This window comes from Arachis hypogaea, chromosome 7 (assembly GCF_003086295.3).
Source record: "Arachis hypogaea cultivar Tifrunner chromosome 7, arahy.Tifrunner.gnm2.J5K5, whole genome shotgun sequence".
In the NCBI taxonomy this organism is placed as follows: Eukaryota; Viridiplantae; Streptophyta; class Magnoliopsida; order Fabales; family Fabaceae; genus Arachis; species Arachis hypogaea.
Window position 1 is genome coordinate 6,590,465 of NC_092042.1, and position 109,407 is coordinate 6,699,871.

General features: G+C 32.3%; 12 protein-coding genes across 15 annotated transcripts; 2 read left to right on the forward strand and 10 right to left on the reverse strand.

Annotated features, from left to right (window-relative positions):
- Positions 1-302: 302 nt before the first annotated feature.
- On the reverse strand, positions 303-1,394 carry LOC140174267 (uncharacterized). Its single transcript, XM_072198659.1, has one exon. The coding sequence runs from the start codon at positions 1,392-1,394 to the stop codon at positions 303-305; it is 1,092 nt and encodes a 363-aa protein (XP_072054760.1).
- A 2,526-nt stretch (positions 1,395-3,920) lies between these two features.
- Positions 3,921-6,085, reverse strand: LOC112702246 (protein LYK5-like). Its single transcript, XM_025753209.3, has one exon. The coding sequence runs from the start codon at positions 6,083-6,085 to the stop codon at positions 4,067-4,069; it is 2,019 nt and encodes a 672-aa protein (XP_025608994.1). The 3' UTR covers positions 3,921-4,066.
- Positions 3,921-11,951, reverse strand: LOC112702248 (uncharacterized). Its single transcript, XM_025753211.3, has 9 exons — positions 10,532-11,951; positions 9,527-9,754; positions 9,249-9,370; positions 9,029-9,089; positions 8,638-8,778; positions 8,314-8,421; positions 7,946-8,174; positions 7,470-7,715; positions 3,921-7,309 (listed from the first exon to the last, which is right to left on the reverse strand). The coding sequence occupies exons 1-9, from the start codon at positions 10,673-10,675 to the stop codon at positions 7,224-7,226; spliced, it is 1,365 nt and encodes a 454-aa protein (XP_025608996.1). The 5' UTR covers positions 10,676-11,951; the 3' UTR covers positions 3,921-7,223.
- LOC112702245 (TMV resistance protein N) lies at positions 11,853-16,557 on the reverse strand. 2 transcript variants are annotated; one of them, XM_025753208.3, is made up of 6 exons: positions 15,922-16,557; positions 14,284-15,376; positions 13,918-14,199; positions 13,083-13,803; positions 12,706-12,857; positions 11,853-12,625 (listed from the first exon to the last, which is right to left on the reverse strand). In XM_025753208.3, the coding sequence occupies exons 1-6, from the start codon at positions 16,413-16,415 to the stop codon at positions 11,945-11,947; spliced, it is 3,423 nt and encodes a 1,140-aa protein (XP_025608993.1). In that variant the 5' UTR covers positions 16,416-16,557; the 3' UTR covers positions 11,853-11,944. The 2 variants fall into 2 exon arrangements, with proteins under 2 accessions (XP_025608993.1, XP_025608992.1); XM_025753207.3 differs by having other exon boundaries at positions 12,706-13,803.
- Positions 16,558-16,947: 390 nt separating this feature from the next.
- Positions 16,948-21,289, reverse strand: LOC112702247 (endoglucanase 11). Its single transcript, XM_025753210.3, has 5 exons — positions 20,576-21,289; positions 20,263-20,475; positions 19,851-20,051; positions 19,358-19,612; positions 16,948-17,871 (listed from the first exon to the last, which is right to left on the reverse strand). Exons 1-5 carry the CDS (start codon positions 20,882-20,884, stop codon positions 17,206-17,208), a joined length of 1,644 nt encoding a protein of 547 aa, XP_025608995.1. The 5' UTR covers positions 20,885-21,289; the 3' UTR covers positions 16,948-17,205.
- A 13,573-nt stretch (positions 21,290-34,862) lies between these two features.
- On the forward strand, positions 34,863-47,121 carry LOC112702249 (nucleobase-ascorbate transporter 1). 3 transcript variants are annotated; one of them, XM_029287866.2, is made up of 15 exons: positions 34,863-35,001; positions 41,608-41,706; positions 43,303-43,400; positions 43,514-43,690; positions 44,112-44,212; positions 44,305-44,380; positions 44,704-44,763; positions 44,858-45,045; positions 45,140-45,236; positions 45,485-45,571; positions 45,730-45,788; positions 45,883-45,974; positions 46,063-46,140; positions 46,244-46,398; positions 46,524-47,121. In XM_029287866.2, exons 2-15 carry the CDS (start codon positions 41,631-41,633, stop codon positions 46,734-46,736), a joined length of 1,557 nt encoding a protein of 518 aa, XP_029143699.1. In that variant the 5' UTR covers positions 34,863-35,001; positions 41,608-41,630; the 3' UTR covers positions 46,737-47,121. The 3 variants fall into 3 exon arrangements, with proteins under 3 accessions (XP_029143699.1, XP_072055128.1, XP_025608997.1); XM_072199027.1 differs by lacking the exon at positions 41,608-41,706 and having other exon boundaries at positions 34,901-35,001; XM_025753212.3 differs by lacking the exon at positions 34,863-35,001 and having other exon boundaries at positions 41,488-41,706.
- A 446-nt stretch (positions 47,122-47,567) lies between these two features.
- Positions 47,568-49,258, reverse strand: LOC112702250 (small ubiquitin-related modifier 2). The gene is made up of 3 exons (XM_025753213.2): positions 48,869-49,258; positions 48,005-48,154; positions 47,568-47,897 (listed from the first exon to the last, which is right to left on the reverse strand). The coding sequence occupies exons 1-3, from the start codon at positions 48,932-48,934 to the stop codon at positions 47,829-47,831; spliced, it is 285 nt and encodes a 94-aa protein (XP_025608998.1). The 5' UTR covers positions 48,935-49,258; the 3' UTR covers positions 47,568-47,828.
- A 623-nt stretch (positions 49,259-49,881) lies between these two features.
- Positions 49,882-51,921, reverse strand: LOC112702251 (small ubiquitin-related modifier 2). Its single transcript, XM_025753214.2, has 3 exons — positions 51,718-51,921; positions 50,393-50,542; positions 49,882-50,295 (listed from the first exon to the last, which is right to left on the reverse strand). The coding sequence occupies exons 1-3, from the start codon at positions 51,781-51,783 to the stop codon at positions 50,233-50,235; spliced, it is 279 nt and encodes a 92-aa protein (XP_025608999.1). The 5' UTR covers positions 51,784-51,921; the 3' UTR covers positions 49,882-50,232.
- A 2,068-nt stretch (positions 51,922-53,989) lies between these two features.
- Positions 53,990-56,748, forward strand: LOC112702252 (glucan endo-1,3-beta-glucosidase). The gene is made up of 3 exons (XM_025753215.3): positions 53,990-54,378; positions 54,505-55,854; positions 56,351-56,748. The coding sequence occupies exons 1-3, from the start codon at positions 54,321-54,323 to the stop codon at positions 56,383-56,385; spliced, it is 1,443 nt and encodes a 480-aa protein (XP_025609000.1). The 5' UTR covers positions 53,990-54,320; the 3' UTR covers positions 56,386-56,748.
- Positions 56,749-66,507: 9,759 nt separating this feature from the next.
- LOC140174268 (uncharacterized) lies at positions 66,508-67,389 on the reverse strand. The gene has a single exon (XM_072198660.1). The coding sequence runs from the start codon at positions 67,387-67,389 to the stop codon at positions 66,508-66,510; it is 882 nt and encodes a 293-aa protein (XP_072054761.1).
- A 171-nt stretch (positions 67,390-67,560) lies between these two features.
- LOC112701045 (uncharacterized) lies at positions 67,561-72,969 on the reverse strand. The gene is made up of 11 exons (XM_025751846.1): positions 72,852-72,969; positions 72,648-72,785; positions 72,389-72,487; positions 72,134-72,296; positions 71,835-72,010; positions 71,351-71,422; positions 71,189-71,239; positions 70,641-71,079; positions 69,592-70,520; positions 68,275-69,492; positions 67,561-68,168 (listed from the first exon to the last, which is right to left on the reverse strand). Exons 1-11 carry the CDS (start codon positions 72,967-72,969, stop codon positions 67,561-67,563), a joined length of 4,011 nt encoding a protein of 1,336 aa, XP_025607631.1.
- An 8,916-nt stretch (positions 72,970-81,885) lies between these two features.
- LOC112701046 (uncharacterized) lies at positions 81,886-83,749 on the reverse strand. Its single transcript, XM_025751847.1, has 9 exons — positions 83,724-83,749; positions 83,481-83,608; positions 83,276-83,360; positions 83,047-83,179; positions 82,799-82,956; positions 82,582-82,705; positions 82,319-82,501; positions 82,169-82,231; positions 81,886-82,086 (listed from the first exon to the last, which is right to left on the reverse strand). Exons 1-9 carry the CDS (start codon positions 83,747-83,749, stop codon positions 81,886-81,888), a joined length of 1,101 nt encoding a protein of 366 aa, XP_025607632.1.
- Positions 83,750-109,407: the final 25,658 nt, after the last annotated feature.

Below are 109,407 nucleotides of genomic sequence, written 5' to 3' on the forward strand. Positions count from 1 at the left end.
ATCACAGACTTCTTTACCAATAATTGTCCAATACTTCTGATAAAAGAGACCATTGAGACCGTCCGGACCTGGCGCCTTAAGACTTCCCAGGCTGAAAGTAGCCTCTTTGATTTCCTGATCAATAACCTCCTTCATGAGCTCCACATTCATATCATCGGTCACTCTAACAGGAATATGACGAATGCAAGCAGACATATCTAAGTTCTCCGAGGCCTTAAACAGATTCTGAAAGTGCCCTACTGCTAGCTTGAAAATATCCCTTTCTCCAGACACCCAATTTCCTGTAGAATCCTTTAAACTCTCTATCTGATTTCTGTCTTTCTTTGAATGGTAGAGGCGTGAAAGAAAGATGTATTCTTGTCCCCAAATTTCAACCATTTTATCCTCGATCTCTGACCCCAATATTTCTCCTCTTGCCTCCATAATTTGGTAATCTCCAATTTCAGATTGTTAGTTTCCTCTTGCCGAGCCTCAGAATAATCGGCTTCCTGCATATGTTTGAGGCGACACTTTAAATTTCCTATTTCAACATCAGCCCTCTTAAAACTGTCTCTACTCCATTTGACCAATTCTTCCTTAAAATTTTGTGTCCTTCGAGTCAGATTTGTCCAAATGTCATCCCCAGTATTTGCAGCACTGCTCCATCCTCTCCTTATAACAGAGTCGCAATCAGCATGGTCCACCCAAAAAGCCTCGAACTTAAAATTTTTCCTCCTTCGTCTTCTAGGATTAACATTGAGAATTAAAGGAGTATGATCCGAACTAATAGGGGGTAAGGCTGAGAGCGTAGCATTTTGGAACATTTTTCTCCATTCCCAAATGGCAAGAACCCTATCTAGCCTTTCCTTTGTGACACAACCATTCCTTGGATTACTAAACCATGTGTATTTCATCCCTTGTAGCTCCAAATCCAAGACAGCATTCTCATGAACAAAATTCCTGAAAGATTCGATCTGACTACTCGGTTTAGGGTGCAGACCTACTTTCTCATCTTGTGAAATAACATCATTGAAATCCCCAATCAAAATTCTTGGCAGTGTCAAGTTATTATCTACGAAGGATAATTCCTTCCATAACTCCTTCCTTTTCTTATAATCTGGATGCCCATAAACAAAAGTAGACTCCCAATCCTCATTATTACCACTACTAACTCTAGTTTTAATAAAATTATCACACCAGGCATAAACATGAATATTTACATTACTTTTCCAGAAAATACAAAGACCTCCGGATAACCCCCGGGACTCTACACAAAACAAGTTATCAAAACATAACTTTCTCCTAACCCTATCACAACTTGCTTTACTAGCTTTAGTCTCCATAAGAAATAAAATAGACGGCCTGTGGTATTTACAAATACTTTTTAGCTCATGCACTGTCGAAGGGGCCGCCATTCCTTGACAGTTCTAGCTGACAACAATCATGGCTGATGGTGGGGCATTTCAAGGCCCGCCTCCTCAGCCATGTCTGTTCCAGCCTCAGATTTGTACTTCTTAACTAGTTGTTGCACACAAATTTTCTTGGAATTTTTTATCTCCTCCTCATAATCTGCATTGATGCATAATCCTCTTTTCCTTTTGAGATTCAGATGCATTCCCAAGTTGTAAGCCAGCTCCAAAGCCCATTTGACATCATTCCTCTTCTGAGCCTTTGCAACGCAATCCTCTTCCATTTCTTGCTGATCCTCTAGTAGCTCAACAAAATACTTCTCCCTAGTTCCCACCCTCTGAAACACAGTTCTGGCACTTGCATTGATAACTCTTTTCATTTTTGGTTTTTTCCTGTAGCTCCACAACTGATCAGCAACTTGACTCAAACAATCTGTCCCCCTCCCTGTTAATTGCAGCTTTCCATCATTGAGTTGATGATTCTGCTTGAACTCCTTCTTGCCAAAGAGCTCATTCAACTCTTGTCTAATTGATAAGCACCTAATATTATCTTTGCTGCCTTCCTCTACCTGCTTGCTTGTTGTCTCTTCCTGAGTTATCGTTAGGCCAGCTAATCCAACCTCATTCTTTGTTGTTTTCATAATAAAAGGTAGGGCCTCATTATTTTCATACACTTGTGCACAGATCTGATTGCCCTCATCCCTTTGTCCACCATCCCAATTATCCCCTCCTGACGCTTGAAGCTTATCCTTCCCTTTCCTAGTTCTGTTTAAAAGGTCTGCTAGCCTCCCACCCAATCCTGACTGTTTGTCTTCAAACAAATCACGCCTGGGTGATATACTTACTGAATCATCATCGATCTGCACCCTTGATCCCTGGCTCTCTCTATGACTGAAATTTTGTTGCTCCATAACACATTCAAAAGTTCTCTAAAACGCTCCCCCTACGTTGTCACCCGAACACCTTGCATCTGCCCCTCTCCCCTTGGGAACCTCCCATTCTCTACACTCTCCACCACCCGCTTGTTTATTCTCCGACACCACCATGTTCTCCTCATCTTCTCTTAGCTCTAAACCCCTGGATGGAATAGGCTTAGCTCTGTTAACCCCCAACCCCGGAGCATACATTGGTTTCAAAGGGTCCCAACATGCTGTTGCCATTGGGTTCCTACAGTCCTTCTTATTATGACCAAGAATTCCACAGTTTAGACAATAGCTATCCTGAATCCTTTCATACTTCAAATCAATCCACAGGTCAGGAGCATTTTCTCTAGCTAGCCAATAACCAGTAGGTAAAGGTTTAGTGATATTCAAAGTTACCTTAACTCTCAAAAAGGTTCTTTGAAGGATGTTATTCCATCTAGGGTTTTCCGTTTCCATCACAACTCCTAGTCTTTTACCAATGATTTCTGCTGATTTGGTCATTATGTACTGAAGTGGAAGCCCATGAATTTGTACCCATAACTCCATGGTTTTGTGGTCAACATCATATACTGACTGTCTGCCATTCCACATCTGCAGGTTCACAAGATTTCCTCTGATGCTCCAAGGTCCACCTTTCCGTATCTGAACACCCTTGCTGGCGTCTATGAAGCTGATGAGAACCTTATTTCTGCCCACCTCTGTAATGGCCACTCCCTCCGGATTTTCCCAAATTCCCAGCAGTGCTGCTTTGCACGTGTTGAAGCTGACTTCCTTGTCAGAGATAATCTTGCCTACCATGTTCAGATTTTCTTCAATAAAGCTCTCATCATATGCTGGGTTGAGACGGACCACATCTCCCTCGATAGACAGCTCCTCTGCTTGTGCCATGACAAGAAATACAAGAGTAAAGAAAGCAGAAATGTCATATAAAAGAGAGATGACAAAGACACTCCTAAAAGGAAGATTCTCCTGAGAGAGAACAAAGGCGGTCTACACCGCTAGATAGTTGTTAAAACACTAGTTGAATCCTTGGAGGATTGAGGTAAGGTGAATAATAATAATGTCTATGAACCCAAGCTGAATAATTGTGATACTGATATGTTATGTTGAGTTTTCTTTTTGTGAAAATCCAATGTCCATTTAGATCTTGTCCAATTTAGGCCATGACTTTTTGGAGTTTAGAACCCATTCATCATGTGTCGATAAGTTATTAAAATAAGGCTTAGGCCCAAGGAAATTTTTTGGTGTACTAGGCCCAAGGAAATTTTATATTATTTAGTAATCATTCTCAGCTTCAAGCAAGGGTTTTTCTTCATCAATGAGAACCAAAAGACTGAATTTAATAAGTTAATAATCAAAGTCAGAAGACAAATTCCACTCTAATACTAATATAATGTGAAAGGGAAGCATTCAAATCCATAATACACAATACCAGCAATCATTTAATTCTTTTTATATTCTACTTTTTTATATATAATAATATTTGCCTAAGATTATATTCCCTAGTTTCATCAAATGCCAAATGTGATCTTGACACAAAACTTAGATCAGACTTGGAGAGAACAATCATCAAAGTCAAAATAATTCTTACTTCAAAAGACTTACTGAATTATTAACACACATGAACAATACCATTTATTTATTAAATTAAATCACTAATTTGTGTGGAAAAAAAATAGCATACATGCTCCATTCTCAGGATCAGTGCCAGTAGATTACAATTTTTAGGTTCTAAGAAGTTTTAAGAAAAAACTATCAGCTATCAGTATCAGACATTTGGCTAACTGATTTAAACCGTTCAAGCTCATCAGAGGGATCCCAATTCAATGTAGATGATTGAATCTTAGACAAAGTCATGAAAACCTCAGAGATGTTTGGTCTTGAATTGATGTCACGGGCAACACACTTTTTGGCCAATTCAGCCATAGAATATGCCAAATCCAAAGGATAAACACCCTCCAAAGAAGGATCCATGAATTCTCTAAGATTCTCCCTAACATTATCTCCTTCAAGAACTTGCCCTATAGTTGATGACAACACCACTTGGCGATCCTCACCATATCCAACAGCTTCTCTTCCTGAAAGAAGCTCCAAAATCACAACACCAAATGCAAAAACATCCATCTTTGGTGTGATCACACCATTCTCAATGTACTCAGCTGGCATATAACCTTGTGTCCCAACAACATGCCTTGTCAATTGGAACCCTCCATTCCCATCATCACCTTGATCTTCAACGGCTCTTGCAAGCCCAAAGTTTGAAACTTTAGCCCTAAAATTACCATCCAATAGAATATTACCACTCTTCAAATCCTTATGAACATGAGAAGGGTTTGTATAGTTGTGAAGATAGTTAAGTGCATCAGCAACATCATGAGCAACCTGAACCCTTTGCTTCCAACTCAAGCCCAAATCTTTGTTCTTGTTACCATGATTATGAAGCCAATCATCAAGATCACCATTCTCAGCAAACTCATAAACAAGATAAGTGTTACCTTTGTGGACACAAAAACCAGACAATCTTGTAACATTGGTGTGATTGATCATCTTGAGAATGTTGATCTCAGCAGAAACATCACCTTTGAGAACCTTAACAGCAGCATCATCACCTTTAAAAGAAGCTCTATAAACAGAAGATCCCTTGATTCTATTATCCTCACCGAAGAATCCGGTAGCTTTCTGCAACTCCTCAAATCTGTAAACCGTTAAAGACTCAATAGCATAGCGTACACCTTCAGAAGAAATAGACCATGATTGAGTAGTAGAGGTGCTAGTTGTAGTAGTAACAACATCCAAAGAACCCTGTTTGACTTCTTCAGTGCTGGTAGAGTCATAGAAAGGCTTCGCCTTTGCCGCCTCCTCCGCCGTTTCCGGCTGCCGTGTACGGCGGCGGAAGCATATGAAAAACAGAACAAAACCCAGAACAAGCAGCAGAACGACAACCCCAATTACAACACCAACAACCACCCATTTCTTTGAATTCCCGGAGCCACCGCTTGGGGGAGTAGTCTCCACCGGTGGCGGCGGAGACTCCGGCGGCTGAGCCACCCTCTGCAACTTCTTTGGCGGCTCTGTTTTGAGAGGAACAGAGATCGGAGTAAAGTAGTAGATAACCGAACTTTCAGAAAGCTCATTAGCATCCAAAACGCTCTGTACATCAACCCCGAAGATCTCAGCAATGGAAGAAATCGATTCACCCATGGAAACCAAGTAAGTGAGCAAGTACTTGAAGCCAGCATCACGCTGTTTCTTGGTGGGACACGCGCACCTGAGAGGCACGTGGACACGCTCACCGGCTTGAAGGTTTCGTTCGGGGAAAGAAGGATTCTGAGCAATGAGAGCTTGACACGTGGTGAGTGCCTCGAAGGTGTTGTTGGCGAGGCTGAAGTAGGTGTCGTCGGCGGAGATAGTGTAGGTGGTGTTGTGCTGGTAATAGGTGTTGTTGAAGCACGAGCACGTGACGGGGATGGTGATGAGGGTGTCGGTTGGGATGACTTCAGAGACGGTTGAGAGGTTGTTGGAGGTGGTTATGTTGGTGGGTGTGGAGTTGAGGAGGGTGGAGATTGTGGCGGCTGTGTTGTGTTTTGTGGCGGATTTGAAAGTGAGGTAGGATTGGCAGGTTGCGATGGAGTTGCAGGTGTTGCCTAAGGTTGAGTTGGTTATGGTGTCGCAATCTAGTTGGTCGTTGTTCAGGTATATCTGTTGCCCTTCTGTTAAGGTACTACTGATAAGGAACAAGAACAAGAAGGAGAAGAGTATGGAGGTTGTGGCCATGGTTGTGATGGTGTTTTTTGTTGAACTGGTTTTTTATTTTATGTTTATGTATTTGTGGTGGCTGGGTGTGTAAAAATAATAATCAAAGAACGCGTCTTTGTTTGCAAGTTTCTGACTTTGGCTCTCTATATTCATATCTGCTCTCAAACTTGGAAGGTTTGGAAGCAAGTCAAACACGTCTGGCATAGAGTTTATGGATAATTTACTTAAATATACTAACTCTGCTTTTTCAGTTTCTGTTGTATTTTTGGGTAACTACCTAAGTTTCAAATGAGAAAAATGTTACCCTTTTGATTCAGAATTGACAGAGGTTTAGACTTTAGAGCACTTGTATTAAGTAAGTCAACCTCACTATTTGTTATTATATTTATTATTCCAAAGTGTATCAACTTGACAACTTGCTTTTGTTTCCACCTCTGTGTGTGTGTGTCTGCTGCTATAAAGAATTGTTCAAGGTGGAAATGGAAGACTTTAATGGAAGACTCACCACCGCATTTGAAGGGACAAACAAAGCATAGCGTCTACATCACTCAACTTAATTTTCACTATGTTTTGTTGGAAAATGAGAGTAGAAACATATGAAAACTACATATACGCAATGTAACCTATCTTTATTTTTTGTCTTGTCTGCATAGACTTCAAATAACAAGACACAAGCTAAACGTTAAGAAATATTAATATAAAACATAGTTTACTTGTATTCTATATGAACTGAGTCAAAAAGCAATCAATGAATCAATGGATTTAATGTTTATTATTACTTTCATTTTTTGTACCATGTAATTGCTTTATACTGAAAATAATAATAATAATAATGTATGAATTATGTGTTAACCACATGAATCTCCAAAAGTGAAAAAATACCATTAGAATAATGCTAATCGTAATATAAAATTCAGTGAAAGTAGCAGATAAAGAAGTCAAATAAACAAGAAGGAAAATAACTAAAATTTCACTAATAACTTAAACTATAAGCTGTTTTCATTTAGGATTAATTCATTAATGGAAACAGCATAAGAATACTACCCTATACATCTTATTGATCTATAATGACTGATGTTAATTAATTATGCAGAGGTTAAGAAGTGTTACACATTCTCCCTTTTGTGGGCTGTGTATGCAACACTATGCGTGTCGATCAATCGGGCTTCCTTTTGCTGCAGATTCCTTGTCGGGCGATTTTGATAACAGCATAAAGAAGCAGTACCAATACAAGAAGCAATACTGCAACGAAAGAAAAAAAAAAAGACAGAAAAAGGAAAAACATCATGAACTCAAAACCCCCATGTTTGTAAAACCAGAAATGCATTATACAATGAATAAATGCAGATAATCCAAGTTGGATTTGCAGATAGTTAAAGCAAATAGAAGTTAAGCAACTCACAAGCTAAGGAGACAAAAACTAGAATAGCGAGGCGATATCTGACAATCCATGGAAGACTAGATTCAGGAGTGCAGTTACATCCAGCAGCTTTCTCTGTGGAACAAGTCTGTGAATTTGATGCCTGTAGTTCTCTTAATGAGGTGTTGACGCCTGAAACAGGACGGCCATTCTTGTCCCTGATTTCCAACTTCAGAGTTACTGGTTGAGATTCCCAGTTTATTTCAATAGCTCCAAAGTTCGGCTGGCCTAACAGAAATCCACATTCTAAACTTTAAAACATAAAAATCTAGGCGAACAAGGTTATCGAACTCTCCAGCTACCTTATACAAGTTTTACTAGTTTAGGTCTTGAAATCAAGTTTCTGAGTTGATCTTTGTGGTTTAAGTTTACCAAATATCCACTAGTTTAGGATAACTCTGGAGTTTTGTTTCCTTGCAAGTGAAAAATAAAAAAAAAAATTAGGAGGAGAAGTTTACCATATATACAAGATTTGTATCTGCAGTTTTTGTTCTTCACCCTCATTGTGGATGGGACCAACCATGACACAAGTCTCACAACAAAATGGAAGAAATCCGGCAGAGTCCCTTCAACTGATTGAGTAATCCCACTTGAGGTTACTTCATATAGCGGATAATCCCCGGCGCAGTCATATCTTGAGATTTCCCCAAAGTGAACATCTCCACTTATGAAGAATACTCCACTCCTCTGCACACGAAGGACAACTAAGATTTTCGAGTAAATACCTTTTTCACAGCATGTGTAAATAATACCAATGTAAATCCCCCTAACAATAAATGTTAGATGTCAAATGTACACGACAAAATGAATGCATTGAAGTTGTTACCTTACTGTCTGCAATTAATTTGAAAAGGTGATCTCTTTCCTTCGGGTAACGAGTCCATGATTCCATATCAAAGAATGGCAGAGTGATTGCTGTATGATTTGGTATAACCTGGATATATAGAAAGTATATAATGAAATCAATACAACCAAGCAAGAGAAGGTCATTATGAGAGAATTTCTCCTCATAAGCTTTCAAAGAATAAATCATGTAGATTGGTTTATTATAACAAAATGTCCCCATAGTTTAAGAATTTAAGCATCACAAACTAAATTCACATAATGATGAATGTCAGAGATCACAAAGACTTATATCAAAATATTGTACCTGAACAGAAGATGCAATGATGGTAATGGCTGTTGGAGGACCCCTTAGTTCTTTCTCAAACCATGACCATTGTGAATCACCCAACATGGTTCCATAACTTCCTACAGGGTCCCTATGGTATCTGGCATCCAAGAGGACAATCTGAAGCGTTTTGCAAGGTAAACAACAATAGCATGTCTTAGCACAAGATGCATGCTTAAAACAACATCTAACATGTCTATTGGCAATAACATGTTAACATATTGAGTGCTTTATTTAAGTTGCAAGACATTTAAGGAGACCTTGTCGTGGCTACTGACACAGTGACCACGAGAAGATTTTATCATTGCAAGAAAAAGTTAAATTAGAAATTCTAAATAAATAAATAAAACAGCAATGTTTCAGTTAATACCTTGACATCTCTACCTGCAGAACCATATGTATATGAGGTGTATACACCAGCCTGTTTCCGCCTGAAATACAAAAACTGCAGTAAGTATCGAATTCTCTGATGCCTTTCAAATATTCAATTTCAATATGTATCAATAGTTCTCTTGGACATAACGTATATCAAATTCTAGCATGTAAATAGGTAGAACATGATAATTCAATGAAGGAGATTGTTGACCCACCTCGGGCTATCTTGAGGTTCATCTAAGAAATCAAGAAGTAACTTTTGGTTGGTTACTTTCCGATCAAACTCTTTTCCTGCATTATTTAATCCATAATCATGATCGTCCCATGTTCCAATAACCTATTACATTCCAAATATAAAAAAGTTAGGCTAAAGAAGTTGAGTAAACACATTCACCATTTCAGTAAATGCACCCACATAAACATACTTTTTGACAAATATCTTTCCATGAGAATCTCAACCAGCAAAGAGGCATAGAAGCTTAGATTGAAGCACCTTAGCATTCTGACGAAGTTGAGTGTAGCCAGGGTGAGACTTAGCCTTCTTGTATTTAGCCTCCATCTCCTGCTCGGAGGAAGGAACAAATCGCGGAACATTCTTCCACGGTCCAATAGTCCTTTCCCGTCCAAATAGTTTAAAAGGGTGTTTGATGTCTCCATAAATATTATCACCAAGCCATATAAAAACCTGGGGATGGAAGTCCACCACAGCATCCCAAATGGGCTGGCAGAACAACCAAAAAAATGGGATACACATATATTAACATCCGAAATACAATTTGAAAGTTAAATCTAATTTTCAGCTTGAGCCACATAGAAGACTGTTAAGTGTAAAGCATTGTTGACAACTAAATTATCACTGAATCTGTAGCTCTAGCTCTGTGATTTCCAAAAATTTATATGTAGATGTAACATAATATAGATAGCTTGAATATGAAAAACTATAGAAGAGCATAAAAATAGTCATCAGGGTCCTACATATATATCATGTAGTAATATGCCACTACTACCTATACCTTCTAACCTAAAGGTGTGACTTCACTTTAGCCTGAACAATTTTTAAATGGTAAAAGTGCAAAAACACACCTCCATAATAGAGTTATATCATGTCATGGATCATTATTCCAACCTATTCTTCACAGTTCACAGAACAGGGAACAGATTCTAGATATTAAGCTATAGCCAAATAGTATGTGTACTTAATCACTAATTGAATTGTTGAATAAAAATAGCAATATATACATATGGATACTTTTTGGAAAAGAAATTCAAAGTCAAGCACAGAACCAAAGTTTGCTTAAGTTGACGTGACATGGAGATTGGAAATAGCATGTTGGTACGAGAATTGGGACATCATGAGTGAATCATTGAAATAACATACGACACTGCATCACATGGGTGAAACAGAAGAAAAAAAGAGAAGACAAAGAAGAAAGTACAAAAACAGAAAAAAGAAAACACTTCCAAAAGGAAAATAAATAAAAGACAGAAAATTTGGAACCTGAGGTGCACTTTGGTTGGAACATGATCCGAAGGCAATTCGAGACACCGTTTGTTGTTGTTGTTCGGAAGAAGTTAAGGTCACGGCCAACATTCCGACGAAGACGGCGCACCACCACCGCCACCGGCGAAGCTCGGAACCCATTTTGGCCAAAGTTCGAAACTTTGAAACAAATTTTTTGTGGGGTGATCAGAGAAAAGAGGACTTTCAGAAAAACAGAAGAACCTTTTTCTTCCTGTGTTTACGACATAAAACTTTTTTCTCTCCGTTTTTCTCTCTTCTTTTTGTTTTTGTTTTGCAATTGAAAAATTGAGAGAATTAAATAGCCTTTGCACCCTGTCACATTGAATGTTATTCTTTTGATGGAAAACAGTAATGTATAAGAAATAAAATAGAATGATTTTATGAGTATATTGTAACATTTATTTTCCTGTTTTAATGAACTCACATGCTCGGTTCTGTTATTGCATGATTCTTAAGATATGTCCAATAACATAAAATAAAAATCTTAAGAAAAAGGAAAGTCTGCAATTTAAGATTTTTAATATTTTTAAAAGATTCATTTTTTTTATATATTATATTACTTAAAAAATTTTAACAAATGTCCAAATTTTTAACTATTCCTAAAATCAAATGTATAATTGTATAAAGCGCTTGACTGAGTCATTGTGTCGGAAATAATTGTAAGAAAAGGCAAAGTCTGTACAGGGAAAAAAAATGCAAAGTCTGAATATATTTTAAGGGAAAAAAAAGAGAGTGAACAACTGAACTTAAATCCATGATATGAAGAAAGGTCTTGGACTCTTGTGGCAATTCATTGAATCAAGTTATGAGCTGTGAACTGTTTGATGATCAAGGAATTTATGTTGACTGTAGTTGACCAGTGACCAAACATGGAATCGATTTCTTCAAGAATAACATGACTGTAGTGTTTGTAAGTGTATCATTCTCATGCTTTCTTTTTTATCTTTTTAATTAGAAAAAAATTAGAAATAAAAGCATGCCCTGAAAGCCAAAAATTCTGGACATTATTGCAACAAATCTACAATAATACCACCACCTTCAAAGCTTCAGCTTTCTAGACAGAATTACACTTTAACAGAAACAGCAACAGTTTCAACATTGTGATTTGTTAGTGGAGTTTTGGCTACATAAAGGTTTAATATGAATACATGATATATGCTTTAACTTGGCTACTCCTCCTAATTTTGATGCAGACATAAATGTTTTAAAACTACTGTTTTTATTGACAAACTAACAAGCAAACATTAACCTTTCCAACAGTGTTTTGGTGGAGATAAGTATGTATAATCGTGCTATGTGTACACCAAAAATCAACTACCAAATCAATTATCTGTAATTCTGTATAGGATACATATTGGAATATAAAATACACATTGAAAGAAGCATTAGTTATCTTATGCGAGTCGTTGCATAAGCAGTGGCTACATACATTCCTTCAGGTGTAACTTTGGGAATTTTGGTAGGTGGGAATCCTTCCTTCCTGTATGGATTTGGTGTCTTCTGCACACAACCAGCACCCATCTTAGATACCAAACGTGCACCACACTTCTTTATTTTGGAACATTTTTTACTACTACCCCCCTCAATCATCATCTTATTCCCTGTGCCATTGTTGTTTATAGCATAAAACATTAGTTTAACTTTGTTTTCATCATGTTGCCAAAAGTTAACAGGATAATAATACATCAAAATGTGAGGGCATTTATAGTTTGGTATCCACTTAATCCATTCAGCATCTTCAATGTTTATTTCCTGTTTTTCCTCAGAATTAGCACTATGAACTTGACTAAAGCAATATAGGCCATCATAGTACTGCAATGGTGCAGATTCTGGATTGCCTTCTATCACAAGGCATACAGCAATTCCCCAAAATTCACTCTGACTACAAGATTCTGGTATTTCCAGGATTATTGATACGGCCGACTCGAATTGAATTCCAAAATGTTCTAGAAATTGTTTGTCTGGCACAAAATAATCATTCTCAAAGCATGCAGGAAGTTCTGTTCCAGGAATCTCCAGTATAGGCCGAAACCGAGAGAATTTCATTGAAGAATCAGGATCCTCCACCTCCTGTTATAAAGAAACTCACATGTTAAACACTAATTACTTAACAAGATAACTATCAGAAAGAAAAGCATGTATAATTAGACCTCAAAGTCAATTGCTTCCAATAGACTCCATATTTGTTCTGGATCTGATAAAGGTTTCAGTGAAACACTCTGGCATGCATCTACTCGCTGCACCGTTGGTGGAAGCTTAGGCAATGACTCGAGGCGAGGACAATTGTACAAGTAAACATGTGCTGCATTTGGTGGAAGATCAGGCAATGACACAAGGCTTTGGCAATCATAAATGTAAAGTTCTGCTAGTTTGAAGAGTTTAGAGAAGCATCCATCAGGCAGGTTTACAAAATTGTTTTTGCTTAGATCTAAAAGCTCGAGCGAAGACAAGCAGCCGAGATCATAAGGAATTGATCCATCATGGAGGTTGCAATTTCTCAAACTCAATTCCTTCAACATTCTCATACCTGATATAGAAGGAGGCAACACCAAGCTCATTGAAATCGGTGGATGATAACTCTTGAAGCCGAATATCTGTGCTATTGGTTGAATGATGTTCCATGAGTTGGAAGTTTCCTGAACTTTACATCCAGCTATAATGAGCCACATAAGATTCTTCAAATGAACAATAGAAGAAGGTATTTCTCTTAATGCAGTTAAACTTGCATTTAGATATTCTAATGCTTCATTTTCATTTAAATTCTCCGGCAGCTTAGAAAAGTTTGAGCAACAGCAGATATTGAGCTTTGTGAGAGATTTCAAATTGCCAAAAGTTTTTGGCAAGCAAATGAGATTTTGACAACTCTCTAAATTCAAAGTGCGAAGAGCAGTTACATGACCAAGGGAAGGAGGCAATTCTGCTATGGCGATGTTGCGCAAATCGAGCTCCTCTAGATGTATCATATTTTCCCCAAACTCAGGAAGCTTTCTGACATTTGTGCAGCCATGGAGGTCTAAGCACTTCAGAGATTCCATTTCCAATTTTCTTGGAAGTTTCTTGAGATTTCTGCAGTCAGCTAATGACACTTTGACAAGCTTTCTGTGCTTTCCAAGAGATGGATGAACCTCAAACAGGTTTATGCATTCATCAAGATACAGTATTTCCAGATTGGGGATTCCGGTAAAATCCGGAGTACTAGTCAGGCTTAGAGAATGACTTAAATAGATGGATTTCATCTTAGCAAAGTACTGATCATCAAAACATAGAAAGTTGTTAAAAAAAGAAGAAGAAAAGGATAGCAAAACAAGAAGACTAGCTTCTTGAAGCTTCATTAAGCATTATGCTAGCACATCTTAAGTTACCTGCATTCCGTTCCAAAGTTGTTTTAGATTGCTGTGAGGCATTTCGAGGCGAACGAGTTCATCCAGAGGGACTCCAAGTGGTAAAGCGTTTAAGGGACATTCCCTCCATACAAGGACTTTTAATCCACTAGATAGACATTTTAGGCCAAGTGGAAGGTGCAAGTTACTTGACAAGATAAGTAGTCTAAGGATCTCCATATTTGAGAACCCTTCAGGGTGCCAGCGAGCTTCATGATGCAAATGCCATAATTCAAGTACTATGCCTTGTGTTGATTCATTTACCTGGTAAAGATACTGATGAAAATTAGCAGTGACTTGGAGAACTTATAAACAAAGTTCATATTTGCATTAAAGAGTTTTTATCACCTTATTTTTTCTTAGCACATGATCAATGTCATCCAAAGACCACAATCTGCTACGTTTACCAGCAATTTCAGGAGATTCTTCAAAGACAATACTCCTTCCCATGTCTTGAAGTGAATCATGCATCCCCAGAACCCCTGAATCATAAGTTACCAGTGATTTTTCAATAAGAATTTCGATTCCAATTGGAGGATAACGGCCGCAATCATTCAGTATTTGTTTCACTTGATCTTTAGTCCACCCTTTGAAGAAACAAGCAATGTCTAGAAATAGTCCTTTATATCGCCTCGGTAGTCCATCATAGCTTATTCCAAGTGTCCTATGAAGACTATCACTCTCAGGAACTTCTTTTATCTGTTCTAAAACCTCCTTCCATTGTGACACACTTCGTTCGCAAAGAAGTGAGCCAAGAAGCTTGAGTGTCAAAGGAAGGCCTCCAGCATATTTGATCACGGCTTTTGACAGCTTCAGAAAATGCTCTGGAGGTTCATCTCTCTTAAAGGCTTTCCTTGAAAAGAGTTGAAGGGATTCTTCAGGGTTTAAGAAATCAATCTCATACTTTTCTGATATTCCATGAGATGTCAAAAGTTGCATGTCTCTTGTAGTCACTATTACTCTACTCCCTGGACCAAACCATTCCTTTTCTGCTAAATTCTCTAATTGGCTCATATCACTTACATCATCAAGAATAAGTAGAACCTTTTTATTGAAGAGAAAGTTTCTAATAGTGTCTATTCCTTGATACTCATCTTCTATCTTTGTGTCCATAATTTTCAGCTTACTAAGAAGTTCTCTTTGCAAGTTTAGCAGGCCATGTCTTTGACCGGAAGCTTCTCTAACATTGTCAAGGGTGCAACTAATTTCGAATTTTCTTCGAATTTTCATATACAAGACTTTAGCAAGAGTTGTCTTTCCTATGCCTCCCATGCCCCATATGCCTATAAAGCGAACATCCTTTACATCTGGTCTTAAAAGTGAGTTCATGTCTTCTATCTTCTTATCAATTCCAACCAATCCATCCCTAAATGTTGGCAATTTAGGTTGCAGCCTTGTCCAAACAGTTGTGACAATTTCTTCAATTAGTTCTGCTTCCAACCTGCATAAGAGAAAAATAATCTAACATGGACCAAGCATGAATGGTAATAAATAATGGAACAAAAAGAATATGTATGTTCCAAGAATGAATTGATTATATCTTAATTTCCAACAATAATGCAGCATTCACATGATGAGTTGAGATCTTAAAAGCACATATTGCTGATTTTCTTCTAGCAGGTTTTCATTGCATTGCATACAACTTTGACAAAACAATACAAGATTTTCTGCATTAGGATAAATTCTTGAGGTTCAATACCATATTCAAAAGGTTCCAACTTAACATGAAATTTTCTATTAGGCTACCTAAAGTGAGATTCAATCAAAAATTAACAACTAAGCATGCAGCAACATGATTATGCAGAGCCACTCAGAATTCTAAGACCTAATTTTTAAAATGCCATCAAAACTTCTCCTATTCTAATAACAAATAAATTGATAAATCTTTTTTGTCGAAACTATAGGTTATATCCTCCTGTTAGAGAGCCAAAATTGTTGAGAACAGCAACAAAATTCTGAATATGTGTGTATGTATGTGATGCTCACCTTTTTTTGGAGCCCCAACCACTTAAACCAGCTACTTGTGTTAAGGCATCTCTCCATTTTTGAACCTTATCTCCATCATACCTCTTCTCATGTTTCTCAAAGGCCTCAGCAAAACTTCCCTTTTGGTATCTAACATCAGATGCTTCCACATCATAGAAGATATGGAAAACTTCAAGTTTGGACTCAAGAATGCAGTGAAGCTCCTCCAAGCACCAAGTGGAAGTAGCATATTTTGGTGAGAGTATAACAATGGCAGAGAGTGAGTCCTTGATTGCTCTTGGAAGTTCATCTGATATGACATCTCCAACTTCAAGAATCTTGTCATCTCTGAAAACTATGATCCCAGCATCCTTTAAAGCAGAATACAAGTGGTTTGTGAAGCCTTTTCTTGTGTCTGCTCCCCTAAAACTCAAGAAAACATGGTAACTCCATCTTCTGTTGTTGTTAGAGGTTGATGATGGTGCTGGTGATGAAACTCCTTCCTCAGTTACCATGTTGTATCATTGGACTGTTGCAGAACTCAACTGATTAAAGTTAGTGTTGCAATTTACAAATTGCAACTTCATTCTATATTAGACTATGGTCAATGTAGAAATAGTATTATATAGAAAATGTAATGTAATAAGTGCATAACATGTTAGAGATTTGTGCTTGGGTTTTTTATATTAATGTTAAGATATTATATTGTCACGTGTCAGGGCCTATTATTGGTCATGGTTAGTTCCTAGAAATTACTGATATACTGCAGTCGCTGTCACTTTTTCAATATCTTATAGCCTGAATTTCAATGTTGGGTAGATAACACATGGCAATAAACTACAGTGAGTGCTCAGAATTGTATATACTAGCAAAACATGTTTTGTCAATGCCACAAGTAGAGGAATAAAAAGAAATTAGTATCTTAATTCTTAAATGAACCATTCACAGACCAATTCATTTAATCAATTAATTTTTGCTTTGTTGACCTTCTCTTATGTTTCAACTAATTCAGCAATATGCTAATGATGATTCCTTGAAGGATGCAACTTTTGACCAAAGAAAAAATCAGAGTAGAATTATGTATTAATGGCATGGACAGAGTGTTAATCTGTTGACTGTAGTACCAACAAATTTAAAAATTTGTTTACAATGAAATTACATTTGCAGCCACAAAAACTTAGCTAAAACATAAAAAATCACTCATCTATATGAAAAATTTGAAGACAAAAGAAAAGAAAAGAAAAAAATTTTAATTGGCTTATGAGTAACATATGCTGTATTAATGTACTCTATATATTTCTTTATTTAAAAGGATGCAACCAAGAGTGAGTTACAATCCTGAACCAGTTTCTGGTTCTCTATATGCAATAACTTTGCAAAAACACCAACTAAGGGGGCAGTGTTATATGTGCAAGCCTCAGTTTGCATGAAATTGTTCCTCTGATCTTCAAAATTGTCTTGCCAATCAGGCCCTCCAACCAATGCACCAACAAGAACATTAGGGTTAGGTTCTTGGCTACTGTACCAATTATCATAACCTTGTGTACACCCTATGAACCCTTTATTCTCCTTGTATGACACAATGGAAGCACCTCTATGGTGCACCCTTTTAGGGTACCTTGGCCCATAGCCCACCAAATAGCTCATGTTCATTGGGTTTGAGCCCAAAATGTAATCAATTTGTGACTTAGCAAAGCTTAGAATCTCTTCATGATCCACTGTGCCACCATGACAATTTAGATTTTGGTTTGTGCTTTTGAGGAAATCAGAATACACTGAGAGCAAGAATGAAGCTGTTGAAACATATTGCATGTTGTTCCATTGTCTTACATAGAGCAATCCACCTGGAGTTCTTTGCACATTGCTATCATTGTTGTTCTTGTTTAGACATGAACATATATAGTACTCAGCTTTTGATCTATATTGCTCAAGTATATCACTATGCTTCTTGTGTTTTTCTTGGTTTAGGAACTGCAGCAAATACAATGAACCTATTGTAAGATTAAAAATAATTGTAACTCTTATGATCCATATGTAGTACTGAATTAAAATTTGGTGTTTCATGCACCAAGATAATTCAATAGTATAAATTTAATAGAAGTTATCCGTGCAAAGATATATTAAAATTTATATTATTGGATTGTCTTAGTGTATGATGCACAAACTTTATCTGGGTACTTAATAATATTCTCTATCATTGGACTAATAAGCCTAAACTCTTGAAATTAACCACTAATTTTTTATTTTTTTTCAAATTAGAAATTTGAAATATCTAACTTCATTTTTCTCATTGAATGTGTTCAAAGGTAGGTCAACAAGACCCAAGAAACAGGGTGGGTAAAGAGCAGCACATGTGAAGTTCTGAGCCATGTGTATGTAGCATGGTTCAATCAATAGTTTGATAGTTAACATTTTTTTTTCTTTCTTTTTGTTTCTTGTGCTGTGAATTATCTAGAAATATTGTTCAATATTAGCAAATCTTATGTATGAAAGCTATTCTCCAACAATTTAGGAGTGATGAAACTCATTCCATCTGATTATAAAAATCAAAACAAAACAAAAATGTGATGTGTGAATCTTAAGTTAGCATTGAAGGTGGGCCACACAACTGCAGTTTCTGACCTCACAGTTTGATGGTATTAGCATATCAGTTAGATATGCCATTATTAATTCATAAGGTACATACACATAAAATGAAATTTATAAAAGAAAAATAGTCTTTTTTATAATGCAGTAATGTGGTAAATACTAAATTACTCAGGTGAAAGCTTTCTCTTGTTATGTGTATGAAATTTTCTGTTTATTTTTTAAACTAAGTTATATTATTATTATTGTTGTTGAGGCTATAGAAAAATTTTTATGTTGAAGGGTAAAGTGAGTCATTGAGCTACAAATCTAGGCTCAACCACAAGCCAGATCACTTTGATTGTAGTGTGATTCAAAGCAAAAGCTTTCAAACTCTGCACATGACATTGTTCATGTGTACACACTTTTTAGGTATTAGCAACCATATATAGATAATGTACCTTAACTAGTGTATACTCCACAGGTGACTTTTTTAAAATAAAGTGCTAACAAGATTTAACCCCTATATTTTTAGATTAGAAAAGTAAAAATGTTAGACTAAGCTAGAGAGAAATAGGTCACTATTAACAGAAACACAAATACAAATAAAAGGTTTAAAATTTGAAGAAAAGTAGGATTGAAAAACAAGTAAAATACAAACACAGTTACACAACATTTGACTTAATTTCAATGCCTTGAAGGAAGAGACATCAGGCATTATCATAGAGTGATTGAAGGGAAAAGTAAAACACTTTTTTCTTTTGTTAGCAATACTATTTAAGCATTATCGTATTCTAAGTCGACAGATCAGATCATCGATCCACCCTTGTTTTACTGTGGACGAGTGATATGTCGGCTCAGAATACAATAATAAGTACCCGAAAGAATTTACCTTTGAGGCAAGGAGTTGAAGACCAGCATACTTAACATCCCAGCTGAACTCAGAAATGGACCAACCAGTGCCACCAAAAGAGTGAGCCTTTGAAATAAAGTACTGAAAATACATTTCACTGTCGGTGGCCTTGTACAGCCACATGGCTGCCCACAATAACTCATCCTTGTAACCACTCACCGACGCATAGTAGCTCTTCACCACTCCAACACTCTCATCATACTTCCCTCTATGCTTGTCCCCAAATTCAAACAACTGCACCACAACACATTCAATTCAATAGTCCCTTCAATTATTACCCTACTGTGTATGTATCCAGATACATAACATTGATTTTAATTTAATTACGTACTAAAAGTGATAATGACATATTATGGTACCTAATTAATGCAGAAAACTAAAGCACACATATATATAGCTGATTAATTAATCACTAGAGATTAGTTAACTAAATTAATTCTAGAGAAGCAGGATCAGAACCAAAAGTAGCTACCTGCTGAGCATGGTGTAGGAGTAGGTGAGAATAATGTGGGTTTGTGTTCTTGAACACAATTGAGGCTGCAGCCATGGCAGCTGCTGTTTCTGCAGCCAGATCTGAACCAGGTTTTTCCTCATCTATCTTGAATGCTTGCCTTGAGGTAGTCATGTCCTCTGGCCTTTGCCAACAATAATGGTCTGTGTCACCATCACCAACCTTCAACACCCAACAACAACAATCTTGAATCTCTTGAACCAAACTAGTCCCAAACTGTCTCAAGACAGAAATACAAAGACACGGATAGATTTTCTGTATCTACATTATTTATACTGCCTCAACGTCTCTGTATTTTCTGTCCTGAAACAGTTATCAAACCAGAGGAATTTGAAGAGTATATATATGTGTATGTATATATGTATTAAGATACCTCTGCCCAAAGGACATTGGGGCTGGTGTGAGCTTTGATGAAGTAATCAGTGCCCCATTTTATAGCCTCCAAAGTGTGTTGAAGCTCACCAGCATCTGAAATGTGTTGCAAATATTCAATGGCACCCCATGAAAGCATTGTCACTGTGAAAGCCATTGGCAATCCAAACTTCACATGATCACCTGCATCATAGTACCCTCCAACCAAGTCCACCTTCAAAAGCAAGAACATATATACTTCAATTTTCAACTTGGGAATTATCACAAACACCTAGCAATCTAGAACTAGAAATTGGTGTAACTAACTAACTAACCCCTTGTTCTAGACCATCAGTGAGGCCGGAATGGTGACGCCAAGAGACGCGCTGGTTGTAAGGAATTCTTCCTGAACGCTGTGCCTCAAAGTAAAGGAGGCTCTTTGAGAGTGCATCACCATAATCAAAGGCTTGTTGAGCATTGGTAGTAGTGATGAAAAAGGTTGTTATGGTGACGAAGAAGAACAAGAACCAAAGAGAAGAAGAACAACAATGCTGTACAAGTACCAAGGGGGGAACAATCTTGGAATCTCCAAAACTACTAGTTTGTTTCCTATGATATTGATGATGATGTGTTTGTTCCTCCATTGTTGTTCCCCCTCTCCCTTCTTTCCCTCCTAAACAAGTTTAATTCTTTTTAGGAGTGAAGAAGGAAGGAATGGGAAACAAAAATGAGAAAATAAAAAAAAAAATAGTGTGACTTAGGATTATTCAATAACATACACTATACACCATACTCCTATGGTGTGAGATTTGAAGTGTGTTTGGAAGATTGTGATATATGTAACATGTGTATGTGTGCCTATAATGTAGGAGGGGTCTCTCTTCTTTAGCCCCACATCGATCTGAATGTGAAACTTTGGTATTTGTTTGTACAAATAAATTTGAAATTTCTAAGGCTTTGATACTTGGATGTCTTTGTTAATGCCTAAAACAGAAAATAAACCCCCTTCTCTTTTTGAAAAATATTATTTTCCCAAACTGATTTATTTTCATTGCTTACTAGTAAATGTTACATCCATTATCTACTAAAAAAAAATAAGACTTTTGTTTGTTTGTTTTTTTTTAACTAAAGATAGGGCGAATCGAACTGCAACATCTAGATGAGATCAGTATAAACCTCTACATGAATATGAAGAGATTATATCTTTTAAAAATTTATGTTTATTTTTTTATTATTGTTTGATATTTTGTTATTATAAATTTATTAATGTTATTTTTTATGAAAATATTATACATAATTTATGTTTTTTATGTTTCGTTTGAGTTTTACAGAATAACGTCAAATGTTTGTTTTTTAATATAAATCATGTTAGGTTAGTGAGTTTTGTGTATAATTCTAAAAATTCATTAGCCTAATATGATTTATGTCTATTTATGTTCGTTAGTAAATTATCACTTATAAATTAAGAAAGACGTCAAAAATATAACCATTTTCAGTTTAGGGTAAATATCGATTTTTATTTATTTAGATAAAATGGCTGAAATTTTAATATTATTATGGAATACATAGTATTGATAATATAGATGTTAAAAATTATATTTAACGACCAATAAATTATAATTCAAATAGCATAATTTTATCATATTCATTTAGAATTTTTTTTTTTTTACTTATTCATTTAGAAGTTGCAGATTAAATTTGGTTTCTAATTTTGAAAAAAAAAATAAAAGTATATTTAATGTATAGTATGGAGCATCCTTTGCACGTGTAGTTTTTTTTTCTTTAATGATTTGCTTGTGCATCACACTATCACTGTAGCTTCGAGTTCGACCTGAGGACCTTTGTTTTTTGGAAAAGTTCTCGACCATCAATTTTATTGTATTTTGATCAGTATGTAACTAGCAGAAAAAAATGAGCTATTAGATAAAATTTCATATTAATCTCACGCCATCAAATTATTATTAATGGTTAGTTGATAGCTGCCAATCACAAATATTACTGGTCCTAATATTGCTCTTGTTTTTTAATGACCAAGTCAAACAAAGTATTACTACATTTATAATCGGAAAGATTTATTCATTAATAATACTGTTACTTAAAAAAAATATTAAAAACTGACAGATTGATATCATGCAAAATAATTGGCAAAATCTCTAGTAATAATGTAGCTAGCTTCTCAGAAATTTTTGATAATCAAAATGAGTTAGTCAAAAATAGTTAGAATTTATTTATTTAATTTTTATTAATTATTATAATAATTAATAAATATTAAATAAAATAAATTTTTTTTTGTTTATTTAGCATTATTACTTGTTTGTCCATTCATGTGTTTTCATAAAAAAACACCAAATTAAGTTAAACAAACAACATAAAAATTTATGCATTCTAAAATCAAACCATTTTAAATATATAAGATTTTTTATGTGTTATCAATCACACCTTTATAATAGTATTGTCTAAATTTTATATCAACAAAATCAATAATAATTAAAATTTGGTAAATTCTAACCAACTTTTTTTAAATAAAAAATTTGTTATCTTCTACAACATATATTTTATTGTTATTAAAGGAATTTGATTGAGTCATCATAGCTAGTTATTATTCGCTATCTCTCTAACTTAAATGTGGATACCAAATTATGTAATTAGAATAAAATAATTTTTACAACTTACAAGAATTTTTAACAAAATTCCATTGTATAATTTCATCATTTTTTCCAAACTACCCAATCCCTTAATCTTTTCCAGCAAAAAAAAAAATGAAACGAGAGAATTAAATAATCAAATATTCTTTGGTCACACTTGTGTATGATTAATAATCCCTTTAATTATTTACTAATATCTGCAAGATATCATTGAAGCCATAAGTTTTACCGTGAATGAAGGAACTTGACCAAAAAAAAAAACTTCCACTATCCAGAATTTATTTGTCAATGATATTTATCCAACTATTTGCGGTTAAAATTTTGTGATTCTCTCGCGTGGCTAATCTAATTCAAACTCACATTGATCTGTTAGAATTAAAATTTTGTGTATATGTAATCACACACAAGTTTTATGTCTAGTAGATTATTAGCATTGTTTAAGTTGTTAAATGGTTAATCCAGAGCAAGAAATGAAGTCAACAATTTTATTATAAATAGCTATATATAGTAGTTATCTAAATTCTAGTTAAAAAGATGGTTAATATTAAGTATGATAATAATTAAATTTCTCTAATAATCATAAAATATATCATAGAGGATAACATACTCCTTGTTCATACCTTGATCTAACATTAGGTTTCAGGTCCAAATAAAACAAAAAAAGTCCAATCTAAATATTGGTCTTTGCTATCAACCGATCTTCTTAGAAGAGGTCAGATTCAACACAGACTCTATTTCTAAAAAGTCGGGCTCGGAAGATAACTGGCAGATAACACTTATTCAAATAAGTAACTACCTTTAAAATTTCTCAATCCACTTCCAGGAGCCATATCTCAACTTTCCTAAGATAACGAAACAGTTACCCACCTTAAAAGGTGGAACTACTCTAACAGTAATTATTGGTTCACTAGTCACCACTATAAATACGCAGACACCCCTCAGGTATCTCTAAATTTCAATATTCTCTAAACCTGCTAAACTCTTTGCTGACTTAGGCGAAATATCTTTTCAGATACTATTCCCATTCTTTCATATATACAAGTCCACTTAACGTTTGGGCCTATCTTCCAAACCCAATTCACCAATTTCAGCTTATCCACCTAACACCCCTTATTTGAGAGAGAGTTAACTAGAATTTACTTTAAAATTTTAATTTTAAATTTATATAAATAAAATTAAAAGTTATAGTACAATTTTTACATGTTATAGGAATTGATAGATGGGAACTCCATTTTCTCATTGCTAATTATCATCGTGCGAATCGCGGAATATAATAAATCACATGCAAAAAAGGGTTGTTAAAAATTTCTAGAAGATCTCTAAAGAGATCTCAACACAGTTTATATTTTCACACCTTTAACTTTATGGTATACGAAATTCGATATTTACAACCAATATATTCGTCCGCACGATATGTATTATAATGTAAACTTTTATACGCACTTTATTTTTCTTTGTAATATATAGTTTTTATTTCATTATTATTATTATTATTATATGTGTATCTAATATGCACCAATTTTAATCTGAGCAAAATATGGCACTTTTATGGCCAAAAGTTGGTCAATTTCTTGCATCAAAAGCGATGTGCGTGCTGCTTTCAAAGACTAGCTTGATCCAAGAAAATAATTAATTAAATAAAATTGATAAATATCACTTATCTAGTGATAAAACGATCTTAACTAGCTCATCAATGTAAGAAACAAAAATAACAATAGCTCCCAGCAAACAGTGGGGAGTTTGAAGAAAATTTTTTAACATAAAAATTATATAATGGCATTTATATTAAAATAAAATATATAAATATAATTATTTTTTAAATTTATTACTAATATGATAATAAAGAAATGACTATACGGATAAAGATTGTAAAAAAAATTAGAATGATACTTTTTGAATTGTAAATAATTTAAAATATTCCACTTTAAAATACTATCTGGTATCAATAGATCGATATTGACATTGTATAAGTTATATTCTCTTAAATATTAGTATTTTTCTTAAACAATACATCATTTTTTTATTTTTCATAGTTATAATTGTAAAAAAATTACAATATATTAAGATGTAAAGTATATAAAAAGAAATAGTGAAAAAGATAAATATTAAAAATGTATAATGTAACATTCTAATTTTTAATACCTCATAATTGTACTAAAAATTTAAGCGTCATTTACTTCTACTCCTTTTAATTTCATATTATATTTATTTAATATTGAATTTTCACGAATGTAAACCGAATTTTTAACTATGAAAATAAAAAGTCTTTTTTATTTAAATAAACCACGTAAACACATAAGCATAATCACATAATATATATAATACATACATACTATTATTCATTCCATCCTCAAAATACAAGTTGTACCTCTCTAAAAATTCAAAATAATAAACGACGACAGATAAAATCTCAACTAAACCAACAAATAGGAAATACAACACACACGCACATATATATAAAGTTTTGTACATTGATCGCGTTTCGCGTCAAAACTTTCTGAACTCGCACTGAAAAAAAAATCTGTAGAGGGTGAGAACATCGTCCTCACAGATTCTCAACAGGAAAAAAAATACCATCAAAGCAAAGAAATACTTGCAAATAGAATTAATTTCATTATAAAACAATTTATCCTTGAAATAACTTTTTGAAAAAGTTTTATGAAAAAACTTACTTTAAAAAGTCATAAAGAAACTCATTTAGTTTACAAGTCAATAAGGTGAATAGTTTAAAGAAATTAAAAGGACCGAGGACATGCCTAAAGGCTTTCTACCCAACTCACATTACTCACTCCCATCCAACTAATACATAAATTAGAGTAATAAAGCAACACCTAGTCCACCCTCCCTTAACCTCCATCGCCACATATGAAAAACAACCATCAGTGTTACCACCGCCAACATGAGGGATCTCTCAGTTGTCAAGCACAAATAAAACAATGCAAAGCATACACAAATAGAGAGTACAGATAGAGCAATTAAATCAAATAGCAGATAGAGATAATTACTCAACTAGGCAAACCAAAAACAAGATCAACACCTAAACAATACACACAAATGCAAATAATGCATGCCTGTCTTATGGCTAATGAGCTCATCTGTCGGTTATACAGCCAAACCCAATATATCTGGTAGTGAACCATGGCCAGTCTCTGCATGTGCGCATCCCCGAGCACAAAATTCATATTCCTATATCAAATGCATTGGGAGACATCCTGAAAGGTATAAGTGTTCGGCTACATCTTGCGACGGAGGATCAACAGAATCTCAAATTTCAACCTGGAGCAAGTGGAGCCAACCCACTGTATCTACCCAAGAAAAATGTGAAACTCAGATAATTTCTCAAATCTCATATCATTCTCAACCGGGAGCAAGTGGGGGCTAACCAAATACATTTACCCTAGGAGACTCGAACCAAATCCGGAGCAAGTAAATCAGTGCCACTATATCTACCCAGACAGGTATATCATAATCAGAATCATATTCAACATGAATATCATTATCATTTCATTATCAATCTCATTAACCATCTCTTCTTCAATCTCTTCTCAATTCATATTCAATCTTAATTAATCTCATTCATCACCATCATTCATCATCATAATCAATTTTCACATTCATCCTCTTCATACACCACTTCACACTTTATTCCTCTCTTTCCAATTCATCAACTCATCCCTTAAATTCTCGTTTCTAACTTCTATATCCTTAATTACGCAGGTTCTAGACTCTTTTCGAGGTTTATAAAGGTTTAGAAGGCTCAATAAATGGTTAAAAACTTAAAATTCACTTTTCAAAAAACAGGATGGTCACATACACATGCACATGCTCGCATACGTAGGAGTGTAAATTTTCAAAACTCGCGTACGCAGACCACCTTCGCGTATGCGGAAGGTTTGGACAGTGGAGCTCGCTCGTGTACGCATGAGCGTAAACGTGACAAAGTCGCGTACGCTGTCTATGTTTATGTACGCATGGCATATCAGAATGTGAAAATAGAGTTACACATGGATCGGATAATATCTACATATCCGCAGTAATTATCCGCATTTGATCTGAATTTTATGGATATTATTCGATCCGCAGAGCTATCGGATTGGATCGGATCTGATCCGCACTATGGTAGGATCGGATTGCGGATTTGGCAATGATATCTGCGGATCCGTTCCGCATATCCGCACGTCTCATATATATTGCATAGTTTAAGAAAGTAAACCCTAATGTGATATGAATTTTAGTGTACTGTTTTATGAATTTTATAATATCTTATTTTTAATTTTTTATGTTGTACTTTAACTTAGAATAATTAAACTTAGATCTTGTGTTATTATTTTTCTTTTGTTATTCAAGAGAATTTTTATTGATAATATTTTAGGAGTAAATATGTTTAAACAGGTGACAAAAATAGATTTTCTAGAACCAAAAAGGACTTTAAAACAATTCTTTTGAATTATGTGGATATACCCGATATCCGATTCGATCCGTGTGCAACTCTATGTGAAAAGGTTGATATATTGTAAAAATCCAATTTTTTAATGATCCATATTTCAAATCATCATAACTTTTTTTACAAAATTTATTTTTTAACCATTTTTGAATCGTTAGAAATATTAGTAAATAAATTTTCATAAAAATTTAATTTTGTAAAATTTTTCAATTTTAATGACTGAATTATGACTCGCTAAAATTAGCCAAAAATCGTTATTAACCAAAAATAGAATTTCCAAAAATTTATAAGCCAAAATAATTTTTTTGGTATGATTAGGGGTGGAAAAAGGCCAGGCGGCCTGCCAGGGGCCTGCAGCCTGGCCTGTGTTTGGCCTGGCCTGGCCTGGCCTGTTATAAAATAGGTACAGGCCTAAGCTCTTTTAAAAGCCTTAATACATTAATAGGCCAGGCCCAGGCTTACTAATTAGCCTTATAGGCCTGACAGGCCTGCCTGGGCCTGTTAAAATATAATTAAATATATAAATAATTTTTTATTATTAATAAAATTATGAGATATTTTAAATTAATTATATTTTATTATAAATATTTTTGTATATTTTAAATACGTTAAAAGTTTAAAATTTTTTATAGATATTAAATATATGACATATTACATATAACTATTTTTATTAAAAAATAATTTTTTTAAATAATATTTTTATTTTTGTAAAAAAAAATTATCAGGCCTTTTAACAGGCTTCAGGCCAGGTCAGGCTGAATAATAGGTCAGGCCTAGTAATTTATAAAGAGCCTATAACAGGCTGCAGGCCAGGCTCAGGCCAATCAACTGTATGACAGGCCAGACCTATTAAGAGCAAAGCCTGGCCTGGCCTGGCCTGTTTCCACCCCTAGGTATGATATATTACTATAAGAGTAGGGATTAAAAAAAAAAGCAAATTAGTGTGCCAATCCTTTTCCAACTTTTATGACCTCATTTCTCATACCAAAAGTTTGATTCATATTATTAGAACAGAAAAAAATTTATCTTCTCATATTTTTCGTAAGGATCGGATGAGGAGAAAGAAATACAAAGACAAACCCCTGGAAAATTTTCCCAAAAAAAGACGAAACTCATGATGATTCTTAGTTACACCAATCAACAAAAGATTAGGGGTAACATTCAATTATGGGAACATAATAATTAGTCTCGGATCAATAAAAAGGAAAACATAATAATGATGGCACTTCATTATCAAATCTTCAATAAGTCAATATATAGCTTAATTGCCCCATTTGCCCAAAAGTGAACAGCATTATTTGCTCCTGCCCTTCCTAATTACCAAACAAATTTCTGATTCAACAAATAAAAATATCAAAATTAGATATTATGTCCACACTAAAAATTAAATCAAATATTAAATGAATCATTATATATTCATATATAAATATAAATATTATTTAATTTATTTTTAATATATATTATATTTATTTTAATATATATTTTTATAAATAATTAATTTAATAATTAATTTTTAATATACACATAAAATATTATTGTAATAAACATATATATCATTAAACTAGTCCACCAAAATAAACTCACTCTTGTCATTTTATGAGTAAACTTGTCACATCATTGCATCTGTTGACTTAGTAATTAAAGCCATAAAAAGTGATAATTAATTAAGATTAAAGGTTAATTAATTAGATCTAAAAATTAAAAAGTGGACGGATCATATATTATTTCTTATTAAAAGTAGCGGTCCCCCATGAAACATCCTTGTAAATAATATTGCATTTTCTGTTTTATATGTAATAGTGATGGTTGTTTTGATTATTTCTTTTGTGTTCATAAATTAATATATATATATATATATATATATATATATATATATATATATATATAATAGATAAATTTTGATAAACTACTTTAATTTTTATCTCTATAATATATATTCACCTATAATTCGCTCCAATTCCTCTATAAAAACTGTAATTTAGTTTCATCTTAACTAATTATTAAGACAACGTTGAATCTATAGATAGAGGAAATTACATAGATATATAAAAATTATTATTATTATTATTTACACAATATATATAGTACTTAATTATTTTTAATTTTTAATTTTTCACACCGACATGTATAGTACCTATAGCTATATATGCAATACACGTGTTCCAAATTTGAAGCTCACGTTGTTTTCTTTGTTCTTCTTAATGCCTGGTTTACATCAATCCATTTAAACATCGCTCTCATATATATCAGATACAAAAATATTATTTATATCTATGTGGAGCTAATAACTCTTTAAATACAAAATTTGATATTGAGCAAAGTTAGGAACCAAAAGTATATCAGCTAAAATTTAACTAAATACTTTTGGATGAATTTAAAATTTTTATAAGTTAATATATATGGATGTTTTTTCTACTAAGTATTAGAATGTTTTTTTTTTCATATTAAATGGATGTTCTTTTATATATTTTTTGAATTTGTGATTATTAGAAGTGGATAGATTAATGTGAGAAAAAAGAGAAAGATTTTTATAGGTTTTAATTAGATTTACTTAATCAATTTAAAATTTTTTAAATTTTGAATTTAAAAAATTTAAAATTAATTAATTATTGATATAAATTAATATAATTTTATTTAATTTTTGACTGATAAACTTTTGGTTCCTTTGATATTTCTTCTCTCTAGCTACTTAATTAGTTCTTATTATTTTTCTTTCTCCTTTCCCTTAGTCTCTTCTTTTAAAGCTAGTGATGTTACAGCTTACATTTAACATTATTGTATCAAATTTACTTATTAAATTATTAATTCATTGCCTGTAAATTTTATTACTCTTATTTTATACGATGAATTTTATTAGAACAAAAGTTGGCTAAATCCAAATACGAATTATGCTAGAGTTAATTATATATAGATAGATTAATTACAATCCTAATTGAAAGTGATTATAATAGTAATTGATTGAATAATAAAATGATAAAACTTAAATATAATTTTAGCTAAACAAAATAACTTAAAATTTAAGATAAAACTTTAATTATTATGTATCTCTAAGAGCTTAAAATTTAAGATAAAAGTTTATTAGTTTATGAATTGTTTAATAATAGATAATCAATTTTAAATTTTATCATTTAAAAATTATTTAAATGCATGAATCTACACGGATCATTAGACTCTTACAAATGACAAAGATTCAATGTATTCATGGCACAAATTAAAGAAAAATTAAACAAGAAGTTTAATAGAAAAGGTCTTGTACACAAAAGAAAAAAGGACTTAAAGAGAGGTTTTGGTTAGAAGTCAGTGCTTAATATCATTTCCAAAAAATGTTAATATAATTATTACTTCTACATATATATATCGAAGTATTTAATTATGCATGCTAATTAAGTACTAATCACCATATCACATACATAAAACGTATGGTAATAATTATATTATTGTTAGTATCTAGCTTTCACACCGTGACAACAGAGTTTATCTAAATATCTATATTAAAACTCTGATGTTAATTAAACTATGCTTTGCACTTAGGTATCTTAATCGAGAGACTTGCTTTCACTGACCTAATAATTGGCTTATCTGTTAATCTGTTACGTTCAACACTAATCATCATCACAGAATAGAACAAATTAAAATCCGATCCTAACATTAAAATCACGTTCCTACTAACCTTTTCAATTCTGGGGAACTTTTAGCATCATTACGTACATTAGAGTAAGATTAAATGTAGTCCTTTCTAACAATTAACTTCTTTAACACTGATTATTTTTCTTAAAAGTATAATTCCCTTGTTATACCGCAATAAACCTTTATTAGTGATTGATAAGCAATTATTATATATTTAATTATTTACATATATACACAAATAGACAAATATTGTTTTTCTTTTAAAAGTTTTTGTTTTTCATATTTACTTTATTCATAAATATAGAGAATTAATTTTTAATTAGTCAGTATTAATTAATTTTTTAAAATAATTATTTAATCTGCACATTTTGGAGGAATTAGGATTTACGATCAAAATTTAAAATTTAAAATTTATAGTTTAAGATTTACGATTTAAAATTTAGAATAAAAAAATTTGTAAAAAGATTAGCTGTAAAATAGTTAGTTCCCTAATTTAACTCGTGGTTAATATTTTTTTATCCTTAACTAGTTAACTTTAAATTCAAATCAAATTAAGGGTCCATTATTTGGATAGGTTTCATAAGTTTTTTTTTAAATTTATAAAAAGGTATAGTATTAATGTCTAGTATAATTTTTAAAATTGAATTGCAACTTTCTAAAAAGCTATTCTAGTATTTATACAGAAATTTGAAAAATGACTTTTTTCATAATAATTTTTTTTATCACTCTTCTCTTAAAATAAATACTTTTAAAATTAAAAAACTAAATACAAAATAATTTATTTATAATTTAATTTTAATATAAATATTTATTATTTAAATTATTTAAAAAAAATTAATTAAACTATTTATTCAAACAAGCCTTAAATTCGTGTAAAACATGAATATGAATTTCAAACGTTAGGTTTTCTAACTTTTATTCTCTTAGCAAAATTTCTACTACTTATGAAAATGCTTATTATTATTCGCAATTTATTTTAACAATCCTTTCCTTATTACTGCTTTATAATAAAAAACAAAAAACATAGTTGACACAATTTTTTTAACCGATTAATTATTTGAAGAACTCGAGATATATTTAGAGTATATAAAGTTGAGTGGTATATATATAGCCAAAGGTGCACCCAATTCATGAAGCACCGACGAATAATGCTAAATATTTCATGAAATTGTGTCCATATCTCAATTACTTTTATTAAGACATTATATATATACACCAACCCATTTAGAATTAATTAAATAGTGTCTTACGTGTGGACCAATCCGGAATAAAGTTCCACTTCCACAATCACAAAGTCACATTATGCATAATACTAATAATAATGAACAAAAAGTCTCGAATAATCCTAGTACTAATCAAAATCAATTGATGTTTATTAGCTACGAATAATCCAAAAATATAATATACTTAGCTATCAATATGATTTAGTTAATTTATCAAATTAATTAGGGTTCATTTTGTTCTCTGTGTTTATATAAGGTGATGACGAGGAACATTCGAAATTGGTCCACCACGTATATTAAGGTACGGATTTTAAATGTTAGCTGCATTATTATTGTTATTTCTCAAAAATAATTATGCGGGACACGAAACTTTATGAATAATTTTGGGAGAAAATATATATAGTAGTCGGTGATATAGTTTAATTTCTTGCTCAAAATATATATGTAGGGCAATGCAAATCTGATCAGTATTATCACGTCTAACTTGTGGCCCAACTTTATGAATTCACGTTTGACTGATTAATATGAACAACGATCTTTAAGTAAAAAATTTAATTATTTTAAAATTAAGATAATGAAGCATATATTTTATAAAAATTATAAATTTAATGATAATTAATTATTTATTTTATTATTTTATGAATTTTTTTAATTTAGAGGATCTAAAGTCAATTAATATATAGATGATATTTAATATAAGGTTTAATTATTCTATTAGTTTTTATAATTTTATTAAATTTTTAATTAAATTTTTATATTTTTTTATTAGATTTATATATTATTTTTAATTTTATAATTAGATTTTTATAGTTAACTGAATATTTTTTTATAAATTAAAAGTGTTCATAATTAAAAATCTAATTAAATCTTTAACCGTATATATTTTAAAAAAATACTCTGTTAATTTTAATATTTTTATCTAAAAAAAACTGAATTATAAAATTAAAAATAGTATAAAAATTTAATTAAAAAATATAAAAACTTAATTAAAAATTTAATAAAATTATAAAAACTAATAAAATAATAATTTAACCTTAATATAATTATTGTATGTATATGATGCAAATGCAATGGCACATGCCAAATTGAAGTGATTTTATTTTATATATATAACTTTTAGAAAATGATAATGGGTGCATGATGAGGGCATAATGCAGCACTTGTGACAAAAAGGTGTCATTATATGGATGAGGACACTCTGAGAAATCATAACATGAAATCAAAAACATATCCTCTCAAGGAAACAAGAAAATAGATTTGTTCCTAGCTACAATCCTATCCTCTTTGCTCCACAACAACTCAAAATATTTCTTTTATGATATTTTTTAGTTTAATAGAACAAATATTAATTTATTATAGACCTAAATTTTATTTATAAATTTGTTGTTAATCAATAAATTATTACTATTATAAAAATCAATCTAAATTGATTAACTCAAACTCTGATTTTGATTAATGTTTTTATGACCAGTGGTCACTTTAATGTGTTTTTTTACTGGGCTATGTGTTACAACAGCTATTGGGCCAGCCCAAAAAGCAATACACCCCCTCCAAAAATATTCACTCCAGCGCGTTTTTTTTAATTGATTATGAATATATATGAATTCAACAAAACAAATGCATAATCAAATATCATGTGTTCTTAATTACCAAAAAAAAAAAATCATGTGTTCTTTTAATAGAAAGACCCCCCAAAAAATTTATAGAAATGATAGTGTATGTGATATATAAATGGAATAAATATATAATAGTAAGATCATACTTATATATATACTTCTTGAGAAAATGATCTTCAAATAATGTTGCTATATATGGATTCATAACTGTCTCTTTTTGTAGCACTTAAATTAGGAAGGGATCCTGATGAGTGTTTTTTTTTTTTATATATATATGGGAAATAAAAATGTGAGTGGAGGCGTCATCAGTATGATAAAGTGTGCTAATTGGAATATATTCCTATAAAAAGGGCAGAATATAGTGCCAAATAAAGCAATCTTACCCCCAAAATAGTTGTATTCAAAGTTGAAAACATTAAAAGAGATCTTACATGAATACACTAGATAATTCTACTCAAAACTTAATATTTTTTTTATAGAATAATATTAGAGAATTTTTTTTTTCAGTCAACATCAATATTTTTTCTAAAATTAATTTATTTATCTTAAATTCTATACCAAAATCATAAATCTTTAATAATAAACCTTGCATTATAAATTTAAACCCTAAAATTAATTAATGTTAGCTAACTAAAAATTAGTTTTTTATATGTTTTTAATATGGTTTTAATGACATCAATTAATAATGTATTTAGTACCTCTTTAGTTAGAGCTATTAGCAAGGTAGTAACAAATAACAAATAATCACTTTTGGATGATACACATTCAACCACATGCTATTCTCAATTCATAGAAAATGTTAAGATTTGAATTTATCTGATAAAAAATAAATTATAAAAAAATCAATTTATCTAAATATGAAGGCGATACATTTTTTTATTATATATATTTAGATCAACAATAATATATTTTTATTATTTTTAGTATAAAAAGAGATTTAAGTTTACTCACAAACATACATATTTGGCTAAGTACTACTTGTCTCTTCAATTATATATATATAGGTGGATGCCTTATTCTATTTGTACTCTTCCCTTTCTTGAGTGGCTTTATTTTCTTTTATGGCCCTAAAAGATAGATAGGTACAACAAAATGCTCTTTACTCTTTAGTACTATATCTCTTTTTTCTGGCCTTGCATGCATTGGATTGGTGTCATCATGAAGTAGTGCATAACTTTGAAAGTCTCTAACATCATCTTCTTGGAGGTATCCTTCTCAATATGCTTGTTTTCTTTTCTTTTTCAGGGCAAAATATTAAAATTTTAATTTTCTTTTCAGTTTCTAAATAAGGTTTCATATTATTGAGAAACACCAAAGTTAGTTTAATTTGCAACTTAGTCATATAGATACCTTATATATATAGTTAGTTGTTGTCTTTGTTTGTTTGGTTTGGATCAAGAATCTTGACTGTTAGCGATACTGTTAGAGATTACTATATTTTTCAGAAATATACATTTAATTTCTCCTATTTAGTTATCTTACAACATATATTCTTATAGCATACTCTTTTTATTATGTGTGTTTTTTTTTTGTCTTTATCATGAGATTATCTCATTCTTATAGTAACTAGCATGCATCCATGGGGCATGGATACATGTTTAACTTTAATATTTTGTTGAACTATATATCATCTTATTTCTATTTTCGGTAATGTTAGAGAAACACAAATAATGGGTAAATTTAAACTGTTTGAGCTTATTTAATTTTTTAGAGTAAAATTTCTTTTTCGGCTCTTATTTTTTTCAGTTTAGACAATTCGCACTTTAATAATTAGAAAATAACAATCTATTCCTTATCATTTCCTTTTAATTTCATTAGACGCATGAACTCTTATCCTTTAATTTTATTAGACGTATGAGCTCTTCTATAAGAATTTTCAGTAAAAGATAACGAAAAATACTTATGTGTAACGTAATTTGTATGACCTAATCTTTATCGGTCCTATGTAAATGATAATCATTCGATTGAGATTGTTTAGTTTCTATATAATCATCAAAACGATATCTTAATCAAATGGTTATCATCCCTCTGCAGCATTATTTTAATGACTGTATAGACAATAAATAATCCTAATCAAATGGTTATCATCCATGTAGAGTAGGTAAAAGTCAGTTCATATAAGTTAATTTCATATGTAAACATTTTTTTGTCAATTTTTATTGAAGATTCTCATAGAAAAAATCATGTCTAACAAAAAAAAAAAGAATAAAGGGTAGATTATCATTTTTTAATTGTTAAGATGTGAATTGTCTAAATTAAAAAAAAAATAGACACAAAAAAAATTTACTCAATTTTTTATTATCTCTCAAATATTATTATTCTATTATTATTCTATTTTGAAGACAAATGATGAAATTAAATGACTCATTTAATTAAGTTTCACGTACAATATATATTTAGAAGACTAACATTCTCACTTTCGCTCCAATGAACAATAAACAAGTACTTAATATTTAGAATCTTAGAATTAATTAAGCATAAATACTAATTAGATATTCAGAATAACTTAGAATCTAATATTTTTGCATGTGGAGTATTAGGCGTCAATAACTTTTGTGATTTGTAACTATCAAATAGTCATTAATGATGTTTTTAATCGTATAAGATTTTATTTGATAGTATAAAATTTAATAAAATTGCTGACCTAGACTTTTCTTTTTTGCATGCATAAAGTATGTTTAAGACATTAATTCTGGATCTCTCACTAGTGTTATTCTGGTGCAAGCATATATTGTTATTGTATTTGAAAACACACTCCATTTCTTCTTCCTAACTAATATTTGAGAGCCACTTGAATCAATGGAATAGAAGCCATCAAGAGTGTTAAGACTAGTTTATACATTAATTTGACTCTATCAAAGTCCAAACTCCAAAGGCCTAACTTAGGACTCTCCACTTTTATTACCCATGCTCACTAGGAGTTTTTTTATGATAATAATTCAAAAATAAATTTAATATATAGATATTCTAAAAATATACAAGGAGTATTTTTTATAGACAAACAATAATGATATAATTTATTCATAGGTGTTAGAAAGAGTAAGAGATATTAATAAAAAAAGAATTTGTGTGTATTTAAGTTATTGTCGGAATGATATAATATAGAAAAATATTTATAAGTGCAGTGTTAAGAAAATCGATATAATAAAGACATAATATTCTATAAGAGTAAAGTATTGTTTTTGCCTCCAACGTTTGGGGTAAGTCCCAAAATTGTTTCTAACATTTCAATCGTCCTACTTAAGTCTATAGCATTTCAAAATTAACTCAATGTTATCCTGCCGTTAGGGATCTATTAACAGAATTGGCGGGAGACAAAATTGAGACGATTTTGAAATATTAGGGACTTAAATAGAACTAAAACGTTGGGGACAAAAACGATACTTAGAAATAAATTTTAATTTTATCTTTCAATAATATCAATTTTTTACTGTATATAATATTCAATTATTTTTTAATCACATCTAAGTAAATTACACTTAATCATACTACTTTTATTCTAAATAATTTTTTTTATATTTTTATATTAACTTGTAAAATTATAAAAAAATAAATTTATTTAGAATAAAAGTAATATGATTAAGTGTAATTTACTTAGATGTGATTAAAAAGTAATTGAATACTATGTACAGTAAAAAATTGATATTATTAAAGGATAAAACTAAAATTAATTTCTATATATCGTTTGTGTCTCAAACGTTTTTGTCCTATTTAAGTCCTTAACGTTTCAAAATCGTCTCAATTTTATCCCGCCGTCAATTCTGTTAACGGATCTCAACGGCAAGACAATATTAAGTCAATTTTGAAACATTATGAACTTAAATAAGGCGATTGAAATGTTAGAGGACAACTTTAGAACTTATCATAAACTTTGGAGACAAAAAGATACTTTACTATATTCTATAATAAATATTCAAATATACTAAATAATTTTGATAAATTCTAATTGATTCTAAATAAATATAAAATCAATACGAAATATACTTAAATATTATATTGATATATACAAAAATACTTTATGTACATTAAAAATGAGTTATTATATATTTATACTTTTGATAATTTGATTCATAATTTTTTTAACTAAATAATCAGTTGTTAGAATACTTAAATTTATCATAATATATAATCAAACCTGAAATAAACTAATAATAATTAAATTTATTTATAATAGTATAACAAAAAAAAATTCTAAAATATTAAATACGTATTTCTATATACAACAATTAATTAATTGCTGATTTTTTACATACGAACACGTAGCATAATTGTAATATATAATATCCTAAATACATTAACATTATTTCTAATTAAATCCACATGGAACCATTTAATAATTTCATGGAGTTTTAATTTATGCATTAGATTATTTATCTATTCACCACTCTTAAAGATAATGAAATCCTCCAATAATCATTAGTTTAAAACCCAAAAATTTGCCTTCAAAGTTCAATGTTGATACTTGATAATAATACATTTTCAGTAATAAAAAAGGAATGAGTTCTGCTAGGGAGACAATAAATTATTTGTACAAATATTGAATTGATTTTGGAGTTTACCAAGTATCAAATTCTTGATTTTTTGGATCTAGCGCTCTAATACCATGTCATAATACAACTCATTTCAAAAATTTCAACTGATAAAAAAAATAACACTAATAATTATCTTTAATACTTCATAAATCTCTATTGTACAACCATTAATTCCTTGTACTTTTCCAAAAACAATTGAAGTGAAGCAATTAATAGATTGAATAACGAAAGCAATACTAGTTGTAAAAATCCAGCGTTAGCGTATGTATGTATAGGCGCAAAAAGTCTTGAAATTATTATGGAAGATGGATGGGAGAAGTGAAAGATAAAGCTGCAAAGTGCATGCAATGGTGACGACAAATTACAACACAGATATCAGAGTTTCCTACTTCCTAATATGACCCTGCATACCATCTTTTTTTCCTCTGTTCCCATTCCAACCGGATATCTATTTAAGCTCTTTTTCTCAAACTCAAACATCTACTCAACACTCTCATTTAATCAGAACGGATCTAGAAATAATATTATGAGGGGCCAATAACGTATATAATATTAAAAATTATGTAAAAAAATTATAAATATAAGATGTATTATAAAAATATATCAACAGAGAATATATTTTAAAGTAAAAAAATATGTGTATATTTTTTACTAACGAAATGGTCGATTTTTCGTATCATAAAATTCGCCGATAATGGAATTTGTGTCAAATTTTTTAGTAATTTTCTTTTCAATATAATTAAAAGACAATTAACAAAAAATTCATCTTTTATTTTGTTTCTAAATTATTTTTCACAATATTCATAGTTGAACAAGATTTTTTAATTGTAGCAGTTGAAACAGAGAGAATTAATATCAAATGAATAAAAAAAGACGGCTACAAGAAGAAAAAGAATTAATTTGAAAATTTTTATTTAATTAAAAAATATTAGTAATAATATCTTTTTCAAATTTTTTTAATATTGTTACTTATTTTTTAGATATTAAAAATTATTAGTATTTAAATTAGACTGAACTTTTATTTATATTAAACTAAATACTAAATAATTTAAAAAAAATAAATTAAAGATAATAATTTATTACAATTAAAAAAAGTTGGGGGCGGCTTCGCCTTATGTCCGTCCCTGCATGCAATAGTCGAAGTTAGTTCGATAATAATTTAGTTAAATATGTTAAATTATTTATATAAAAATTACTGTATATAAATTTTTACTTTTATTATTATTGAATCGAGTTAAATTGCATATTCATAAACACTCACTTTTAGATATTCTAAAATATCGTCATACATTTCAATATAGTCGAGAGTAGATGACTAGATATCATGTAGCCGCAAATGCTCGTGTGAGATGAAACTCAATCTTCTCCATTTCTCATTTGATTATTATTGTTGTCTTGTCTTTGGACTTATTATTAGTATTCTCTATATATTTATTGCCTCTATTTTTTTAATGAAAAAAAGGAAAAAAGATACTCAGATTGAAAAAATAAAATAGATATTTTGGTAACACAATAAAAATATTAGAAAAAATATGAATAAAAATATGATATTTGTTTTCTTTCTTAAAATTAGAGATCTAAATTAGTACTAAATATATATCTAAATATTGTAAATAAATAAATATTTTAAAATTCACCAACAAATAAAAATAAATAGATATAATTAACATTACTTTACACAAAAGTGATATATATTGGTGAATTTATTGATAAGAATAATTTATTTACATAGCATGAGACACTTATTATTTATAAACACAATAATAGTAAATTGGCAAACAAAAATGAAAAAGTAGGCACTGTTTGCGGCGGCTTCCACTTAGGCAAGAGCACATATTCTTCTCTTTTGCATTTCCATTAGGAAACACCAAAGAAACATCCACCAGAATATGAGTGAAAGTAATGCCACAAAAGAGAATACACAAATTAAATGGTTCCTTTGGTTTGGTTGCATTTAATGTAACAAAACCATGCCCCTACTAATTCATTTAAGGTCACTTTGGATAAATTATTTTTATTATTTTTAAATTTTAAATTTGATAAAAAATAAGAAGAATGCCCGTTTATAATTTTAGGCATTATAACATTACAAACTTATCTACACTATATAATTTACTTTAAGAGTTCTTAATCTCAATCAAATTTTAAATCCAAATATAAAGTAAAAATTCAGATACAATTAACTTCATATGAAATTAATAATAAAGAGTTATTTAATAATAATTTAGTCATACCTATTAACAACTCTTAACTATTAATTTCACATAAAATTTAATACACGTAAATTTTCACCCATATATGATTAGATTACTCAGGAGAGAAATAAATTACCATTGAGACTATGACCCAACAAGAGAATTAAAACTTGCAATAGCAGCGAAATGTACAATAGTTGGGCCACAGAGTTTACAAGTTTCTGAAGATTGAAGAAGACCAAAGTGACAATGTGCATTGCTGGCTTCCTTATTTAGTATCATTTATTTGCTGCTCTCTTTACCCCACTTGCAAATTTGTAGGACTATGCAACTCCCAAATCATTACTCATATCAAAATATTTTTTTATATAAAAATATTTACACCAAGATTAAAAAAGGTAACTGGGTTGTTTCTTGAAGACAAGGCTTCCAAATTATTAAAATAGACACGGTTGAATGTGAATATCTGATGAAAATACTCATGAGTTTAACTACTTACTAATTGAGTAATTGTACTAAACTCTCTTGCTCTTCTTAGGATGAAAATGACATCTCACTGGGATACAAACTCTTACTTTTATTATTTATAAGGATTCATCATTTTAGCTCATGAGTTATAACTTAAATGATATAGTCTCTTCATATTCACTTAAGAAGTCGCAGGTTCAAGTCTCTCTATCTTCAATAAAAAAAATTCATTATTTTATTTTAACATTTACTTTAATTAAAGTAATAAATGTGACAACTAAATATTTATATTTATATTAAATCGAAATTATTAATCTATTAAAATATTATATATTTTTAATATATATTTAGTGATTATTATTTTTGTTATTAATTTATTTTTAAGAAGGGAAAAAGCTTATTGATGACAGAAGAGAAGAGGGCGTTACAGAGACACTTCCTTTTCCACAGTCTAATAAATAAATATTCATCCTTATTTCTTTCTTTCTTTTATTAATTTTTTTCTCACTTTATATATTCACTTTACTTTGTTCGGAATTCTTCTTCTTCTTCTTTCTCTCTGCTTCACTCTGTTTCTTCTCTGTTTTTCTTATTCTTCTCTCTGCTTCTTTCTGAAGCTCTTTCATTAGAAGCTTCAACAATGGCTGACATTACCCATCTACCTATGGAACAGCTTCAGGACCTTGACTACTGCTTAGACTCTAACCCTCCTTGGGGTATCTCTCTCTCTCTCTCTCTCTCTCTCTCTCTCTCTCTCTCTCTCTCTCTCTCTTATCATAATCCAAACATAACACAGAAATGAGCTTGTACCTTGTTTCTCTCTCTAGCTTTAAAGTTGCTTATGTAAATATATGTATATGTCACTCTTCATCCTCCATCTTCATTTTCATAATCTTTTGTTGCCATGTGAGAAGAATATATAAGCTTCTTAATGTTTAAGTTTTCCACTTTTATCTTATATTCATTTAAAACGAAGGATAATAATTAAAAAAAAAACAGAGGAAACAGAGGGTTGTAACCTTTGCAGCACTATGATATGAAAGTGTTATTAGAACTTCTTCATGTGGATTCATTTTCTCATTGCAAAATCAAATGAATTGAAGAAATGGAAGAAAGTTTCTTTCTTTTTTGTTTTTTTTTATTTTTATTGTTTTGATTTTGCACATTGTGTTTGTTTGTTTGTTTGTTTTTTTCCTTTGATATCGAATGAGTTATCCCAGAAGTGCTAGATTATGCTGTTACTTCGGTTCTGGCGATATGGATCAAAAAGTTGAAATTTTTATTCTGTTGAGATGGAGTGGGGCTAATGTTTTTTCTGTTTCTGTTGTTTAGCACTTTTTCCCTTGATCTTCGGTTCTGTTTGCTAGTTGGGCTGATTTCAAATTGAATATAGTGAAAATCTATATTTTAACATTAACAATGATGTTATCGTATTAAAATAAAGATAAAAATTTAAACAAATGCACTTTTTTCAAAACTCATTCTTTGGTGTGGAGATATTTGTAATTTTAAATAGATACGTATTTGGCTTCTCTGTATTTGATTATAATTTTAATTTGTACTTGTCCTTTATTGCTATTGATATGAAACAGTACTAATAAGTAATAACAACAGCAGGCCAGTAATGATGACAGTTGTAGTAGAGTTACCATTTTACCCTGACATAACTTCTTCTCCTTCTGGCGTGGGTTGATGAAATCAAAACATTAGCCATTGATAATGATGTTAAAGCATGTGGTCCCCCATTTTAATTTAGGATTAAGTAAATCATTAATCATGTGTTTATGTCACCTGGACACACATACTTGGTAGTAAAGATAGATAGTCACAATTTTTATTTGAATTTACTTATGAGATATATCATAATTCTTTCTCCTCTCTTACTCCTGTATAGATAGTGAATCATCCTACTTAATGATGATGTATGTTATTTGTAAAAAATCTGGCTGCTGTTTTCTTATTGTATAGCATTGTTCTAAGTAATTTGGAATTCTTCATTTCTTGCAAATTCGGATAATGTGATGTGATCATTGGTTTTTTATGCTTTAAGTAATTAAATGTTGAGTTTAGTGATCCAATTTAGGCCACAGCTATCTTGGTTCTCTTGTTTACTTGTATCATGTATTGGATTTCCTGTTGTATGTATCGTATGCTGAATTCTCTCTAAAAATTATTTGTAGATTAATCATATAAAGTAGGGAATTGCATATCGAAACAAACTGTGTATCGATACGCTTTCCGGATTTCTAGTAACTATGGTTTGCATTCTTTTTCTCTTTCACTCACTGTGAAGTTCTGGTCTTGTCTTGCAGCTGAAGCTGTGCTCTTAGCATTTCAAAATTACATATTGATGCTGGGAACAAGTGTGATGATTCCCTCATTGCTGGTTCAAGCCATGGGAGGAAGTGATGTATGCCAAAATTTCCAATTCCTTGCATAAAAAGCAATAGTTGATTTTGGCACACATTTATTGCTTCAAAATTTGTCTTCTTATGTTATTGATTTGATTGTTCATATGATCAGGGTGACAAGGCAAGGGTGATACAGACTCTACTCTTTGTAGCTGGCATTAACACACTTCTTCAAGCACTTTTTGGAACAAGATTGCCTGCAGTAGTTGGAGGTTCATTTGCATATGTTTTTCCGATCGCTTATATTATCAACGACTCCTCATTGCAGCGAATTACGGATCCTCATGAAGTAATTTTCCTTCTTTCTATCTCCAAGTATTTCTGATTTTTGTTTTGAAATAGTTACCAAACAAGGACTTAGAGAGCACCTTAAAATTATAGATTATCTATAGAATTGAGACATCTATACGAGTATATGTATCTATTTCGTAAGCATTTAGATTGAAGTGAAATTTAAAGGTGTATCAGTAGAATCTATTGGTTATGCTGCAAAAATGGTACTAGTGTGAAACTCAATTTTAGTTTCAAAATGTTAATCATTTAACTTCCACTGAATATTTAAACCTTTTATTTGCATATAAATGACATTGGCAAACTAAAAAGAACTAAGGGATCTGCATATCATATAAGCTTCTCTTAGAAATATACTTAAATTTCTTTCTTATTTGGTAGGGTATTGAAAGAGAACTTGCCATGTGATTGGTTTGCAGAGATTTACACAAACAATGCGTGCCATACAAGGAGCTATGATTGTAGCCTCAAGTATTCAGATAATCCTTGGTTACAGCCAAGTATGGGGACTCTTTTCAAGGTAATCATTCACATGTGAATTAATTTATGAAGAAACTAATTAAGAAAAAATGTTTAATTGTTCAAGCATTTACTTTGGATTTTCTCTTTCAGATTTTTTAGTCCTCTTGGCATGGCACCCGTTGTTGGATTGCTTGGATTAGGACTATTTCAACGTGGATTTCCTGTGGTAGGTGTGCCTGTGATTTAAATTCTAATCATCATGATCTTTATAATAAATCGTTCGCTCTCTTTTTCTAGTTTGGTAAGTGTGTCTCGACAGAAAATACAAAGATGAGAAAAAGAAAGTTTCTATTCAGAAATAATACTTGAGGAACATATCCATCTTTATACATTATTTGATAATGCTTAATTTATCCGTGGATACTAACTTTGATGACACTTCCTTTAGCAAAATCCTTCAATTCACCATGCTCATTGTAGCATGATATATACCAATACTTTTCAATTTACTGAAGTTTATATAACTTTCTTTCATATTTTCTTTTTCAGTTGGGAAACTGTGTAGAAATTGGTATACCAATGCTGTTGTTGGTAATTGGATTGTCACAAGTAAGTGCTTTAGCCTTTAATATGAACTTAAACGAAATGGAAACTGATTTAATTTGCATCAAATTGTTCACACACTAATTTGGTATAATTGCAGTACTTAAAGCATGTGAGGCCATTTAGAGATATCCCTATATTTGAACGTTTTCCGGTGTTGATTTGTGTTCCAATCATCTGGATTTACGCCGTAATCTTGACAGCGAGTGGAGCTTACCGGCATAAACCTGTTAGAACACAACACAGTTGTCGTACTGACAAAGCGAATTTGATATCCACTGCTCCATGGTACATACATCAAATAACATGTATTGATTTTCTTCTTCTATGCTTAAATGATTTTGCTGTGTTTGAACTTTAAAGTTTCTTTTCTTTCAAATAGGTTCATGTTCCCATACCCTCTCCAATGGGGTGCACCTACATTTTCGGCTGGCCATTCATTTGCTATGATGTCTGCAGTTCTTGTCTCCATGGTGGAGGTATCTATTTCTTGTTCTATCCGTTGCCTATTACTCCCTCCTTCTCAAAATAACTGATTCTTATACATTTAGATTAATTGAAAATTTAATGTACCTAAACAAAGAAATTGTCCAAATACATTAATATTTCAATAATCCTAAATGAAAAAGAGACACTTGTTTTGAGGAGGGAGTATTCAAATTTTCAGATTTGCAGGATTTTTCTTGAATCTTCTATAGTCCCTTGATCATGGCCTTTCTTGTTGCAGTCAACTGCTGCATACAAGGCGGCATCTCGGTTAGCAATTGCCACTCCACCTCCTGCTTTTGTGCTGAGTCGCGGCATTGGTTGGCAGGTTAGCATTAATTTAAACAATTCTGTATCCGGATTTGATGAGTTATGAATGTACCAAATTTCTAAAATGACATGTTTTGGAATGGAAAGGGTAATATTTATAGTATGGTCAACTTCCTTCGACTGAGGGCTGGAGCTAACCTTGTTTATATTGCTCAGGGAATCGGCATCATGCTTGATGGTCTTTTTGGAACTGGGACAGGTTCTACTGTTTCTGTGTAAGTCCTGATCTTCATCAAGTTATAACCACAAGTTTCTTATATGTATCTTTCAATGGAGATTGATGAGTGTCATGATTGTTTTTCATTTTAGGGAAAATGTGGGACTCCTAGGACTAACGCGAGTAGGAAGTCGCCGAGTTGTTCAGATATCTGCTGGTTTCATGATATTCTTCTCTATGCTGGGTCTGTACATACAAATCATCACTAAAATCATTCCAAATGCTAATCACTGATGCTTCTTTGTGTGCTCTTTTTGTTGTGTATTCTTCAGGGAAGTTTGGTGCTGTGTTTGCATCCATACCTTTCCCAATATTTGCTGCATTATACTGCATTCTCTTTGGCCTTGTTGGTATGTCATGTCATCCCTTTCTCTAGTGAGATTCCATTGCCATCACTACATACTCTTTTTTCAGTTATTCTTCTATTGACTGCTACCTTTTCTTATTCGTCAGCTTCGGTTGGAATATCATTTCTTCAGTTCACAAACATGAACTCCATGAGAAACCTTATCATCATTGGCCTCACATTGTTCCTTGGAATATCTGTGCCTCAATTTTTCAATCAGTATTGGAATCGACACGGCCTTGTTCATACGAATGCTGGATGGGTGAGTTCTTCTTAAGCATCTTTATCTTTTATTATCAGTAAACATGTGCTGCCACTTTCAGTTATTTCAAGACTTCAGTTTCAACTTGAGGCAAATTACATTTTCCTCTCTTTACTTGATTGCAGTTCAATGCATTCTTAAATACCATATTCTCATCACCAGCAACAGTTGGTTTGATAGTAGCAGTGTTCCTTGACAACACTATTGAAGTTGAAAGATCAAAGAAAGATAGAGGGATGCCATGGTGGGTCAAGTTTAGAACTTTTAGAGGAGACAACAGAAATGAGGAGTTCTACACTTTGCCATTCAATCTCAACCGATTCTTTCCACCTACTTGATCTTGATCAAGATTAGAATTCAGAAGCAGCAATGCAAATTAGATTTTCTTGGACCAAAATTCATGACTAACAAAGTGCTAATATTAGCTTTCTTACATCTCTCAATTTTTTGCAGACTATTTATGTAACCATGGTCTAACTGTGGATTGTAAAGCATTTGGGACCATGCTTTGTAGATGCAATAAAAGTGATTCTTTTTTTCTCCTCCTTTTATCTCCTATGTTAGGTTTAGCTCAACCTAGTAGTTTTATAAAGTGGCTGGAACTTATTTAGACAAAACCTAACATGACCCCCCAACCTTTGTAATATTGGCCCATAAACGGAATTTTGGGTCTTATTATTTTCCATAATTCCACTCATTTAATAGTTCCTTTTTCTTGCATAAGTTCTTAATTCTTAACCATATGAGCACTCCAAACCTCAAACATGGTGGTCCTTTACCTACTGGTTTTGAATTTGATTAGAGTTGTGTTTTGTCATTTAAGACTCTAATCAAAAGATTGTTCGTTTGATGAAGACAAAAGTTGCATTAGATTTGAATTGTCGTTTCTTGTAATTTGATAAACAAAAGTTGAAGCTTCTTTCGGCAAAGGGAAGTAAAGAATAATTGTTATCTATTTTAGCTGCCACCACTACAATGGTTTTTGAGAAACTACAAAAGAACATAAAGCTCCCTAAACCATAAAAATCACAATTTTTTTTCTTTTTTCTTTTTACAAATCCTAATTTACAATGTACGATCTCGTATATGTCCCATATTTTGGCCTTTTGACTTTGTCCTAATAACGTGTCTATATCTCTCAATATTTCAAGCATTAACGCACAACACAATTCTCTGCCAAGACATCATAGTGTACGTTTTATGAAAAGGATCAGATTACAGAATTAATAATCCAGGTTTTACAATCATACGAGTTGACCAAACTTACAAAACCCCCATAGACAGATTTCCTAGCAAGGTCTACAATGAAGTTACCCATCACAATTCCCATCATGCAAATCCATAGTGTTAGCAGTTGCATTCACCAAATAAAACTACACTAACAAATTCTTCACAAGAACTACATGAGAAAAGATGAGAAAAGATATAGATTAGGTCCACAGGGCTCCACCAGTCTGGTGCAACATTGCATCGATCTCATCCCCGTCCTCCATTTCAAGCTGAAGCAATCAATACACGAAAAAGAAATAGGGTTATGATGCATATCAAAATTTATTTCTAGCTTCAATGAAGGGTAGGGGGTGAAAGAGGGTGAAAGGGGGCGAACCTCATCAGGAGTCTGTTCTGCTCGGAGACGGCGCCCATCGAACAAGAAGGCGATGGCATTGAAGTCCACAGATTGTTGATCACAATACGCATTCATCAGCTTCTTCAGTTGAGTGTTCTTTTTAATCCTGAAGAAAACTTCATTTCCATCCTACAATACAATAAAAATTATTCTTTGATCAAGTGCTCATCACCATAATACAAAACATAAATCTCCAACTCCATAAAGAACTAAAACTTTTCAAGTGCATTATTAACTCATCATATTATGCATATTTCACTGAAACTGCAACAATTAAATAAAAGGAAAAGCAGCTTTGCTGAACATTGCACAAAAAAGTATTTACTTGCTTGCAATGTCATTTTACAACATTATGCTATGCCTCCACATATGAAGAAAATTGAGGTACTGACATAACATAACCATAGCAAACATTTTGAGCATTGCATAGACACAAGCAGGGTTTGATTTTCAAAAGGGAATTTAGCATACCCATACCTAGGTTATACTTGTATCCCAAACAGCACAAACACACACACACACACACACACAAGAACACATACGGGATCAAACCAATTAAGAGTATGTGTGTGTATATAGCAGTGTTCAATTCCGAACTTTGAAAACTTCGATTCCACTTGCAGATAAAGTAGATAGAGATAAATTCAACACTAAAATAAAAAATATAGCAAAAAAGAAAACTGATCATAAAAAACAGAGTCCCTAAATGAGGAAAATTAAAGATGACACATAAACACAAAAATTCACAGAAAAACATGAGATGCTTTTCAAGAATGTTAAACAATTTTTGGTAGGAATTCGATGGCTTAAAACATGTATAATGTGAGAGAAGGAAAAACAAACCTGGCCTTTGACCTTCAAATTGATGTGAGCAGATTGATCGTTGGGTTTCTTGTCTTCCTCAGCCATCGTTCTAAGTTCTCTGTGTAATCGTCACTCACTCTATGAGAAAGTTAGGGTTTTATTTCAATTTTGAATTTCTTTCTATTGCTTTGCTTCTTTTTTTCATTCCTTAGATGGACTTATATTTTCGGGGAGCTGATATAACGGGCCACGAATCTATATATTGGGCCCATGAGATTCTGTTGGGTCATTCAGTTGGTTACAACAAACTAAATTCTAATAATTATTAATAATTACTCTATCTAACTACGAGGATCACGAATTCAGATCCTGTGTGTATGTTTCACTTACAAAAGTAAAGTATGTTTCCATTGTTCTCAACTCATCAATACGCTTGGACTTGCTGCTACGTGTAACTTAACATTTTGGAAGTCACTTCCATTGCATTTGCGATTTGTATTACTACGATTAAACGGAGTAAAAACGTTTTTTTTAATATAGTATGGAACATTTTTTATTCAACTTTACTCCTAACATTTTTTATTTATATCAAAATTATTTCTGAATATTTTTAATTTTGTCTCAAAAATTTTAAATAGAATTAATATTCAAAATTTCTTTGACTCAAATTAAAAACATTAAGAACAAAGTTAAATGAGATTAAATGTTAAGAATATTTAAAAAAGAGTCACAAATACTAGAGATTAAAAACATACTTTACTCTCAAATAAACTAATCAATTTTTAAAAAATTAGCGAACTAAATTGTTAATGACAAAAAATTAAAGCATTTTTGGTATTATAATTAATTATGGATGTTTTGGCCACTGATAATTTTTCAGAAAACCAGTTGGTACATTTGATTCACCCATTTTCAGTCCAATTAATATATTCTTGTTAGTGATACAGTTGGTTATGAAACTACAAAAGATCGTGATGAAGCTATATTTTCAGATCTCGGTTTGCATAAAGTTAAATCATAGTTGAATGCTTTAGAAAGAAAGAAACAGCGAATTATTAAAAGGAATGCATTTCTCGGGTATTCCCCTTATTTGTGCCTTTTGAATTTCTCCCAATAATGTGTATATCCTCAACCTTTCAAGGCCATAGCACATAAGAGGAGGCTCTTCTAAGACATTATAGTGTACTTTTGTCAAAGGATCAAAATATAGACTTAAGGATCCAGGTTTCATAATCATACGATTTGACCAAACTTGACAAAACCCCATAAGAGATTTCAAGCAGGGCCTACAATAAAGGGTGTATCACAATTCCCATCATGCATATCCATGGTAACACTCACCAAATTAACAACTACACTAGATTACGTATCAAATTCTTCACAAGCATATTCATAGATTGAATTCACAGGGCTCCCCCAGTTTGGTGCAACATCGCATCGATCTCGTCACCATCCTCCATTTCCAGCTGAAGCAATACACACAAAACAAGCAGGGTTACGGTGCATGTTAATATATATTTTTCCCAGCATCAAGAAACAACAGAGGTGAAGAACGGTGCAAACCTCATCGGGGGTCTGTTCAGCTCTGAGACGGCGCCCGTCGAACAAGAAGGCAATGGCGTTGAAGTCCACAGATTGTCGATCACAGTACGCATTCATCAGCTTCTTCAGTTGAGTGTTCTTTTTAATCCTGAAGAATACTTCGTTTCCATCCTAGAAAACAATAAGAAGTTAGTCTTTGATCATGTGTTTATCATCGTCGTCATCATACAAAAAAGACCAATTCCATAAGGAGCTATAAATTTTGACTGTATTGTACACTTAGGACTAATCATTGTGTGCAAGATGACAGAAAAACACCAGGACAAAAGCAATTAGACTTGGTTACCTTTGACCAGATTATATTATACACTCATCATATTTTGCAAAACAAAAAAAAAATCCAGAAAAGAAACACGGAATCAAACCGAAACAATTCATATAACTTGCACTACTGCATAAAAATACCAGGTTTCATCCATAACAAAATTTATGTAGAGGCATCAAACTTTTGTCGATTGAAACGTCAGCATTGAACATTAGGAAACAAAGTGCTAAAAGAATCATGCAACTCTCTAAGGGAACCTTGGAATGTCAATTTACTAACTTCTACATGCAGATGAACTGGTAATGTGTTTTCATGATGAGAAAATAGGGGATAGCAAGTGACATAACAATAAAGCGCAACAAACACACTCTTCTTTATGGCAATTTGGCTAAATAGATATTTAGCTGAAGCATGGATACTCCAAAAGATGAAAAATGAAAAACGAACATGACATGCAAACATAACACTTTAGAATAAAATTGAGGCACTGACATAACTATAACTATGCCATTTGAGCATTCTGTATAGATAGCAGGATTTCAACAATTAGGAATTCGGCATAGTTGTATGTATCTCAAACAGCACACACATCACGCAAGAACACATAAAGGATCAAACCTAATTAATATATTTCCTCTTGGCTAAACAAAACGTAGCTGATAACTTAGAAGTGAAAAGAATTCAACTAGAGCGATGGTTAAGCATAAATCGAAAGAATTCTGGATATTATAAGCAATCATCAATTTAAAAAATAAAGTAAAGATATTAAAAAAAATAGAGAGGGAAAAAAATATAGTAAACAAAAATCACGATAATAAATCAGAACACCAGAGGGAGCGAATGAGCTACAGAGCACTTAAAAACGAAAAATTTATGAAAATCAAGGAAGACGCATAAACCAAAAATTAAAAGAATAATATGATCCTCTTCGAAAAGTACTTTGTTTTTTCAGTGAATTCGTTGGTTCTAAAAACTTGAAGGAGTGAATTTAGTGAGAAAATTTCAGAACATAGAAACAAACCTGGCCTTTGACCTTCAAATTGATGTGAGCAGATTGATCATTGGGCTTCTTGTCTTCCTCAGCCATCGCTCTTCGTTCTTCCTGCGATTCTCTCTCAGAAAGTTAGGGTTTTATTTTGATTTCGAACTTTTAATTTTTCTTTGATTCTTTCATAAAATCATAACCCAGAGCCACGTTTCTATTTTAGTGGCGCTGAAATTATGGGCCAGGAATCTTGATATTCATCAGTGAATTGTCTCTGAGGCCCACAGGCTACATCGATAACTAAAATGGGCCTGAGTTGGATCAATATGTTGTTGGGTCAGAGGGTGATTCGCTAAACAAAATCTGGATTCACTGATTTACATGTTGCAACCAGAAAGAGATTTTTCACTAAAAAAGGACAAAAGAAAAAAGATTTATAAGAAAGTTAGGGTCTTTCTTTTGGGCTTTATCCCTGTATTAATACCAAAGAAGAGTATTTAACTATTAAGCTTTACCCAAACATATGTTTTTTCTTGCCCAAAAAAAAAAAAAAAACATATGTTTTTTGTTTGAATAAAATACTATATTTAAAAATTATTATATATTTTCCTTCTAAAAATATTTAAAAATTATTTGGAAAACTTTTTATTTCATTTGTAATATTATAAAAAGAAATTTAAAAAATATTTGAAGAATTTTTTTATTTCATTTGTGAGTATTAAAAAAAGAAATTGAAAAAACAACTTTTTTAGGTACATAATTAGCCAATATTTATCTTACCTTTTAAATTTTTCTTTTCTTTACTTAACATCTGCACATCACTAAAAAAACCTTGAGTCTCTAATATAATATAACAAAAATTATACTTGTATCCAACAATGTATTGTTATATTAGCAAAAGTGGAGTCTTATTTATTATGTAAAAAGTTATACCAATATAATCATTAATTAGGTTCAATACATAGAAATCAAATTCCTTTCGAGGACAAACAAAAAACTACCACAATTAATCTCCTTTAATTATAAAAAAAAAAGAGTATAAAGCAAACTTATCCAAACGGTCATGGCCATGAGTCAATGTTATATGTTATGGTTATTGTTGGAAGATGAGCTTTTATTCGAACTCAGTGATGTATGGCTCTCCAGAAGAAGTTATCGGGCTTTGATTTGTCAATATTCATTATGAAAATTTGGCACTCATTTTCTTTGGTGCCAAAATTTTGACAATCACAAATATTACTTGTTTTTTAATCGTTTGATCTTGGCCCCTCTAAAACATTGCCTCACGAAGTTCACAATTTTAGTGTCGCAATGACAAATGAACAAATATATCCTACTCAACATATTAACTCTATTGGCTCAGTTCGTTTTCGATCTCCTTCTTGGGGAAAAATGATAAAATTTGATTAATAAAATATAAATTGGTAAATTATATGTTTTGTCTTTAAAATATGCTAAAAAATTTTAAAAATTTTTTATTTTTTTTCAATTTTATCCTAAAAAATTTTTATTTACGTTAAACTTATTCTAACAGCTAATTTTTTAAAAAATTTATAATCATTCAACAATAATTTCATAATAACAACTTTTAACACAAGTAAATTAGACATAATTATTAACTTATTATGTATTATTGTTGAATTGATCCTAAACTTTTTGAAAATTTAACAATCAAGAATAGATTTGATACAAAAAAAAAAATTAATGGACAAAATTAAAACAAAATAAAATTTAGAAGTATTTTTAAAATTTTTGAAAAAAGGTCTTAATCTTTCTATGATTTATTTAGTTTTAAAATAAAGTCAATTTAACATGCACAAAACAAAGAGAAGCGTGCATGAGAGATTTTTCAACAACATATTCGATGTCGAATCCAGGCAATTTATATTGAATAGACTTTAATACTAGCTTAAAATTGAGAGATCGGAGACTAAAAAAAACGTTAGATACTTATAAATACTATAGACCTTATTTGTAAGAGATATAAAACTTTTAATATATAGTATGAACATTATTTAGAATGAGAGTTACTCTATAAAATATAAACGACAATCTATTTTATAATCATGGAAGCCTATAAGTTATACATGCAAAAAGTAAATTATTCTATTACTAAATACTAATTCACTAAAATACAAACAAAAACTAAAAATGTAATGATTTTGGCTTAAAATAAGAAGCAATTAATTAAATTAATTAATAATAAAGAAGAAAGAAACACAAAAATGATAATAATTTAGTAACGGTCCAGTTTTGGTGGGGTCGTAAACGAACCAAAAAACATGGATCCGTTTTCTCATTTGAGTACACCCTCTCTCTTTTCGCAATTAGCAATGCACATTGGCATAGGCGTAGCTAAGCACGACGTTGGAGCAGTGCAGGCCAGGTTGGTAATGGCAACCATATGTCCATGTCCATGGTGGTCCTATTATCACTCGTCTTTTAGCTCCCTCTCTCTTTCATCGTGGGTGGGTCCCACCCAGTTCTCTCTGCCTCGTGCTACTCAAAGCCTCACAATCCACCACCTTCGCCATTCATATACATAAACAACAACACTCTCCACTCGCTCTACACAACACCACTCTACCCACCCACATTCCCAACAAAGCTCTGTCTAGTGTTCACCACAAAAACAGAGCATGTTGCGCCTCACTCTTCCCGCCATTTCCTTCTTCCTCACTCTCCTCACTCTCACAGGCAAGCATTCTTCTTTTCTGTTACTCTTTCTTTAACTAACTAAACATATAACTAAATAACTGTTTTCTGTTACATGCTAGCTAGCTGAAGCTGAGCAAGTAAGTTACTAACCGTTTTCTGTTACAGATGGCGGCTCCATTGGCGTCAACTACGGCCGCATAGCCAACAACCTTCCATCCGCCGTCAAAGTCGTACAGCTCTTGAAATCCAACGGCCTCAACCGCGTCAAGGTATACGACACTGACCCCGCCGTCCTCCACGCCCTCTCCGGCACCGACATCAAGGTCACCGTCGACCTCCCCAACCAGCAGCTCTTTGCCGCCGCCAGATCCCTCTCCTTCGCCGTTGCATGGGTCAACCGCAACGTCGCTGCCTACCATCCCCACACACAAATCGAGGCCATCGCCGTCGGCAACGAGGTCTTCGCCGACCCGGGCAACACCACCAAGTTCCTAGTCCCCGCCATGAAGAACATTCACCAAGCTTTAATACGCTTCAACCTCCACAACCAAATCAAGGTCTCTTCCCCGATCGCACTAGCCGCACTCGGAAACTCTTACCCCTCCTCCGCCGGGTCATTCCGACCGGAACTCATCGAACCCGTTTTCGAGCCCATGCTCCGGTTCCTCCGCGAAACCGGTTCCTACCTCATGGTCAACGTGTACCCCTTCTTCGCTTACGAGTCCAATGCTGACGTAATCTCCTTGGACTATGCACTGTTCCGACAGAACGCCGGCGTGGTTGATCCCGGTAACGGCTTGAGGTACTTCAACCTTTTCGACGCTCAAATAGACGCCGTTTTTGCTGCGCTTTCGGCTCTTAAGTACAACGACGTTGAGATCGTTGTAACGGAAACGGGTTGGCCCTCCAAGGGAGATAACAATGAGGTAGGCGCGAGTGTAGAGAACGCCGCAGCTTACAATGGAAATCTTGTCCGTAAGATCTTGACAGGTGGCGGGACCCCTCTAAGGCCTAAAGCAGATCTCACCGTTTATTTATTCGCGCTTTTTAATGAGAATCAGAAATTTGGACCCACGTCTGAGAGGAATTTCGGACTGTTTTACCCCGACGAGAGGAAGGTTTACGATATTCCGTTCACAACGGAGGGTTTAAAGGACTATCACGACCGTCCGTCGACGTCACCATCGCCGTCTACGGCAGCTCCGGCGACTCCTGTGAACCCTGTGACTGCTCCGTCGACTGGTAATGGTGGCGTGTCAAAGAGCAGCGCGGCGAACACCTGGTGCGTAGCGAACCCCGATGCGCAGAAGGAGAAGCTTCAGGTGGCTCTAGATTTCGCTTGTGGTGAGGGAGGTGCTGATTGCCGTCCGATACAGCCAGGTGCCACGTGTTACGATCCGAACACGCTCGTGGCGCACGCGTCGTTCGCTTTCAACAGTTACTATCAGAAGAAGGCGCGTGCGGGTGGTAGCTGCTATTTTGGGGGTTCGGCGTACGTGGTCACGCAAGAGCCTAGTGAGTACTCTATAAAAAACCCTTACACTTTTTTTTTGTCTTTTGGTTATGATTATGGGGTGTAGGTTAGAATGATGGTGACACGGGTTGCTAACGTGAGCGGGTGAGGAAATAGTGCAGGTACGTAAGAGAGGCACGTGATTAGGGTTGGGAGGGAATCTTTCGTGAGAATGACGTGTCATGGCTTTATTGGATAGAGTGTATTAGCATACCTTGGAAGCTGGAAAAAAAATATTGCCTTTTACTAATTCGGTGGAAGAAAAGGGTAATTGTCTAATTGAGCTAATTAAAAAAGATAACATTAAATAAAAAATGGCGTTGAAAATTGGTTACTGAAATAAAGACACAGTCAAAAAGTCAGACTGGGGTGTCTGGAGCACATTGGATTCCATCTATATATGCCTTTGGTGAATTTTGGGATGCCATTTTGTTTTATTTTTTTATGTTCATGGCCTTTATTTTTAATTTATTATTATTATTATTTATTTGCTTGCAGAGTATGGTAACTGTGAGTTCCCTACTGGATACTGAAGAATGAAGAGTATGATGCACTTGGCTTATTATGCATTGTAAAGTTATTTGAAAAAAGAATATGGTGGGAGGAGTGTGGCTACTGGCTAGTTCAAAGTAGCTGAGTTAATTTATTGTAGTTGTTGACGATCATCAGTTTCAAGAAATTTTTTGGACTTAGTCATTCCAGTTGGTGGGGAGTGGGTAGCTATATTAACTTTTGGAGATTACTAAATTTGTATATCTAAGTTTCATTTTCATTTTGCAGTAGACTTTGTTTTGGGACTAAAGTAGTAATCATTGTAATGGTTTAGATATGTATACTTATTACTTGTATTTGAACTTTGAAACCTAGATTTTAAGGCAAATAATCCTTTTCTGACACTGTATTGTGCCAAAATGTTCGAGTAGTAGTAATAGATTAATGTGGATTAAATTCTGACAAATCTTGGTTAGAGAAGAAAACTTGTTTAAACTATAGCTATAATGCCACTCAACGATGCTGAGGAGATGTTTAATTATTTAATAACATTTGCATGTGAACTTATATAGTTAGTTATATGTTTTATTTTATTTTATTGGAGTTCTTTAGACATAAGAACTTTAGGGAAGACGGAAGAGCGAGTACACTTTCTTTTACGTAAATACTTTTACAGGAGAGTAATCTTTTTTACTTTCAGATAGAAACATAATTTAAACTCGAAATAGAATCATTTGAAAAATGAAACATCTTCCCCGTTTAGATGACCCGCAGGTGAATCCTCCTTAAAGAAAATGAAAAACACATAGGCAAAAGAGTAGAGCAACTTTCTATAAGATGATGAGCACCAACACTTGATAACGTGAAGAAATCTAAGAATGAATGATTTTTAATTTTTTACTGCCAATGGGAATGAGAAGAATCTCTGAAACTAGCATTATTCTCTCGTAGAAAAAGGAAATACTAAAATAATACGGCTCTTCTCACTAGATAAGCTTACAGTGCAAATTTTAATGATGGTTAAGTACATTATTATTCAACAAATGCTGCCAAAAGTTTGTTTACTAATGATCCAAGTAAAATCAATTTCTTTATTCATGCATTCAATTGCAATGAATATCCCACACACAGTGCAACCCACTTGATGCAATCCACTTGATGAGTCAAAGAATATTATTATCATGTCTTAAGTCATTAATTTTTTGTCTTCTCCGAAATCTAAAATGAAATTTGCATATATATGCAGCATGGTTCAGTGGATTAATTGAAACAAATTTCCTAAACTTGCACACAAATTATACATTGTTGTGATAAACACAAAGGATATGGATGCCATGCAAGTGACTCAGTTTTTATGTTACCAATAGAGAATGAAATTAATATGGGTTGAAAACATTCTTCCCATACGCTTATAAATAGGAGGTTAACCTCTGTTGTTAACACACACAATAATAAACAAATACTCTCTTTTTATGCTGCAATCAAATATTCTTCTCTTTATATTTCTTCTACAATTTTTTCTCTTCTTTTATTTTATTAGTATTTTAAATTCTCTTTTCTATTACTCTTTACATATTATATTAATAGCAATATTAATCATCTTTATTATATTGAGATAATAACAATAAACATATGCGATTCTCTCTCTCTTTATTTTTAATACTTCTTTCTATCTTTATATATATATACACATTACAACATATAATATTATTATATATATATATATATATATATATATATATATATATATATAAATTATTGTTGAGCTAATTATTTTAATACTAGAGTCTTCTATTTATACATCTTTATTTTATATATATCTTTTATTTTACAACACGTTATCAGCACGAGACTCTGATCAAATTTTTAGGAAGACTTCAGGTAACAAATTTTTTATTATGTCGAAACTCTTTCATCTTGAATATAATGCTTTTGATATATTTGGAAATAATTATTTATCATGGATATAGATGTTGAAATCCATCTTGATTCAATGGATCTTGAAAATACCATTGAGACTGAAAATAATACATCCCAGAAGGATAAAGTCAAAGCCATAATTTTCTTTCGTCGTCATCTTCACGTATGATTGAAAAATGAATATCCCACATTAATAGATCCTGCAGATCTGTGGAAAGACTTTAAAGAAATGTACAATCATGTGATACTTCCTCAAGCCCAATATGTTAGGGAAAATTTTTTGACCTTCTATGTCTCGAATGTGCTCCTGCAGCAGCAGTATTGAGAAAAAGAATTTAAAAATATTCTGATTTAATTTATTGCTTTCTTGTTGCTGAACGCAACAATGAGTTACTTTTAAGGAATCATGAAGCACGCCCAGTTGGTGCCGCCCCATTTCCTGAAGTAAATGCGGCAATTAACCCCAGAAGAGGTAAATGGCAAGATTTTGACAATAAGAAAAATTATGGAAGGAAAAAGAAATTATGTTCACAAGAAAGATCTCACCAGAAGTGGGATAAATAAAGAAATAATGGGCAAAGTATATCAATTGAGGATAAATGCTTCCGTTGTGGTGGAAAGGGTCATTGGTCACGTACCTGTCGTACGCCAAGGCACCTAGTTGATCTTTATCAAGCATCCTTGAAAAAAGATGACAAAGGAAAGGAAACAAATTTTGTTTCAAATGATGAAAATTCCACCACTCATTATGATGTATCTAATTTCTTTAAGGATTCTGAAGGAAATATTGACTATTTGATCAATGATGGAATAATTTGATATATATATGTGTTTGCTAAGTATTCATATGAATAATTTTAATGTGCATGTACTTCTACTCATTTTATTATTATTATCATTTGTTTTTGAAGAGAATGGCAAGGATATGTAATGAAGATGTATACCTTGCGGATAGTGCAAGTTCGCACACTATTCTCAAAAGTGATATATATTTTACCCATCTTGTGCCAAAAGAGGAATATGTTAATACTATTATTGGCTCAGGCAATGTGATAGAAGGCTCCGGAAGAGCTATAATTTTGTTTCCTGGAGGAACAAAATTTATAATAAATAATGCACTATTATCTACTAAGTCTCTGAGGAACTTGTTGAGTTTCAAAGATATTCGCCGAAATGGATATCATGTTGAGACGATGAATGAGGGAAATCATGAGTATTTATGTATCACAACTCATGATTCAAATAAGAAAGTTATATTAGAAAAATTACCCTCACTTTCATCTGGGTTGTATTATACCAAGATTAGTGCAATTGAATCACATGCCATTGTAAACCAGAAGTCTACTAGCCCAAATGAATTCATAACTTGGCACGACTGTTTGGGTCATCCGGGAACAACCATGATGAGAAGAATTATTGAAAACTCTCATGGACATTCACTAAAGAACCAGAAGATTCTTAAAGCTAGTGAATTTTGTTGTGCTGCATATTCTCAAGGGAAGTTAATTTTAAAGCCATCACCAGTAAAGATTGGATTTGAGTCCCCTGAATTCCTTGAAAGGATTCAAGGTGATATATGTGGACCTATTCATCCACCATGTGGATCTTTTAGATATTTTATGGTCCTGATAGACGCATCTTCGAGATGGTCACATGTGTGCTTATTATCTTCTCGCAACCTGGCGTTTGCGAGATTAGTGGCTCAAATTATTCGATTAAAAGCACAATTTCCAGAAAATCCAATCAAAGCAATTCGTCTTGATAATGCTGGTGAATTTACTTCCCAAGCTTTTGATGCTTATTGTATGGCTAATGGAATAAGTGTTGAACATCCAGTAGCTTATGTTCACACACAAAATGGGTTAGCAGAATCACTTATTAAACGCCTCCAATTAATTGCTAGACCCTTACTTATGAGAACAAATCTCCCAACCTCGGTTTGGGGGCATGCTGTTTTACATGCCGCAGCACTTATTCGTTTGAGGCTAACGAGCTATCATCAGTTCTCTCCTATGCAATTAGCTTTTGGTTAGTAGCCAAATGTCTCCCATTTAAGAATATTTGGGTGTGCGATATATGTTCCCATTGCACCACTTAATCGCACCAAAATGGAACCCCAAAGAAAATTGGGAATATATGTTGGATATGATTCTCCCTCTATAGTGAGGTATCTTGAGATACAAACTGGAGATGTATTTAAAGCCGGTTTGCGGATTGTCATTTTGATGAATCAAAATTTCCAATATTAGGGGGAGAGAATAAGCCTCCTGAAAAGGAACTTAACTGGAATGCATCATCGTTGATGCATTTAGATCCTCGATCAAGGCAATGTGAACTGGAAGTTCAAAAGATTATACATTTGCAAAAAGTAGCAAATGAATTGCCTGATGCATTTTCCGATACAAAGAGGATTACCAAATCTTATATACCAGCGGAAAATACCCCCATTCTAATTGATGTCCCAGTAGGACAAGTAGCCACTGAAGCAAATTTACGCCAAAAGTGTGGCAGGCCTGTCGGTTCCAAAGACAAAAATCCTCGAAAGAGAAAAGAGGTAAATAATATTCCTGTTGAAAAAGACATAGTAGAGACACCTGCAGTTGTCCAAAATTCTGATATAATTCCAGAAGACGTTCAGGTACCTGAAAATTGTGAAAATGACGAGATCTCGATAAATTATGTCTTTATAGGAGAGAAATGGGACCGAAATAAGACAATTGTCAATGAAATATTTGCATATAATGTGGCATTAGATATCATGCATGAAAGTAAGGATCTTGAGCCAAGATCAGTTGAAGAATGTCGACAAAGGAATGATTGGTCAAAATGGAAAGAAGCCATGAAGGCTGAATTAGACTCACTTGCAAAACGTGAAGTCTTTGGACTTGTAGTCCGTACACCTGAAGATGTAAAACCTGTTGGATATAAGTGGATATTTGTGAGAAAACGAAATGGAAAAAATGAAGTTGTGTGCTATAAAGCCCGACTTGTGGCACAAGATTTTTCACAAAGCCCCGGTATAGATTATGAAGAAACGTATTCCCCTGTAGTAGATGCGATAATATTGCGTTATTTGGTCAGTTTATCTGCATATCATAAACTACATATGCATTTAATGGATGTGGTAACAGCCTATTTATACGGCTCATTAGATAGGGATATCTATATGAAAGTCTCTGAAGGATTAAAGATATCTAAACCATCTAATGAATATTCGCAAGGGTTATACTCAGTCAAATTGCAAAGATCTTTATATGGTCTAAAGCAATCTGGACGAATGTGGTATAATTGTCTTACTGAGTATCTAGCCAAAAATGGATTCAAGAATGATGATATCTGTCCATGTGTTTTCATAAAGAAAACCGCATCTGGATTCATTATAATTGCTGTGTATGTTGATGATTTAAATATCATTGGGACTCCTGAAGAGATTCCAACAATTATAAAAACTCTGAAAGAAGAGTTTGAGATGAAAGATTTTGGAAGGACTAAATTTTGTCTTGGCCTACAGATCGAGCATACAAAAAATGGGATCTTTATTCATCAAGCGACATACACAGAGAAGATCTTGAAAAGATTTTATATGGATAAATCACATCCATTAAGTACCCCAATGATCGTAAGATCTTTGGATGTGAAAAAGGATCAATTCCGCCCTAAAGAAGAAAATGAAGATATCCTTGGTCCTGAAGTACCATATCTTAGTGCCATTGGAGCGCTAATGTATCTTGCTAATAATACGCGACCTGACATATTATTCGCGGTGAATTTACTAGCAAGGTATAGTTCCTCTCCAACCAGAAGACATTGGAGTGGAATCAAACAAATTTTTCGATAGCTTCATGGAACGATTGATATGGGATTGCTTTATCCCTATGGATCCAAGTCACAACTAGTTGGTTATGCAGATGCTGGCTACTTGTCTGATCTACATAAATGGAGATCTCAAACAGGATATCTGTTTACATATGGTGAAACAGCTATATCATGGAGGTCCACGAAACAAACGATAGCAGCAACCTCCTCCAATCATGCTGAAATACTGGCGATTCATGAAGCTAGTCGCGAGTGTTTTTGGATGAGGAGTCTGATTCAATATATTTTGTCATCATGTGGACTGATTGATCATAAGATAGCTCCAACTGTCCTGTTTGAAGATAATACAGCATGCATTGCTTAACTTAAAGGCGGCTACATCAAAGGTGATAGAACAAAGCATATTTCTCCCAAATTCTTCTTCACTGATGATCTTCAAAATCAAGGGACAATTGATATCCAACAGATCCGCTCAAGTGATAATCTGGCAGATTTATTTACAAAGTCGCTCCCAAAATCCTCCTTTAAAAGATTGGTACATGAGATTGGGATGTGCCGATTTCGAGACATTAAATGATGGCGGCATGAGAGGGAGACTGTACTCTTTTTTCCTTGGTCAGGTTTTTTCCTATTGGGTTTTTCTTGACAAGGTTTTTAATGAGGCGGTCTCCGTCACAAAGGATATTGTACTCTTTTTCCTTCACTAAAGTTTTTTTTTTCCACTGGGTTTTTCTTTAGTAAGGTTTTAACGAGGCAATAATCCTGAATGGTCATCCAAGGGGGAGTGTTGTGATAAACACAAAGGATATGGATGCCCATGCAAGTGACTCAGTTTTTATGTTACCAATAGAGAATAAAATTAATATGGGTTGAAAACATTCCTCCCATATGCTTATAAATAGGAGGTTAACCTCCGTTGTTAACACACACAATAATAAACAAATACTCTCTCTTTATGCTGCAATCAAATACTCTTCTCTTTATATTTCTTCTACAATTCTTTCTCTTCTTTTATTTTATTAGTATTTTAAATTCTCTTTTCTATTACTCTTTACATATTATATTAATAGCAATATTAATCATCTTTATTATATTGAGATAGTAACAATAAACATATGCGATTCTCTCTCTTTATTTTTAATACTTCTTTCTATCTTTATATATATATACACATTACAACATATAATATTATTATATATATATAAATTATTATTGAACTAATTATTTTAATACTAAAATCTCCTATTTATACATCTTTATTTTATATATATCTTTTATTTTACAACATACATGACATTCTCCGCATCATACTATATATTTTTGACACCCTAAAAGTGCATATTCTTTGTGTATTGTAATTTTCCATTTTTATCCCTGACCGGGCCCCGGAAGTTGAACCCATGTGACTAAAGGTACTTAAAAAATAGTTACCCTCTGACACTATACGTCATGTGTGTTCAATAATGATAGGGTTTTGTGTTGGTTAATAATAACTGGTAACTTTAATTTCTTATTTCATGATTGATTAAATCCATGAACATGTACAAGTGTTTCAATTCATGATCTAATCCCTTTGACACAGTAAACTATTCTCAAATCCTCACATCATTTTGAGAAACAATCAGAAGATGATGCAACTCTGCCCATGTGCCCATCAAACAAGAATGAATCTATATGGTGTAATGGTGGTCTTGATTTTGCTGAAGTTAATTTTAGGAGAAAGTGATTTCATAATAAAACAACTTTTTATACATAACATAAATGCATTTTATACTTTTCTTAGAAACGAATAATAATATAGTAGGATTAATTTGTGATGTGAGAATATTAGAGTAATGATAGGGTAAGAGAAATGGATAAAAAGGCATGTTACTTGGAAAGCTTACAGAAATGATTAGGTGGTGGCACCGCCTAATGTGTCGGGCTATGTTGAATGAATATTGAAGCCAGCACGAGCTGTGATGCACATATCTAAGATTCTTCTTCTCTCAACTCTGATCACTGCAACTCTCAAATTGTCATTTTCCACTAACTCACATGCCCTGTCGTTTACTCACAGTAATTCCAACAATTCATTTATGGTCAATGTCTCATTTCACTCTTCTTGTTTCCAATAACATACGTGTATGGAAAACAATATCTATATATTATTGAATGCATTTTAGATATATTAAAAGTTTTCAGGAATTTTAATTATTGATTTTATATGTTTTATGATTAAGATCAATGATCAATCAAATACTAGATCGCATGTAGTTTCGCTTAATATATAATTATATAGGCATAATCAAACCAACTGCTTAGCTTTTCAACAAGTAAAGAATAAAAATCCTACTCTTTCTGTCTCTCACATTAACAGTGAATATCAAGAGCATATCATCAAATAATCTGTTTCTTTTTTCATGATAAATCCATTTTGATCTCCACTTTTGACATTCAAATTCCAAACACTACTCCAGCATATAATCTTTGTATATTACATTAGTCTTGAATTTCTTTTTCCACTATACATGATGCCTGTTGATAATATGTTCTGCTTATACTAATTCAAAAAAACAGTAAAAACTCAGGTGCAATCGACTTCACGTGAAGTTGATAACTGAGAGTCGTTAGATAATTTGACTGATTTGACTAAAGTTCCATCTAACGGCTCTCAACTATCAACTTCACATAAAATCGACTGCACCTGAATTTTCACCAATATTTTCTTTTTCCTGCCTAGTATCTGAAATTTCGTCCCGACTAATCAGACCCGACCTGAGTTGTACATCTGACTATGGTGGGTGAGTCTCTTATCCGAGATAGTTGCATACACTAGATATCGAACTCAAGACCTATTTAAGTGAATTCAAGCTGATTATCATTCAGATCAATTCTATTGGTATTTAAATATTAAATGTTAACTATACTTTTATAAATAAAAATATATTGTATATAATATCATCAAATTTTTAGGAAATTGAATATAATGTAGTCGATAATGTTATAATGATCTAAGTAAGAACATTTATAATTATTCCTACCACAAAATAGATGGCAGAGGTGTAATTTAATTTGAACTTGCAATTTGTTAAGGTTACAATGTAACGAGTTAGTCCCACATTAAATAAAATGTAACGAGTTAGTCTCACATTGAAAAATACATAAAAAAGTAAAGAGTATAAAAGATGAGAGATTCATTAATATTGTTTTCGTACATTAAACTCACACTATAGCAATATTCATGCTCTCTTTGACCAATACAGCAAAAGAATTTCTCCACATTGCAGCAAAGAGTGGAAAGCTTGATGTGGTGAAGTACATTCTTAAAACACAAAGATGCTTAAATATGCAGTCACTTCTAAGCACAATGACTTCTCTGCATCGAAATTGTTATAAAGGAGAAATACACACGAGAATATTAATGTAATTTAATCCTTTTTTATATGCCACCAATGCTAGTATGTGTTTTTCTATTTGCAATTTGCCAAGAAATGACTTGTATTAATAAATAATGCAAAAAGCCTCAATGCCACTATTGAATATGTGGTTGATCTTAATGTGGTTAACTCATCAAGCAAAGATCGATGATATCTATGGCGGGAAATTAAATACTCATAACATCATAGAATCTTAGCTTGTTAATATTATTGTTGTTGGATATGAACCGTGTTTTTATTCTAGTGTTTGTAAGTATGCTTGCCACGTGTTTATTGGTACTGCACTATGCATTCTAGTTTCATCGGTTGTTCCAAACATGATGTTGTGTTAGAAAGGTGCTTATTGTCATGCATATTGTGCATACCAAGAGATATAAAGAAGACAGGAAATATCATATTTTGTGGTTCTCTTTTTTTCTTTTTTCTATTTTGTATGTTCTGTGTTTTTTTATTTTGTATGGGAATATGAATTGTATAAAAGTATATATTTATTGTTTCATAAAAAGTTTTCTATATTAATATTTATTAAAGTTTTTTATATTTTAAAAGTAATTTTATCAAATAGTGCCTTTTAAAATGTATGTCTCCTACATATGCCACCAATTTGTGAATACTAGTGCATGACCCGTGCTAAGCACGGGAAATGATGAACTAAATTACTGCTTTAATTTATTACATTATAGAACAAATTTTAATTACAAAAACGCATAGGATTTTGCTGAAATTTTTTTCAATATGTGCTATATATAATTGCACACTCAACACATAGACGACAAATTAAACAAACCATAATCTCCACTTGAAATTGGCAATAAACATTAAATTAACTCTAATAAAAATTATTAAAAAAAATAACATAATGCAAGCGAAGACTCAAAAATAAAATATCTATGTAGTTACTGACTATAAAAAAAATTCCTACAACCTAAAAAAAGAAAGAAAAGTCACAAAAAAATATGCAATAACATCCGAATTGTACAAAAGCATAAAAACTTTAAAGCACATCGTTTAGAGATTCTGAAAAACTTCCCTATACACAACATTTAAGGTAGAATCATCACTTAGTGATCCATTATTCTTTATCAAAACTCTCAAACCCTCTCTAGACTTCACCCTAGACAACGCAACATATAATTGTCCGTGTGTAAAAACAGGTCTAGGTAAGTATAAACCAACTTTACTCAAAGTTTGACCTTGAGATTTATTTATGGTCATTGCAAAAGAGACTACCAAAGGAAATTGTCTACGTTGAAACCTGAAAGGTAGAGTTTCATTATTCGTAGCCATATTCATGCGTGGAATGAGAACTACTTCACCACACTTGTCTCCCGTCAAGATGTTGCATTCAATTACATGATTTCCAAGTCTACGAACCTGTAATCGAGTACCATTGCAAAGTCCATTGCTTTGGTCTATATTCCTTAGAAGCATCACAGGTACACCAATTTTGAGTTTCAACTGATGGTTGGGCAAACCTGAGCAATTTATCGAATTTAGAACATCAGTTGTAATAGCATCCAACTCGTATTCCATGTTGCCCTCTTCAGCACATAATGAGTCTGAACTAAGATAAACTTTTTCATCACTATTAATAAATTCCATAATTGTGTTATTGACCTCATGGACAACTTCAAGAGTGGGTGCCAGAATCGTGCGCTCCTTGAAATAATTAATGTTATCCAAGTTCATCAATAACCCTGTGTAGACAAATGTAACCAAATTCTGAAACCCATCATCAGTATCATCAATAAGTATGTCTTTAGGGATGACTACTTCTGACTCACCATCTGTTGAATCACCTGTCAATCCATTCCCAATTTGAATTAACCAATCTGCAAAAGCTTTGATATCATCATCAACTTCAACCATACCACCAACAGTAAGCCTCATATTCTTTGAAAGCTTTAAGACTGTGCAAAAATCTCATAGATAAGATGAACTAATGCATGCTTGCACAATATCTTGCTGTGAACCCATAGGTATTACTGGAAGAATCTGCCTGAAGTCTCCGCCAAGTACAACAACTTTGCCACCAAATGGAAGGTTTGGATTAAACGATGGCTAAAAGCGAAGAATGTCTTTTAGAGACTTGTCAAGAGCTTCGTAACAATACTTACTTAACATTGGTGCCTCATCCCATATAATAAGCTTTGCTTTACAAATAAGTTTACAAAGAGGTGTTCCCGGCTTTATGTTGCATATAGAGTCCTCATTGATGCTTAACGGTATTTTAAATCTTGAGTGAGCAGTACGACCATTAGGAAGTAGTAAAGAAGCAATGCCACTTGAAGCAACATTAAGAACAATGTTCCCACCACATCTAAGATAAGCAGAAAGAGTATTCCAGATGAACGTCTTGCCAGTACCACCATAACCATATAGAAAGAAAAATCCGCCGCGATCATTGTTTACGGAATCAACAATGGTGTCAAATGCAGATCGTTGCTCATCTGTCATGGTCTTTAGAGATTGCATATATTGCTGCTTAAGCAAAGAACGATCAAAATTAACCTCGTCCAACAATAAGCGATCTTCTAAACCATGAAAAAGATCTAATGATGGGTAGGGCATCGCTGGAAACTCTTTAAGAGACCTTCCATTAGCTTGCATCTTGTCTTCAATTTTTGCAAGGGTCAAGTTCATGATATGCTCGTCAGACAAATGAAGATCTATACAAAAATATAATTTTTATATTAATACATGTAGCAACTTCAAGATAATAACATATCAATAAATAAATTAAAACCATAAATTGTACAATTTTTAACTAAATACCTTGAACATGATGAATTCTTCTTTGCTCAAATAAAATATCCTCAGATAATTCTTTATAGCATCTTTCCAAAACAAAATCTGGACATGCTATGTTGTTTGATATCAGAAGCATGACAAAAAGGTCACGAACATAGTTGGCTGAAGCCCAAGTACTTGCTTCAAGAATAGCATCAATAAATTCTTTGTCGTCTTGCAAGAGACCTAGTGCATAGCATCCTTCTTTGAAAGTGTTGTGTGTAACACCATCAACAGTGCGTATTTCCTCAAAACTGGTGCAACCTTTCTGAATGTTGAGAAGAAGTCTAAGATAATAATCCTCGCCATTACCTCTAGGAACATGTGTCAACCTACCAATAGAATAACCTTGTTTCCTTGGAATCCACATTGAAATATCGTCCTTCCATACAAATTTCTGTGGAAACTCACAATAGGTCAATGACCTAGCCAATGGAAAATATTTATTCACAACAAACCATGCTTGTAATTTAGTGAACTTCGCATCAACACGACTAAGGACATCCTGAATACCCTCGTATTCCTTGAAAATAACAAGATTCTCATCTGGTAGGTGAAATGGAAGTCTGATAACAGCAGGCTCCTTAACTTGAATATCATAACCATATAATCTCCAAGCAGCTTCACATGCAGAAATGTATCTACAATCATAATAGTTGTTAATCTCATCCACAATAGGAGGAGCATTACCATTAACTGATGTCTGGTAGAATGAAGCAGTAACACGATCATTTCCTTTGTGAACATACTTGAATAAATATTTGATGGCAGAAGTTTGGCAAGTATGCTCAACATTAATGTGACAACCATACCTTAATAACAAAGTTGGGTTGTACGGGATAATAAAAGAGTTATCAAGAGTTGCACCCTTTTTTATTATGGTGCGACCATCTTTTGGCCTACAATACTTTGGGAACCCAGCTTCATCAACAATAGTACGTTGTCTAAATTGTTTGGGAAAATATTTGGAGCACAAACCATTTACCATGCAAGGACTATTCTTGTTATACTTGCCACATGGACCATGAACCATGAATTTCTCAACAGCAGCATATAACTTAGGCCTTCGACGTTTATCGGGTATTTGTGCCGATATTAACTTATCTATATCATCAGGAGACCTAGGTTTTGAAAGAGGATGCATGAACAACAAAATATGAGCATGAGGAAGACCCCTCTTCTGAAATTCAATAGTGCATACATCTGAAAATAAAACCAAAACAGCAAAAGTTACTATAATGAAATGTAAATTAAAAAATTTGCAGTAAAACTTCACATTTTTTTTTAAAAAAGAAGACTTACATCCAGAAATCTTTCCAAAAATATCACCATACTTAAAATCTCTGATTAAGTTGTTTAGCTTAATCTTAAAGACTCTTGATGTAATATCAGGACGATCTTTTGCTTTAAGGCCAGTACCAATTAATAAGCGCTTTATCTCATCCCATTCAGGATTGCATGTGATGGTGACAAAAAAACTTGGATAACCAAAATGCTTGCAAAGAGCAAATGCATCCTTGCAATTATTAAACATGTATCTAGGTCCACCCGTAAAAGTGCTTGGGAGAATTATTCTTTGACCACTTGAAACAGCATCTGCTTCACCTCTAACTAAAGACTCATGCAATAACTTGTACTTTTCAACCCTCAACTTTGGTTGGTTGAAACGAAGAAAACTAAGACGCTCAGACTCTACCATAGTATATGCATCAACCAAGAACTGTTGGAACAACCTACGGGAGTTAAGCAGAATTGGTGACTCAGATGACCTCATTTGCAGTCGAAATGCAAAGAATTCCCTCATGCTTATTGTATTCCTCTTCTTTGAACCGTCAACATTGTATCGAGAAGCTGCTAAGATGCCTGTTCTATATCCATCCTCACCATATGGAAAAATAAGAGGATACTGCAAAGCCAAATACAATGGATGGATAACATCAATCTTCTTTAGTTGTTTTGATTTGGTTTCCAATATGATATCTCTGTCCAATAAAGAATCATCAATGTCACCAACTACCAATGCTGCAACTTCTGATGCAGTAGGCAAGTTGTATCGCCGACCATCTTTTTCCCTACGCCTAATCAGTTTTAACTTCATATCAAGAGAATGTGACTCGGTGAATCTATCCCGAGCATAACGGAACGACTGTGCCAAAGGATTATGCTCATCTAGCATATTTTTCAGCATACAAACTATATCATGTTCAAGATTACCCACCGAACTTACTGGGCTAAAAAAAAAAGAGAAAAGAAAATATGACAAACACAACATATTGATGGACCTTAAATGAGTAAGTGAATAAAGTTGATACTATAAAGAGTATGCTTTGTGTATACAAAAAAAAACTTACAGAACAGCACTAATTCTGTTATAAATCTCATTGTCCGTATCATAAATGTAGAGCTGTGCAAATCTTGGTTTTTCATTTGCTTGTGGAATAAGACTTCCGATTGAGTGATAGTTCTGGCCACTCAAAATAAATGACGGCGGACCGGAACCATTGTTAATTTTATGGTTAATCTTGCCAGCCATTGATGTGAATGAAAACATTGCATTAAATGCCCTTATGTTTTTTCGAAAGTATCGGCCCATTTCATCGTCCAAAAAATACAATGCTTTTAGATTATCTGGGGCCTGTTTCATTAGGGGCAACTCAACTTTGCCATCCATACAGCACAAACCAAAATGAGGAGTGACACTATTGATACTCTTTGAAAGTCTCTCATGATCCCACATCAAAGCTTTGCAATATATACATGTATGAGAAGGATCACCCGCATCCCAAAAAGCTTTAAAATAAAATTTTAATTTCATTAGCTAATATAATGTAAATTATATTTTGAATCATTTAATATATCTATATTTGTGTAACGAATTTTCAATCTAATGAAAACATACTTTCTTCATCAATAACTAAGCTGTCAATCTCGTATGCAGTCACACTTTCATCTAAATAAAATATTAAAAAAATAATATATCTTGTTATGCTCTAGTCATAAATATTACTCCATTAAAATATAACTTAATAATGTTATAAATATTGATGAATTTAAATTTTACCAATGACATTGTCGTCTTGAAAATCAATAGAGTAATCACTTTCTAAATTAATGTCATCGAATACATCAACAACTGTAAAAAAATTGAAATAGAATAGTCATTTGTAATGCTGTTGCTAAATAAATTGTTGGGTTTGGATGGGTTTTTTGGAATTATAAAAAATAATTTTTTGTTAAAAATGAATTACTTTCATATAATTTTAAATCTATTTAGATAAATCTTTTTAAAAAATTACTATTATCTAAAAAAACAAATTATTTACTTCTCCTAAAATTAACAATATATTGCTTTAAAAAAATTAAGCAAAAGACATTTCTAATACTTATAATTCTTTTTAAAAATTATTCAAATGTGAAATAACTTCTATCTATTTAACAATTTTTTTTAAAAAGTAAAAAAAAGTACTTTTTTCAAAAATCAATCCAAACCTTCCTAAAGTGAAATTTGAACAATTACTAAATTAGTCAAGTAAAAGTTGGAATACCTTCATGATGATATAAATCTGATACATTGGAATCATGAATTACATTATTTGCATTTTTAGAAGACTGTCCAAGGTCATGAACAGAAGATGTAAATAGCTTGTTGTTACTTCTGCATACTTCTCTGATAATTGTATCTGTTTGCTTGGTGAATCTCTTGTGATTATGTATAATACAACTGAAAAAAGACATAAAAAAACTCAAACAAATAACTACAATGAATTTTTATTAAGCTAATTATTGGTTAGAGTGATAACAACATAAAAAAAATTAACATATAAAAAAAATTATAAATTCACACCTCTCCAAATTATTATTCATGCTTGAAGAGGTTATTATTTTATTGTTGCAAAACAGATAATCAGCACCATCAACGTAGGTAGGTTTATGACTTTTATCCTTTTGTAAATTTGCATTAGTGTTACTAAGGGTACATGATTTATATCTGCTGCTATTATTCCAACCTACTGTAACAAAATTAAACAAAATCCTTATTAACCAAAAGAATGATAAAAAAAAACCTCAAAGAGATTAACGATAGCTTTTGTTGAGGAACATGTTCCCTTTAATGTAACTTTTTTCTTATCTCGGCTGCTGGAGATATTAGAACTCAAATTCACAGGATCATGAAAATTCATTTTAAACATTTGGTGACCTATATACACATAGTAAAAGGAATTAACAATACATTTGTAAAAGTAAATTAATATAATTAAAAGATATTTTACAATTGATTAACATGATCATTTTAAGCAACATGCTTTTCTTCTAAAGAGACACATGTATTATAAAATGTAACCAAATTTTATTATTACCTGTACAACTTGAATGACCTTTCTCAGTTGATATGAAGCGACTAATACTGTCATTTGAAACAGCTGAAGAAGTTCTCTTGAGAGGAAGCACAACTTGAGGTGAATGATCTTTTGGAGATGTATCAAGAAAATCAGAAACTACTTAAATAATGTGAATATGGGCATGAACATGTATAGTTGATGAAAAAATAACTTCAAACTTACAACTATATCTAAGAACATCATTGACATTCAAAGTATGGTTCAACCTCTTGCTTCTTAAAATGCTCATTCGCCTGGCTCTTGCAAGCTTGGGAGTCAATCGATAGTCTTCTAGTACCATGACTAATGAAACTAATGATAACAAATAAAATATGCAGATTATGATGATATTTTTCCAAGCAGTGCATAATACAATATACTAAGTAACTCTACAGGGGATGACTGTTTATAATAATGTGAAAGAAAACATGGAAGATAAATTCACAGAAAGAAACTGAGGAAGAAATTTGCAGCTTTTACAAAAAAATGTGTATCAATTGGTTGTAGTTGGAAATGAACTCAAATAAAAGAAATATGAAGGCATGGTATAGTCTTTCCAAACCAAAACATTAAATGATTTAGAGTAAATAAGTATTATTGCCTGAATGTAATAAATGTAACTGATTCACATCTGACAATAATTAATACAGAATATAATACAACAATTTATATAACATGTGATCTGATGATATATATGTGTAAATTACCAGTGAGTATGCCAAAGAGAGTTGATGGTACTCTCAGCAGTCTTTGTAGACTATAGAGATATCTCTTCATCCTTTTCGTTAAAAGGGTCTTGGATAAAGGGAACCTTAGAGAAAACCTGCATCATAGTGACAGTGGCTATATATATATATATGTGTGTGTGTGTGTGTGTGTGTGTGTGTGTGTGTGTGTGTGTGTGTGTATGAATTAGAATAAAGCTGTGACAAATTAAAATAAATTGAGCTAAAAAAAATCATTATTCTTATATATGTGTGTGTGTGTGTGTGTGTGTGTGTGTGTGTGTGTGTGTGTGTGTGTATGTGTGTGTGTGTGTGTGTGTGTGTGTGAATTAGAATAAAGATGTGACAAATTAAAATAAATTGAGCTAAATAAAAAAGAATTATTATTCTTAAAATTTACTGCAAAAAATTGGATAAACTAAATTAATGATTGTATTAGGAAGTTTTTATGAGAAAAGATGAAAAAAAGGGAAACAACAGCAATATAACAATATTAACAGGTCATGGATAAGATGAAATATAGTATTAAATAAGTCATAATCAAAAGTAAAACTTTGCATATTGATACATAAAAGTTTAATATGATTACTAATAACATAGAAATAAAAGCTACACGAAAACAGAAAGCAAAACTAAATATTATATAGATTTATATCTCATTTAGTAATTACATCAGCATACATGGTTCTCTCATCTAATGAAGAGACATTAAAAATAACTAAACTTCCATGCCTAAGAGTATTGTCACTAATAAAAGCCTTCCAGCGTCTAGTAAGATGAGCTTTGAATGATTGTTTATCCCTGTACCAACAGAGTCACATTGTGTATCTACAACCACGCCTTTGTACAACGCAAACCTGGTGATGATGTGAAGGAAAAGCCTTTGTAACAAACTCTGTAGGAAGGCCCTGAATAATACAACAAAAATAGATCTATTTAGTTTTAAAAAAAAAGGTTTAACTTTTCAATGGATATAACTATATATAGTTGTAGAAAAAAAAATCATACCAAATATGATGAATGCAAATCTTCATCTGTAATCACGCACGAATATGTAACCATATAAGGTAGATTGGATTGCTTAGAATGAATTAAATCTAAAAATTCGAAAGAGCTTTGTCGAAAAACATTAACAGGAGTACTTGGGATGTAAACCACTTGATAAGATTTATTTGGTGAAAAGAAGTCATAGAACTTTGTTGGGATACCACTTTCATTTGACACTACTGCATGAAAGTGTATATTATTATCTTCGATTGGGGAAAATTTTGATTGATCCGAACGAAGAACAATAGCAGATCCTTCTTCTACTTCAGGAGCTAAATTCAGGTCAACTGGGATATATTTTGACGAAGAGCCAAAATGCTTATAGTTATATCGTTTATCATGACTGGTTTCATCACAAAAAACTATTTTTGATGAAGTACGGGTATTAGAATTTAGCATAACCTTCCTAGTATAATAAGCTGATGACTTGACTTTCTTTTGAATTTCAGAGTTTCTTTTCGAACAAATACACAAATGCTCCTCCTCAATCAATGGTAGCTTACCTTTATGATAAAAGTTATCAGAAAGAAGGAGCTTTATACCAATGTAAATAGAACTCTTCTCAACCATATTATGATCCTTGATCTTGATTATACGAAAGTATTCTTTATAGGCATAACTGAGTTTTATATAACCACCTCGATAGAGACCATAAAAATTCATCAGCTTATGCAAACCCCTAATAATGTAAGCTGTGTGATTAAGTTTTTCAATCCTCAACTCAATGAGATTGTGATTTGCATCAAATGTAACAATTGTATTGCCCAATAAATCCTTGAACTTTCTATAAAATAGTGAAGGTAACGGGTGCAGACTCTACAAAGAAAATCATGGAAATATAATAAGGATGACAAATTCAGAAACACATGATAAAGTAATAACCACTAACTACTAAGAAAAAGTAAAGATTAATATCGATATAGGATCCACATCCAGGTAAAAAATTCGAAAATCTTTGTGCCTCATACTGTGCTAATGGTAACTTGCAAACACAGAAAATATGAGGAGCAACACATGCAAGAGATGAAGAAGAAAAGGATTCAATGAAGCATATATAATAGTAGATGTTAAATAACTAAGAACATATAAACTATGCTAATGAAAAATTTGACAAAAATAAAATAAGAAAATAGATGTAACTGAGGATGAAAACTTATATCATAGTTTAAGCGCAAGTGACGAGTGAACAATATATCAACTGCAAAGGTGTATATATAAAGGGGGAGAGAGAGAGATTGATAGAATAGTATAATTAGTGTTCTGCAGTTTATGTTAACATTACTTGTAACTTTAGATGTTTTAAATGAATGAATTAATTGTCTATGAAGTAGGATGCCTAATGCATTTACTTGAATGTGATCTTCTATATGAAGTAATGATTACAATCCATAAATATGACTATCAATAGAAGTAAAGTAGTAAAACAATAAATGATACACGAAGCATGCAACTTAAAAAAGTTGGATTGAGGAAGCAAAAAAAACCCCTTATAAAATTGAAGCAGTAACATGATGAGCTACTGTATAAATACGTCCAAAGTCTGACAAACACAATGTACATTTGTTGATAGGAAAAATAATGTAAGGAAACCATGAGATTTCTAGTATTTATGATGGATTATTAAAAGTAGTTCACTATAGGTGTAAAAGAAGCATGGTTTCCAACATTTGTTAGTTTCTGCATAAAAACCACGAAAACCAGTCTCATTAGAAATATTATATTAATTTTTTTTCCTTCTAAGATAAGCATGATTATTGTCATACTTAATATTCTATAAGACTTGAAAATTGAAGGTTTAATTTGGTTGAACCTAAATGAAATAAGTATCGTGAATTAGCCATCATAACTTATTTAAAAGTCAATAATTTTATTTAAAAGTAAATAATTTGAATGTAACTAAAAGATCTATTATTAAGAATATGGCAGGGTTGATTAAAATAAAGATTTAGTTGAGATCTATGTATAAACTCCTGAACCACAAAGACACGTAACATACAAAGTTTGAATATATGGAGTACAAAAAACAGGTCACTTTTTTAAAACATATAGAAAAGATAGATACTTATACTTACATTGAATGCATATTTGCTATATTAGATTATAGTTAGGTATGAATAATAATAATAATAATAAAATTGAAATCAATCCAATAAACTAACATGTAAAAGTTAAATATAGTATGGCATCATTGAAACTAAAGTGTTGAACTAAGATAATAAGTTGCAGATTTATAACTAAAATGAATCTGAAAAATATAAAAACAATGCTAACTGAATTTTTGAAATAATTAATAAAGATAAATTTAATGCTTAATTTGGTTTTACATTGATTGATGCATAATAACATACCAGGCATAGTGCATCAAAGCACAATTACATAACATTGACAGTCATAAATTAAAATATAATTAAAACACACTAAAATAAACATTCCATTAAACATGAACTAAAAAGGGTCTTTCAAACACACTAAGGCACTAAACAGGCACTTAACAGTATCTACAACTAAAGCTACTTAAAGCTTAATCACTTTAACATACATCACACTCTCATCTCCAATTGCAACAGAAAACTTTAGCAATGTTCCTTCCTTGAACCTATGCATCTTTGCAAATTGCTTCCAACCCTTAGTCAAAAATAGTTGCAATTTTCTGGAATCATTCCATCGCAGCCCCATCCTCAGTGGACTGAATTTGCCAAATCTAACCGCTACAGTTTTAGGCCTGCTTGGAAAGGCATTCATAGCAAATACATTGGGAAGTATCTGAGTTGACAAATGAAAAAATAGAACTAATTAAAAATAGAACATATATAAAGAAAGTATAACAACAAAAAAGAAAATAATTAAAGATAAATTAGTGAGAAAAAGGTTTAATAAATAGAACTTACTATGTAACAGTTAGTAACCTGGCTATCAGACAAAAGCTTTTGGCATGAAATAAACTCTGGGGTAAACTGAATGCCACTTCTTGAACCAAGTTGCATAGGGGTGGATAAGGGGATAAGATAGTAAGAATTATTAGCAGTAACAGGAATATATTCATTAGTGCTTGAAATATCACCATGTCCACCAATTTTTCTTGCAATCGGATTAGTGCATTCAAATGAGACAGTTAATGGAGAGTTAACATTAATATTGGATACTGAATAAGGAAGACAATTATGGTGGATAGGGGCATTACTACTAAGGATAATCTGATCAGTACCAATGTTTGGGATTGTATGTGGCAAAATGGTGCTAGAGTCAGTGAACAAAACATCATTATTTTGTGAATGGAAACCAAGATGAGCAGAGTTAGAAGTAAGTGAATCAAATGACACAGGATTGACAACCGAATTATAATTTTCTCTCAACACTGAATCAGGAAGTTTTGGTAGCACATCTGATTGAGAATGAATATCAACGTATTTAGCAACAGAATTAATCTGGTTTGTGGAGAGAGAAAAATCATTGACATTAAGAGTTGAAAGCTTAACATCAAGAAGAAACTTAACAGGAGGAGAAGGAAGGGTCTTAGAAATCATTGCTGAATCTTTCACCTTGGTAATTAAGAAAAGATCCTCCCCAATAAACATAACCTTCATCCATCCTCCTTCTTTCAGTTCATAGAACTTAACCAGTGTATCAAAACCAGCCAAAATGTAGGCACACGAGTGACCTTTTCCAATCATTACCTCTACTTGGTTTTGATTAAGGTCAATGAAAAACATCCTTTGGTTCAATTGATCCTTGTACTTTCTATAGAAAATTAATGGTATTTCAGGCAATATCTATCATATAAATAAAGTGAAACTACCTTTAGAATAATGAATCATTTTTTTAAATAGATAAAAATGAAAACTATAACCTAATAAAAATATTTGATATTGAGATGAACTAACCGAAACAGGATCAATCTGCATGTAAAAAGTTCGGTCTTCATCAAAATCTTCGGGAATGTAGGAGATCTTACTTAAATCTGTGCAAGAGAATTTAACTACTTGATATGATAGATTAAAAAGAACACAACAAATTTACATATCATGATAAGGAAGCTATAACAATTAAACTAAAACTAAACTAAAAACTCACTTTGTTCGCACCCTATTTCTGACATCCTGGTTTGCTTATACTACTTCTGGTAAAACTATGAAGGCCACTATAATGACCTATTTATAAATGAAAAGAAGTTTAATATCAAGCACACCTAACATGAGGAATGAGGCAAATAATAAATAAGCTAACACATACAAATAGGTAGTGTGATAATAAGTTCACCTCACATAAAAGGCAGTCAGAATACATGCAAAAAGAACCTCAAACAGTTAATGAAAAATGGAAGCATAATAACTCCTATAATTAATGCAGGTATTTGAAGAAAAGGTAACTTGCCGTTACACAGTATTGAATAAAACAATAATAAATGAAGGTTGTTAGTGATAAATACTGAGATAAATGATCAAGGCTATCTAGTCTGATAACTATATAAAGTACACCTTAATAAAATAAGGGTGAGCTATAATTAGAAACAATAAAAATGATACAACTTCTGTTCTTGTATAAATAAGAGGGAATGATAGCTAAATTTTTGGTATAAGTAATATCACATATTATAGATAAACTACTATTGATATAAATAGATATTAAAACTAAAAGCCACCAAACTTCTAATAAAAAAAAATTCATGATATAGATAAAAAGAGGTATAAAACCATACTATCAGGTGAATTAGATAAGTGCAATATAAGAACCAATTGCTTGTGTGACTACAGTATAAAATCAAAGCAAGATTAACCAAATAGTAATGCTTGATTGATAATATTGTAAATGAATAAACTATTGCCCACATCATCAACTTTTTTCATTGGAGGCGGAAGAGTGTTCACATTTGATATACTAATATAACAAAATCAACCTATAGAACAAAATCTAAATATGAATTTAAACAGCTTCATTGCAAATTCTAACTGGATATTTGTAGAGCACAATGCCAAATTAGTCTTTCCAAGTTTCTCAAAACATTACATTTCTCTAGATTGAAGAGCAATGTTCTTGTGAATAATAGTGAAAAAAAACTACAAAATTAAGTCTTTAACCAAATGATAAAACAAAATTGATTCATCTAGGTGGTAGGTGAGATGATTAAGCAAATGACGAAAGTACTCAGCTTGCAAAGAGTTAGAACTGTAAAACAAAAAAAACTAAACTATGGTTGATATAAATGAGTAAACTAAAAACATGATGCGTTGTAGAAATTAAAGTGGAGACTAAGAATATATTATGTTATATGTTAGCATCTTAATGTTTTGGAATTTGGAAATGTATAAATTGATTTATTCTTATAAATGAGTAAACTATAATTATATTAAGATTTGAATCAGTGACTTGATTTAAAACTTATTTTGATGTATTGTAATATTGAATTCGCAGGCAGTTGATTTTAAGCTTTAAACATTCATACTTACATATAGTTATGGTTTTAACTCGAAGCCAATCTAAAATTATATCATGGAAAAGTACTCAAAATGCATCACTAATTCTTAGTTTAGACAACAATAATTTAAAATTCAGTAATAATATTTGGCTTCCAATATAACATGAAAAGTATAAAAATTTAATAAAACCTTTTTCCTATGACTCACCCAAATCAAGCCAGAAAACTATAATTTAAGTGCATTAGTTAAAAAGGTGTTCAGCTGCCCATCTATTATCTAATTCATTCATAAGAACATAAATCTGCTTATGTATGCTTAACTTAATCATGTTTGCTGCTAATTGGATTCAAATAATCTTAAAAACAGTCTAGCATCTCCAGGCAATAAGGATGACGAATCAAAAGTCTGCAGTAACTTTATCAATGGAGAAAAGGAAAAAATTGTTAGAACTATCAATGATAAACAAAGCTAAGCAATAAACAAAATAGAAACTTCATCACGATATATATTTTAAAAAATAATAATTATAAATAATAAAAATAAATATAGAGATGGTTACGGAACATATTTTAAAACTAAAAAAAGGTGCAGCATAAAGTTGAAAGAAAGTACCATAAAATAATCAATCAGAAAATTTGATTTGTTCTCACTATAGAAACATTTAAATTGCAATAAAACTGGAAAAGATAAGAAAGAAGAAAACAAAACAGATCAAATCTAGAAAGTAAGTAGATGAAGGTTTGAATAATATATATATATATATATATATATATATATATATATATATAGAATAGCAGATTCAGAACAGATAAAAAAAAATAACAAAGCAAATTTAAGAATAACAAAATATATATTTCTAACTGGACAATAAACTTAGAAACATTGTTACAAAAAAAACACATTGTAACAAAAATAAATATTTAATTATTTTATTTTGAGTGAGATTTTTTTCACAATATAAACACTAATTAACACCAAAATGCTAATAAAAAAATAAAAAATAACTGCAACTATCACACTTTCAATGCTAAGGGTAAATTGATAGAGAGTTTGAGTACATAGCAGAAAAGATGAACAACTAATATATTATAGAAAAATGTAAAGCTATGAAAATAAGATTATACTCATGTGCCACATAATATTCATTGTTAACATATCTTGAAATGAGTACTTTGATGATCAGGATATCTTTGAGAAGTTGTTTTTCTTTATCCAACAAATAGAAACTATGATACTGAAAATAATAATAAAAATAAAAATTTAGTTCACAGGTTATCCATTTTCTTTTTTAATGCAGTGATTGCTAAATTATTATCTCCAGTTAAAATTGTCAATGCAAATGCATGAATAGTCATAACCTCAGTTTTTAGCAAATGAAGGATCTGAAGAACAGTGTCAGGAATAGAGTAAGTGGCTATATTGGATGACTGAATAAGCAAATTCTGCTAAACACTAAAATCTTCATTTGATGGTTCAAATTTATTCTATTTATTTGTATTACATAGTTGTTTAAGCTAAAAACTGAAAGATTATTTAATGAGAACAATGATCAAAATTATCTAATTTAATAAGGGTGAGTTATAAAGAAAAAATCAAAGTATAAAACTACTATCCATATATAAATGAGAGGGAATTACTGTGAAATTTCTGGTATAAGTAAGATTAAAATTTATAGATAAACTACTACTAATATAAATAACTATTCAAGGTATAAAACCATACCATTGAGTAAATGTGGTATCATTCAACTCACTTTAAAAGTAGGATACATAATGAAGGCATAGCCTAATTACAATCCATTTTATTCGACATAAAGACAAAGCATGACACCTACACATAAACTTTAACAAAAAAACAGAAACAACTACTGACACACATGGCACACAAACTCAGTTTATTATTAGTTCCAATTAGACTAATTGGAAACATGAGCTATCCATGGCCTTTAATTTAAATAAAAACACACAATAAAATCATTAGATTAACCCAAAATACATAGCAACAACAATAATATAGTTGGAACCCTCGTGATTAATCAACATGCTCTTTGACAAAGCTACAATCAGACTCCTTGGAGAGCTTCCGGCATTTGGATGATGAAGTAGTGGCATTATCCGGGAAAATGTCCAGCAAATTTTTTGCCGTTACACCAGCTATCATACCTCTCTTAGGAGTTACAAAGTCATCATTGCCATCAAGAGAAATAATTTCGCAAGACTGTGAACTAATCTCCTGAAATTATAATTGTACTAAAATATGAAACTGGTTTAGATATTGCTATTATAAAGAGGAGACCATTACTATTAGATAATACCTTAGAATTATCAGTAGAATCAGTTTGCAAACTCTGCAACTCAGTATTTTCGATTGGGGTGTTCTGTATTTTAAGTAGTAATTTAAAATAAAGATTATAAAATAAAAAATAATTACTGATTGCATAAATAAGTTATATTACTTTGCATACATCAAATGTCTTGTACTTGGAAGAAAAAGAAGTGAGCAGATTTGGATCTTCAGTCAACTTCAAAACAGTAATCTTGCATGGCTGGAAAGCATTGATATCATCAAGCTTCACAGAAATCTTGAATAGAAACTTCTTACCCCTAAATGAATTAATCTCAACGGGAAATTCATCCTTGCCGCAACCCTATAATTTAGAATGGAATACATAGTGATAACAAACTAAATATATAAAGAGAATAACAATACTATGAGAATTTATTATACCTTTGATATCTGTCTCAAACGAAGCTCAGAAGCAGATATCTCAAGAAATTTGGAGGCTTCCTTGTCATAAACAATAAATGAAGCAGAGTCTGTCTCATCTGATACTCTCATTTGAATGCAGAAACTAATATGTGTAAAAATGGTAACATGTTAGCATGGTATCTTGTTGATAAAATTAGTCTAAAACAATGGAATTGAATTAAAACAAAAATATTACCGAGGAACATGAGTATTAGGATAAATATCACATTCATGGCAATAATATGAATTCTCATCTTCTTTAAGTGAATGAAAATACATCTTGCACCCTTTGTACCACCAACCTAGTCTAGTGTCAATAGAAATCACAGTTCCAATGGTAACAAATATTCCACCCTGATAATAAAAAATGGACCACAACAAATTATTAAAGAATATTAAAGATTTAGAGTTCATAAAGATGAATGATAGAATACTTATTACAACCTCAGTGCTCTCCTTAAGTTCGCTTATAGACTTGTAAGGAGTATGGTTAATAAGATATTGCTCAAGGGAAATCAATGAATCAGATGCAATTTGAGAAAGCTGGTTAGATGGCTTGTCATTACCCATGATAAACCTAATGAAAAAAAAAGGTATGTGAAATTGGGAAAATGAGCATATCCATTACCATTTGCAACGAAAGTAACAAAAAAGTAAAAAGTAAAATCGATACCTTTGTCTAAATTCCTTAACTTCTTTAAGATCAGCGTTAATGTATAAGGTAGAGTTGTAGTTTGTATTAGATATGCCCATGGTTCCTGAAGCACAGCATGACACGATTAGAAATTAAATGAAACAGAATAGGAAAGAAGTAATAAAAACACGTTAATAAATAAAGATAACACTTAATAAAAAAGACAATGATGTAACATGTATACCCTTGAACAGGTTAAATTTGGCAAACTGCACAATAATAATGAACTCAGTATTAGGGTACTGCTCCATGTGCTTCACCAGTTGAGTAGCAAACTCCTCCCACAATGTACACCTTATCTTACCCTTAGATCTATAAATCCAATCATGTAATGACAAAAAAATATATATGAAAATTTTCAAATCAAAAACAGAAAGCAGGAAATAGATGTAGAAAGAAAAAAAAAAAGAAAATATAAAATACATACTGCATGTCATCAAGCTCAATAACCATGTATATGGACTTCTTTCAATTCTTACTGAACTCTATTATATCACCCTTTCCAGTCAACAACCCAATAACATCTACATTAAACAAAAATAAATGAAAAACTCATATTCCTACTGATTGATTTTATACGAACATTAGTAAAAAAATACAAACAATTATCACATTTTGTATGTACCTATCAAGTGAGATTGAGGATTATCATGATTAAGTATCATTTCATTGGGCACAAAGTGAAAAATATTGTTTGGAAAATTAATATCGACTAACACACGAATCTGAGATTCCCTTTTAAAGAACACACGCAGAGTATGATTCGTTGGCTTGTACTTTTGATCATTAAGTTCAATAGAGAAGTTAGCAACAGAGTACACATTGCCCTCAACTAACTCCTGCTCAAATAATCTCCTCAAAGGATTCCTTACAGAACATTGTATCCGATCACCCTGAGAAATAAACAAAATAGATAGCAACAAATCAGCATGTAGCATAATTGGTCTATTATATACATATTTGAATGTAATAAAATCTGACAAATAAAACTTACTAATTCATCCATAACAACCATCTCTAAGTTAGGTCTCCTGAACTTCTCTTCGCCTAAATTAATAGACCATATTTTGATGACACGCACTTTGATATGCCAAACTTGATTAGCAACAGCAATATCAAAATCCTTAATCATGTTGAATGAAGTAGCCATTTGTGTATGATGAGAACAAAAGCTACTAACTATAAAATTATATAATGAGTTTGGATATTACGCAAGGTAATAGAAAGACTAATATATATAAGGATTGAGAGGTGATAAAGACTTCATATCGTGTGAGGAGGTATATGAAGACATTAATAAGAAGGTATTTCTGGTAAGATAGAAATGGTAGATGGTGAACAATACTTTAATGCACTTAATAATGAATAACACAAACTTTGTATCAGAATATTAATTACAACATTAATTCTAGCTTTCTGAAATGGTAACATAAAGTTCAATTTGACCAATGCATGTTGGCCATGAAGCTTATGAGGAGCACATCACCTAGGAACTCATCAAACACATTAAATTTTTAAACCAAAATGAGAACCATATCAATTATTATTTAAAATCTTTAAGCTGAAATGGTGAGCAATAAGAGAAACCATGCAATAAATTTCAGGTAAAAATTACCGGAAGTAAGAACAACTTGTCTGATCAGGCATCTTAAATGAGATTTTTTCATACTTGCTACATATATGATATAATTTGAGTCTTAAATTCATTAGACATTGAAAAAGTTACTTCTAATCCAGTTTTAAGAGGGTATTACATGTTACCTTCGGCATACTTATTGCATTTATATCAATTAATATGTTTCATGCATGATATTAGTGGGTCTTTGAAGACAAAATCTAATTATGTTAGTTACATTACAATTATAAATCAATACTACTTGTTAATTTAGTCATATATATTGAATGCATTTATGACACCCTGAATATCCTTGAACACTTATTCTTAATAAATATATTCTGATATTCTGAATGTCTTCTAAATATGATAGTTTTTTTTTTGAAAAATAAAAACCAATATTACAGATCTAACATGATATAAACAAAAAGATTTTGCAGATTATAGTAAGATTAAATTTATAATTGGATATTACTTATTCAATTAGTAATATTAGGTGAATAGAATTATGACTTGATGCAAACAGATTACGTTTGGTCCTTTGGAAAAGTTCAAAATTAGATATTGCTTGAAAAAGTTCAAAATTAGATATTGCTATCAAACTTATGATGGTCATGTTAGATTAAATGTCCCTGCAAATACTTTTATTGCAAATGGAAGTCATTCATCCAACACTTATTCTTAAAATAAACTGAATGTGTTCTAAACATGAAAGCTTTTTAGACACTAATAACATATCTTAGTCTATTCTAAAGGTTCCAAATTTAATGAATTAAATTCCAACCAAAATTGAATGTCTGCACCAAACTAATTACAAAGATTAACAATGAAAAAACTTAGTAACTGTGTATATTTGGAAAGATAAACCGGGACAAAAGGCATGCACAAAAATAACATAAATAATTTAATAATTAACAAATATTATTAGACAAAGGCACCTAGAAAGCATTGCAAAATAAAATAGGAGTTATGATCTCCTATCTTTGTGGATTAATTTCATGGTGAAATGATAATATTCTCATATAAAATTTGATTGAGAGAATAACTATATGGTTTTGCAATAGAGAGGTAGAAAAAGGTATAACATTTGTGACAAAAAGCAATATATGATAATATAAACATGATATTCAGATTATACTGGAACGTAACATTTAACTTGATGAGCTGAGGTAAAAGCCAAAATTTACATAAGACTACATATTGCAAATTCATAATAGCCCAGATAGAAAGATATTTAAACTAACGACGGAGTATAGCAATACTCATTACAGTCTCATCCTTAGAAGACACACTAAACCTAAGAACACTGCCACCCTTCAATTTACTTCTCTTGCAATATCTGGACCAACCCTTAGTGATAAATACCCCATTATGCCTCTCAGAATGCCATCTAAGTTTCATCATGCAAAATAAACCGCAACGCTGTTTAACCTTGACCTTATCAAGCTTAGACGGAAAAGCCTTCATTGCAAATTTTGCTGGCAGCAGCTGAGAAATTAGAAATAAAAGAAAAGGTAAGACTTAAGGCATTCAAAAAGAACAAAAAAAATTGTATTGGACCAAATTTTAAGCTGGTTACTTTGGTCAGAATACATACCATTGCATAGTGATTAGCCTGGTAGCATGTTACAACCTTAACAATAGAATAAACCAAAGCAGTTGGATTTGAGGGAGTCGAAGGAAATAGGTTACCTGAGTGAAGATTCGAATGATTGTCTGCAACTGTTTCTTCCAACTGATCCAATGTAGCAGGCATGCCTTCTAAAGATATAGCATTATTCTCGTCTACTACTTCTACAGATGGAGTAAATTGATAAATGTTTACATTATCTTGAGTTTTGGCTACATCCTGCTTCTGGAAATCGCCTAATAAACAATTCATATCTCCTATGGAAAATCCTAAAGACTTCATGACTGACATATCACTCTGAACAGTGATAGGAAGTTCCTTGCACACTGTTGATGACATGAATAATCCATTTCCATTATTAGGATATAGAAACAATTTTATAAAGATGTCAGGAGACGGGTTTGGAAAAAAGAAGGGTTGATTATATGAAGGAACATATGGGCCAACATCACATAATGGAGAAATATGTTCACTTGCAGGAAGATTGATATCATTAAAGTTATAGTTATTTTTGTCCAATAAAGACTTCAAAGGAACTATATAGTTGGAAACTACATGCATGTTGTGGTCGAATGCTTGATCAATAAGAAATTTGTCACGACCAACATATTTCACTTTCAGGAAACCACTATGATTAAGACGATATCTCTCCAAAAAGTTGTTTATATCCTCGAACAATCATGGCGGTACGATTGCCTTTTTGAATAGTTATGTCTATACCATCACCATTAGCATCAATAAAAATCAAAGAGTTGGAGATAACATCTTGGAAGCTCCTACAAAAAAGTGCAGGAATTTCTCCAATTTCCTGAATGCACATGATAAAAGTTAAATATAACTTTAAGATGATGACAGAAATATCTTTAAAAAAAATGCTATTCAATAGTAAGAAGTAATTGATAGATTTATAGATTTAAAGATATGGACTAAGGAATAGTATATTACTGTATCAGGATTGATCTCAAGAAAGAAAGAAGGAGCCTCAAAGTAGTTACCATACATCGTAAAAAAGACAAAGAGAGTGAATGAACTTTTGGATAAAGAAAATGAATGATAAAATGTAATACTTTTCTGCTAGATAGTGGACATTTTAAAGGATGAAACCATGATAACAACAACTTGTTGTATTAATGACATCTGATTGCATTTAATAAAAATGTGTAGTAGTGGCCTTTGTATGAGATAATGGCCAATACCTGAAAATGGATAAGGCACGGGAGAAAAAAGAATTGATATAATCGAAGAGGAAAAAGGTGTACAGTATGAATATATGCAAAATCCCTATAAAGCATACATGGGTATATTAATTAATATCAAATATATTGTAGAGTACATGATTGGTTTGGAATGAAAAATGGAGGTTGTAAGTAACAAAAGCTGGTAGAGTCTATAGGCAATGATTATGATATACTTATTAACAGAGATTAGCAGAGTAGGTAGGCAATGATTATGAAGTGCATCATAAATGATAGTTACCATGCGTATTTAAATGCAATTTGAAAAAGTTAGTCTTCTTTTTGCTGTGAAGATAGAAATATAATTATATAAACAAAGCAATGAAGGATAGAAAATGGAATGAAATATAAAATAAGTTATTGAAAAAATTATTGCTCTAATAATAAAACAAATTAATTAGCTACCATAAAAAATTATTGCTTCCTTGAAATATTGATAATATGCATTGTAAAACACATAATGCATCATGATTTATAAAATTAATTATTTTTATAAAGGTTAAAAGAATTAGATGATAAATATGTATTATTTTTTAAAATATTAAAAAGATAAATTACAAAATATAAATAATTTGTTAAATATTACAACCATAATTATTAGAGTACTAAAATATGTATTCAATTTGTTTTATTTATTTCAATCTGATAAAAAAAACTGGTAAAAAAAACTGCAATGTGAGAAGAATTAAATATGAGATTGAATTATTAGAGAACGTTTAAAAATTTACTGAAAACCGAAAAAGATTATTAGAATGATGAATTAAACCTTTTAATTTTTTTAAAATAAATTAAAATATTTAAATATTCAATGTTGTCAATCAAAAAGAGATTAAATAATACAAAAACTAAAGCATTTGGAAATTAGATTGAAATTAAATATAATTCTTTGAATATAATTATCTATAACACATATGCCTTATTAGTCAGTGCGCACACACATATGGACGGAGGAGTAGAATTTATTGGGTAGATACATAGTACATGCATGAAATAATTTGTTTGGTTTAAAAAATAATGATTAGAGCGCATATAAATCATAGGTAGATTTAAATAAAATGAAACTGATCAAAATGTCACTGACCATATTAAAAATAAACACAAAAGCATGGTATTCCATTTTATTAATAAGTAGATTCAAACTAAAATATTAATTTTCGTGTAACAATTACTTAATATGACAACAATTTACTTATATATTGTATAAACTTTAGAAATAACATTGGTCTCTCATTAGATTTACAACAAAAAATGGATGATACAACAAATTTAATCTATATACACAAACTAATTCCTAATGGATTGAAGTTGAGAAGCCTCTCAAAGTACTTTTTTGGGATTCCATTTGTATCACTTGTATAGCAAATCGTTTAAAAGGATTGAAAATTACAACTTTCCTGCATCCAAGTCTGAAAATGGTAAGTGCTACCAAACTAAACCTTCCAAAAAAAATTAGAATAAGCTTGCTACCAAACCAAACCTGTAATCCAAATAAGCAGATAGTGGATAAATTTGATTTCTATAGATTGTTATAAACAAAATGTCTCTTGGCAAAATGTAAAATGACATGTATGGTTCAACTAAATTATACAAAAAAAATATATATTTAAATAGTAAACACACCAAAAATAACATGAAGATAAATTATAAATTCTAAAGCAAACATAAAATCCAAGAGAGGTATGGAAAAAGGTGGAACTAAGATGATAAACAACATGGATTAAGGTGCTAAAGATACATGTGCTAAATTCATTTTCAGTTTATCAAATCAACAAACACCATATATGCATTCCAACATCAAAATTTAAGTTTTATAGCTACTGAAAATATAGTATACACAATAATAACACAAATTGACATTCATCATATCACAGAAGACTTAAGAAGCAAACCCTGCTTCATCCACTTTACCATAAAGGATAACCATTTGTAACTTCCATTTTAATTGAGGAGTGTCGATTACAAAATCTGCTGCATATTTTATATTTCCATGTCAATTATCATGATTATGAAAAAAGAGTGTATAGATCCATCATTAGTGGTGAGAAATTAACAATTATCATTTAAAGCGTAAAATAAATCAATTAGTGAGAAAGTAAAGAAATGATATGTGAGAGATAGCTTATGCATTTTTTTTAATCCAGAATCATGAAAAATTATGGTGTAAATGTTTCTGTAATAAGCATTGAAGCTAATTAAATAATATGATAATCAAAATGCTTTAAAACCAAAATTAGATACCTTAAATGGAAAAAAAAATCAAAATACAATGTAAGACAAACCAGAATTAGCACACAACTCTTCAAAAACATATAAGAAACAAAAGGCAGATATATAGAATCTTCTTACCCACTTAATTGCTCAAAGATTCTATCATATCAGATTTATTAATTACATGAGCAAATCTTTTAAGAACTTCTTAATCTTATTTCATTTTAGAAACATAAATGGTTACTTTTTTAGAAAGCTGCATGCACAATGGCAGCCTAAATTCTTTACCTAAGATTACTATAACATATAAAATACAAAAAAATCAGAATTATATCTTATAGATAATAATCTAACACAATATTTTTCTATCAACCGGTCCACTAAATCTCCAAAATTCACAACATTTCCTAATTATCCAGTTTATGAATATAGATATAGTCAAGCGCACACAGAAGCACCAAAAAAGGGGGAAGAAAATAAAAAAGCATAACTAATTACCAATCACAAACATGTAATGTAAAAAGTCTATCTTCAAATTGCACCATCTTTAAAAAAAAATTTGCTCCAATAATTTTTTTTGTACTAATGCCTAAACTTCTTATTCACATCTCTAAAGTATATTTATTAGGGAAAAATAATGTTCCAAAATTTAGAAAAAAATGCTATTTCAGCAACTGAAAGAAGGAATAGTAGAATAATCATGAAAGAGATAAAATTAAAAGTCAGGAAGAAAATGAGAAAATTTTGTTAAACCATTAAAATTCATATAGCAAACAAAATATCTCAACCACAAATTTCTAAATCTATAAAAAAACAAAAACAAAAACAAAAATATTGAATCAATAAGTCAATCAAATTGCAAAACAAAAAGATTCTAAATGATTAATTTTTCAAATCCCAAATCTAACAAAACGAATGGCAGATCTGTCAACAGTAATACTTATCTCACAGAACTTGGGGTCAGTCGGTTACAAAATGCCCAGAAACTCCTATAGTTTTAGCATGCACGACAAACATTGCATCCTCCACTTTGTTCATCACCAACATTGCATCCTTCTACTGCAACGACTTTTCTGAAGGTTAAAGCCATTAGGTACTGACATGAACCACCTTATTGCTAAAAAATATACCCTATAATCTCCACTTTCAAGTCAGAATATGAAGGTAAAAAAATTAGAAAAAGTAGAATCAGAGAATTGAGAGGGCAATTGAAGAAGATGAGAAAAATATACCTTTTTTGCTGTGATTCAAATTTTACATTTTAAATTTTACCTTTTTAGTATTTGTTAGGTGACGAAAATAAATGTTGATGTAAAGAATCAAAATAAAAATAAATGAGAGAATGAGGAAACAGGCACAGAAGAAGAAAATTAATTGAAAGAATGAAAGAGAATAAAGCTTTAATAACTGAGAAAATGAAAGAATACAACTTCTGTTCTTGTATAAAGTACACCTTAATAAAATAAGGGTGAGCTATAATTAGAAACAATAAAAAGGATACAACTTCTGTTCTTGTATAAATAAGAGGGAATGATAGCTAAATTTTTGGTATAAGTAATATCACATATTATAGATAAACTACTATTGATATAAATAGATATTAAAACTAAAAGCCACCAAACTTCTAATAAAAAAAATTCATGATATAGATAAAAAGAGGTATAAAACCATACTATCAGGTGAATTAGATAAGTGCAATATAAGAACCAATTGCTTGTGTGACTACAGTATAAAATCAAAGCAAGATTAACCAAATAGTAATGCTTGATTGATAATATTGTAAATGAATAAACTATTGCCCACATCATCAACTTTTTTCATTGGAGGCGGAAGAGTGTTCACATTTGATATACTAATATAACAAAATCAACCTATAGAACAAAATCTAAATATGAATTTAAACAGCTTCATTGCAAATTCTAACTGGATATTTGTAGAGCACAATGCCAAATTAGTCTTTCCAAGTTTCTCAAAACATTACATTTCTCTAGATTGAAGAGCAATGTTCTTGTGAATAATAGTGAAAAAAACTACAAAATTAAGTCTTTAGCCAAATGATAAAACAAAATTGATTCATCTAGGTGGTAGGTGAGATGATTAAGCAAATGACGAAAGTACTCAGCTTGCAAAGAGTTAGAACTGTAAAATAAAAAAAACTAAACTATGGTTGATATAAATGAGTAAACTAAAAACATGATGCGTTGTAGAAATTAAAGTGGAGACTAAGAATATATTATGTTATATGTTAGCATCTTAATGTTTTGGAATTTGGAAATGTATAAATTGATTTATTCTTATAAATGAGTAAACTATAATTATATTAAGATTTGAATCAGTGACTTGATTTAAAACTTATTTTGATGTATTGTAATATTGAATTCGCAAGCAGTTGATTTTAAGCTTTAAACATTCATACTTACATATAGTTATGGTTTTAACTCGAAGCCAATCTAAAATTATATCATGGAAAAGTACTCAAAATGCATCACTAATTCTTAGTTTAGACAACAATAATTCAAAATTCAGTAATAATATTTGGCTTCCAATATAACATGAAAAGTATAAAAATTCAATAAAACCTTTTTTCTATGACTCACCCAAATCAAGCCAGAAAACTATAATTTAAGTGCATTAGTTAAAAAGGTGTTCAACTGCCCATCTATTATCTAATTCATTCATAAGAACATAAATCTGCTTATGTATGCTTAACTTAATCATGTTTGCTGCTAATTGGATTCAAATAATCTTAAAAACAGTCTAGCATCTCCAGGCAATAAGGATGACGAATCAAAAGTCTGCAGTAACTTTATCAATGGAGAAAAGGAAAAAATTGTTAGAACTATCAATGATAAACAAAGCTAAGCAATAAACAAAATAGAAACTTCATCACGATATATATTTTAAAAAAATAATAATTATAAATAATAAAAATAAATATAGAGATGGTTACGGAACATATTTTAAAACTAAAAAAAGGTGCAGCATAAAGTTGAAAGAAAGTACCATAAAATAATCAATCAGAAAATTTGATTTGTTCTCACTATAGAAACATTTAAATTGTAATAAAACTGGAAAAGATAAGAAAGAAGAAAACAAAACAGATCAAATCTAGAAAGTAAGTAGATGAAGGTTTGAATTATATATATATATATATATATATATATATATATATATATATATATATATATATATATATATATATATGATGAGCGGATAATTTATATGCTTTTTGGCATTGTTTTTAGATAGTTTTTAGTAAGTTTAAGCTACTTTTAGGGATGTTTTCATTAGTTTTTATGTTAAATTCACATTTCTGGACTTTACTATGAGTTTGTGTGTTTTTCTGTGATTTCAGGTAAATTCTGGCTGAAATTGAGGGACTTGAGCAAAACTCTGAAAAAGGCTGACAAAAGGACTGCTGATGCTGTTGGAATCTGACCTCCCTGCACTCGAAATGGATTTTCTGGAGCTACAGAACTCCAATTGGTGCGCTCTCAACGGCGTTGGAAAGTAGACATCCAGGGCTTTCCAGCAATATATAATAGTCCATGCTTTATTCGGAAATTGACGACGTAACTTGGCGTTGAACGCCAAGTTCATGCTGCTGTCTGGAGTTAAACGCCAGAAAAACGTCATGATCCGGAGTTGAACGCCCAAAACACGTCATAACTCGGAGTTCAACTCCAAGAGAAGCCTCAGCTCGTGAATTGATCAAGCTCAACCCAAGCATACACCAAGTGGGCCCTGGAAGTGGATTTATGCATCAATTACTTACTCATGTAAACCCTAGTAGCTAGTTTATTATAAATAGAACATTTAACTATTGTAATAGTTGTCTTTTGACCACGTCTCATCTTTAGTCTCAGTTTTGTATTACTCCTCATCTTAGGAGGCTATTGATCACGTTTAGGGGGGCTGGCCATTCGGCCATGCCTGAACCTTTCACTTATGTATTTTCAACGGTGGAGTTTCTGCACACCATAGATTAAGGGTGTGGAGCTCTGCTGTACCTCAAGCATTAATGCAATTCTATTTTCTTTTATTCAAATCTCTCTTATTCTTATTCCAAGATATTCATTCGTACCCAAGAACATGATGAATGTGATGATTAAGTGACGCTCACCATCATTCTCACTTATGAACGCACGTGATTGACAACCACTTCCGTTCTACATGCAACAGAGCTTGAATGTGTATCTCTTAGATTTCCCAACAGAATCTTCGTGGTATAAGCTAGATAGATGGCGGCATTTATGAGGATCCGGAAAGTCTCACCTTGTCTGTGGTATTCCGAGTAGGATCCTGGGAATCCGGAAAGTCTAACCTTGTCTGTGGTATTCCGAGTCGGATTCCGGTAATGAATGACTGTGACGTGCTTCAGACTCGCAAGTGCTGGGCGTTAGTGACAGACGCAAAAGAATCAAGGGATTCTATTCCAGTAGGACCGGGAACCAACCAGTGATTAGCCGTGCTGTGACAGAGCGCGTGAGCGTAGTTTTCACTGCGAGGATGGGATATAGCCATCAACCATGGGTGATGCCTCCAGACGATTAGCCATGCGAGTGACAGCCACAGAGGATCATTTTCCCGAGAGGATTGAAAGTAGCCACCGCTGATGGTGAACCCCTATACACAGCTTGCCATGGAAAGGAGTAAGAAGGATTGAGTTAAAGCAGTAGGAAAGCAGGCGTCCTTGAGCTATACAGTATCTCCATATGCTTATCTGAAATTCCCACTATTGATTTACATAAGTATTCTATCCCTTTTATTATCTATTCTCTTATTTCTATTTTCGAAACCTCAATTTAATCTGCCTAACTGAGATTTGCAAGGTGACCATAGCTTGCTTCATACCAACAATCTCTGTGGGATCGACCCTTACTCGCGTAAGGTTTATTACTTGGACGACCCAGTACACTTGCTGGTTAGTTGAACGGATTTGTGTTCACTCGTGCCAAATTTAAATTCCATAATTTTACAATGAGTGCAACTTAAAGAATAGTGATCACAATTTCGTCCACCAAGTTTTTGGCGCCGTTGCCGCGGATTGTTCGAGTATGGACAACTGACGATTCATCTTGTTGCTCAGATTAGGTAATTTTCTTTTCAAAAATCTTTTTCAAAAATTTTTCTTTTATTTTTCGTTTTTCCAAAAATATTTTCGAAAAAAATAATAAAAATACAAAAAAATCATAAAATCATAAAAACCAAAAATATTTTGTGTTTCTTGTTTGAGTCTTGTGTTAATTTTTAAGTTTGGTGTCAATTGCATGCTTTTAAAATTTTTCTTGCATTTTTTCGAAAACTTCATGCATTCATAGTGTTCTTCATGATCTTCAAGTTGTTCTTGACAAGTCTTGTTGTTTGATCTTGATGATTTCTTGTTTTGTGTTGTTTGTTGTTTTTCATGTGCATCTTTGCATTCATATTTTCCATGCATTAAAGATTTCTAAGTTTGGTGTCTTGCATGTTTTCTTTGCATCAAAAATTTTTCAAAAATATGTTCTTGATGTTCATCATGATCTTCAAAGTGTTCTTGGTGTTCATCTTGACATTCATAGCATTCTTGCATGCATTCATTGTTTTAATCTAAAAATTTCATGCATTAAGTATTTTTGTTGTTTTTCTCTCTCATAATTAAAAATTCAAAAAATCAAAAAAATATCTTTTCCTTATTTTCCTCCAAAATTTCGAAATTTTAGGTTGACTTGGTCAAAAATTTTTAAAATTAGTTGTTTCTTACAAGTCAAGTCAAAATTTCAATTTTAAAAATCTTATCTTTTCAAATTCTTTTTCAAAAATCATATCTTGTCCATTTTTTTTTATTTTCAAAATTTTTTAAAAATTATTTTCAAAATCTTTTTCTTATCTTTATATCATATTTTCGAAAATTCACTAATAATTAATGTGATTGGTTCAAAAATTTGAAGTTTGTTACTTTCTTGTTAAGAAAGGTTCAATCTTTAAGTTCTAGAATCTTATCTTGTAGTTTCTTGTTAGTGAAGTAAAATAATTTCAAATTTTTAAAAATTAAATCTTTTTATCTTTTATCTTATCTTTTTCAAAAATTTTATATTTTTCAAAATTTGATTTCAAAATATCTTATCTAACCTCCTATCTTCTTATCTTTTTCAATTTTGATTTCAAAATCTTTTTCAATCAACTAACTAACTTTTTGTTTGTTTCTTATCTTTTTCAAAACCACCTAACTACTTTTCCTTCTCTAATTTTCGAAAATATCTCATCTCTTTTTCAAAAATTCTTTTTGTTTTAAATTTTAATTTTAATCTCATCTTATCTTTGATTTTCGAAAATTACTAACCTCTTTTTCAAAAATTATTTTCGAAATTTCTCTTCTCTTCTCTTCTTCTATTTAATTATTTAATTACTAACACTTCTCTTCACCTCTCTTCATCTAAAAATCCGAATTCTTCTTCATTCTTCTACCCCCCTTCTTTTTCTACTAACATAAAGGAATCTCTATACTGTGACATAGAAGATTCCTCTTTCTTTTCTTGTTTTCTTCTCTTTCATATGAGCAGGAACAGGGAAAAAGGCACTCTTGTTGAAATTGATCCAGAACCTGAAAGGACTCTGAAGAGAAAATTAAGAGAAGCTAAATTACAACAATCCAGAAATAACCTTTCAGAAATTTTCGAACAGGAGAAGGAGATGGCAGCCGAAAATAATAATAATAATGTAAGGAGAATGCTTGGTGACTTCACAAAGCCAACGTCCAAGTTTGATGGAAGAAGCATCTCCATTCCTGCCATTGGAGCCAATAACTTTGAGCTTAAGCCTCAACTAGTTGCTTTAATGCAACAAAACCGCAAGTTTTATGGACTTCCATCTGAAGATCCTTATCAGTTTTTAACTGAGTTCTTGCAGATCTGTGAGACTGTAAAGACGAATGGAGTTGATCCTGAAGTCTACAGATTCATGCTTTTCCCTTTTGCTGTAAGAGACAAAGCTAGACTATGGTTGGATTCACAACCTAAGGATAGCCTGGACTCCTGGGATAAGCTGGTCACTGCCTTCTTGGATAAATTCTTTCCTCCTCAAAAGCTGAGCAAGCTGAGAGTGAATGTTCAAACCTTCAAACAAAAAGATGGTGAATCCCTCTATGAAGCTTGGGAAAGATACAAACAGCTGACCAAAAGATGTCCATCTGACATGTTTTCAGAATGGACCCTATTAGATATATTCTATTATGGTCTCTCTGAATTTTCGAAAATGTCATTGGACCATTCTGCAGGTAGATCTATTCACCTAAAGAAAACGCCTGAAGAGGCTCAAGAACTCATTGACATGGTTGCAAACAACCAGTTCATGTACACCTCTGAGAGGAATTCCGTGAATAATGGGGTACCTCAGAAGAAAGGAGTTCTTGAAATTGATACTCTGAATGCCATATTGGCTCAGAACAAAGTGTTGACTCAACAGGTCAACATGATCTCTCAAAATCTGAATGGATTGCAACATGCATCCAACAGTACTAGAGAGGCAGCTTCTGAAGAAGCTTATGATCCTGAAAACCCTGCCATGGCAGAGGTTAATTACATGGGTGAACCATATGGAAACACCTATAACCCATCATGGAGAAATCATCCAAATTTCTCCTGGAAGGATCAACAAAAGCCTCAACAAGGCTTTAACAATGGTGGACGCAATAGGCTAAGTAATAGCAAGCCATATCCATCATCTTCTCAGCAACAGACAGAGAATTCTGAACAAAACAATTCTAATTTAGCCAATATAGTCTCTGATCTGTCAAAGGCCACTTTCAGTTTCATGAATGAAACAAGATCCTCCATCAGAAATCTGGAGGCACAAGTGGGCCAGCTGAGTAAGAAAGTTATTGAAACTCCTCCCAGTATTCTCCCAAGCAATACAGAAGAGAATCCAAAAGGAGAGTGCAAGGCCATTGATGTGATCAATGTGGCCGAATGCACAAGGGAGGCGGAGGACAAAAATCCTAGTGAGGAAGACCTCCTGGGACGTCCCTCAAGCAAGAAGGAGTTTCCTATTAAGGATCCAAAGGAATATGAGGCTCATATAGAGACCATAGAGATTCCATTAAATCTCCTTCTGCCATTCATGAGCTCTGAAGACTATTCATCCTCTGAAGAGGATGAAGATGTGACTGGAGAGCAAATTGCTCAATATTTGGGAGCTATCATGAAGCTGAATGCCAAGTTGTTTGGTAATGAGACTTGGGAAAGTGAACCTCCCTTGCTCATTAGTGAACTAGATACTTGGATTCAGAAAACTCTACCTCAAAAGAGACAAGATCCTGGAAAGTTCCTAATACCTTGTACCATAGGCACCATGAGCGTTGAAAAAGTTCTATGTGATCTGGGGTCAGGGATAAATCTTATGCCACTCTCTGTAATGGAGAAGCTGGGGATCATTGAGGTACAACCTGCCTTGTTCTCATTACAATTGGCAGATAAGTCATTGAGACAAGCTTATGGAATAGTAGAGGACGTGCTAGTAAAGGTTAAAGGCCTTTACATCCCTGCTGATTTCATAATCTTAGACACTAGGAAGGAAGAGGATGATTGCATCATCCTTGGAAGACCTTTCCTAGCCACAGCAGAAGCTGTGATAGATGTCAACAGAGGTGAGTTAGTCCTTCAATTGAATGGGGACTACCTTGTGTTTAAGGCACATGGCCATCCCTCTGTGACAAAAGAGAGTAAGCATGAAGAGCTTCTCTCAGTTCAAGGTCAAGAAGAGCCCATACAGTCAAACTCTAAGTTTGGTGTTGTGAGGCCACAACCAAACTCTAAGTTTGGTGTTAAGACACCATATCCAAACTCTAAGTTTGGTGTTGGCAACTATACAACATTGACCTGATCACCTTGTGGCTCCATGAGGGCCACTGTCAAGCTATTGACATTAAAGAAGCGCTTGTTGGGAGGCAACCCAATTTTATCTAATTTTATTTTATTTTGTTTTATTGTTATTTTGTGTTTTATTAGGTACATGATCATGAGAAGTCACGAAAAAATCAAAAAAATTAAAAACAGAGTCAAAAACAGAAGAAAAAAAATTTTCACCCTGGAGGACGCACGGGCTGGCGTTCAACGCCAGTAAGATGCATCTGGCTGGCGTTCAACGCCAGAACAGAGCACCATTCTGGCGCTGAACGCTAGAAACAAGCAACAACCTGGCGCTGAACGCCAGGAATGTGCACAGAGAGGACAAACTGGCGCTGAACGCCAGTAACAAGCATGAAACTGGCGTTCAACGCCAGAAACATGCATTACATGGGCGTTGAACGCCCAAGATGTGCACCAATGGGCGTTTGAACGCCAGAATGATGCACGAAGGCATTTTACATGCCTATTTGGTGAAGGAATGGTATTTCTTTACACCTCAGGATCTGTGGACCCCACAGGATCCCCACCTACCATACTCCTAATCACACTCTCCTAATCCTAATCTCATTTTCACTCCTCCCCATATCACACTTCCCAAAAACCTTCACCAATCACCTCAATTCCTCTTCCCAATTACCCCATTCACCATTCACATCAACCCACTCTTCCCCATAAACCCCACCTACCTTCATAAAATTCAAATTCAATTTCCCACCCATTCCCACCCAATATGGCCGAACCTATACCCTCCCCTCTCCCTATAAATACCCTTCCATTCTACTTCATTTTCCCACAAACACAACCCCTTCTTCTCCCACATAGCCGAACCTACTTCTCTCCCTCTCTTCCATATTCTCTTCTTCTTCTTCTTCTCTTCTTTTCTTTCTTGCTCGAGGGCGAGCAATATTTTAAGTTTGGTGTGGTAAAAGCATAAGCTTTTTTGTTTTTCCATTACCATCAATGGCACCAAAGGCCGGAGTATCCTCTAGAAAAGGGAAAGGGAAGACAAAAGCTTCCACCTCCGAGTCATGGGAGATGGAAAGATTCATCTCCAAGAGCCATCAAGACCACTTCTATGATGTTGTGGCAAAGAAGAAGGTGATCCCTGAGGTCCCTTTCAAGCTCAAGAAGAATGAGTATCCGGAGATCCGACATGAGATCCAAAGAAGAGGGTGGGAAGTCATAACCAACCCCATGCAACAAGTCGGAATCCTAATGGTCCAAGAGTTCTATGCCAATGCATGGATCACTAGGAACCATGATCAAAGTATGAACCCGAGTCCAAAGAATTATCTCTCAATGGTTCGGGGGAAATACTTAGATTTTAGTCCGGAAAATGTGAGGTTGGCGTTTCACTTGCCCATGATGCAAGGTGATGAACGCCCCTACACTAGAAGGGTCAACTTTAATCAAAGGTTGGACCAAGTTCTAATGGACATATGGGTGGAAGGAGCTCAATGGAGAATAGACTCCAAAGGCAAGCCAGTCCAACTAAGAAGACTGGACCTCAAGCCTGTGGCTAGAGGATGGTTGGAGTTCATCCAAAGATCCATCATCCCTACAAGCAACCGATCTGAAGTTACTGTGGATCGGGCCATCATGATTCACAGCATCATGATTGGAGAGGAAGTAGAGGTTCATGAGGTCATCTCCAATGAACTCTACAAAATAGCCGACAAACCCTCACCTATGGCACGGCTAGCCTTCCCCCACCTTATTTGCCATCTGTGCTACTCAGCTGGAGTTATCATAGAAGGAGATATCTCCATTGAAGAGGACAAGCCCATCACCAAGAAGAAGATGGAGCAAGCAAGAGAGACCATGCACGGTTCTCAAGAGATGCATGAGGAAGCTCATCATCAAGAAATCCCTGAGATGCCTCAAGGGATGCACTTTCCTCCCAACAACTATTGGGAGCAAATCAACACCTCCTTAGAAGATTTGAGCCACAATGTGGAACAATTAAGGGTGGAACATCATGAGCACTCCATCATTCTCCAAGAAATAAGAGAAGACCAAAGAGCAATGAGGGAGGAGCAACAAAGGCAAGGAAGGGACATAGAAGAGCTTAAGGACATTGTTGGTCCTTCAAGAAGAAGACGCCACTAAAGGTGGATTCATTCCTTGTTCTTTATTTTTTTCTTTCTGTTTTCGATTTTAATGTTGTGTTTATTTATGTTTTGTGTCTTTACTTCATGATCATTAGTATGTAACCATGCCTTAAAGCTATGAATAAATCCATTAATCCTTCACCTCTCTTAAATGAAAAATGTTTTAATTCAAAAGAACAAGAAGTACATGAATTTCGAATTTATCCTTGAATTTAAGTTAATTATATTGATGTGGTGACAATACTTTTTGTTTTCTGAATGAATGATTGAACAGTGCATATGTCTTTTGATATTGTTGTTTATGAGTGTTAAAATTGTTGGCTCTTGAAAGAATGATGAACAAAGAGAAATGTTATTGATAATCTGAAAAATCATGAAATTGATTCTTGAAGCAAGAAAAAGCAGTGAAAAAGCAAAAGCTTGTGAAAAAAAAAATGGCGAAAAAAAAAGAGAAAAAGAAAAAGCAAGCAGAAAAAGCCAATAGCCCTTAAAACCAAAAGGCAAGGGTAGCAAGGATCCAAGGCTTTGAGCATCAATGGATAGGAGGGCCCAAGGAAATAATTTATTGGGTAGATACATAGTACATGCATGAAATAATTTGTTTGGTTTAAAAAATAATGATTAGAGCGCATATAAATCATAGGTAGATTTAAATAAAATGAAACTGATCAAAATGTCACTGACCATATTAAAAATAAACACAAAAGCATGGTATTCCATTTTATTAATAAGTAGATTCAAACTAAAATATTAATTTTCGTGTAACAATTACTTAATATGACAACAATTTACTTATATATTGTATAAACTTTAGAAATAACATTGGTCTCTCATTAGATTTACAACAAAAAATGGATGATACAACAAATTTAATCTATATACACAAACTAATTCCTAATGGATTGAAGTTGAGAAGCCTCTCAAAGTACTTTTTTGGGATTCCATTTGTATCACTTGTATAGCAAATCGTTTAAAAGGATTGAAAATTACAACTTTCCTGCATCCAAGTCTGAAAAAGGTAAGTGCTACCAAACTAAACCTTCCAAAAAAAATTAGAATAAGCTTGCTACCAAACCAAACCTGTAATCCAAATAAGCAGATAGTGGATAAATTTGATTTCTATAGATTGTTATAAACAAAATGTCTCTTGGCAAAATGTAAAATGACATGTATGGTTCAACTAAATTATACAAAAAAAATATATATTTAAATAGTAAACACACCAAAAATAACATGAAGATAAATTATAAATTCTAAAGCAAACATAAAATCCAAGAGAGGTATGGAAAAAGGTGGAACTAAGATGATAAACAACATGGATTAAGGTGCTAAAGATACATGTGCTAAATTCATTTTCAGTTTATCAAATCAACAAACACCATATATGCATTCCAACATCAAAATTTAAGTTTTATAGCTACTGAAAATATAGTATACACAATAATAACACAAATTGACATTCATCATATCACAGAAGACTTAAGAAGCAAACCCTGCTTCATCCACTTTACCATAAAGGATAACCATTTGTAACTTCCATTTTAATTGAGGAGTGTCGATTACAAAATCTGCTGTATATTTTATATTTCCATGTCAATTAGCATGATTATGAGAAAAGAGTGTATAGATCCATCATTAGTTGTGAGAAATTAACAATTATCATTTAAAGCGTAAAATAAATCAATTAGTGAGAAAGTAAAGAAATGATATGTGAGAGATAGCTTATGCATTTTTTTTAATCCAGAATCATGAAAAATTATGGTGTAAATGTTTCTGTAATAAGCATTGAAGCTAATTAAATAATATGATAATCAAAATGCTTTAAAACCAAAATTAGATACCTTAAATGGAAAAAAAATCAAAATACAATGTATAGACAAACCAGAATTAGCACACAACTCTTCAAAAACATATAAGAAACAAAAGGCAGATATATAGAATCTTCTTACCCACTTAATTGCTCAAAGATTCTATCATATCAGATTTATTAATTACATGAGCAAATCTTTTAAGAACTTCTTAATCTTATTTCATTTTAGAAACATAAATGGTTACTTTTTTAGAAAGCTGCATGCACAATGGCAGCCTAAATTCTTTACCTAAGATCACTATAACATATAAAATACAGAAAAATCAGAATTATATCTTATAGATAATAATCTAACACAATATTTTTCTATCAACCGGTCCACTAAATCTCCAAAATTCACAACATTTCCTAATTATCCAGTTTATGAATATAGATATAGTCAAGCGCACACAGAAGCACCAAAAAAGGGGGAAAAAATAAAAAAGCACAACTAATTACCAATCAGAAACATGTAATGTGAAAAGTCTATCTTCAAATTGCACCATTTTTAAAAAAAAATTTGCTCCAATAATTTTTTTTTTTGTACTAATTCCTGAACTTCTTATTCACATCTCTAAAGTATATTTATTAGGGAAAAATAATGTTCCAAAATTTAGAAAAAAATGCTATTTCAGCAACTGAAAGAAGGAATAGTAGAATAATCATGAAAGAGATAAAATTAAAAGTCAGGAAGAAAATGAGAAAATTTTGTTAAACCATTAAAATTCATATAGCAAACAAAATATCTCAACCACAAATTTCTAAATCTATAAAAAAAAAACAAAAACAAAAATATTGAATCAATAAGTCAATTAAATTGCAAAACAAAAAGATTCTAAATGATTAATTTTTCAAATCCCAAATCTAACAAAACGAATGGTAGATCTGTCAACAGTAATACTTATCTCACAGAACTTGGGGTCAGTCGGTTACAAAATGCCCAGAAACTCCTATAGTTTTAGCATGCACGACAAACATTGCATCTTCCACTTTGTTCATCACCAACATTGCATCCTTCTACTGCAACGACTTTTCTGAAGGTTAAAGCCATCAGGTACTGATATGAACCACCTTATTGCTAAAAAATATACCCTATAATCTCCACTTTCAAGTCAGAATATGAAGGTAAAAAAATTAGAAAAAGCAGAATCAGAGAATTGAGAGGGCAATTGAAGAAGATGAGAAAAATATACCTTTTTTGCTGTGATTCAAATTTTACATTTTAAATTTTACCTTTTTAGTATTTGTTAGGTGACGAAAATAAATGTTGATGTAAAGAATCAAAATAAAAATAAATGAGAGAATGAGGAAACAGGCACAGAAGAAGAAAATTAATTGAAAGAATGAAAGAGAATAAAGCTTTAATAACTGAGAAAATGAAAGAATAGTGATGCAGAATAAATGAAAAAATAAGAGACTATAGATGGACCTCTGCAAAGAGAACACTATAATTATTTCAACTTTAAAGGTCTCTCCTTCAAGACACGTTGGATTTCCACTGTAACACCCTACCATACAGAGTCTTATGCTTAAGTCATAATTCAGAGATGGCACGGTATTACGACCTCTAAAATAAAAATTTAGTACGTATAGTAGTATGAATAATTGATTATAACTAGGAGCCTTTGTAGAAAAAAAAGGGTAAACAAAAATCGCGACTCGAAAGCGCAACACTCCGATCGATAACATAACGAACAAGGTTAATCCAACGCGTGATTATATATATACAAAGGAGTGTCAAAAACAGGAATATCAAGACTCGAGATCCGGCTGCGAAGATAACCGGTCCGAGCATAATAATATATACATATGATAAAATAAGGAAAACCCCAAAGGAAACCCAATGAGACACAAATACATAAAACCTATTCTCCAAAATCTCCCATAAGAGGAGTCATCACAGTTTGTATTATTTAATGGAGATAAAAGTATCTAAGCAAAACATAGAAACCAAAACATAGCCCCGAGAACAAAGGATCTTCGCAAGTCTAGAAGTATCCAGCATGCCTCAACGGGAAATCTCACGTCCTACATCTGAAAACCACAAAATCCGCATGGGTGAGAACCAGAGGTTCCCAGCATGGTAACAGCTTCCACATATATAATACATAATAATAGAGGAAAGCCGAAGGCAATCCTAGAACTTCCTCCAGATAATATCCAAGCTTATAAACAAACTAAACCATACAAGGCAACTGACTAAAGATTCTTCAGTCTAACTATTACTTCCCTTTCCAAGTCCTTTAGACCTCCCAACCACCAGCAGGAGTATAAAGTAGCAAGCACAGTTATATCAAGCAAGGAATATACAAATAGGAGCAGTTAAGGCATTTAGACAATTAGCAAGTAATATGCAGTCAAATGGGCAATCTCAAACAATTCACATAGTATGCATATGATGAATGCCTGTCCCTAGTGGCTGATGATATCATCTGTCGGTTATAGAGCCAATCCGACAAGTCCTGGCAGTTAACCATTAGACTGTCCCTCTGTCACGCATCCCCAACTCGAGTTATACTCATCATAAACTTGATCATAATCATGATTTATATCCATCACCTTCACTGGTGAATATTTACGGGGGCGAGCTCATCCGGGTCTTTCACAGTGCCCGGCCACACTTATGACATAGGGTCAAAAGAGCTTCGAGTCTCAACCTGGAGCACGTGGTGGCTAGCCACTGCTACTACCCAGGGAAACTCGTATCTCCGATAGTGGAAGTGCAAATCACAATTATCAATAATTCAGCATAAACATGCATGAATTCTCATCCATGGATCAACATCCATATCAGCCATCCGGCTCACGGTTAAATCCATAACCAGCCAATATTCATAGCATACACAGCTATTCCGGCTCACGGTTCAATCCAGAACCAGCCAATAATCATAGCATACACAGCTATTCTGGCTCAAAGTTCAATCCAGAACCAGCCAATTCATAAACAATTACGGCCCTTCGGCCAATGGCATACAAGCACTTCCACCTCCATCCTCCACATCTCACATAATCATCAATGATCCTCATTGATCATTCATTTTTCCCTTGCTTCACTCGCAAGTTACCACATCCACTAGCTCCTTCTCTCATAGCTAGGTATATCCTAATGATTTAAGATATAAGTGGTGAGATCGGAGGCTTAGAAGTATGAGATTTGGCTTTTAAAACTCAAAAATCAACTTTGGGATGAAAACAGGGCCACGCGTACGCGCACTCCACGCGCACGCGTGGATGGCCTCAAAAACTCATCGACGCGCAAGCGTCATGCACGCTAACGCGTGGATTAAAGATTTGCCAATCGACGCGCACGCGCCAACCACGCGTACGCGCGGGTGTTCTCGTGCCCCAGGCACAACACTGGCACAGTTCTGGCATAACTCTCTGGAAAATGGCTGGGCATTGGGTGCAGCACAATCGGCGTGCCCGCGCACATCACGCGCACGCGTGGATGGCGCTTTCTGGAAGATCGGCGCGTACGCGCCAGGTGCGCCCACGCGCAAGGGGTCATTCTGCTAAAAATTTTCTAAGTTAAAAACTGCAGAATTCACAGATTTAAACCCCAACCTTCCAACGGACATAACTTCCTCATTTTAAATCGTTTTTCACCCGTTCTTTGAACGGCATGGACATCCCGGATCCAATTTCATTTCTAAACAGATTTGGTACAAAACAGAGATCCGTAGTCCAAGTTATGTCCCACCAAAGTGTGCCCAAAACCATGTTTTTCATAAAAACCACAAAGTGCCATTTTCAAAACAAGCCATTTCCAACTCTTTTTCAAAACCAATCAAAACATGCCAAGTTCATCCCTTTTCTTTGAAATCAATCAAAATATATCAAATTCAACATCAAGCCTCTTCAACTCACACATTGACACATTACCACAAATTACCAAAATCACTATCTCATCATTTTACCCCACTTCACCCAAGTGGCTCAAACTCAAACACATTGACATATCATATACTATTCCTCATGCCAATTCTCAACAACACCAATTCCAATAAATCACTATTGTACACAATCAACATCATACTCACCATCAACATGGTTCAACCCACAATTCAACCATAACCAATCATCAAGCATATATCACAACATGCATATTTCTCATACATCATACCACCAAGGCATCAATAATCATCATCACATATATGACCACATCATATATCTCAATCATTCAACAACATCAACAATTCAATGCCTATCTTAGGGCCTCTAGCCTAAGTATTTCCTACCACATTACATATTAGATACGGGAAACCGAAACCATACCTTAGCCGACTTCCCAAGCTCAACCGGAGCACTTCCAAACCACTTATCCACAAGCTCTCAAGGCCTCAAAACCTCCAAGAACAGATTTTTCACCACCAAATCCTTTCTCAAGCTTTTCAATATCACCAATCAAGCTTTAAAATTCACATATACACAACCTAAGCCACAACCATCATACCCATACACAACATCTCAAAGCCCAAACATCATAAAATCACAAATTACACTAGGGTTGAGAATCTTACCACACCCAAGGTCCAAGGAGATAAGATTAACCTTCTTCTTCAAGAGAGTTGGGTCCTATAACATCAAAGAACCCAAAAATCTCAACATTTTACCCATGAAACTCGAAAATAAGGGCTTGGATTTCGAATAGAAACACGTGGCTTACCTCAAGATTGATTATATGGGTTTTGTAGAGCTCTCCGCGGTGAACGCGTGGCCGCAAACGGAGCGGCAATCGGAGCTCTAGATCAAAAGTTATGGTGGTTTGAAGATCAAGTGAGAGAAAGAAGTTGAGAGAGTGTTCTTCCCTTCCTCTCCACCATTTCAGCGTGTTTGAGTGTGTTGTGAGGAGAGAGAGTATTGAAAACTAGAGTTTTGGTTTAGTTATGTTGGGCCAAGGGCCCACTTTGGGTCCGGTTGGCCCGGTTTGGCCCGTTCGGTCCAATCTTGGTCCGAATTCTATAAAATTGGTATCGAAATTCTCGTTTCAATCTCCTCTATCACATTTAGGCATAAAAATCACATTTTAGGCTTTCTAAAATAAATTCTCATTTATGGGTTAATTAACCGGGTTTTATATCCACTACCTGACAACCTTGTATTAATGGTTTAGTATTATATATCGCTGAAATTTAATTTCTTCTATATATAACAAGAGAAATAAAACAGAATGGTCAATTATGAACATGTTCTGAAATGGGCCTAAACTTTCTTAGAAATCGAGTTGACCCCAGAGTATCAATAAAACAGACAAGAAGGATCTAAAGATCCATTAAAGAGAAGCTAGCATATACCCAAAAAAAAAAAAAAAAAGAAGAGAGAAGCTAGCAATCCAAAATGGCATAAAATAATTAAATAAATAACATTGGATGATGGTCGAGACTCTGGCGCCGTGCAATTGCAATTTAATTGTCTCGTGAATAATCACATCCGGATTCGAAACTTAGCTGTGGCTAAATTCTAAATAGTGTATAGGCGAGTTTCTTGACTTCAAGTAAGGTCGGATACTCTAAAAATACAACGAAAATAACCCAAATAGGAAAAAGGGAGAAAGAAATGTTTCAAAACTATGCTTAATATTTGTTCGTGCCCTTCCCTTTCAGCTACCGTTTTTCCGGCATTTAGGCTCCGTTTGGTTATATGTTTGTTTGTTGAGACATAAAATTTTAAAAGATACGGTTACACACAGATGCACATAAAAGATATGTATTTAGTGTATCTTTTTTAAGCTGTGATACTAAGACACAACCCATAAAAAACATATTTTTTTAATTCTATCTCTAATCATTTTTTAAAATTACAGCTATTGTCCTTTATCTTTAACACTTGAGTTATTTTAGTTTGAGGATAAAATGGACTTTTGAATTAAATACATGTGTCTTGTGTATTATCATCAAACATGTTATAAAATTTGTGTATTTTTGTATTTATATGTATTTGTGTCTTTGTGTTTATGTCTCTATTTTTCTTAGACGACAACTAAACACTGCCTTAGTGTTTATTATAACACATTATTGTCGAAATTTGGTGATTACAGGATTCGATGGCATAGCTATTGTGGTATTGGCTGTTATTTCGTGAAATTGGTTATGACCTTAATCGCTTAATCAGTTACGTTTTTTTTTTGTCCGGAATAATATCACAAGGAAAAAAAAAACCTGGATGAATCAATAATTAGTCATAATAAACTAAATATAAAAAAGAAGCATTACAGATTACAGTTTTGAAGTTTTAAGCATAATAATCTATTTATTATTGAGGATTAAAATACAATAAAGTAATAAAATCAGGATAGCTTGCAGCTTGCTATTTCGGTAAAGTTTTTAAAGAGCATTGATGTCCACATTCACCTTTTATTAGCATTTTAAGTTGGACAAATAGAAATATTTTTTCGGCGCAATTTGAAAAGAACTAACTAACTAAATAACTATAATGAAAATGTTCTAATCTTGAAAAAAAAAAAAAGAGAATGGATATGTTTGAAGATTGAACAGAACAAAATGTATGAGACTGCTTTTTTACATCATTACATGTGTTACCAAATATATGATAATCAATTAATATTGCCAATGTAATGA

What these genes read in the sequence shown, in the direction of transcription:
- LOC112702250 (XM_025753213.2), bottom strand. Translation starts at nt 48,934, where the DNA reads ATGGCTGAGGAAGACAAGAAACCCAACGATCAATCTGCTCACATCAAT. An exon ending in ATTTGAAGGTCAAAGGCCAG is followed by an intron (nt 48,155 to 48,868) that starts GTTTGTTTTTCC and finishes ATTGTATTGTAG; the next exon opens with GATGGAAATGAAGTTTTCTT. An exon ending in CAGAACAGACTCCTGATGAG is followed by an intron (nt 47,898 to 48,004) that starts GTTCGCCCCCTT and finishes TGATTGCTTCAG; the next exon opens with CTTGAAATGGAGGACGGGGA.
- LOC112702247 (XM_025753210.3), bottom strand. Translation starts at nt 20,884, where the DNA reads ATGGAGGAACAAACACATCATCATCAATATCATAGGAAACAAACTAGT. An exon ending in TCCTACACCATGCTCAGCAG is followed by an intron (nt 19,613 to 19,850) that starts GTAGCTACTTTT and finishes GTTGTGGTGCAG; the next exon opens with TTGTTTGAATTTGGGGACAA. An exon ending in TTCAACTCCTTGCCTCAAAG is followed by an intron (nt 17,872 to 19,357) that starts GTAAATTCTTTC and finishes TATTTGCTGCAG; the next exon opens with TTCCTAAACCAAGAAAAACA.
- LOC112702251 (XM_025753214.2), bottom strand. Translation starts at nt 51,783, where the DNA reads ATGGCTGAGGAAGACAAGAAGCCCAATGATCAATCTGCTCACATCAAT. An exon ending in ATTTGAAGGTCAAAGGCCAG is followed by an intron (nt 50,543 to 51,717) that starts GTTTGTTTCTAT and finishes ATTGTTTTCTAG; the next exon opens with GATGGAAACGAAGTATTCTT. An exon ending in CTGAACAGACCCCCGATGAG is followed by an intron (nt 50,296 to 50,392) that starts GTTTGCACCGTT and finishes GTATTGCTTCAG; the next exon opens with CTGGAAATGGAGGATGGTGA.
- LOC112702248 (XM_025753211.3), bottom strand. Translation starts at nt 10,675, where the DNA reads ATGGGTTCCGAGCTTCGCCGGTGGCGGTGGTGGTGCGCCGTCTTCGTC. An exon ending in AACTTCGTCAGAATGCTAAG is followed by an intron (nt 9,371 to 9,526) that starts GTGCTTCAATCT and finishes GGAATGTAATAG; the next exon opens with GTTATTGGAACATGGGACGA. An exon ending in ATACAAATCTTGTATATATG is followed by an intron (nt 7,716 to 7,945) that starts GTAAACTTCTCC and finishes GATTTCTGTTAG; the next exon opens with GCCAGCCGAACTTTGGAGCT.
- LOC112702246 (XM_025753209.3), bottom strand. Translation starts at nt 6,085, where the DNA reads ATGGCCACAACCTCCATACTCTTCTCCTTCTTGTTCTTGTTCCTTATC.
- LOC112702245 (XM_025753207.3), bottom strand. Translation starts at nt 16,415, where the DNA reads ATGGTAACTGAGGAAGGAGTTTCATCACCAGCACCATCATCAACCTCT. An exon ending in AACTTTGGAACGGAATGCAG is followed by an intron (nt 13,804 to 13,917) that starts GTAACTTAAGAT and finishes TTTGATGATCAG; the next exon opens with TACTTTGCTAAGATGAAATC. An exon ending in TGGAAGCAATTGACTTTGAG is followed by an intron (nt 12,626 to 12,705) that starts GTCTAATTATAC and finishes TCTTTATAACAG; the next exon opens with GAGGTGGAGGATCCTGATTC.
- LOC112701045 (XM_025751846.1), bottom strand. Translation starts at nt 72,969, where the DNA reads ATGGTACTAGAAGACTATCGATTGACTCCCAAGCTTGCAAGAGCCAGG. An exon ending in TCAAGACGACAATGTCATTG is followed by an intron (nt 71,240 to 71,350) that starts GTAAAATTTAAA and finishes TATTTTATTTAG; the next exon opens with ATGAAAGTGTGACTGCATAC. An exon ending in CTTAGTTATTGATGAAGAAA is followed by an intron (nt 71,080 to 71,188) that starts GTATGTTTTCAT and finishes TTTATTTTAAAG; the next exon opens with CTTTTTGGGATGCGGGTGAT.
- LOC140174267 (XM_072198659.1), bottom strand. Translation starts at nt 1,394, where the DNA reads ATGGCGGCCCCTTCGACAGTGCATGAGCTAAAAAGTATTTGTAAATAC.
- LOC112701046 (XM_025751847.1), bottom strand. Translation starts at nt 83,749, where the DNA reads ATGGTTATTGAGCTTGATGACATGCA. An exon ending in AACTTAAGGAGAGCACTGAG is followed by an intron (nt 82,957 to 83,046) that starts GTTGTAATAAGT and finishes TTTTATTATCAG; the next exon opens with GGTGGAATATTTGTTACCAT. An exon ending in GTTTGAGACAGATATCAAAG is followed by an intron (nt 82,502 to 82,581) that starts GTATAATAAATT and finishes TCTAAATTATAG; the next exon opens with GGTTGCGGCAAGGATGAATT.
- LOC112702252 (XM_025753215.3), top strand. Translation starts at nt 54,321, where the DNA reads ATGTTGCGCCTCACTCTTCCCGCCATTTCCTTCTTCCTCACTCTCCTC. An exon ending in CACTCTCCTCACTCTCACAG is followed by an intron (nt 54,379 to 54,504) that starts GCAAGCATTCTT and finishes TTTCTGTTACAG; the next exon opens with ATGGCGGCTCCATTGGCGTC. An exon ending in CGTGGTCACGCAAGAGCCTA is followed by an intron (nt 55,855 to 56,350) that starts GTGAGTACTCTA and finishes ATTTGCTTGCAG; the next exon opens with AGTATGGTAACTGTGAGTTC.
- LOC112702249 (XM_029287866.2), top strand. Translation starts at nt 41,631, where the DNA reads ATGGCTGACATTACCCATCTACCTATGGAACAGCTTCAGGACCTTGAC. An exon ending in TTGATATCCACTGCTCCATG is followed by an intron (nt 45,046 to 45,139) that starts GTACATACATCA and finishes TCTTTCAAATAG; the next exon opens with GTTCATGTTCCCATACCCTC. An exon ending in CATTCTCTTTGGCCTTGTTG is followed by an intron (nt 46,141 to 46,243) that starts GTATGTCATGTC and finishes CTTATTCGTCAG; the next exon opens with CTTCGGTTGGAATATCATTT.
- LOC140174268 (XM_072198660.1), bottom strand. Translation starts at nt 67,389, where the DNA reads ATGAGGCTTACTGTTGGTGGTATGGTTGAAGTTGATGATGATATCAAA.